The sequence below is a fragment of the Camelus ferus genome, chromosome 8 (assembly GCF_009834535.1).
Source record: "Camelus ferus isolate YT-003-E chromosome 8, BCGSAC_Cfer_1.0, whole genome shotgun sequence".
In the NCBI taxonomy this organism is placed as follows: domain Eukaryota; kingdom Metazoa; phylum Chordata; class Mammalia; order Artiodactyla; family Camelidae; genus Camelus; species Camelus ferus.
Genome location: NC_045703.1, coordinates 8,993,987 through 9,138,165, shown reverse-complemented (window position 1 = coordinate 9,138,165; position 144,179 = coordinate 8,993,987). Strand labels below are relative to the sequence as shown.

At 41.4% G+C, this 144,179-nt stretch overlaps 1 protein-coding gene and 1 long non-coding RNA gene across 4 annotated transcripts; one reads left to right on the top strand and one right to left on the bottom strand.

Moving 5' to 3' along the window:
- The first annotated feature begins 13,732 nt into the window (after positions 1–13,732).
- Positions 13,733–33,091, top strand: OGFRL1 (opioid growth factor receptor like 1). 2 transcript variants are annotated; one of them, XM_032484442.1, is made up of 7 exons: positions 13,733–14,075; positions 18,087–18,173; positions 18,331–18,409; positions 20,783–20,861; positions 20,959–21,025; positions 21,132–21,277; positions 26,046–33,091. In XM_032484442.1, exons 1-7 carry the CDS (start codon positions 13,845–13,847, stop codon positions 26,710–26,712), a joined length of 1,356 nt encoding a protein of 451 aa, XP_032340333.1. In that variant the 5' UTR covers positions 13,733–13,844; the 3' UTR covers positions 26,713–33,091. The 2 variants fall into 2 exon arrangements, with proteins under 2 accessions (XP_032340333.1, XP_032340332.1); XM_032484441.1 differs by having other exon boundaries at positions 18,328–18,409.
- A 32,244-nt stretch (positions 33,092–65,335) lies between these two features.
- LOC106730472 lies at positions 65,336–138,477 on the bottom strand. Of its 2 annotated transcripts, none has more exons than XR_004321783.1 (4): positions 137,940–138,477; positions 137,432–137,675; positions 69,124–69,602; positions 65,336–69,028 (listed from the first exon to the last, which is right to left on the bottom strand). It is a non-coding gene; the product is annotated as an uncharacterized LOC106730472 (long non-coding RNA). The 2 variants fall into 2 exon arrangements; XR_004321782.1 differs by having other exon boundaries at positions 69,124–69,321.
- Positions 138,478–144,179: the final 5,702 nt, after the last annotated feature.

The following is a 144,179-nucleotide window of genomic DNA, read 5'->3' as shown; positions in this document are numbered from 1 at the left end:
AAGTTAGATTTTATAACCTGGTGAAGGTGGTTTTTAGCACAGACAACATGTCTGGGTATTTCTTTAGATCATTATTTTCTACAATGTATTCAACAGAATACACCCTAAAGAAAGGGTTTATTGGTCAAAGGAGGATGGGAAACTGCCCTTGAATACCCTCTCTTGGAATTTCACACTTCATCTTAGCACATTAAAGGCTCCGAGAAATCCATTAGTCTCCAATAGAATTTGACACTTTTGACTTTGCAATTGGTATGCATTAGTGGAAAAAAAAAAAAAGGTCACAGTCCTTGGCATCTGGAGTTTATGAGGAAGAGGCAGGGAACAAAATAAGCCGGGAAATGTGTGTGTGTGTATGTGTGTGTGTTTGTGTGTGTATGTGTGTGTGTGTTTGTGTATGTGTGTGTGTAATTTAGATAAGTGTTATGAATGAAACAAACAGGATGTAGTGATAGAAAATATTATAGAGGAGGATGAGCCTAATTAGATAGTATGATCGAGGCAGACTCTTTGAGGATGTGACTTTGAGTCATGATCTTAAAGAGCAGATGGGACCAGTAATACACAGAGTTCTCTGACTCGGTAGCCCGAGTCAGCAAACTGTTCTTGAACCCTAATGAGATCTATATGGAAATTGAGAATAACCATTTGAAAAGATATATAGCCGTTTGCTAGACTATCTTTATGTCTGCTAAATCTAAAAATAAAACATTTCTTTAAAATTGCTTTGATTTTTACTATATGATACAAAGTATAATTCCATGATAGATCTAGGGGGAACAAGAGATCTGATCCTGTCCCGCAGAAGATTTAAAATAAAAGCTCTGCTCCGGCAGAGGTACGCTGTGGTTGCAGATGCTCTAAAGGAGGAAGAGGCAGCTGAGTCTGAGGAACTGACACGCGGTTCAAGACTGGGAGTGGAGTTGTGTACAGAGCCTTGAGAACAAAGAAAAAAGGCAACTGGATTTTTTTTTTCTAAGTAGGCTGGGAAGCTACTGAAGAATTTACCACAGATGCATGACATGATTTAGATCTTCAAATAATCATTCGAATTGCTTTATACAGATTGCATTGAAATGAAATAAAGAGTGTAAAACAGGATGATCAGCTTACAAAAACTTTCAGAAATTTCTGGGGGAGATGATGACGGCTTGGACTGTGGCCATGACAGACAGGAGTGGGGAACTGGGGGGAACTGGGAGAAAGTTGGCACAGGCCTTCCTGATGAAGCGGAGGCGAGGGGGGAGAGACGGATGGGGGGGGGCACAAGAGGATGCCGGGAGTTTCTCTGAGGAGAGGTTAAAGCTGAATGTATACACGCAGAGATCAGCAGTATTGTGTTTTCATTCCACAGCGAAAAGGCAGATAATATTGAAGAGAATGGAAAGTGAAGAGTTAAGGGTCCAGGACTGAATCCTAAAGAGTGTCTTTGGGCTTTCTAAGACCCCGGGGAATCTAGCTTGAAGAGAACCCATTACCCTAAGGGCACATTGATCCCCAGACATTTAGATTCCTGTCTAGATGCCTCTAATGTTGAATTCCATTCAGTGGATTTACTGAGGACCTATACCATTTGAGGGATCATGGGGGGTGTCGTAAAAGATAAAAGCCAGACAAACCTTTCAGAGCTTGCTACTTGGAAGGACATCTAAGATGCGTAGGAAAGTACCAGACACGGCTGGCAAGTCCTGTGAGAGAGTTGTAAAGTGACACGGGGATCTGCACGGTTATAACTGGGAACCTCCACGGAGGAGTTAGCGTGGTCTTAAGGGAGATGCATGAATTTGAATCAACAAAAAATAGATAATACGTGTGTATAGATATACATATGTATAAAAAATGTAGTATTAACCTCATGCATGCACACATTTATTCTGTCTTTATTGGTCTGTATATAATATATTCCTCTATCAATCTGATTTCCAATTCAATTTCAGTTTAATACCAATATTGCAGGGTTTATTCTTTCTCTGACATTTAGAAACCTGACTCTCAGGTTTTACAGTATATTTACTTTTTTTGTTCAATCTAGCTCACACAAGTGGGTTCAGAATTGCTAACTCATATCTCTGTGAGGAGCACATTTACTGGCTAGAATATGGCCTCTCTGGACAATAGTTTTTGTCTTTAGCCTTAATAGTATGCAACCGAAATATCGCTTTCTAAATTTATTAAGTTGGTTCTTTCCTTCCCCACTGGTATTAGGTGGTAACGTTACATATTCATAGGTTAGGTGAGTGGCATTTGTTAGAGTTTGCATTCCATTTTGGGGATGACTCCCATATCCTGGTATTTCTTTGTCTTGAGTAAAATTCGCTCGTCATGTTGTATAATTCGTTGGGTTTTGACAAATGTTTCAATCCACATATCCACTATGACAGCCGTGAGACAGAGTAGTTCTGTCTCCCTCAAAGTTCCCTGGTGCTGCCTCTTTGCCGGCGGTCACTCCACCTCCAGCCTCTGGCAGCCATGCTCCTATTTTCTGTCTCTATTTGGGCCATTTCCAAAAAGTTACATAATTAGAGTCACATACACTGCGGCCTTTGGGGTCTGATTACTTTCACTTGGCAAAATATACTTAAGAGACATTGGTGTCGTTGCAAATGTCAATAATTCAGTCCTTTTTGTTGCTGAATAGGTTTCCAGTGTGTGAGTGTGTCATGCTTTCTTCTTCTGCTCACTTGACTGAAAATCATTCGGGGTGACTGTGACTTCAGCTATGGTAAACATTCATGCATCGGTTTTTATGTGAACACAAGTTTCCAATTCTGTTGGGTAAATATCTAGGAGATTTAACATTTTTTTTTTCCTCTTTGCGTGTAATTTCTATTGACCACTCACCAAGTTCACTGTTTGTTTGTGAAGTTTACTGAGGAGCCCACCAAAGGCCTTCCTCACTTCCATTACTATTGTTTTCATGTCTTGCATTTCAGTGGGATTGATTCCTGCACGTTGCCCTCTGTTTCCACTCAAGCTTTTTCATGTTACTCAGAGTTATTTTCAATCCTCTGCCAGGTAGTTCTCACATCTCTGTCCTACCTGAATCTGGTTCTGTTAATTGCTTTATTCTTTGACAGTGTGTTGTTTTTCTCATACCTTTTTGTGTGCCTCCTAATTTTTTGTTGAAAGCCAGACACCTTGTTTAGGACAGCTGAGATGAGGACAATAGCTCATATGCCTGGGAATGCACAGACCTGTCTTTCTGCTTCGTACTTCTGCGTGAATCTGAGTTAGGACTGGGCAAGTCTGAAAGTCCCGTCCGCAGGGGCTCCCCTCAGCTCCCCGCAGACTTCAGATTCCTTTAGTGACTCCTTGGGTTTCAGGTGGGGCTCAGTTTGCTGGTAGTTTTTCTCGATGTCTCCTCCACTGTCTGCTGTAGGTCTTCCCTCTGCACTGACCCTCGGAGAGGCTCTATCTGCACACTCCAGGCCCTCTTCCAGCAGCATCCCCACCCGGTCCCCTGTGACTCAGGTTGCGAGCCTGTGATGGGGAGAAGGAGTTCTCTGTTTTCAAGTCTCAATCTGAGCAGGCACTGCATCTAGGGGTTTGGTCTGTGCAGTACGCCAGCACTCCCTCACCCGCAGTTTTCCTCCTTTACCCCAGAGATATTCTAGAGCCTCACCCAGGCTGAGTGTGACCACTTCCTCCCAGTCTGCAGGGACTTTCCCAGTTTTATTGCTGAAAGTCCCATGTCTGTCCAGGGTAAACTGAAACTCGGGTGGAAGGTTGATTTTCTGTTCCCTTTCTCAGCTGCAACTGGTTTTGTTGTCCGCGAACAGCTTCTTGTCTCTTCACGTAAAGAATTCAGAAACAAGACATAGAGGTCAAGGAAGAAAAGCAAGGATTTATTAAGGGATGGATAATACGCTGTTAAGGAAAGAGCGGGCAGACCCAGGTGGGCAGCTGCCCCGAGTTTCTTTGGCAAGCTGGTTACATGGTTGTAAAAGTGAATGGGTGGAATATTCATTGGCAGGGAGGGGTTTGGGGTCATCTTTCCTGATCTCCATCCCAGCTCCACCTTCCTGGGGGTGGGAAGGAAGGATTTTTCTGTCCTTATTTAGTCTTGAGCAGGAAGTTGGATGAAGTCATAATGAGTGAAAGGTTACATTCAGATGCTGGCTATTGGTGTCTTGTCCCACCTTTCTTTGGCCATCTCTAGGACACTTGTTGACCCAGAATTTATAGTTTCTTATCCGTCTGGAGGTTCCTGTTTTTCTTGGTCTGTCCAAGGACCCCCGTTGTTCACAAGATATATGGTTTTCTGCCATTTGGCCCCGTGTCGCCCTTTCTCTGCTCATATCTAGCTGTCTGCCTGCTCTAACAGTTCTCACCAGCCTCCTAAGGGTGACAGCGTTGGGTACCCTCCCCCACGTAGAGCTTAAGGCTTTGGTTCCATAGGTGAGATAAGGAAGAAGGGTCCCAGCAGGGATGTCTCGCCCTTTCAGCACAGGCTGCCGTTCTGGTCTTCAGGCCTCCACAGCATAGGGTGATTTCGCCGTCCACTCCCTGTGGGGCGGATGGAGAAGAGCCTGTGAGAGGTGCCCACTCCCCTGCACCTGCAGTTTTCAGGGGCCCCACATCTCTTACCAACCCACACTCAGCCTGCACCTATTTGCTCACCAACCTGGCTGAGTGCATCCACATCAGTGTCTTGTGGTGTCTGCCCTGGGGAAGCAAGTGGCCATGTCTTGTCCCTCCCCACAGGGGCCTGTCTTTCCTGAGATCTGGGGCTGGTTGGCTGTCCTGCAACCTCAGTTCTCTAAAGGGTTCAAGAAAAGTGATGGACTTGCAGCCATTTTGACAGTTTTTTGTCGTTGAGTGATGATGAGTGACATTCTTTTAAACTCCCTATATCCCTGAGCCAGATCTTTGATTTTTAACAGCTGTACTAATAAAAAATCTCAACTGCACACATGCACTACATGCACGCACAGACTCCGCACATCCAGCTCCTGGCTGCTGTGGGTCGGTAAGTGTGCTCATGATTGGCTTTCTCAGTCGGATGTCTAGTTGAGAACTGGCAGGTTTGGCTGTGGTTTCGGTGGATGATCCTGAAGAAGCATCATATTCGTGTCTCTTTTACATGCAGTCCAGGAAGACTGTAGAAGGGTCTCTGGCATCTGGAATGCCAGCTGCCATGCTGATGTCCTGTCTCCCTGCACATCAGGGTTTCTTTTGTTCACAAATTCCATTTGGATTGTTTACCTAGCTTTATATTGGTTGCAGTAGACTAATTCAAGTGTATTCAATAAATGCATATTGAATGTCTTACAGAGAGTAAGGCATATTAGAGATATAAAGTGTACTTGAGTTTATACCAAAACTTTTTTTTAAGCTGGGGAAGATCTGTGTCTGTGTGTGTGTGCGTGTGTGTGTGTGTGTGTGTGTAAAGGCAGAGCCAGAAAAGAGGAGGTCAACACTGTTGGAAGAAGAGTGGCATATGTTAAAGCAAGGTCCCTTAGGACTTGACTGCAAGGAGATTGCAAAAGTCTATTTTCTACCTCAATCTTCACCCTTATCTTCATCCTCTGTACAACTGTTAGAGCATTTATATTCTCCTGAAGGACTACTGAAATACGCTGGGACATAACTGTCTTAAAAAGTAGTATTAAGACTTCTGGATCAATTTCCTCTATTCAATTTATCCAGGTTTGCTTCTTCTCACCTTAAAATGTTTCATGTAACATTCTCAGTCATCATCAATTAATATTCTCTGAGAAACTCCCTCCGTATTGGGCATTAAAGGCAGTGCAGGCTGACTGGTTTCTACTATAAATTCCTAGGAAAGGCATTTTATGTATTAAGGTAGAACCTTGAAAATGCCTTCTTGGGAATTATTCCATATAGATCCCTACGACTCCCAAGTTCTGGCAAGCCCAGAAATCTATTACACTCTGAGATTTTTGTCCCTTCTATTTTACAAAATATAAAAGAATAAATTAGAGGGAAAAGTTTCCATTTCAATGGATTACTAGATCCAGTATTATATGAATAGAAGGGCTGACCACAACCAATAATTCATGTCATTACTTTGGGGAGGGGAGTGACAAAATGACTTAATTATTTTGAAGTTCAAAAATACATTTGTTTTTTAATCTTTGGCAGCTGTGGTTCATGAACTTGGGCTCAGACTGGACTCTGTCTGTGATTGCCCCCCACCCCACCCCTCCAAGGATTTCTGAATGATCATACCTATAGCACAGACACAGTTAAACTTTGTCTCATTTAATTTTTGTTCTACTTTGAATCTCAAAACAAAAAATCATCCCTTTCTGCGTTTTCATAATGGCAAAGAAAGCTAAAGACATGTCAAGACAATCAGCGAGTGAATGTGTTGTATTTGAAGTCTGTGGTCTGCTAAGAGCCACCAGTGATAAGCAGATTGGTGAGTTGTCTTTGTATTCATACTCTGTTCATTAACACATTTTGATGAAAGTAATAGATATCTGTTTGAAGGAACATACTGCTACTGGGTTAGGCTTGTTTGCTCATTAAACTAATAATTCATTAGAAAGTGTTTGAAAGTGCCTACAATGTATCACCTACTGTGGAAGTCTCTGAGGAAGAAAAATATCAACCCCATTGCAATTTGCTAATTTTTACTAGAAATAATAGGGTAACTGGTAACAAGGGAGTGTCTTCAAGAACTTAGAAACAGAGTTTTCCTCTGAGAACAAAATTTTGATTCAGCATCAAATGGACTTGGGTTGAAATGAGCAATTACGGCAAAGAGAAAGACTTCGGAGGGAGCCTGTCCCTTGATCAAAGGATTCACTTTCATGAAGGAGATTGAGAGTCAACCTGTCAATAGTTGAAAATCGAAATAGTCACAGCCAGTTGTATAGTTGTGGCCCCAGGGCTCCTGCCCTCTCCCAGCCCCCTGCAACCCCGAGAACCCAGCAGTTGGCAGAGCAGGGAGCCTCCAGCCCTTCTGCTGGCAATCAGCTTGGCTAGACCCTATGTTGGATGGGTTCTGAGGGACTTGGAATCTTTCCCTGAATAAGCCACTTATAAGCAGTGGATCATCTGATCACTGATGGATCTCCAGAAAAAAACAGAGTCTAAGAGGCACAGTGTCCTAACAGAACAGTGCTTGGATTAGAGGGTGCACTGCTTGGCTCCCCGTCACAGACAAGAGAAGGCTGCAGGCTTTGGGACCTTAAGAACCTTAAACATCTGAATCCTATTGTACCTCCTGTTGTGATGTCATGCCCACTGTCTTGGTCAGTTCAGGCTGCTGTAACAAAGACACCATAGACTGGGTGGTTTAACAACACACATTTATTTCCTGCAGTTCTGGAAGCTAAGAAGTCTGAGATCAAGGTGCTGGCAGATTCCAGATCTGCTGAGGGCCCACTTCTGGAAGCATAGACTGCCATCTTCTCACTGTGTCCTCACAGGACAGAAAGGGTATGGGAGCTTCCTGGGGTCTCCTTTAGAAGAGCACTAATCCCATTCCTCAGAGTTCCACCCTCATGAGTGATCACCTCCTGAAGTCCCCACTTCCTAATACCATCACCTTAGAGGCTAGATTTCAACTGATGAATTCAGAGGAACACCTACCAAGCCTGATGGGCAGACACAAGTGTACACTGGGAATCGTCAGTGACAGTTGTTAATTGTGAGTTAAGACTGGGCATTCTGAGTTCATGGACTAGTCTCCTGAGAGCTCTGTTAAGGAGTGAACACCTGCAGGTCAGATCAGCTCAGTGACACCTATGAGTTGGAAATTCTGGGCCTGTGTGGCTGAGGGCAGCCTCGCAGCCTTACAGAAATTCGCCATGATGGGTGCCGTCCAGGAAGCTCTTGGAGCAAGAGGCAGCCAGCCTTCCCAATGATCTCAGTCTACACACCTATGAGGAAGAGTGGACAGCACGGGGATGAAGTCAGCAGAGCTGCTGGAACAAGGATACAGGCCAGAAGGGGGACCGACCTCTTGACCTTACTCTTTTCTTTCACCACGGACATTTTTGAAAAAAAAATTCCCCACCAGCAGCCTCTACTTCCTCCTTCTGTTTTAACTTATTACCCACATTCTGCAGCAACTGGTCTTGCGACAGTCGCAGTATGCCAGATTCCATCACCTAGTTCCAGCTTCCTTCAGTATGTTACCTCCTCAGCTTTTGATGCTGGCCTTGAGAGTAGGAGTGACTGTTTTCACCGGTGCCTGACACAGATCACAGGGACTGCTTCCTAAAAGCACTGAATACATTTTACTGAAAGAACTAATAATTCCCCTGACTGACAAAGGATAGAGGATCATTCCCCCTTTTTTGTGCTCTCGTAGCACGTTGTTGTAAGATCTCCTGTTGTCATTTACATTTACTCGTGTGTGTCCGCATGGATGGAGAGCAGCAGCTGTGTCTTCTACACCTTTGGATCCCAGCCTAGCACAGGGCCTGGCATGGAATCGATGCTCAGTAAAAGTTTGTGCCATTAATGAAGCTGGTGACTAGTGTCGACTCAGTGATGGTGTTCCAGTTACTCCAGTGATTTGTAATATGTCAGCTCCAAGATGTAGCGGCTAAAAAGAATAATTGCTTATTTTCTCTAGTGCTTTCTGTTTTGCCAAGAATTTGGGAAAAGCTCACTCAGCTGGATAAGTCTCATTGTGGGAGGGAAGATTTTAAGTGGTTGTATTCAGGTAGATGTCAGCTAGAGCTGCAGGAATCAGAAGGCCCGACCGGGGCTGGGGGACCACTTCCAAGTGGCTGGTGCACATGGTCTGTGCCATCTATTGGCTGGATCTCTGCTCCTCTTCTCGTGGGCCTCTCTTCAGGGCTGCTGTGTGTCCTTAGGCCATGGCAGCCAACCTCCCCCAGAGCAAACCATCCAAGAGCTCAAGGTGGGGGGGCCTCAATGGCTTTTGTGACCTAGCCTCAGAAATCACATGCTATCCTGTTCACAGTATTTGACTGTCCACACAGGGCCAGTCCTCATCCAGTATGGAAGGGGAACTCTGAAGGGAATAAAAATCAAGAAGGGAGGATCACTAGTGCCATGTTGGAAACTGGGTAGAATAGATGAGAGGTTGTTAGAAAACAAAGTTGCAAATAGAGACAAAGCTACTACTTAGGCATGCTTCTGAAGGTAGTTGAGAGCTGTGAGGCCTGGGAGGAACAGTGGCAGCCAAACAGGATTGTGCCTCTTTTTGAGGAGACAGCCACCTGGATGGATTGTACTTTGCTACCAACACCCATGCCTAAGTTCTCTCCTGATGGAGTTGCTGACAGTCTGTGAGGAACTATTCCTCAACCTCCCCAGAGGAAACCCCCATCTCACGGAAAGCCAGACCAGGGTCTGGGGTTGGTGAAGACTCAAGCATCCTACCCCACCTTTGGGCAGGAGCATGACTTGGTTGCATGGGGGCCACCATCGAGTCCTGGGATGGAGTGCCAAATGTTTGCCTTTGGGTCTCTCTGCATCCCCTCTGGTGTGTCCCTGGGCTCAGTGACAGCAGGTCAGCTGGTCCACAGGGGCACCTATGCTCTGAGTAGCCTGGAGAAGATCCATCACTACAACATGCCACGGGGAGTCTTTTTTTTTAAAAATCACATTAAGAGTAACTATAGAAAAGCAGGGCAGAAGCTCTGAGGAAGACTGGAGGGACCCACCAGAATCATACATTCCTTGGCGGTAGATTCAAAAACAAGCACCCTACTGGGCTGGAAAAGTCCAGAATGTGTTTACACATCCATTTGTTATTCATTTACTGTAATGTTTTTAAGTGATCAGATTAAAGGGCCAAGAAAAAGAATTCTATAAAATAATAACATATACTTAACGATAATAATTGGAAAAAGGAAATGTGGTGATACGTATCTATTTTTGTTCACGGACGGTAAGCAATAACTTTGGAGGTGATAACGCAAAATTTTTCTTTTCCTTTTTTGTTTGAGGTCCACATTCCTACATTTGATAATTTTTATACTAATTTTCTTTAAAATTTTTGAATGTTTTGTTTTATTAAAATTGTGGCTAGAAGAGATCTTTTCAGTACAGCATCTTAAATTGAATACAAAGCCCAGAGTATGGGTCTAAATGCTGCTGAATTGTTCAAATAAGGACTCCAAACACTGTTATTGAACAAATGTTATCAGTTTTTAAATTTAAACATGCCTCTATTTTTAGTCTACAGGCTGAATTTATTTGCTTAGTTATGCAAATGATGATTTATTACCAAATTCTTATCACATTAATCTCAACTTAACCTCCGCTGGTATCTTATTATATACTAATTCAATACTCATAAATTCTATGAACATTTTACCTTTGCTTTATTAATAATTTTAGTGTGATTGGTACAAAGGGCTTTAAGCTGTGAAAATATTCAGTATTGGATATGAAGTTAGAGTTGGCCTTTGAATTGTGAACTATTTCTTAAAGATAACTTAGTCCTTTAAAAATGTTAAACCTCTCTCTTAGCAAACCACCATACTGCATGGATTGTGGAATGTACAGTTTTTTCACACTTAAATACCTCCACAATCAGATGCATCTGAGAATCAGTTGCTTTTTAGATTCCTTGAAATATGGTGCATGCATACTCTGGGGTATTAGGCAATACTCCAGGGGCCTGAAAAAGGCTGCTGGAGACACGTGATATCCACAGCCAGGGAGGCTCCAAGTTCTCAAGTCTGCTGAGGATGTCAGTTTTCCACTCCCTGCACTTTCACTTTTACCACAAAATAATAAAAACAAAAAGTGTTCTCTTGGAAATGATGGAAATAGAGTTGCTTTTGATAAAAGAGGGTGATTATTTTTTTCTTTATAACATACTTTTTTTTCTCCATGAGTCTTAAGTTCCCAGGAGCTCCTGAGAAGTTAACTCCTGAGGTTGGATGAAATAGCCTTTGATCTACACTTTCCTTTTATTTGAAAGGCTCTCAAAGGAAATCATATAACAATAAACCTTTCTTAAAGTCCCTCAAACACAATTCATTTTAAAAAACAATTTAAGATATGTCATATGTGTCTTGGGTTCCAGCCAAGAAAGTTTAGTTCTTGAAGCACTATAGTTCCTCCCTGCAATGGCCTCACCCTTCAAGGACATGGTTGAAACCATGCAAAGGTTGAAAACAGTTACACTGGAGTATGGCTATATTATCTGAGTGGCTTAGGGTAGATTCTGGGTAACAGCAGTCAGAAAATATACTTTACAATAGGCCATTAGGACATTTCTTCTCATTCCATACATATTTATATTATTGTTGAATTCAATATTCTTTGCAGATATACTGGATGAATAATGATTAATTAGAGTTAATACATATTGATAAATTAATATGTGCGTGGCACTAAATGTTGAGTTTTTTGTATGAAGCAAAGATATACTTTTTGAGTGTCAAGGCAGGAATGTTAAATACTCTCCAAGGTAGGGATAAGGGAAAAGTTGAGGTTTTCAGGTAGAGTGATTCCTGTGTACAGAACCTAGAGTTGAGAATTTACTTTCTTAAATACATAGATTGGACACAATGTGATCAATTATTGCTCCAAACTTCCTTTTTTAAATGGACTACTTAAGGTTGTTGTAATACTTCATGTAAAATTATGTTCCTTACAAAATATATTGCACAACTTTGCACAAAATTTCCAGCCCTATAAAAATTGATACATTTGCCAGAGGTGGGAAAGGTAAGGGTTTAACTGCACCAGTTGTATGTACAAATACACATAGGCTTTCACAGATATTTTTCTTTGTTCCGTCATTTATTGCTGTGTGACAAACTACTGCAAAATTTGATGACTTAAACCAATAGCCTATTTTACTGTTTTTCACTATTTTGAGCGTGAGAAGTTTGGGCAGGGCTCTGCTGGCTGGTTCCTTTGTTTCACATAACATCAGTGCAGGTCACTGAGAAGTATTCAGCTGACGGATGGGCTGGTCTGGAGGATCCAGTAAAAACCATCAGGATTCATCAGGGGATGCTAGAAGGCCGCCAGCCTTCAGCTGGGACTGGTGACCGGAAGACGTCCACAGCGGCCTTTCCCTCAGAGCAGTCTCAAAGGAGTTGAACTTCTTCCGTGGCAGCTCAGGGTTACACGAGAATATGTTCCTGGAGACTTCAGTAGAAGAAGCAAGATTTCTTATAGCTTAACCTTGAAATTTCCAGATATCCTAGTTTCGAAAATCCTCCATATTCTGTTTTCCAAAGCAAGCCACTGAGGTTAGCCCCAGTTCAGAGGGTGGAGAATTAGGCTTTACCACTCGATGAGAGGAGAACAAAGAACAAGAGGCCGAATTTAATCTATACACAGCTAGAGGGATTGCTGGAGCACCCGGGGAGAGCAACGGTCACTAGCCTTTCTTTTCTGGAACGACTATGGCTAGATGGATGGCATTTATTTCTGCAGTGGGTTCTGGTCCTCTGCTAATGGAAGATGAATCCACATCCCCAGATATGGCCAATTGGATTCATGTGTTCTATTGCTGCCCATCCCCCTCCTTTTTTTCACTAAGCCATTATGACCAAAAAGTCTTTTTGTACCTCTGGTTTACTTGTGTGTCTATGACTTAATAGTCTTAGATCATTCATGGATAATTGAAAGTCAGAGCTTCAAGAGAGAAAATCTGGTCCTATTTTATAGATGAGGAAATTTAGGTTTGAGGTAGCTGTGTGACTTGTCCAAGGTCAGAAACTGATTAGGGACAGAGCCACAGCTGCAGTGCTTGAAGAGAGACGATCCTGATTCATTTGTGGAATGGGCATCCTGTTCACCTCTTCCCTCCCTGGAAGCAGCCCATCAATCCTTGATGCAGTCTCATTTCACCACGAAACATTTAGAAAGGAACTACTTGTTTCAAGTACACCAATTTAATTTTATATATGGAACCTATTTTTCTCAGTCCATGTTCAGCACGTGCGCTGAGTCCTTACTAAGTTCTGCACGTGCAGACAGGGCTGCCTTCAGGAGGCTTTCCTTCCACTTAGAAGGTCATCGTATAAAGTTTACCGGAGCCACCTATTCAGTCAGGCTGTTTTATCTTTAAGTGCCTCTATACCACATTTTCTCCTCTTCTCCTTTGATTTATAGAGCAGACCAAGGGGCCAAGGATTCTGAGTTTTTGTTCTACTCAGAGCACGGATTTGGAGTGGGTGTTGATAAAACTATCCACAGATGAATGTGAACGTCTAGGTATTGCTGCTTTTGCTCATTAGAGGAGGTGACAGACAGCTGCGGTCCCCCCAGATCCAGTCGTGAGAGCTTGGATTTTCTGTGGATGTGGTGCCCGGTTACCATAAGCTTTTGTCTTCTGCTGCGGCGATTTCTCTTCCTGCTGTACCGGCCGGGTGAAGGGGCGGGGATGGCCATGGCTTGCTCACGGACGGGGACACTTCCCCGGACACATGTCCGCCCACTGCTCTCCCGGAGCGGGGCGGATCGCACCGCCTGCCGGGCCGGGGCGAGGGGAAGGCCCGACCGGTGGTCCCGGCCCCAGGTGCTGTGGGGAAGAGGGGGCGGCGGCGGACCCCGATCACTCCCGGGGACGTCGGGGGCCGAGGGAGGCGGGCCTTCCGGGCTGCAGAGCCGAGAGCGAGGTGCGCGCCGGGGCCGGGGCGGGCGGCTCGCGCCCGCGGGGAGGCGGGGACGCGGGGAGCGATGGGCGGGCTCGGGCGCGGGCGGCGGCGGTCCCCCGGCCGCGGGCTCCTCCCCGCCTGTGCGCCCGCCCGCCGCTCGCCCGCCGCGCGGAGGCAGTGCGGCCCGGGCGCGCCGAGGTGCCGCCCCGCGCCCCGGCCGCGGCCAGGCCCGGGCCCCAGCGCCGCCGCTGCATCCCGCCCGCCCGCCCGCGCCCCGCAGCCCGCGCCCGCCCGCGCCCGCCCGCGCCCGCTCCCGCCTCGCCGATGGGCAACCTGCTTGGCGGGGTCAGCTTCCGCGAGCCCACCACCGTGGAGGACTGCGACTCCACCTGGCAGACCGACTCAGAGCCCGAGCCCGAGGAGCCGGGGCCAGGCGGCGACGAGGGCCCGGGGCGCGAGCCGGAGCAGCCCGCGCAATCCCCGGAGAGAGCCGGCGGACGGCCCCGCGCCAGCCCCGCGCCGGACCGGGACGCCCAGGCGGCGGGCGCCGAGCAGGTATGCGGCCCGCGGCGGCCTCGGCCGGGGGAAAAGGACGTCCCCGGGGGGAGGAGCGGTCCCGGCCACCCCCGCGCGCAGGTGGCACGCGCAGGTGGCAGGGGCGGGGGCGCGGGTGGCTGGTCCCGGGGACCCAGGGCCTGCGGGGGCCGGGGGCGCGGGGCCGCCTGCTGCCGGCTTGGGGCCCGAGCCCAGCCACCACGAGGAAGTCCCTCCGGGCGGAACCCAACTTGAATGGGTGTTTCGTTGCCTCCGCAGCGCAGCTGGGTGATGCGAAGCTGGGGTGGGAGGAACCTGCCTAAAAATAGACGACGGTGAAAACCCGTCTAGTGCATCTTACTGGTCAGAATTACCCAGAATAAGGTGGGACCGCGATTGAGCAGCCAGCACTGTTCCCTACGGAGGGGTCTACCGCTTTCCGAAGTATCCTAGAAGGCCCCCATCCGACGTTAACACAACATAGTTCTTATTCCAAGTAAGGCCTGCCCACCCAGGAGTTCAGGGCACGCTTCGAAAATCTTATTTCAACCGGAAGACTTGTTGATCCAACTGCGCTTAAGTCATTTGCCCAGTGCAACTTGGATGAGGTGTTAGTGAAGAGATGAATATCTCTTTTAATCTCTGATGGACTGAAAATAATTCAGAAAACTTAAAAAAAGAGAGGAACTGCAGAGCCAACCCTCTGAAGAAGTGTGCATCGTGGAGGTCTTCCCAGCATGTGGTTCTGCATTAGGCCTCCCTCTTTATCAGCCATGGGGGTTGAGAAGGGGGAATGGAGCCCTCAGTCTAATGTAACCACGGGGTACTTGGCTGGAGTAGAGGAAATCAGCTCCTGCATTTTACAGTGAAGGCTGCCTCATCTGTCCTGATGATCATCTCCGTTTAGGTCAGGAGGAAGCAGTCTTAGTGCAGGCTGGATGCTAAACATTTTATTTCCATTACCTGCAATTTTGGGGGTGGGGTGGGAGTTGCTGTTTTGAATCCCCATTTTAGAGAAACTTGAGGCCCAGAAGGAGAAACTTGCCCAAGATCATCCAGAGAGAGAGGTGCTTTGATCTGCTGGAATTGTGAATATATTTCTGCCTCTTGGCTCTGGGTCATTTTGTCCAGCAAATTAAGACCCAGGGAAGTATTAGACGCTGTATTGCAGTGTTTACCCCTTCCACTTGTCTCCCATTTAAATAACCTTCTCAAGAAGTTTGGAATATCAAAAAACACCAGCTCAGATTCAGTCCAACTAACCAGGTCCATGTGTATAAAACAGTTTGATAATTAATGTTTCAATCTGTTAATTGCAACCTCAGTACATGGTAGGTCACCCCAACCCTCTATTTTCCCCTTTAATGATTAATTTTTCTTGTCAGTATCATCATGTCACTTCTTTAAAAAATCTACTTTTAAATTTTGTATCTGACTGTTCCCTACCCCCCATAGTCATTTGCGAGTACTTCAAATTACCTTTAAAATACATCCCAGGCTGGCTGCGTCTTACCACCCTCATTGCTGTACTCTAGTCCAAGTGTGTATTTGAGAAATGACTGTGATATTAACTAAGGTCGGGAAATCTAGAAAGAAAGCAGCAACAGAAGTTAAATCAAGAATTCTCTTGAGTTTAATATCCTATGAGACATCCAAGTGGAGTTGTTGAGAAGTTAATTATGTCTATGAGTGGAGCCTCAGTCCAGGACTGGAGTTGTCAGCATATAAATTGGTGGTATTCAAGTCATGGGAAGACATAGTCATGAAGGCGAGTGAGAAACGTGGATTAAGCCCCCTCGCGCTCCTCCATTTAGAGCCTGTGAACAGGAGGAGCCAAATATGAGGCTGACCAATGATATAGGAGGAAAAACCAGGCCAGGTGTGGCATATGACAGTGTTTCAGGACAGAGGGAGGCGTTAACTGGCCTGATGCTGCCAGAAGGTCGCCTTGAGTTGAGCACTGAGAAATGGTTTGGTGAGATGGAAATTTGTTAGTGACATTCACAAGAGCCATCTTGATGGAATGTGGGGGATGAAAACCTGACTAGGGAGGGTCTGGGGAGAATAGGAGAGGACGGAACCGACAGGGACTGTGAGCAGCTCTCTGGTGATGTTTTACTATAAAAGGGAGCAGAGCTGTCATTGCGGGGGGGATTGGGGTCAGTCTCAATTTGTGTGTGTTTATTTTAAGATTAGAGATACTACAGCATGTTTGCTGAGGGAAATGACGAAGGAGACAGGTAAGTTTTGATACAGGAACTAGGAACAGTATGTTAAGGAGCAGAATCCGTGGCAGAGCAGGTGAAGGCAGTGGGATGGAGACCAAGAGGAGCGGAAGTGGAGGAGCCGGCGGATGCGGCAGGTTGGCACGTTTAGAGGTCGGAGGAGGCAGCTGTTCCCCGGATAATTGTGGGAAATAGGTAGGGTGTGAGTCATTCTCATTTCACAGATGATAAAACCAAGATGCAGTTAAAGGCCTCACAAATAAGCAGCAGATTTAAGACTCAGCCCAAGGATCCTGACTCCCAGGTTGGGGTTTTGACATTATACCAAAGTTTCTATAGCGATCCTTTGTGTTTAGTGGGGCTTAAACTGACTCATGCTGAGCTAGCTGGACTTCGAGCCCAGAGCCTGGGGTTCTGGTTGCTTCCCTATCTCTGGGCTCCGGGTCTTGTTAAACTTCTCCAAGCCTGGATTTCCTTGTTTCTAAGATGCAAGTGCTCCTAACTGCCTGCCAGGTGTGTTATAAGGGTCAAATTAAATACTGCACGTGTAAGTGCTTTGTAAACGGGAAAGTGCTTTTCTGCACAAACGTAGGATGACGCTCCGCATGGTTGTGGCTCAGGCTCTGTAGATTGAGAGCCTTGAGAGGCAGAGCTGTTTTGAAACGTGTGGCAAGGACCAGAACTTAAGCTTTCCTGTTCTTATGCAACATGATAGGGGTCGCTGACGTTAAACAACAGAGAATTTTGTGCTCAGGTGTCTCGGTACTTGTAGTAATGGTGAGCACCACGCTACTTCAAAAATGTGTGAAAATGGCTGAGAGGGTGGCAGTCTGTCTACACAGATGGGGTGGGGGCTGATGAGGAGAGGACTTGGGGCAGAGCTCATAATAAATGTCCCGATCTAAACTTTGTCATCTGTTCATCGTCGTCACCATTCTCATTCTTCTGCGTGACACTGGACCCAAAGCACTTTCTTATACGTTATAATAGTACATGTGGTTAGAGACTGTAAACTGGTTATATGGACCTGGATCTTATACTTTAAACATTATGTCATGGGGATGGGGATTGTGTTTAGAATTTAAGCAGTATGAGTGAACTACCACATATAAGTTACTACAATGTGAGGTTCATTCCAGTTGAGAGCTTTTATTGCTTTGTGTGTATATAGTTTAAACTTGCTAATTTGTATCACATTGTATGATCACTGACTTAACAGAAAGTCATTTATGCCTTTGTGCACTTGCTACGTGCTGTAAAGGATGGAGTTTAGAAAGCTATTTAGTTTGTTTTAAAAGCCCCCATTCCTTTCATCAGTATTACTTGATTTCCAAGTACAGCAAAATATTGCAAAATTAATGATAGTTTTCTTAGTAGAATTGAATTATTATTTTAACACTTTTTTTTTTTTTTTAGTGTGATGTATTCTAAAGTAAGTTTTGTTGTAGTATCACTTGTGTTACCTCTGGTGAAATATATGTCTTGAATTCATTTTGAGTTGTTTCTGATGGATACTGACCCATAACATTTGGCCTCTAGAGGCTTTTGGTGAAGAATAAAGTTTTTTTATTTAGTAAAACACCTTAGGACAAATGTTATTGGCCTCAAATCAGGAACCAAGGATGCCAATAAATGTTGCTAGGGAGCATTATCAAAAGGATGTTTATAGTATCTCATTAATCTGGACAGCTTGACAGTTCTCAGGCTTTCTTTATGGATAGTCATTATTTTAAGTTTGTTCTGGAAATCTCTCTAAGTGGGATTATCTTCCTTCAACATGTAAATGGAATTTCACTTTTAATTTTAGGGTGGTGATTCCACTGAAGCAACTGCCAAACCAAAGAGAAGTTTTTATGCTGCGAGGGATTTGTACAAATACCGACACCAGTACCCAGTAAGACTCTAGAATGGTTTTCTTTTTCTAAAATGTAAAATATTTCCTTTCTGTTTTTGTTACTTTGGGGTGCCAATGAGCAAACATGCAAGAAAGGTCCTTGTGCCTTTTTTATATGTCCATATGCTGGAGATTGATTTATTTTTTCCTTTAGCAGAACTTCAAAGATATCCGGTATCAGAATGACTTAAGCAATCTTCGTTTTTATAAGAATAAAATTCCCTTTAAGCCAGATGGTGAGTAATCTACTACCTTGGTAAAAAGCAGACTTTTAAAATAATACTACAGCTAGTTATTCTTTGTTTATTCCATGGTCCATACACTCTTAATGCATTTAATGCATTGGTTCGTTGACTGGCTTTACTTTCCTCTGCTGTCTGTTTCCCCAGAGACCTAGACCCTAGCGCTGTGAGCATCCTCTCGGTAAATTCTGGAGGAATAACGTGAGGGTTAGCAATACCTTCCCACCACGTGTTTGCAGTGGCTACTACTCTCTGAAAGGTAGTGGGCGCCATTTTTGTGAGAGGAAGAGAGGAGATTTATAGCACCACAGAATATTAGATTATTAAAATGGAACATTAGGGGAAATTAAAGTCAACTTTCTCGTTTTAAAGATGAAGTCACTGAGTTCCACAGCTTGCATGACTGACTTGGGTCACTGGATCACAGTCTTGGGTCTGGGTTCTAGAGTTAAGTATTCTTTTCACTGTGCCACACCCCCAGAATATTTAGAACCTAATTGAAAAGTGATGTTTGTACTAGAGTAAGCTTTCCTGTTGATTTTCAGATTCAGGGGTCGGGGGGAGTGGGGCTACCGCAGTTCCAGTTCAGAGTTAGGACATCCTAGGAAGGGGACCACAGACACAGCAGATCTCCATTCAACTCAACCAAATAAACGTGCCCCCCTTTACAACTCTACAGTTGCCCTCATAGGATCTTTTCTAAACCTAGAGTGAGAGGATGCAGCCTCCAGGGTGACAGGCATGTTTCACAGAGGCACCACGTTGTGGTTCCTGGTGGGCATCCTAATTGTATGCAGGTCAGACCAGAAAGCTGGCTGTTCTCCTTAGAGCCCTTAATCTCTGCGAGGTGACCAGATGGCCCTGGCCGCTGCACTCTGCTCTCAGTGGAAACTCAGCCAAATCCACAGCACTGTGAGCCAGGGAACGAAGGTCGCGGACTGCAAAGCTTTCCGGAGGGCAGGACCTTGCATTCTTTGGTGAATTAACTAGAGGAAGAATATGTAAATGTGGGGTGGAGCTTTGGGAGGAGGAGTCTCCTATATTGTGCACTGGCAGACACGTCTGCTGGGAATTGGGACTTAAGGACATTGCTGAAGTGGCCAGATCCTCTTGTCTTTAATTAATTTCTGGTGTCCCAGAAGTCAGCCCTGTTTTGGAAGGAACCCTCTAGATAAAAATGCTCTGTCATATTTACTAATGGTGGAAACACGCTGCTTTATTTACTAATCAAAATAATACTAATTAAATTAGTTTTTTTAGGACCTGGGGTAAGAAAACCTTTTGAAGAAATGCAATGGTAGATTGTTAATTTGACTCTGATATGAATTTAATAAAATTTACCTAAAGGAATGCCTTCAAATATTAAAAACATTGAACGTAGAGATAATGACAGTGTTTAACCAAATTATTTTTGTATTTCCAACAGTGCATTTATTTTTGAGGTAGTAATTTAGAGCAATAACTTAAAGCAATGCATTAATTTTTTTGTAATCTTTATCACAAAATTTATTTGGAAATCTTGTAAGATTGGGTGGGGGTCAGAATAAGCAGGCGGATTTTACTGTAATAAGTTCTTATGGGAGGAAAATAGGAAGCGATCAAAGGAAGGACTTACATTTTAGAACCGGAGACCTGTGCTCTATTTCTAGACATGTTCTTTTATGAGTCAGTGACTTTGACCAGATCACATGATTTCCTCAGTAAAAGCGGGGCTATCCAGATGGAGAGTCCCTGCGCAGTCGGCCTGACGGGCCCCGCAGATAGGGGGCGCTCACCACCCACCGTCTCCTTGCATTTTTCTTTCCACCTTTCCTTCTCCTTTTTCCTGCATCTCTCCTCTTTCTCATCCCCCCACGTCTGTCTCCTTTCTTTCTTTCCCCCTGGGATACATTTCATTTTTATTCGATCTAGTATTTGAAGAACTATCTGTCCCTCCAAGGCAGAGGCTGGCAGACTTCTGTGCAGCGCAAGGTCGGAAGCATCCTCAGCTTTGTGGACCATATGATCTCTGTTGCAGTGGACTCAACTCCACTGCTGTATATAAATGCATGAAAGAATGTGCGTGGCTGTGTTCCAGTAAAGCTTTCTTTATAAAACAGGACGGCAGGCCATAGTTTGCCAGCTTCTGCTTTAGAGTAACTGTCCAGTAGAACTTTCTGCAATTTGAGGCACCATTAATTTTTTTTTAAGTCAGGCTTATGACATAACTGAGTATTTGGCATAGGGTATTCACCTTATAAAAGCATTGCTCTTGTGTGCTGTTATTAAGTTCTAAAAAGTTTTAATATAAAGCTTAAGTGATTAGATCTTAAAATGCTTTTCAACAATGTTTGAAATGCCTGGTTCATCTCCCTTTTCACCGTTTAGGTGTTTACATTGAAGAAGTTCTCAACAAGTGGAAAGGGGATTATGAGACTCTGGAGCACAACCACACTTACATCCAATGGTCAGTCCCATGTTCTCTCTCTTCAGCCGTGTCCTGTTTAATCATGGATGCTTTCCAGGCAACATTAATCTAAAAAAATTGTTTTTCTAAAAAATAGGCTCTTCCCTCTGAGAGAACAAGGCTTGAACTTTTACGCAAAAGAACTAACTACATATGAAATTGAGGTAATGCAGGCTTGTTTTGTTTCACGTGAAATAGCCAAATAATACTACCATGTGATTGCCCTGTCACTCCCGAGTCCCTTCAACTGCCTTTTCTTTTTTTTATTAGGAATTCAAAAAAACAAAAGAAGCAATTCGAAGGTTCCTCCTGGCTTATAAAATGATGTTAGAATTTTTTGGAATAAAACTGATCGATAAAACTGGAAATGTTGCTCGGGCTGTTAACTGGCAGGAGAGGTTTCAGCATCTGAATGAGTAAGTAAAGCCCCGCCTGCCGTACATCCCAGCCGGCTTGTTTTCCCTTGGTTGGAATTCTCCGTGGAACGCAGGAATAAGTAGCAGATGGACCCAGGAATTTGAATTCAAAAGCTAGTCCAAAGTGCCTTTTATTCCCGGTTCTGTATTCCCAAAACAAAACAAAGCAACAACTGAAAAGAAGGATATTTCAGGTAGAAATATGGCTACTCAATTTCAGAGCTGGTTCTTCCTGAAACCTCTCCACTGCCCACAGCCAAGTGTGGTCTCTCTCCCTCTTTATACCACATTTCTTGGCATTTGTGGTTATTGTTTATATACATTTCTCCAAACCAGCTCTCCTAGGTTGTAAGTTTCTTGAAGCGCAGTCTGTCCCTCAGGCCTGGTGCCTTCTTAGCTTAAATCCATGAATTAAGCCTCTGATCTATAAAAATCATTTTGTAAGACTGAGATGTACACATCCACTTTCCTAAGAAAGAGGGAAAATTAGAATCTTCATCATTTAGGTCAAAAACAAAAGCCCATTTTCGCTTAGTAAATCCTAAAACCTGTGAAGAAAATATAAACGGTTGATTTGGAATTGATTTGCTGTGTTCTTTTGCTTGGATATTTATAACTTTCATTAATACGTTTACCCAAAGTTTTTTTTTTTTTAATTATTTTCTTTGCATGCAAACTGGCGGGTTATTTTGTTTTTCTTTTTAATTATAGGGTAACTTATGAGTGCCAGACTATGAAACCAACAACTTTAAAACATTTTTAGCACGTTGTAATTAGTTGAACTGGGCAAGTATTAAGAGAAAAATAATTAGAACTAACCTAAGAAATTTGTCTTTGCCCCAAACAGAGTTTTGTGCATCAAATAACTAAATGTTTTGTGTTTTTCTAGAACTTTTATCTTGCTTTGGTAAAATGAACACTTAGGTCTTCCTTTTACTTTATTAGTTATAGTCAACACTGTTAAAATGGTAGCTTATACTAAAATACTCAAATATGGGCATAAAGCCTTATGGTCTTGACCAGAACACCCATTAACTCATAACTCAAGTTAAATGGGATTTATAAAGGGCATTTATTGGAGAAGTGTCTGTGCCTCTGCCAAAGCCATGCAGGTAGCGATCTCTGGATGACATTTCTAAGCACTCGCGTCAGACTGTCAATGACAACTGCATGCAAGCAGCCTATTGATGTGAAGGAGGGCAGAAGTCAGTCTTTGAAGAGAATCTGATAGTATCTCATTTTCCGTGTACTCACAAGTGTCATCTTAGAGAATCCCCTTTTCCACCTTGTAGTTTTGGGTTAGAGTAGCAAGCTTATTTAGTAAATGTTTGTTGAATGAATAAGTGATGAACAAGACAGGGTTGTCAGCCTAAATCCTCCTTGGCGTTTTATCATCAGATCCTCTCATTGGTAGCTGGACACAGAGCCCTTCTGAAGGCTTTCATTAAATGACCTCCTGGCTTGGGGCAGCGAGGGCAGCCTGACCCTTGCTGCCCCGTCTCACTCGCTGTGCCATCCAGCTCCTTTCTTGCCACCACCATATTGCCTTTCCGTGGATATCGCATACAGCTTTGATTGGTGTTTTAATCTGTATGACATCCTGAGTTTTTCAGAGTGGGCAGGCAACTCACTATATTTATAGTAGCCCAGCAGACAAAAACTATTGACTGAAAGTGAGATGAAATAGTGAACAAGTGACCATGACTTGAAGAGGTGAAAGATTTTCAAACGTGAGAGTGCCAGAGACATAGACCAACCACTAAGGTGTTCTTCCAGGTTTATCTGCAGTCATGTACTGCGCTGTATTTCAGGCCCTGGAAGCCCCTCTCACTTTTGTGTTCTGTGTCCTGGTTCCTGCCTTTTGTGTCTTCCGTCTTCTCCCACCTAGTCTTCCTGACAGCTTCCGCCCTTTCCACCGCCCTTACCTCTGGAAGCCCACCTTTGCTCTTTTATCTGCCGTGAGACCCCCGAGTCTCCTCACAACAGTAGGAGGGTGGGGGGTTTTTGTATTTATTTGTGACATTTATTTCAAATCCTACTGAAATACCCAGTTTCTTTCTTGCATGATTTTGTTCCATAATCCTGATCTTTTATTCTCTTTAACCCAAGGTTTGGTCCTCTTCTCCTGTTATGTAAGTTTTTTAATTGGAGAGTGTGTTGACACAGATAAGTGTGCACAGACATTTTATCATGGTGATTCATCTTGGACTGGATATGTGAAATTGAGCTGGTTGCAAAGATAGTAAATTTTCTTGTGTCGTATAACTCCTTTTTGGGAGTTTTAAAGGAAAATATTCTTCCACTTTTCCATACATCCCTTTCTCCTCAATTTATGAAGCGGCTCCTGCCCAGGGATTTTACCACTGAGGTTTTAGGGTATCCAGACTTTACACTAACCTGACAACTAGGTCAGTCCTGCTGGTAATGGCATGTTGTCTCAACTTCACTCCAATTTGTATTGTCTTAAAAGACTGGTACTTCCTAACCATTAAAAAACACAGATTCATAAACCTGAAATGAAGCTGTGCTATGTTTTACCCATTGGCCTTCAAAGAGTTGAATATTAAGATGATACTATTTTGGTAAACGGAGAGAATAATAAAAACTGCTGGATTTTTCTGATATTTGGTTAGCCCGAATCATGGTTTTTGTTTTGTCCATACTCTTTTATTAAAATATACGGCCACAGCCTACACTGTTGGTGAGAATGTCATTTGGTGCCACCACTATGGAGGACAGTATGGAGTTTCCTTAAAAAGCTAAAAACAGACTTACCATATGATCCAGTAGCCCCACTCCTGGGCACATATCCAGAGAAAACTATAATTCAAAAAGATACATGCACCCCAATTTTTATAGCAGCACTATTTACAATAGCCAAGACGTGGAAACAACCTAAGTGTCCATTAACAGATTAATGATTAAAGAAGATATGGTGTGTGTGTGTATATATATTACTCAGCCATAAAAAGAATGAAATAATGCCATTTGCAGCAACATGGATGGACCTAGAGATATCATACTAAGTGAAATAAGTCAAACAGAGAAAGACGAATATCATATGATATCACTTATATGTGTGGAATCTAAAAAAAAATAATGCAAATTCTAATTACAAACCAAAAACAGACTCACAGACAGAAAACAAACTATGATTACCAAATGGGAAAGGGCAAGAATGGATAAATTAGGGGTTGGGTATTAACAGACACACATTACTATGTATAAAACAGATAAACAACAAGGACCTACTATATAGCACACGGAACTATAGTCAATTTCTTGTAATAACATACAATGGAAAAGAATTTGAAAAGGAAACATATATATATGTATGTATATGTATAACTGAATCACTTTGCTGTACACCTGAAACTAACACTGTGAATCAATTATACTTCAATAAAAATTTTTTTTAAAAATATAAGGCCATAGAACCACACCATTCCACCCCTCAATTCAATATCCTTCTTCACTCTTCCCAAATAAATGGCTAGTTTTTCCGAAGTGGCTACTCTCACACTTCTGGGAGCCAGGGCACATACGTGCAATGCTTGTACAAAGTTCAGTGTCTGAGGTATAAATAGGTTTTGGGAGATTGGAAATAAGTGATGGTTGTGGCTGTGTGGCAGTGCTGGGTAAAGAAATAAGAAATAACTTGGGCTGTTGAGAACACACATGATTAACATACGTACCTGAAGGTGCCATAGGATGCAGCCAGGTGTTTGTAATCAAGCAACTATTGGGCTGAGTGAGGGAGCGGAGGTAAGGTTATTAGTTATGACCAAATAGGTTTGGAATACTTTCATCTGATAGTGGCCTTAGTTTGGGGACCGAAATGGAAGACGTTAGTGCAATCTGGGGAGAGAAGCATCTTTGGGGTCAGTGCCATTAGAAGCAACATTTGAAATTCTGTGACAGGGAAAGAAGAGGAGAGAGAGGCCACAGATGGAAGAGAGTTTAGGTGCTTAAGTTGGGATGGGTACAAATACAGCAGTCCTGACTACAAAATCTGAGTAATAACAATGGCAATAATAACATCGGTGGTATACAGTGTCTCATACTGACTGTGTTCCACCTGCCCTGCATTTGATTCTTCCAAGTCCAGAGGAGTGTGGGCTGTTTTCCCCATTTTACAGGTGAGGGTACTGAGCTTGAGAGACACCGTGATTTCACACAGATGGAGTTGGCAGAGGTGAATTCAGGCCTGGCTCTGAAGCCCCTACTCTTTGCTCTACAAGTCAGTTTTGCATCCTTTGTCGGAATCCTTCTAGCTGCTTTTCTAACGAGCTGGTTAATGTGGTGGATTTTGCTGAGCAGGTGACCCTGTAAATCGTGCCTTTGGGCTGGACGCTGATGTCGTGTTGACGTTCATCACTGGGTACCTGTGATGGGTGCCACACTTTGGTGATGCTGCAGATGCGCTAGGAGATACTCATCCTCAGTGTATTTAATACACAAACAGCAGTTCAGCCCAGTGGGAATGAATTGTAAATTTAAATATGTTTCAAATATGAAGAACTAAAGGAATGAAGAAAATTTATAGTATATGCTTGAGTTTTATGTAGAGTGGCATTATACTGAGGTATAGAGGTTTAATATCTTCTGTCTTATTCTTCTTAATGGCGTCTGATACAACTTTCAGTACAGTCATTCTGAGACGTGTTCGTGGCTCACAGTTCCATAAAAAATATTTTCCCAATAGTTTTTATTCCCCTGCTTTCTCCCATCTAATTTTTCTCTTTCATTTTATCCAATCCTCTTCCAGGTCCCAGCACAACTATTTAAGAATCACTCGTATTCTGAAAAGCCTGGGCGAGCTTGGATATGAAAGTTTTAAATCTCCCCTTGTAAAATTTATTCTCCAGGAGGCGCTGGTGGAAAATACCATCCCCAATATTAAGCAGAGCGCCCTGGAGTATTTTGTTTACACCATTCGAGACAGAAGAGAGAGGAGAAAGCTCCTCCGGTTCGCCCAGAAACATTACACGCCTTCAGAGAATTTTATCTGGGGACCACCGAGGAAAGACCAGTCAGAGGCCAGCAAAGCTCAGAAAACGCCTGGCCCCGCCGCCTCTGGTCAAAGCAGTCAAACGTCCCTGCATAAAAAATCCAAGGACGCCAAGAATTCCTCCTCCTCGGTGGTGCATGTAAATAGCAAAACAGCTGAAGAAAAAAAGGGGGGACCTGGAGAGCCGGGAGAAGAGACAGATGGGCCGAGCTCAGAGCCGGGCAGTGAGGCCGCCGGGCCAGGAAACGCAGAGACAGACGGTGATGCCGACAGTTCCGAGCCTCAGCCAGCAAAAGCACCTAATAGTCCCGTGGAGAAAAAGGAGAGTGGAACTCCTGAAAAAGATGAAGAAAGTGAAAGTCATGACAAAGACTGTGGAAATCCCGGAGATGCAGGTTCCCACGATGATGTACCGTCACAGTGAATTGTCAGAAAACCCACAAGGGGTTTCTGCTGTTCAGTTTACCCCGAGGAACAGAGGTCCCACTTCCACTTGTAGCCAGCTGTTTGTGATCTCTGCTATAAGCTTTGGGTTGTTATTTCATTTTTATTTTGGGCGACACTGAATTTAACATTTAATAAGAAGTTCTAAGGTGAGACCCAATTAATGAATCTGTCCTGGAACACCTTGAGGATGTGAATTTTTCGAATCCTGTACACAGCAGTGACATTTGAATTATTTTCATTATATCTGGAAGTGGTCCTGTAGTCTTTGATACATCGAATAAATTCTTTTGAGAGACCACCTTCTATGTGAAGAAAATCAAGAGGCTAATTTTGTTTCCTTGCTATGCCTTTGCCCTATTTGTGGATTCATTTTTTTTCCCCAAGCTGGAGGGAAGAATTTTGGTCTTCTCAAAGGTGTTCATAAAGAAATGTGGATTTTTTCCTTTTCTTTTTTCATCACAGCACCTCAGCATGTTGATTTTTAAGTTCTTATAAGTGAGATGGATGTTCTTGGGGAGCTGTAGTGGCCCCTGCCCTTTGGTCAGTCCTGCTGGGGTTTTTTTCCCTCTTCCTTTTCTCCATGCTGGCCCTCACTTGCCACCCTTGTCAGCTGGCCTGTGCATGCCTAGTGTCCATTCAGATGATCCCCTACAGAGGGGACTTTCCACGGTATGATTTCAAGCATTTGCTTTGTTCAAAATACTAGAAAAATATTTTTCTGTATCAAGGGCTTAAAAACCAGTTTTGATGCAGAAATCCAAGAAAAGAATTTTGCCTTCTGTGGCTGTTCCATATAAATTTGGTGCTTGTTTCTGAAGGTGAATGACTGAAGAATTAAAAAAAAAATAAGAAAGGAAATTGTGTGTTTTCAAAAGGCATGCATCTTGAGCTGGCAACAGGCAGTGGTCCCTAAAACCATGAATATCTCAGTGTTCTGCGGTCTGCGCAATTAATGTTGCTTAGTCCACAGTCTATCTTAAAAAAAAAAAACCCTACAACTTACTGCATGTTTTAAGTTGTCAAAACTTGAAATTGAGAACAGACTTGACATCCCATATACTCAGTTTTAATAAGTACTTCATGTGTTAATATTAGGTAAGATCAAATAATTTTATTTCCTATAATATTACTAATTATTATTACACATTAGAAAACAATCCAGCACTGTCATGAGAACTTCAGAGCATACATATAAATATAGTTATAGCAATTAACAGAAAAAATGTTTTCACATTACTTCATTTAGAAAGGAAATGGTTTTTGTGTGTTTCTTAGGCTTTTAGAGAAAGTTCTGTTCACTTTTGCCTCTAGAGGATTTTTACTATGTCCTATTTTTTAACCCCATCATATCATCTTCTGTTATCTTTGTTGATCAAAGGATTTTTAGTAGAGGATTTCTAGAAAAATTAACACACCAATAGTTTGCCTTTAGAGATATGACTTTATTGCCTTGAAATTTACATGAAACATCCCTGTTGCTCAAATCTGACTTTTTCAATATGAATGTTAGTGACACTCATGTTATATATTGTATTTCAATAAATATAAACTATTTTTCTCATTATCATTTCTCATAATATGCCAGGTTTTGCTTTCTACTGTTTTGTGAAGTGAGCATTAGGATTTGAGGAGAGAGTTCTGCTGCATTTCAGCTCCTTTTTTCACACGGACCCTCTAGCATACTGCGTGTTGAAGCCATGTTCCCATGAAGCTCAATAAACAGTTTCACAGGGTTAGGGCATGAGAGTAGGTTGTCACATTGGGCTGAACTGTAGGAATATGATAAACTCAAAATATCTTACCAATTTTGCATACATGATAAAATTTTCAGACCACTTTCTGAATGTATAATATTAAATTTTTGTGACCAGATATTAAAATATTAATAAGCAGCAGATACTAAGATACATGGATATAATCTGAATTACTTAGAAGCTAGTAGTATATCAGAGCCCTTAGAAGCAAAAACATTTCATTCAGTAATTTAGCTTTTAGACAATTATTCCTAATTAGGGATTTGATTAGATTGTGCCCTTTAATTTGAGATTATTTAGTCTCGAGGGAAAACTGCCTGGCTTCCATTTAGAACAGTGGCCTTTGTCCACGGTTGTGGTGGTGGTTTTTTTTTAATGCATATTCACATGTACCAGTATGGTTCCTGCATTTAATCTGTAAATAACTTATGAGAGAATTACTCAGTGGAAACAAATGAGAGGGTGGCATTCCTTTTGCAGATAAAAATTATGAGAGTCTAGAATTTTTTTTCTATTAAGAATACTTTGTACATTCAATAGTTTTAAAGTAAGATCTATAGGTGTGTATTTATGTGTGTGTTAGAAATGAAACGGCCCTCTGGGTTTGACTCTGATGTTTTTTGTATTTTTAAAAACTACCATGTGCTTGCAGAAATTTACTGAGAAGCTGTTATAAAAGTGCAGTGTAGCATGGCCAAAAAACTAGAAACATTATTGAATTTTTGCAAATATACAGACTTTATCGTTGTACCATGGGCTGCAAGGATGCTAAGTATTGGCTATTGGTAAAATACTATTTTGCATTTCACAGCAAATAGATGTTATATCGCTTGCTTAGCCTAGTATATTTTTTCCCGATTTTTTGTGCTTTCATATCCCAAAGGAGATGATATATGTGAAAATATTTTGAAATACTGTAAAGTGGTATATAATCATAAGATATATTTCTGTACAGTAGAGAAAAAGTTTATAACATTAAGAATATTGTACCATTACACATTCTCATGCTCAATATCATAAGAAACTCTAAAGAATCATGACAGAGGTGACCATCTGTCTGCTTTCTCTAAATCAGGTCTAGTTCTCAGTTCAAAAATTATTTTGTATAGTTTTATTTTGAATTTAGGTCTTGAGAAACTACTTTTTTCAGCTTCAAGGAGAAAATAAAACATAACTCAGGAGTTACTAGAGAAGTTCTAAGTTTTTTTGCTAAGTATTAAAATATACACATTACATTTATAAAATTACCTACTTTGCTTCTAGATTTTATACTTTGAAAGTATGACCTAGTGAAAAAGGAAAAACAGCACAGTGTTACATCTGAGTTACTCTTTAAAAAATCATTTTAGTAAGTAAACGTCTATGTCAAGTGGTCAAAAATTGGTCAAACTGATGGAGAGAGAATATTTGGTTAATTGTTTAAAGTTAAATTTCCCAAGTTTATGGTAGAGTTATGGTTGAGTTTATAATCTAGTGAGTAACTAAATCAGGCAGGCGTTTGGTATGTCTGTAATTGAGGCTCTTCTAAAAGCTTTTATTTTCTCACCCACGGAAAGGACATCCTTGATCTTGCTTGATTGTAATCGCCTCTGTGTGTCTTTTCAGGTTTGTTTGGGGTAAGTGGAGCTCTTTTGTTATAGGAATAGTTTTGAAGATTTCTATTTTGTTTCCTATTTTTAAAATTCCCATTTTTTTTTTTCTCTTGGGATATATCCATTAGGTAGGCTGGAGGTAGGCACCCTAGAATCATTTCAAACGTAGGTGCAGTTGTACAGAATGATGGCCTGGGCCAGTGTAGGGTCTGGAAAATGAGGGGTGTACATGCATTGACTTCTTCCAGCTTTGAATTCTGTAGTGTTTGTTGCATGAACAGATTTGTGTGGGTAATCTCTCGGGTAACAGTGAGTACTACCCTGCCTCCTTCCCTGTCCTACTCATCCAGCCCACCAGCAGATTGTGTTTGGGACAGACCATGTTTTAGAGGTTCCTTATTACTGAAGTGAATGATAATATAGTTATAAATATGAATGCCTGGAGGTGTCCAGATGTGCCTTAGTTAATGTAAATGGTTTTCATTCAGAAGTTTAAATTTTTACTCCATTATAAAAATCCTGCCAGAAGGAACATTCCAAACCATGAATATCAGTTATTTTAATGAAATTTTCTTTGGTGCTTTTTCATTTTGGAGAAATTTCCATTTGTGTCAGTAGCATTAGTTCAGAAGGGAGTGTACTAGCCACACTGTTCAAATGTGTTCTATTTGACAAAGTGTTTACAGTAAGAAAGATTAACTACATTGTTACATTTATTTATGCCTCAGCTTCATTTTGCTACACACTATAATTTTCATTGTAAACATTTTCCAGCTACTACAAGTAATATTTATCTGTGTTTTACTTTTGTTTTTAGACGCTGATGGATGTAGAAACTGGAATTCTATTAGAGAAATGGTTTAAAAGTTTAATTCCAATAGATGGTTGGAGGAATCTGAAATTAATTTGAAAAACTTTAATGCTGTGGTTTTACTAGGAACATTTAAACAGTTCCGTCCTTGCCTTTTACCCTAGATTAGGATTTTTTTTTTTTGTCATCTGCTTTTTTCCTCAACTGCTGAGAAGCTTACTGTTCTAGTTATTTGTGGGGAAAAACTTCTTAAAATGCTTGTTTCCTTGAATTAAAATTGTTCATGTGGAGGACACAATTAACTGCTTTGTTTATGCCTGGAGGCTGAGTTCAGAGAAGCGGAGGTGACCACGAACCAGAGTGGGTGTCTTGGTGGAGGACAGCCCGCGCTGGGCTGCAGCCTCTCCAGTGGCAGGAGGGGTCTGTGGAGTCCCCTCTGGATGAGGAGGGGGTTGGGCCCCATGATCGCTGACTTCTGAGGAAGTGACCCTCCTCCTTGGACTCCATGCACAATTTCATTGGGCATCAGTTTTCATAAAATAACTGTTATCATTCATTCGCCACCATTTTGGAGTTGTTTAGGAAATTGTGAGCAGTTGGACACCTGCTCTGTAAATTACAGCTGAACTGTGTGACTATCCTGGGTCACACTGAAATGCTTATTCCACCTGCCACGCTCCCCTGTTCAAAAATTCTGATTGTCAATCAAAAATTATTGGAGGTTGTCCTTTCAGTGGGATATATATATATATATATATTATATATATCGCTTCATAAAATGAATCAGTGTACTTTAACGAAAGGCACCTAATGCTCATTTGTCATGCTCAAAGACCTTTTTATAAAAAAAATCAGAAACCTTATGTATTATGTATTCAAATATATAAATATATTTAAGCTATGAAGCTGATCATATTTTCATTTTTAAATTATAATGGAGTTTGTGGAACAGTTACATTAGCTAGAGAAAGTTATATAATAAGCTTTGGGTCTAAGAAACATCCAAGTTCTGCACTCATTCATCAGATGAGCACCTTTTTCAGTGCTGATAGGTTGAGTTTCATGTGAAGAAATGGAAAACACAAAGGAAACAAAAGATTAGAAACAGTAACTAGAAACTCACTACAGAAATGAAGATACAGCCCATTATAGGTTTGTGTAGTGCCAGAATTATTGGAGGCAGATGACGAATGGTCTGCAAAAGCTTTATGTGGTGGGGACATGCTCTATGTTATGTGTGCCAAGGAGACCAGGATGGGTGTGGAAACAATCCCATTTGAACTCATTTGAACCATGAATTCCACCTACTCCTCAGTAGACTGAAACCTTTCATAGACTGAGAGACAAAATCAAATGATCAGATAGCAAGTGTAATTCCTTTGCCAGTGGTTTTAATAACAAGAAGTGAGATGCGGTGGGGGTGGGGACTGGCTGCAGACACAAGACGACTCAGTGGCAGATGGTTTATCAATGAAGCAACTCTAGCTCCCATACCATTAAGGGGTGGCAGCACATTGTGGGACATCACAATTAAGAGGAACAAACAAGAGCACAGTGTTAGGTCCTTGGACAAGCAGCCTTTTTCCTTTGTATCAGAAGGCTGTTTGCTTGTTTCCCCAGGGAGGTACCAGCTCTTACTTGGTGCTACCTAAGAAGAAACATGGCCACCTGGGTCTGGCCACTATTTCAATTCGGAAACCATTGTGTCCTTTGTATTTTAAGCATTTCAGGAAAATGGGTAGGATTCTTAAAAAGATATGTGTTGTACTGCCCCCAGGAGCTCTGACCCTCCAGCAGCCGTGGGCTCCGTGCTCTGTGACCTGCCGTGTGAATTACAGAATGCTGTGCATGTCTGTCAGGACCAATACCATGTGTATGTGGTAGCAGTTGTAACCAGTTTCTGGATCTGTATGGTATTATGAAACATGTTATTTTATAATTCTGTAACTGTATGGCAGTGTTATGCCAAAAAAAAGTATAAAGAACAATGGTTTCTGTTGCTTACTGCTGTATTTAGAAACATTGTTTCTGAAATAATATATTTAGACTTCCTTTAAGGTAATTATTTTTCATAACTCTTGCCAAATATACACGCTGTAAAATGAATAAAAGCCACTGCATCTTAGTTAACATTTTAGCATTATGTTAGAGCACATTCTGTTGATTTTGCATGATTAAAATATTTTTCAAGAGCTGGAATGATTGACTTTGCTGTTTTCCTATGATCAGACTTTTTTTTTATGGTTATCATATGAGATCAACATGATTTCCTTTTACTCTCTAAAATAAATATCGTATTTTGAAGGGTGAAATCTTATTTACACAGGCAATTATTTTGGTCATGAAATGTTGGGGGCAGATCACATGTGTAAATGCTGGGGTGTTCATTGTTCTTTCCCTTTTTACTTTTCCCTAATGCAAAGTTTTAAAAGTGTATTTAAAATAGATAAATGAAAATGAATAACTAATGGAGGTGACAGATTTTTTTTCATTCAATAGCCTTTTAAGGACAGTTGTTTTGGTTAAGAAACCAAAGGAGCAAGGGAGGAGGCGGCTCTCAGTACCACAGGACAGTGCGGATGAAAGTAAGGAAAAGCTTCGCCCTGGAGTGTGGCTGCCCTGATCCGTAGAGGCAGGAAAAGAGCCAATGAACAAACTGGGGATAAACTGTGGACAGAGTCAGAATGAATCACACTGTTCACAACTGAGAAACAGAGAGGGGAAAAAATGTCAGCCACAGCAGTGAATGAGTGTGGCTTTAACTTCAGCCTGTGGGACGAGTTGTTTAGTGGGCAGAGCAAGGCAGACAAGCAGTTACCATCCTCAAGGAAGAACGGACACATTCTGGTAACGGAAATGAGAGAGGTTTTCTTTTCCCCCAAGGCTGAATGTCAGAATGCAACGTAAGGTCTTAAGAGAATGGAGATTCTCAGTAGAGTGAAAAAGGCAGAACTGAATCTGGATTTCTTCAAGAATGTAAAATCTAATGTGGGAGAGAGTTCGCAGAAAAGATGATAATGTGTTTCTTGTTTTAAGCCTCAAATGGATGCAGAACAGGTGAGCTGGTGTTCCAGGGATGGAAGGAAATCCCAGCCTGGATAAAAGGGCAGCAAGCAGTGTGGCTCCTCGTGGGTGAGGTGAGGCTCTGGCCGTGGTGACTGAGTCCGGAGTCGGATTGATTCCAGGGAACATGGAAGGATTATCCTGCCCTTGGGATGATCCCGTGAGCACGTGGGATTGATGAGGAGAGCATTTTAAAATAGGTTACTAACGAGAGAGAGCAGCCGTGGATTTGACTTTACTCAGGAAAGCTGGGTTTACTCATTCTGCTGTAAAAGTTTGGATTCTCCTATTTTTATAACCTTAATGTAGATTCAGCAGTGGCAAGGAATATACAAATATTTTCTTCTCAAATAGTGTGTAACATAGTTTGTTGTGAATGAAACAGCTTGTTGTATCTACTCTCAGCTTGAGCACAGAAAGAGGTTAGAGGAGGAAAGAGTAAACAGAGGGGAAGTGACAGGCAATGTGAACCAAATGGGACCTGACCGCTTGCCTTAGAACCCTGAGTTGTGTGGGAGCTCTGAATGGATGATTTAACTGCTGTCAGGAGGAGAAGTTCAAGACAAAGCCCCAAAGGACTAAAAACTAAGGGCAAAGAGGCATCTTGTCTGACTGGGGAGAGGTGGCTTTGAGGCTGATGGACTCGGGGCCACAGGGCAACACTGTCACCTCCAGCTGGCTGTGTGGCTATGGGGAAGTCATGTACATTCTCAGGGTCTCTGGTCTCCCCTCGGTAATAATGTCTACTTTGTGAGTTTCTTGGAAGGATTGGAGGGTAGGTGAAATGCCAGGGACATATTCAAGACGCTTCTCTGCAGTGGCTGCCAGCGTTCTAGGAAAAAATGAGCTGTTTGGTCATGGTATCGTGCAGCATTTACCTCAGTGGGAATCAGTCTCATCTAACTGATGTTTTTTTTATAGCAGGTTCATAGATCTAAATAAACATCTTAAGTTTTATTATTTTAATGTAGTTCTTACTTAAAAAATAAAGCTACCAGGTATGGAAGAAAAGATTTTATATTAGATACACTGATATTGACCAGGTAGAAGATTTCCCTCATTGAGAATATACTGCATGCACAAAACAGCGCTTTATTTCTGCCTGAATAATTTTTTGAACTGGTTTCCCTTCTCTGCCAGCAAAGAGCTGGAATGCGGGACTGAGCGGAAGCCTTTTGGGCGGGATCAGGAGATGATCTTAGCTGATTTGAGGACACTATCAGTGTTGATTCTTATTGAAAGCACATTTTAATTTCAAAACCGCCACATGGACATTTACTTCATACCTTAGTAGATGGCCACTAACACTATTTAAAAATGCGCGTGCAATCAAGTCCACAGACATGGGGGCCTTTGTTTTCTTACAATCAGAACCAGGATGAATAACCTTCCACTAAATAAATCTTTGTCTTTCAGAATTCTAACTTGTAGGTGTCTTCATACTATGAAATTAAAATGGGGTCACCAGAGGCCTCGGCCATGGTGTCCTTTAGCTGTTCATCTGTCAGAATGCCCCCCACATACTAAAAATAAGAGACGAGATAACTTCTCACTGACGTACGTAGAAGTTGAACATTTTCTTTTTCTCTAGAATTCCCTTCCATCACTTCCTCCGCATTTTATCTGTTTCAATGTCCAGACACAGGAAGGGAAATTACAGACCTTTATAGTTGACAGAGAGTGTTGATCCTAATTTTATAGATACTGGAGAGCGGTGACCTGACTTTCCTCCCTCAAATGCTGCAGACACACGAACATGGGGTGGGACTGTGGGTGCTGTGGGTGGCCCTTTGCCCTGTGCGCACCCTTTAATAACCAGAACAGATTCAAAAGCATCAGGCCCAACAGTGGGGTCGCCTGTGAAGCAGCATCACCCCAAGACGAGAGTCCTCTCCGTGAAAGGGGGTTTCTCACCACTCGGCATTTTTGCCACCAGCCAGTGTTTACGTTGAGCTGGTTCTGAAGTAAGTTCAAACATTTCCATTTGGGAGAAACCCACGGGGGCTCTGGCAGTGGACTTGGAACTTAGTCGTCTCCGACCGAATGCATTTCTGTACTAGTAGCTCGCTCAGATTTCATCTCTGGGGAATGTGGAGCTGGCTGGACTGCGCACATCCCAACATTTCTAATCTCACAAATGGCATTGTCTGCTCCCTCAAACTGGAGACCAGGGAGCTACGTCTGAATTTGCATTTGTCAACTCATCCAATTCAGGAACAAATTCTGTTGATTCTGCTTCTTGAATCTGTCTCCAATCCACCGACTCATGACCTCCATAGGCCTTTCTCTTACTTTTCCCTCTGCCTTCAGAGAGAATGCAACCTTCACAAAATGCCATAGTGTGTCTTGTATGTTGGGTGCCTAACATAGGGTCCAGCACATAATAAACACTCAGTAAACAGTCATTGAATTAAACAAGATGTTCAGCAGTGATCTCTTGAAACAACACGTACATGGACAGCTATATCTGAATCCATTCTGAAATACGATGACTTCTGCAAGACAAATAGCTTGCAAAATGAATTATTTGTCTGACAGTACAAAGATTTATATTGAAACAGTTCATAAGTATCTAATGCTTTGTTTGCCAAACCTAGATCATTAATTTCTCCCTGATTTCTTGGGCCACTTAGTAACAAATGTCACTGATCGGTTTTAAACTGATTTAACAAGTCTGAGGTTAAAAAAAGGAAGGGAGGAACATGGCCCTACTTTCCCTGCTTGGTTTGAAATGTTAAGTAAGATGAAGTAATTTAAAAATCGCATTCGGTGGATTAACAGAGTACCTGTTTCCGTGCCTGGCTGGGTTACAGGCATGGGAAGAGATTAGTGTGAGCCTCAGACCAAAGTACTTCTGTAAGAAAAGCATCTGGAGCACTTGGCAGAGAGTAAAGACAGTTCCCTTCGCAGTTTGTCGCAGAACTGACTTTTTCCCTCTGCTTTTCCATTTTGGATGAAAATTCTGATGGACAGTAAAGTCTGCACTGTAAGAAATGTTTTTTTTTTTTCCATTAGCGTTTTGATTTTCTGATTGTATTGCTTCTTTGATGTGAAGTTTTCTTTTTCCTACATGTTGACAACCAAATTGAAACTAAAAGCTTGCTTAGTTTCCATTCAATGGAAATTGTATGGAAGTTTTCAAGGATGGAGTAAACGGTTACCCAGATTTCTTTAACCTTCATGAAACTTTTTGCAAGCAATCCCAAGAAAGGCTTGAGTTAATACTCAGAAAAACCCTTGAGCTCAACTTGACTTTATGAAAAGGATGGTTCCTCATTTTGATTGTCTTTTTTAGCTTATTGGAATGAACACATACTATAAAATTGTTGTGAGGTCCCCAAACCACTCACACTAAACTCGAATATGTAGAGAAAATGCAGCATCTGTTTCTTAATAGCTCATTGGTTCTTCCCCATGAGTCCCACCCTGCTGATTGCTAGGGACATCTTTGACTTGCCAGGGGGAACTGTTTCTGTTACTCACGTCCATATTTCTACTTTTGGTTTAAACATCCAGACTCTTCAAAACTTGAATTGTGGCTAGAGTAACAGCCACTTTGGAATGACCCTATTTCTTTTGGTATATGACTAGCCATTTGGGTTTTATGCCACCCCCTTCTCTTTTCTTGCTCAAGATGGCATCTGGGGGCATTGAGGTGGTCTCGCTGAACATTGGTGGCAGCAGAGAACAGGTGAAAAGATTGCGGGGTGTCATTTGGATGCTCTGGGGACAACTGTAGACTGGCTGGATTAGGCTGCTCCTGAATTGGTAATTGCTGAAGTTCACCTTGGGGTCATGGATAATGCCAGCTCTCCTGGGCCCCCCTGTGCAATGAGAAACCAGAAGCACTGATATGAGCCCATTTTTCTGTCTAACTTCTGCAATTGTCTCAATTCTGTTGCTTCTGTGTGGTAGGAATGGCTGGGAGGGAGATTCTCCTGGAGGCATCAGCCCACAGAGGTCACCCAGGAAAGTGGGACACCTGCCCCAGTGACTTCAGCTTCCTTAAATGTCTATGATGTATCTAAAGACTCTAATCTGAGTTGAAAACATCACTTACAGTAAAAATCAAAAGAAAAGAGAATATTACTCCTATGATACTAGACACAAGGTATATATAGATATATTTTTGGGGGGTAGAATCTAGGGTTAGAATAGACTTTTAAAAGCGTGAAGTCCAATGTCTGCACTTACTCATAAAGAGACAGGCTTAAAGAGTTTTCCTCCATTTTGTGACAATTCACTCTTTAGCTCGAATCTAGGTCTCCAGCCCCCAGGTCTGAGCTCCTTCCATAATGCGGGGTTGCCTTCTCTGTAAGTGTAGTTTCCTAAATAGATGCAGGTTGGAAGGTCTGTTACACAAGATGCTGAAGTCCATCTTTTAATTCAGCCCTTGATTGAATTAACTAAATAAATATTTTAGTTTTGGAGGCATCTGTATGAGACAGATTTGGTTCTGTGACTGGAACCCCATCTCTGCAGGGTGGCCATGTGACCTTGGTTAGGGTTACGAACACTTCGGGAACTCCAGTTTCTTTGTCTGTAAAGTGGCAACAGTTACATTCACCTTGAGAAGAGAGGTCTGAAAGTCACAGAATTGCCAGGATTATTCCTGACACAGAGTAGTTAATATAACTATTATTGTTATTGATACTTCTTGAATATTTGTGGTTTCTGAGTTTTTCCTTGAAAGCCCAAAATTTAAAAGAGAGGAGGATAGAGGGAAGGAAGAAAAGGAAAAAAGAAAAGACACAGAGCCTGATCTGTATATAACATTTTAGATTGCTCTTTGGATTTTCTTTAGAGTTGGTTTCCTGATTAGATAATACCACCAAGTTCTTCTTTACCTAATTTGATGGTTAAGAGAAAAAAAACTGATATCACAGAAGAAGCACCGTATAAGTTAGTATGTTATTATTATATTTCTAATATAATTATTTCAGGAATCTTGAGTAATCTACTTCTTAAATGATGAAAAACCTATAAAATACCCATCAGGGAATTTGGTGAGATAAATAATATAATATTTAATGGTTCATAAAGTTAGTTCATATAGTTCAACATGAACTAGTTCATATAGTGATCACCAATATTTTTGTGTGGAAAACAAAAAGATCAGTGAGGCAGTTAGGTTTCCCAAAAGTGCTTTTAAGAGACTTTTGTTTATCTAGGCACTGATAAACATTTCTCTCTACTCTTAATCTTCAGGCCTCCTACAAGAGCTCTGTCATTGCACAAATGCTGTTGGTAATTCACACTGAAGTATGGGAACTCTGCTAAAGGAAATAGCTAGCCCTAGGGAGAAATTTTCAAAGTGCCCATTACCATGAGAAATCAGACGATTTTTGAGCAGTAACTGTGCACAGATCTGTAGACTGGGTAATCCATTAAAGAGCTGTTCTCAACTTTAAAGACCTAATTAGCTTGGTAAGTAGCTTCATTACTGACACCAGCGAGACTTGTTCACGTCTGCAGTCTCCCTTGAATGCGTACGTACTGATGTTCTTACAAGTGGGATGGAGTGAGCTTTCATCCAGAGATAAATTTTTCTAATACATCAGGGAATTATGTAATAACTGGAAATGCTTCCAACCCGAAAGTTACCCATCCCCCATTACCATCCCTCCACTGCTGCCATCAATTTGAAGAAATGGTTATTCTAGGAATTAAATTAATACTAATAAATAATGGATGATTGCTTTCTGCAGTAGATATCTTCCAAGACAGGCTGTTTGAAACACTTAGGGATAAATTTAACAAAACATGTATGAAATATATACGTTGAAAACTACAAAAGATTGTTAAGAGAAATTTTAAAAGGCCATAAAAAAGGAAAGATACCATATTGGAACTCAAAAACTCATTGTTAAGATGTCAGTTCTCCCCAAATTGATTTGTAGATACTATGGAAGACCCAGGACTTCTTTGTAGAAATTGGCAAACTGATTCTAGTGGATATATGGAAATATAAAGGACCTAGAATTGACTGAATAATTCTTAAAAAGAAAAATAAATTTGGAGGACTTTCATTTCCTGATTTAAAGCCTTACTTTAGAGTTGAATAATCAAGACTGTGGCCTTCATATAAGGAACAGATTCAATGGACTGGAATAAACAGTTCAGAAACAGACCAACATTTATAGAGTCAACTAATCTTTGACAAAGGTACCAAGGTAATTTGATGAGGAAATAATAGTACCGTAAGTAGATAGTGCTAAGAAACTAGAATACTGAAATAGGAAAAAAACGATCCTTGAACACTACTCATACTCTGCACAAAAATTAACTGGATCACAGACCTAAAGTCTGAACATATAAAACTTCTAGAAAACATAGACATTTTTCCAAGATTTGAGGCTGGGCAAAGATTCTGTAGACAGAATATAACCCTATCCATAAAAATTGATAAATTGGACTTTATTAAAATTAAAAACTTCTGCACTTCCAAAGTTAACACTAAGAAACTGAAAAAAGCAAGGCACAGATCAGAAGAAAAGATCTGCAATATGTGTATCTGAAGAAGGATGTATCCAGAATATGTAAAGAGCTCTCACAATTCAAAAATAGGACAATTAACAATAAAAAGTAAGAATAATATTTGAACAGACACATCACACACACAAACACACACACACTATATTTACTTCTTTCCACCATCGCCAGTGAGGACATGAAGGGACATGAAAATAAAGACATGAACACATCATTAATCATTAGTGAAATGCAAATTAAAGCCACAATGAGACACTACTACAAACCTACTAGAATGTTGAAATTAACAAAGCTTGACAATGTCAAGTGTTGGAAAGGATGAGGAGCAACTAGAACTCTCACACACTCCTGCTGGGAATGTAAAATACTACAACTACTTTGGAAAACATTCTGTCAGTTTCTTATAAAATTAAACATAAATTTCCATGGGTTTAGGTATTCACTCATGGGAAATGAAAACCTACGTCCACAGAGAGATTGGCACTCTAATGTTCATAACAGCTTGATTCATGACAGCCCCAAACTGGAAACAACCCAATCATCCAGTTACAGATGAAGAGATAAACAATTTGTGGCATATTCAGTTTATCCAGAGATAACAAAGAAGAAACTTTTTATATATGCAACAACATTGAGGAATCTCAAAAACGTTCTGAACAAAAGAAGCCAGACACAAAAGAATGTGTGCTGTCTGACTGTATTTCTATGAGGTTCTAGAAAAGGTGAAACTAAATCCACTGTGTCAGGAGTTGAATCATCAGTTGCCTGAGAAGGGGTTGGAGTCCACAGAGTTATGAGGGAGTTTGGGGGTGGTGACAGAAATATTCTATATATCTTAATTACGGTGATGATTATAGAGATCTATACTTTGCCAAGCTTGTCAAACTGTACACTTAAAATAGGTGCATTTTACTATATGCAAAGATAGTTTGATCAAGTAAAATAAATAAATCGATGAAATAGACTACCTTCCCAGCTAAAATCAGGAAAAATAGAGCCTCGAAGGTCCATCTAACTTGGAATAAGTGGGAAGGACAGAGGAGGCTAGTAATTCTCTCTCTTTACCTCTTTCCTCTTCATAAGAGGGACATTTCTGCACCCCCCCAGTGTTTCAGGTTACTGTCCATCTTAGTTTACAATATAGCTCAAAATCTTCATAAACATCAAATCAAGCCACTAAAATTCAAATGCATTTCTACTCAGTTATTTTCAACTTCAAGTGTTGTTTGTTCTGTCAATTTAAGTGGTATATTTTTTGCGTCATCATTTTTTGATTAACAGCATTTCAAATAAAGCAATTGGATCATGTTCTTCCCAGAGAAAAGAATTCCTTGAATTTGTTCCTCATTGGTAATCTCTTCCATATCTGTGTTGTTGTCCCAGCTTTCTAACTAGTTTCTAACTAGTCTCCCTACCCCCAATCCAGTCTACAGATCACCATGTGAATAATCCTTCTCAAGTCTGTCCTCGATCAAATCACCCCCCTTCTCAGAACCGTTCACTTTGCTGACCAAGTAATACCAGACTTACAGTTTTCCCAGTCTGAGCTCTTATTACCTTCCCTAACTAATTTCCTGCTCTTCTCCCTGGGAATGACACGGTTCTAGTTGAAACTGACCACCACTCATTCCTTTATTACCTCTTTTCGTACCTCCACCCTTTCCGTTTGGAATGCTTCCCCTCCAACTTTGCCTTTCCCCTCCTCACCACCCTTCCAATCCGGCTCGCAGTTCCATCCTCGACCATCCATTGCTCACAGTGGACAGGGCTGCACCTTCTGAAGCATTTTCCTTTCTCCTGCAGCCGCTCCTGTGTTTGATCATAAACTCTTTGAGGCTGGGGCTCAGCCTCCAACATCATTATTTCTCCCACAGTGGTGGTTTGTAATCTAGCAGGAAGAATGCATAAATGGAATGAATCATGCAGGTTTCCGGTGTTTGAGAAGCAGAAGAGTGAAGACCAGACTCCTAGCATCTCCTTATTCCTCTCGCTCTATTACTTTTGCACCACAGGTGTTGGGCAAATCTCCCACAGGACTTTGAATCGCCTCCAGAAGAAGGATGAGAAGAGCACTTTGCTCCAGACATTTAAAGTTAAATCCAAGAAGGTGGTAAGACTTGCTCAGGGAGCCACCCTACCAGAAAGATTAGCTTAGATGTCTTTTTCTGCTTCTAATCTTATATGATAGTCGAGCAAATTGACTGTGAATTCCCGTATGGAAACTGTGACTATTTATTAGATCTTTTTATATACTCTGCTCCCCTCCCCCCCATTTTTAAATGGAGCCTGGTTGGAGGCTTATAGAATATTTTGTATGTGGTCAGTACTTTTTAAACAGCTCTCAAATTTTCTGTGTTTGAGAACTGCTTTCACAAAACACAATTTTGGATGGTGCTTTTTAAAGCCATCAGTTTTCACCTGCATTTGTCATGGCAAACTCCCTAGGCCACCCTGTGACACCACGATGCTGTTGGAGAACAGACATGTTCTGTCTTGACCAGCTTGCTTATGCCATTTCATGTTCTAGAAGAAATTCAATCTGTCTTTGGTTTGGCTTGACATTCTCCATAAGTCTTATACCTCGCACCAAATTGTAGCTCAACGTTCTATCTGGCAAGCAATCCTAGAAAGTATATTCTCTTGGTTGCAGCAAAAATGCATCTATTGTGTGGACAAAAATGTGATCAATTGCCTATGATGTGACACATGGGGACAGATGCTGCTCTTAAATGATTAAACTGGAGGCAAATGGACAAAACAAATACATCGAGTGATGGAGGCTGTTGGCTATCCTCCATAATCCATCCTCCCTTCGTTCTATTGCGATGAAGTTGTAGCTGGACAAGTGGTTCAGCCAGAGACTCATGTTCCAGTCTACTTATCACTAGGTGAGGGTGACTGAGTCTTTGCAGTGGAAGGTGAGAGCAGGGACGTGTGCTGCTCTGAGCATTGGGCATGGCCTTGTGTGGATGGATTCCAGGTCTGGCTGGATTCCAATAAAATGTTCTTGATAAAAACAGGTGGCAGGGTGGATCTGGCTCATAGGTCTGCAGTTTTCTAACTCCTGCCCTACGGTGAAGACTCTGTGGAAAGAAAGAGGTGCCTGAATAACAGCCCGGAGCTGCCCAGGAGACCAGACCCCTCACCTCCTTGGCTGTTTTCCTAACCGGCTCATGAGTAGGCACTGTTGTCCTTCTTCAGACCCACTTCACAGGGAAGCTTCAGCTGGGCTCCGGCCTCTTGAGATGGACTCATCACTATGTCTTACTTCAAGAAGGTTCTAAGTTATTCCTCCCTCTCTATCCATTTTATTTTAGGAAGAGAGGTTAGTGTCCTCAGTGGTCACCTGTCCACTTGGCCTATTGTCTTACATTTTGTTGAAACTGACATATTCCTACATATTCCCAGGGGCTTTTCTGACACCTCCCCGGCTGCCTGGAAAGCAGAATCACATCTAGATATAATATTTGAAGAAGGTAAAATCTTGGCGAGGGTGTGGGGGACATTTTTTGGTCCCTCTTCTATTGAAAGGCCTCTGTCCTCTCCTTAGATGTCTCTTATATTCTAGCCTTGGAGCACTGCTTTCTCCTAGCTGTAAAGTAAGGTGATAGCTCATAAGTTTTTGTCCCCATTTGTTTTGTTTTGTTTTGCTTTTTCCAATCATAATCTACCTGACCTTTAGAGAAAATTTGGAAAATATAAAGTTAGAAAGTTATGCACTGTGTAACTTCCACACATAATCATGGCTAATAATTCTGGTGTATTTTCTATTTATTTTTGGCTTGTATTTAGGCATCATATAAGAAATCTCTTCAAAATCCTAAGGGATAAGATTTGGTTATTAAAGCAAATGGAATTGGTGAATAACACCCAGCCCGGTCAGTTGCTTCTGCCGGAGGATCAGAGAGGGCCTGATGGAAGAGGTATTATTTCAGTGTGGTTTTAGAGTATAAGTAGCATTTTGAAGGAGAAAGAATAAGGGGAAAAAATCCTATGATAAAAGAAAAACACAGAGGCATTAAAGTACACATGTATATGAATAATTTAATGGCTGACTATGGTCTTGAGGAATCTACTAAAATTTTTGCTCAGGTTTCCTTGTTTATGCACTGGGGATAGTCCTATTTGCCTTTTTATCATCCTAGAAAATGGAATATGTTAAAATAATCCATTTTCAAGTCTTCAAACTCTTCAAAGGAAAGGCACCTAAAAATCTACAGCATGATTGAGGCTATCAGATTTTTGTCATTCTTACCATCTGTTATGATTTTATTTGCTATAATAACATAAAATAATCTTCCTAGTCATTTCTATGAAAGATTTATAAGAAAAAGGTATCACAAATTTTTAATAAATATTTATTTTATTATCTAGACTTTTATTCATAAGAAGAAGCTATTAGAAAAATCATACTTAGTCTAGCTTAAGTGAGAACATTTTCTCTTTGGGTTTTTAAATGTTTCTGACTGTGATTGTAATGCCTTACGATAACTTTAAAGTTCATTTTCAATTCCAATCATTATTAATTTGGCTCTCTCAAAATCAGGCTGTATATTATTCAAGTACCACTCTTCAGTGTCATGAAAACAGATCACTGCTGTGTGTTCGGAAATAAACATTTCAGTTGCAGACCTTTGCAAACAGTTCAGGGTATGAATTAATATGATAGCTCTCAGGTAAAAAAAATACAGCAATCTAAAAGACAATGGGACAAAGAGAAACTATTGACAACTAACCTTAAATTCTCACATGAATACTTGGAAATGTCAGATCTTTAGTCATTATAATCTTGAATTCCCCATGTTTTATGTGACGAGCTTTATAGCCCCTTGTTAGGTACCATGTCACAAAACTGTACAGGATTACATTGAAATTTAAGACTGTATGTTCACATGGACTAAATAAAAATCTACTTGTTTAGACCTACACAGGAGTAAGTTCACTGTTACTTCACAATCTGAATTTCACAGTTTCACTAATCAAAGATAGGTTTGTTTTGAAAAGGAACTCTAATTCAGATGTGACAGATGTGGAAACTAAACTCAAGTGTCCAAGAACTATTCCAGTTCTTCTTGTCTTTAAATAAATTAAAAAGACTCTGACACCAACTTATGAGACTTCCAGGAAATCCAGTCTCAGAATCAGGATCCCTGGTTCTCTAAAGATCATTCCAGCAGTCAGGAGGTCACGTGGTACGAGGTCGGGAAAGGGCCTCTACTTGCTGGACCATTACGGGCCTGCAGACATACCACAGTTATACTTCAGAATTGGTGCTTCCTTGAACTTGCATGGCTCCCTGTCCCAGAGCAAGCGGGGAATGGGGATTTTTGCAAAAGCCGGGGCTGCCAACACCTAGGTAGGTGTCTCCTCCCTAGATGCCCGACGGAACCATCCCTCTGAGGTCTCGCTGCATTTCTGCAGCGTCACCGGGCACCGTGGTGCACTTCGTGCCTTGCATAAATGGCTAGAGGGAGGGATGAGGGGCCTTAGGGCCCGCACCGCGCTCACCACGCCCCGTGTCCTGAGTGGGGCTGAGTCATTTTACTCTGCATAAAGGCTCCATCCGCTCCTAAGCCATGTTTCTTTTGGCCCGCATCTGCCCGAAGGGCTGCCTTTTCCCATTAGCACACAGGCTTCTCGTGTGGACTAGCTGCCGCTCTTCCTCGTTCGGGCTCTTCCTCCGTCAGGCACCTCCCGCCTCCGGCTGTTTCCCCTTCTGGTACCTCCTTCTCCCGGCACCTCCTCCCGGCACTAGCGGAGCCCCACACCGGGTGCGGCCGGGCAGAGCGCTGGGGTCTCGGGGAAGGGAGTCTCCTCTCAGCGCGGCTGCTTCTCATGGCGCCGATCTGCTCTCATTCTTTTCCAGGACCCCCAGCACAATCTCCTTTGAGGACTTAGGAATCTGCAAAATGCTGGAAAGGCCTTTGGGTCCGGAGGTTTGGCTTGCTGCCTGGCCAAGCCGTCATGGAAAGGAATTACCCGGCCTCGCCACCAGCTTGGAGCAGGAGACGGAGGAAACAATGCCTCAGCGTCCCCCACCACGCAGGTATGAGGGGAGATGCCAAGGTATCATGTTTATGATCTGCACTCCTCCCGCCTCCAAGGAGGAGGGACCAGTGTTTTGGCCAGACCATCTGTCTTGGACTTTAGAAGTGCTGTCCAGGGTGAGGAAGAGGGGGAGAGAGCCCAGAAGTCCTGAAGAGGGAAAGAAAGGCAGACAGGAGCCCCTCGGAGAGGAGAGAGGAGTGGAAGTCCTGAGGAAAAAGGGGGTGGCTGGCATGACAGTGGGGTGTCAGGAGAGGCTGTCCTGAGGGTAGGATGTGCTGTAGGACGTCCTGCTGTGCAGTGTGTGTGTCTCCCTCAAGACACTAAGTGAAGGCCTCATTGCTTTTCCAGGCTTTTGGGGTTAGACTTGTTATTTTTAGGCCATGTCACTGTGCTGAGGTTGTCCTCCAGGTGGCCTAGTGTAGTTGGGCACGTGGTTATTCTGTACTTTCACCAGGGAGTGTCCTGTACCACAGGAGGGAAAGGATGGGGTTAAGAGTAAGTCAAAGATAAGTCAAAATGCCTTTATGAGAAGTGCTAAAATTAAAAAAAAAAAAAAAAAGCCAAGTGTAGTTTGGGCTGTGGAGGAACTGGAATGCTCCTTCACTGACAGTGGGATGTAAATTGGTATAACCACTTTGGAAAACCATTTGGCAGTAGCTACTAAAGCAGAACATATGTATGTGCTGTGGTCTAGCAGTTGCATTTCTTGGTGGATGCCCAACAGAGGTGCATACGTACGTGCGCCAAAAGACATATACTATTCATGACAGCCTCAAACAGACCATGAAACTGCCATTAAAATTCATAAATAAATTGTAGTATGTTTAAGAATGGAATTCTGTGTAGTAATGACCAGGATCCATTTATAACTACATGTGGCAATAGAAGTGATTCTCAAACAGAACAGTTGAGTGAAATTAGTCGCATTCAAGAGAGTTTATCCTCTATGACTCTATCTTACAAAGTACAAATACAGGCAACACGTTGTCAGTGCGGCTGCAAGTAGGGATGGTGGTTATCATTGTGGAAGTGTTGGCAACAGGAAGAAAGTACACAATGTTGATCAACGCTGTTTCTTTATCTGGGTTCCATTTACACGAGTCTGTTCAGTTTGTGAAAATACAGCAAGCAGTATAGTTATTACGTGTGTACTTTTCCAAATGTTTCTCACACTTCAATAAAAGGTAAAACCACAGAAAATAGGTGTAAATTTTGCTGCACTTTATATACTGGCCGGCTTTTCTTTTTTATAAGACTGTAGTTCTCAGAAAAATATTGAGTAGAAGAGTTGAATACTGAATCATTTTTGTGTCCATCAGACCCTGATACAAAGAACTGAAAAATACTGTTAGTGAAGGGACTTGGGAAGCAGAATTATCTGTTCTTTTTTTCTTTTCTTTAATTTTTTTTCATTGAAGCATAGTCAGTTTACAATGTTGTGTCAATGTCTGGTGTACAGCAGAATACTTCAGTCATACAGGAACACACATATATTCATTTTCATATTCTTTTTCACAATAGGTTACTACAAGATATTGAATATACTTCCCTATGTTATACAGTATAAACTTGTTGTTTATCTATTTTGTATATATTAGTATCTGCAAATCTAGAACTTCCATATCTGTTCTTAAAGATGATCAACATCAGAGGTTGGCTGGCATTTTTGTTTCTCCCACAGCAACGCAAAGATAAAGGCAAAGATTTAATGAGATCATATTTGTAAATGACAAGCACAGTGCCTTGCACACAGTAGCACTCAGAAGGGGGAGCTATCTTTATTTCCAAAGGCTGTAACTGTGTGGTCCAAGCAGAGAGGTACACATTTATCAAGACCACAAGTCTTGTATAGCCTGATTGATGTTTCCCACCTGTACCTGAGGGCCTGGACCCAGTGCTAGTTCCAGTGCGTCTTGGGGCCCAGGTGTGATCTATTGAAATAAGCTTGCTTTTAAGGAATCTAAATGAGCAGCTAATGCTGGTCCATATTTACTGAGTGTTTTGTGCCAGGCCTTGTTCAAAGCAGAGCTGATTGGAAGGAGGGAGAAACTGGTACAAATTACTAGGAGCTCGTGGTCTGGAAAGTCTGGGTGTGTCGATGTTGTTTATCAATGCAAATCTTAGAGAAAAGTTTTTTAGTTGGATGACCCTGTTGATGGGGGTCTTTGTTTTTGTTGTTGTTGTTGTTCGTTTGTTTTGGTTCCCAACCTTAGGTATTTCACAGAAGAGAAGTCACAGAGAAGTTAAATAATTTGCTCAATGTCACACAGCTAATAAGAGGCCCAGCCATGATCCGAAGCAAGAGAGTCTGACTCCAGAGTCTAAGATGTTGGCAGCCAGGCCATACTGGTGGGTAATGCTTACTTGTGCATGTTAAGTCACCAAGTCCAAACAGTGGAATGGGCCAGCCACAGTCAGGCCGATTCCACTGCCAGGCAGAAGGGTCCAGATGTTAGAGGTTAATTCAGACAGCAAATGATGTCTAGCTCAAGAAGTCTTGGAAATCTCTGGTAAATGTTTTGCTGGTTTTGTAAAAAAATTAATAAACTGAAACCTCACTTAGAGTCAGGAGACCAGCAGGGGGAGCTCTCGTCCCCTGTGATGATTGCTGAGCCCATTAGGAAGGAGAAACACTCCTCTTTCCTGGCGACGACTCAGCCAATGAGAAGCCATGGACTCTTGTCACCCGCAGCTCTTCCACCTTCCTTTCCCCCCCGGTAAAAGGGTTCTCCTCCCCTTACTGTGCGGGGGACTTGCACGTGGCTCGCCATGGTTTCAAACCCTGAATTGCACTTCTCTGCTGATCTCAAATAAACCCATCTTTGCTGGAGAAATATCTGGCAGCCTATTTGTTTCAGGTCAGCAGTTTCAAACATAATTGAAGTTTATTTAAAAGTCTAAAATAGTTTCTTACAAACAAGAAAAGGCTCCATCCTAATCAGTTGGATACATATTAAGATCAAGTAGTCATTTAAGCTGTTCTATCTTATTTGAGCAGTTTTTAATCAATATTCTGAGTGACTATACTTCAGTTACCATAAAATTTCTTTTTGCATTTTTTTTAGTAATTGAAAATAGTCTTCTCCCTGTCAGCCAACATTGAAAACACATTTCTTTCATATTAGTGGACTTTTATTTGCCTTTTAAGTACCATGTGGAAATAATCAAGTCCCATTATGACCCCAATACCAATTTCAAAGCAGCCTACGCACTTAGTATCAGCAGCCATGCACTTTTTAACTTCCAGCTTAGCTTTTAAAACCCCTTTGTTTTCATTTTGAGTCTAGTTCATTGCTGTAAGTTAATTACTTCAGCAGGAGCTGGACCATGCAGGGATTTGCCCCCCCTCCCCCCCCCCGGGACCAGCACTCACTCCACCAGGTGGCCGGCTGTGGACGGCCTGGAGCATGCTGGGAGCAGGGCTTGCTGTTCCCTGGCAGACACTGTCTTTCTCTCTTTGCTTCTGGGCCTCCCATCGCCATTTTCAGATCACGCAGGCTCGGGTTGGGGAGTTATTTCAGTTACTTGGAGACCGACTGCAGATTCTCCACTAGCCTCATTCCCTAGTGGATACTTAGCTGAGAGAAGCCAGTTCCTTGACCGTGAGTGTTGAGGGTGGGGCTCAAGGCAACCAGCAGATTACTTTCTTCCCCCAGTCCTGATCCTGCGTCCAGATCGAGGGACCCTGACTGCTGGCAAGGAGACTCTGATGAAGGGGAACCAGAAGCCTGCCCAGGGCAGCCCAGTGAGTCCCTGAGGGCCTAAGTAGTGACCCCAAGGAGGTCTGGACTCACCCTGCTCAGCAACACCGAAGACCCTTAGTTGAGTGTTACTCGAAGAATGGATGGTGGCAATTCCAGGGGGACGCCGCAGCCCAGACAGACCCAAGCAGACCCAGACTACCTTCTGAGAAAGGCCCAATCTCTTCTTACCTAGTTTTTGGAGCAGCTGACTTGTGGGCTTGCCTCCCTAAGCACTGGCCTCTAGCCTGCCTTGCTGACTCAGGTGCTATCCCTCCTCAGTTTTGGTTTGAAGAACCCTGTCATCATTTACAAAGCTCTGTACCTGCCTTGTCAGCACAAGCCTCTTTCCATTGTGCATGGTTCTCAGCCTGGAGGCCGGCTCCTTGTCTGCTGACATCTGGTCTCTGGGACTTTACCCTTCTGGACCCTTGCCCTGACGCTGTCTACCCCAGCCAGCTGGCCTTCCGTGGACTCTGCATCATTCTGCCTAGACTCTGGGCACATTTAACTTTGTCCTGCTCACATCGTGGTATTTTAGAAACTAGGTCTTTTTTTGAAATCCAAAGATTCCATAAAAGAACAAGAGAGAAAGAAATTTTCCAATGACTTAGGACCGATGAAAAAAAAATTATTTTAAAGAATAACATTTCCTGCTTAAAGAAAAAGTAGCTTCTTTTTTTTTTTCCCTCCATCATAAAAGCAATTCCTGATCTCTGAAAATGATACCAGTTGAGCACTGCACGTGGTCATTCATTCATTCATTTGGCATTGGAAGGAGAGCAGTAAACAAATCAGACAATGTCTCTGCTCTTGCGGGTCTTGTATTCTAATGAGGTAAATAGGCACCAAAGATGGTTGTAGGCAGTAGTTACGTAAGTTGATGAAATCATTCATGACTCAGGAATAAAGACGTATGAGGTCTACTAAGGAAAGGCCAAGAAGGCAACATCTAAACAGACCTGAGTGGTAAGAAGGAGCGAGCCATGCAAAGACCCAGAGGCAGAGCATTCCGGGCAGGGGAGAGCAGGCAGGAGGATCCTGGTGAAGGAACAGGCTCGATGTCTGTAAAGAACAGGAGGAAGGCCAGTGTCTGTCCTAGTGTTCAGCTGTGAGCCAGGGATGAAGATGAGCCGACGAGAGGGGAAAGGCAGCAAGAGGGAGGTCGGGGCGCTTGCGGACGATGGCAAGTAGCTGGGTTCTTGCTCAGCGTCCTGTGGGACGTCTCTGGGGAGGGACATGATGCAGTTCGTGCTGCGCAGGGTCCGGTGGTCTGGCGTAGAGATGGTTCTGTGGGGCGAGAGTCCAGCAGTGGGAAGGCTGTGTCTGTACTTCAGGCAGGAGGTGGCGGTGGCTTTGATCTTGGCAGTGGAGGTGGAGGAAAGAGGTGGACGCAGGATGCATTTTGGAGGGCGAGCCGAGAGGATTGTGTGGCTTGGATGTGAGAGGCGAGGGAAAGTTATGGAGAGAGTAAAACCAAGGATGAGCGACTAGGTGACTAACAATATTTACTGAGATGGGAAAAACCTCATTTGTTCCTCAAAACAGCCCTTTGAGGTGGGTTCTATTATCCCATCTAATCCTGTATTCATCCCATCCTAGGTCTTAATGTACCTATATATCTAACCCCTGAGCATCCTGTATCATTCCCATATCTATCGTAACACAGAGAGGAAAATTAAACCTTAGAGCTGTAAGGTAACCTGGCCAGGACCTGCAGTTAGAAAGTAGTGAGCCGGGCTTTGAGTCTGTTCTGCCTGAATCCAGGGGTCCGTATCCATCACCACACTGAGATTCCCTTTCCCTGCCAACCAACAACTACCATTGTCAATGTTTTTATTTATTTCCTTTCAGCCTCAAGATATATTCTTGTATTTTGAAACAGACCTGTGACATCTAATCTTATAAACTATCTTTCCCATCAACCATTACGAGTTTTATTATTAAACACTGTTCATAACATCTTCCTTGCAAACCATCATCTTTCAGACATTTCTTTTCAAGAGAATAAGCCTGTGAGCACCAGTGTTTGGGGAGGAAAGTTTCCTCCAGGGCTGGGGTGGAGGGGAGAGCAAATAAATATTTTGCTTCTCTGATTAAACATTTGCCTCCCTAAGATCTTCATTCAAATATATATACCTATATTTGAAAAATCTGTGCATTGCATAAAGCATATGTTTGCACATTATTTATTAGAAAACTATCTTAAGAATTATTTGCTTTTATTCTTCAAAATCACCTTCAAACTTCAAAACAAATCTTGAAGTCCAAGCTCAGCCATGGGGGAGTTTACCTGTATCTCAGGATCTAGTTTGGAATTACAACACGCAACTTGCCTCTTTGTTTTATTCTGGATCCCATGGTTTCAAGTAATGGCTACCCAATCATGCTGGTTCATGTAATAACAAATAAGAGTTGTCTTAGGCCAAGTCAGCTGGAAAGCAGAGATTGGAACAAGCAGGGATTTTTAAGTCTGAAGTTTATTTGGGAGGCACCAACCAAGGGCACCAGAGTGGGGAGGAAGGGGAATTTTGCAGAAAATAATGAACGGAGGGGATGCGATAAATTGCACCTGCTTCGTGGGAGCTGTGACAGACGCGGCAGTTCTTCCGGGAGCCCCTCCAGAGAGGTCTGATGGAGCTGCTGCGCCTTCGCGGGTCCCGGATGCAGGGAGGTGGGGTTTGTGTGCCTGGATCCCGTTCATCCTTTCCCACCGAGTTTGCTCCCTGGGGCTGTGACGCCCTCTCAGCTGCAGGTTGCATCAGGAGGCACCTTCAGTGCAGCCGCCTGGGGTGGCGGGTAGGGGGTGGGTCGTGGGCACTGTCCTCCCAGCAGTGCAGGCTGTCTGGAGGGTGGGATACAGGGGGATTCTGGAGACATGCGTCAGATCTGTGACTGGTACGTCTGACTGGCATCGCGTGGAGCACTGTTCTGGGATTTGCTTATTGAAACCTCATCAAAACCCTCTGCAGTAGCTATTTGGCACCTTAATTTAGAGTTAGGAAAATTCACATAAAAGTGGTGGAACTGAGATTTCCGTGAAGGAATCAGACTCTAGAGCTCACACCTTGACCACTTTTGAAAGCTCTGGAAGAGCCCAGAGGGGATTATTTAAAGTGATAACATTCCAGAGAGAGACACAAGGGAAAATAGGGTTACAAACTGGACCACCATTGAGAGCCAGGCCAGCTCACAGGTTTCAGAGCCATGTGCCTTCATGGCTTGCCTGCTTCCTTCTGTGATTCTTATCCTTCCATTTACTCTGCGTCACCTCCTCTGCTCCTCATCTCTGACTACTGCGTGAGAATAGCCGTCCCTCACTTCTTGCACCTTCTCCGATCCCAGTTCTAGCTCATGGAGGCCCCCCAGACTCTGCCCTGTTGGTGTGCTGTGTCTGTGTCCTGGCTTTCCATTTCTGCTTTTCTCAGGGAAGCATTGGCCTCACGTAGTTGTTAGAGCGCATTGGTTGTAGACAACAGAAGATAAGTCTGCTAAGTGCTGTTAAAAGTGAATTCGTTAGAAACTATGGGTAGATTGCAAGAACCCAGTTTGACACTTATGGGACCTACATATCTCCCAAAGGGTCTCAGAATCAGGCTCTAAAGGACACTCCATGTCTGTGTTAGCTCTGGAATGTTCTTGACTTTTCTGCCTTTGCATAACATGACCTGAAATTCAAAGCTCTTGAAAAGAGGGTCTGACTGGCCAAGGGTAAGGGATTTAGCAGCCCTTATCTGTGCCAGACAATTTTACCAGGAAATGAGTTGAAGGAGCTTCAAGTGGGGCCTAGACTCACTTTCCCAGCTGGATGGCACTCAGTAAGGGAGATGATTGCCTCAGAGGCTATTAGGATGCTAAAAGGAAGCAGGAATGAATGCTGTTGGGTAGACGAAATATGACAAACGTTTCCCATGCCCAGTTCATCTTTAGTCTTACCATCCCACCTCACTCATCATTTGTTAGCTAGTCCATAAATGGGCTATTTTATCAAGTTGTGGCCAGCCTTCAAGCATTTCAAAGTGAAATATAAATGACTTTCCAATTATCGGCTATTTTGAATCATTTACGCCATCACTTCCTTCCTTTTGCACGTCCTAGATCTGATCACGGACAGCGACTCTGTCATAACCATTCATCAGACAAAACTTTGGCATCGTATTTCTTCATTTACAAATACTTCTTTGGCATTGGGCTTTTATTTACTGCCATGGCAGGTGCTGTGGCAGATAGAGAGGCACAGGATAAGATGTGATTATTGCTTTCCAGGTGCTTTGAGTTGAATATAGGAAACATAATACAAAATAAGTATATGCTATCATATATAATGTAATACAATATAAAGCAGCGCATAGCCAAAGATGAACGTATGTCTGTGAGTATGGGGCTAGTGCGGTGGAGGATGTAACTTGTATTAACGTAAGAGGAGCTCGGTGTGATGTGTAATTTAAATCTTAAAAGAAATATATTGGATCTGGGAAAGAGAGAAATTTGTGGCATGGCAAATAGACAATCTGTCCAGGCTGTGTTAATCTACATTATGATTTTTGCTGTTAATGTGTTCCAGAAGCTAGAGCAGACGTTGATTTAGAGTCTGTCTCTTCTTCTGCATGCTGCGTAAAGGTGTTGTCCCAGGTCACTGCCGTTGGCAATGGTCTTGCCTTGCACCTTGCAGGGAGGGCTGCAGCTCTGCTGTTTTTAAATGGACAGGCCCAGCCCGTTGTCTCCTGCTATCTTTCTGCTGCTAATGTCACGAAACGCCCCGTGGAGAGAGCTCACCATGTTCTGGAAAATATATCCTTAAAACTGCTGAGTAGCATGTATTGGATGAACTGAATTAGAAGGCCCCATTGCTGCTGGAAATTTTGATTGGAAGCTTGTTTTAATAAGTTCAGGTTTACTTCTGGGACGCTCGTTTTCTTCAGGAGTTTGATTGATTAAGGCTGTCTAATTCTCAGTGGTAACTACAAGAAATTAGGTTTTGCTGTGAAGTATAAACAGGCCTGCGACTGACAGTATGACACTCTGAGCATTATCAGGAGGCCTGTGGACTGCTCTGTTGTGGGAGGTGATTGACACTGAAAGCGTCTGAAAATGGAGGTTTGCAGGAGCAGCCCAACTCAGCGAGGCTGCTTCCGTCAAAGTTTTCGAACAAGACGTGAGTCGGCCTGTTCTAGTATCATGTTACAGAGCCCACATTTAGGCAAGATATTCACCTCCTCTACAACAGCAGAAGCGAAGATGGAAAGAAGAAACAAAATTCCCTCCGGATCGGCGTGATTATTCTTTGAGGAGCGGGGTCTGCAGACATCACAGGTGGAGCCCCGCTGGATGTGGGTTCATTTCCCTTGGGCCATTAATAAACTACGAGTCAAGTATTCTTTTGTGGTGTTTAAAATTGAGAGTCTGGCTGATCCTTTTTTATAAGTTGATTAAAAAGCAAAACTCTCTAAAAGGACTCAGGACGCTAGGTTCTAGTCCTGGGTTTTCTGCCAGCTCACATGATTGTCAGCTTTTGTGTCCCTGGTGACAAGAAACACCTGACTCATAATATTGACATGCATAGTCCTCCCCTGGGGGTTCCAGGGAGCATCCAGTTCCTGGCTCACCAGCAGGGAACAGGCTGGTTCCCTCCCACTAGCCAAATACCACTACTGTATTGCTAGTAACAAACTAGGGTGACACTCTGCCATCCGCCAGTGCTCTACCAAGAATCTTTGCCCCTGGCTGGGGCCTGCCACCCAGGCAGTAGGGCTGACCAAGAATGAATCACAAATTTCTCTGTGTTCTATTTTCCTTACTCATAGGCCCCTTCCAGTTTTAAAATTCTGCAAGCATTGTGGAAGCCATAACCCAGCTAAATGAGACCTCTGTATGTTTATATCAGGCTAACATAAAATTGCCTGCTTATTAAGCCTCAGCGTTCTTCCAACACCGAATTCTGAACCTGACGGTGGCACAGGAATGTGATTTTGAGCGTGTAGTTATTCTCACTGTTATTCAATTCCAGGGTTATGGCTACTCCCTTGAAAATAGTCTCATTTTCTTACTGTCCATGATGGATCTATCAGCCATTGATGCATAGCGAATACAACTCTATTATGATATAAACATGAGTGCGGTAGAAATATAAAATCTATAGTTGCAGTTCATTCCAGCCATCAGAGCACTAGCCCAGAAGTTCCATGAGAACCTAACTTTTGGTCTGGTTTGTTCAGGTCCTCAGCCTGGCACAGAGAGGATGTCTAGTAATATTTGCTGAGTCAGCTAACAACTTCAGTGACCATACATAAAGCAGTGGTGTCTTTTATTTTTTTGTATTATCAGACTCTTCGTTTACAAGTGAAAGAAACTGGACTTGAATGAGCTTAAGCAAAAAGGAAAGATGCTGTTGTGTGACCAGTTCTGGAAGGGAGGGAGGAGGGTGGGTGCCTGGCCTTAGGAGAGATACTCAGGGACCCAAACCAGCAGGCCTTCTGTCTCCATCTCTCATCCCTGATTTGTTCCACATCCTCCACAAGGTGACTCAGGGCTACAGGCATTGCCTGGGTTCACATTTCAGGTTTACTGACAGAGAGGGACCACCTCCTCAGTTTTAGTCTGGCTCAGTTTTCTTACCCACTCTTAGTGGCAAAAGTTAGAAGCAGGGCAAGGTTCAGCAGAAGACCTTGTATCAAGAACTTGTTAGTTCACATTTAAAAGCAGGTTAAGGAAGGGTAAACTTCGAAGGATATTTCTTAAAACATTTTATTTTAGCTTGAATTAATTTGCCAATCTTTTGATGTGAAGCCAAGACTTTTCTTTTTCAGTCTGGAACTATTGTTTGGATTTCTATTCTGTTCTTGAAAAAAACAGATCTTCATGCATTTATACTTTTCGACAGTGATTTCTTTGTGATGGAGCAAAGACTTAAAGATACTTGCAGTCAGTCTGAGTACAGAATCCTTCTAGGTGGTTAGGAGCTCCCCCTCAGCTGTGTGTAGTGGTATTTCTCGTTATTTATTTGACAGCTCTGTGTGTGTGTGTGTGTGTAAGACTCGCCTTTATCTACTTTCCCCAAAACTTTTCAGGGTACATGTCACAAAAATAAAATTTTCATTTCTGCTGCACTCACTTGATGTTTGCTTAGTATTTCATGAAATTACCCACTTTCAATAACTGTAAAACTGGTAGAAGGGTGTGGGAATAAATGAAACCGACTGTTGATTATTATACAACTCAAAAGGGGCAACTGAAGTACGTGGACGTCCTGAGTGAGGCCAACCAGTCACAGTGCTCGGTGGGCCCTGGGTACCAGCTGGTCTGGGGAGGAGAATGAAGAGCATCAGTTGAGTTTGACAAAGGCAACATCCTTGCCTTGAAGTCCTCACAGTGAATGGAGGGACAGACGTGCACAGATAAAGATTTGTAATGCAGACTGTGATGGCATCATATTAAAGATCTGTTTCCCCTGGCAAAGAGGAGGGGGTCACTAATTCTGCCCGAGGATGGGAGGTCAGTTGGAGTTGCTGCTTTACGAACAGCCAAGAGGGAAAGGAAATGGCAAGAACCAAATCAGGGATGTGTGAAAGGGCAGCACAGAGCTTGTGACCACATCCAACTATCGAAGGTCCAGAATTATTAAATACTGAAGAAATGCCAAAACAAATGCATGAAAATTGGACTTTTAAAACTTGACTGTAATGTGTGGGTTTATTTCTGGGCTCTCTGTTCTGTTCCATTGACCCATATGTCTTTTTTTTTTTTTTTTGAAGTGTAGTCAGTTTACAATGTGTTAATTTCTGGTGTACAGCATAGTGATTCAGCTGTACATATATATATATATTCCTTTTCATATTCTTTTTCACTATAGGCTATTACACGGTATTGAATATAGTTCCCTGTACTACACAGTAGGATCTTGTTTATCGATTTTATATATAATAGTATCGCTAAATCCTGAACTTCCCCAAAATTGGGATAGTTTTTGAATGTTTACATTTAGCAAATTAAAACCATTCACATACATAAAAAGTGCTGCTCACAAGAGAGGGTAGGATTTATTTTAAAAAGCCACCCGGGCATAATGGGCCAGCAATGGGGTTTGTTTAAAATTGCTGGACACAGAGCTGAATGGTAAATGTTTGGTGTACTGATGTGACTCTATGTGTAGTATCATTTGAGATGAGCCCAAGTTTGATGTGGTCATAAATGTCCCACCATGGTGAGATGGCTTTCCTGCAGGCATGCCTCCTTACTCATGTACACGTGGGGCGTGGTATGTTAAGGTGACTGCATACTGAAAATGGTTGAGATGGATGACGAAGTGTTGGGTATGTTTTATTTTTATTTTTTATTTATTGGGTTTTTTTTTTGAAGGAGGAGGTAATTAGGTTTGTTTATCTATCTATCTATCTATCTATCTATCTATCTATCTATCTACCTACCTATCTATCTATCTATGTAATAATGGAGGGACTGGGGATTGAACCCAGGACCTCATGCATGCTGAGCATGCACTCTACCACTGAGCTATGCCCTCCCTCTGGGTGTGTTTTAAAGAATCATGTTAACTAAGCAGTAGTTGGAGATAAGAGGCAAATCATTTGAAGACCTTGTAGCCATTCTCAAAAATTTGGACTAAAAGTAGTGGAGGACCCATCTGTTTCCCTCTCTGAAAACTACTATTAGCAGTCACAAGACAATTCTTGTATTTTCTCTTTCTATTAACATATTTTTAAAATAAGACACAGATCCTCCCCTAAAGATATCAAGCGGGTGCAGAATTAAATACTGAGTTATTGTGGACCCCTCGGACTGGATAACAAGATACTGAACAGTGCCCTTAGTTGAGTAACTTGGCATAGGGAAGGATCTGGCCTTAAAGGTAAAATTTGGGCTTAGGCTGAGTATGAGAAATGTTCAAGGAAGTACTCAACAGTGGAGCTTTGCACAAATTCTGATCTAGATAAAGCATCCCAGAATCTCACAGTTTCTGCCCTGCTTCTGAGAGTGTCCACCGCCATCATTCACTCTGACATAAGCTACAAGGGATCTGGCCAGCGATGCCTCTCCCTGTGGTGCCGTATCTTTACCCTAACAGGTACGTGGTGACAGATGTCATAAACACACACGGACAGCACAGACATAAAAAGGTGGTGGTGTCTTGGAGAAAAAATAGTTGGCTGAGCGATGCCAGCTGTCTGAGAATATGATGATTAAGCCTGCTTTCTCATACTCATTACTATCTCCACACCTTTTAAAGAAAAAAGGAGTATACTTTTGGAAACATGGTTGGGGGAATAACCTTTAATTGAAGGAAGGATATCTGACGGTGAGTCATGGATGGATTTTTAAGAGGGACGAACGCTGCTCTAATGAGCACCCACAAACTGGAAGAAATCGTGAAGCAGTTGACAGCTTTTCATTCATTAAAACTTTGCTTTTAGCCCTGAGTCGTGGAGTTTGATTCTTTCAGGCTTGACCAGCTCTGACAGCGCGAACGTGTTGACTCTCAGCACGATCAACTGAGTGGATTAAGGAAGATTTAAAAATACACTTGACATTTTCAGGAGTCACGCAAAAAAAAACTGTCAAGTTTTGACTTTTTCCTTATTTATCTTGACTAATTTTATCTTCCATATGGAATTATAAGATCTCATAGAAATGATCAAATTTTAGCATGTTACATTGCAGTGATTGATCAATACCATGAGAGAATTTTAAAACCAGGCAAAATGGTAGGTGGGGTAGAAATGATGATGTGTGAGGGTCCAACTTTGGGATCTTTGCATTAGTGAGACCTTTGCATTAATGCAGTTGTCTGAATGGGCCCTGAGTTGATGATGTGTTTGGATTTGTTTATGAGGTACAGTTGTGATCTGAAATCTGTGTGACCTGTCCCCATTTACAACTTGTCCTTTTTGAGCTTAGAGTCTCCAGCTCAGCCCAGTGACAAAAGAGAGAATGTGTCTATTTAGTGTCTTAGACTCATGGTGAATGGGGTGTGAACGGAATTAGAAATAAACGTCTCACCATAGATGTTTCTCCTTTGTTTCTACCTTTTCCAAGTTGTTTCGATCTAGAGCAACTCCACTGCATCATGTGTTGCTCCTGCCAGTCACCAACACTGGTTTTATATATATTAATCTATTTTTAGGTGAAGATGGTAGTTCACCAAGGGCAGTATTTTTTACTACGACCTACAGTAAGAAATTTATTATATACCAATACATATAAATATACATTTATAATATAAATATATTCATATAAACATCTCTACATAGTATATAAGTAATATTTATATAAATACATATACAAATTATATAAACATATATATAAAATGAAAGTCTCACCAAGCAAACTTTATTCTTACCGCTAGTCATGCCCTCTGACCGGGACCGACAGGATGTGCAGGGCCCCCAAATCGGCATGTCTGCCCCATCCCGGCTGCCCAGTCTCCCTCAGTTTCACAAGAGAAATGCTGCGCCAGCCAGCAAGGTTCAGCCCTGGGGCTCCTGGGTTACCCCATGGGCATCAGTCTTGGGGGCATCTGGTTGGCCCTTGGTGGGGTGGAGGGCTGGAGGATGGAGCACCCCAAAGGGATGGGGGCGGGGGGGGTGAGTCCCTGTCCTACGCAGCACGCCCCTGCTGGGGTGACAGCTGGCTTTGTGAAGAATCCACTCCGCTGTATGGGGGGAGGGACTGAGAGCACTGCCCTGTGATCTATTCTATTCTATTCTATTATTTCACACTTTAAAAAATGTCTTCTGATTCTCTAGATTGACAATTTCCAACCCTGGTGTGCCTTTTCATTTTTCCATTTGGTGTCTGGGGAGAAGAATTTGATCAGCCGAGCTGGAATGAAGTGTCCATTCCTGTGCTCCTCACTATGGACACAGAGAATAGGATCTTGTAGTCCAGATGTGACCATTTTCTATCACAAACTTTCTACACCTAAGGAGCTAATTTGAGAGTCCTGTGAGCCAGGCAGCCACCTCAGGCGGCATCCGTTAGAGATACAAAGAACTTGGGATTTTGGACCCTAAGCTTCTCAAAGGCCCTGGCCCAGGGGATACTGACAAGTAGGAAGTATTATCTGATTTACTGGAGGAGAATCCAATAAGTAACAGGATGAGTGATTTACTCAGAGTTTCCACGGAAGGGACAAGGGTAGGCCCATGCCTTCTTACCCCCACCTGTGTTTCCATGTTGCTTGCTCAATGCAGAAGCCTTGTTGGCATTAAAACTGCTTTGTTTGTGTCATTAAAAAAAAAAAAAAAAAACCTACATAATCCTATTTAGTACAATGTTCTCCGTAAAGCTGTCTTCACTGCTACACGTCTTATACAGCATTATAATGGCTTGTTTGACCATTTGCTGTGGTGCACATGTAAGCCCAGCAGTCTCTAATTTCCGGTGGTAGGGACAGCATTTCCCTTCCTTCATCTTCAGAGGTTTTTGGGATGTCCTTTCTGATTTCTCAGGAAGCTGGAATGGTGGCTCCACAGTGACAGCAGAACAGCAATTTGTGATCCTTCAAAAAGATGCAGTGCAAATAAAAATTATTACTCGGCGTTAATAGAGTAACATAGAACACCTACTATATTTTACTTTGATCCTCATTGTCCATCACTCTGGCTTTTCCAGAATTATGTTGATGAAAGTATATATTTTTTTTAATGTGCAGAAGACATTGGTCAAACTGGAAGAAAAGATCTTTATGCTTTAAAAAAATTAGAGTCAGTGGGGTTATGCCCCTGGACATTTGGGGAGACATTAACTGCTGTTGGTTGAGGACACTGACAGCCCCGAACTAAAAATTCTGTAATCCTTTCCAGATCTCTATCAGGGTCCTGGTCTCTTAGTAAATAGATAAAGCCCAAGACGAGAGCCCTCACTCGGTCTGAATCATCACAGTGACCACCTTATACTTGTTGACTGCCCCGTTAGATCTCCACAGTGACGTGTGCTGCTCTATGTTGTGTGTGTTTCAGAACAGATGCGTTAATTCAGAATGTAGGTGACCGCTCCTTTTAGAAAAAGAAGATTCTGGTAGAGAAAGAAATATAAGTAAGGAACTCAGTGGTCAGGAAGGAACTTAGCTGGAGGTAACAACTCTGTTTTGTCAGAAGTTTGTATCTGGTTGTCATCATCATAGAGAAATCTCTGGTTTCTGCTTCAAAAGTCTGAGCAGTTTTTAACTCTATTCTGATGTTTATTCCCATTACCTGGCTCGCCACAGGAAAGGTTTCAAATGACTTAATACTTTCTAAAACTTAACTGGGTTTAAGTCTCCCCTTGGGGGCTGAAAAGATAGCAGCCTGTTGCCCTCCCCCAGCCCCCAACAAAAGCTCGTCTGTAGTGTACCAGGAACGAACTTGAGCTGCTTCCTAAAATTATCATTCAGTACTGTCAGGAACGGAGAAATGGACAATCCTGAGCATGGAGTTTTCTACCAAAGTCATACACTTGAAGAACATCTCCAGGCAGCGGGGAGGGTTTTGCATGGGTCCTTACCCCTTGCACTGTTCATGGCTCTACCTGTCCTCCAGGGGTATTTGCTTTCCCCTCGAAGGACTTGCCCGTTTCCAGGCTGATCTGTGGATCCACCAGTTCTCTCCGCAAAAGCCCTTTTCACGTTTAAATGGAGCTTGGAGGTACAAGGTACCCTGCAGAGGGAAGAATTCAGAGCCTGGCTGAAGTTGGTAGTAGCAGATCACGGATGTATGGGGGTGTCTAGACAAATTGTCCCAACTCACCAAAACATCCCCCTGGACTCAGGAGTAAAGTGATTACTTTCCGAGACTAGTTTCATGTACAGGGCAAGTCAGGAGAGGTTGCTGACACGTATTAGGTGGGTCCCCAGGCGGGACAGGAATGTCTCCCTTAGGAAGCCATTATGTGCAGGGTGAGCTATCAACAGACCATTCCCTGTCTTTGGTCTAATTAAGCTATACGCATTTCTGGGGGTATAAAATAGAGATGCTGACACACCAGCATTTACACTGCTGACACAAACGTTCTGAGTGTAGTTGATGTCGGTGGTGCTGACACACCTTCTCCTTGAGAGCAGCTGCTGCAGGTGCTTTCCCAGCATCTTCCGGTGGATTGACTCTAAGCGCTGTCTGGGCTGAGTCAAAACCTCCACGGCAGAGATTCAGTCCCCGCCATGAAAAATCACCTGTCACTGTTTCAATGACTTATTTCTTTCGTGTAATGACTACTTAAGTTAGAGCATGACTTCTTTTAAGTTTAGCTCAGTGTCTGAGGGAGAGTGCCGTGCTGTCTTTGTAGAAGAGGCTCAGTTTGCAGGGATTCAAAAATGACTGAAGTTCCTTTCGTTTGGGGTGGAAAGTGGAGGCGCGATTGTTATTGTACAAAGTAAGTGAGGTCATAACAGATTTCACGTTAACTGACAGTCGGTTGCCACTGTAGACAATTTTGTAGATGAATGTTTCAAAATCCGCAGATTTTCAGCAAGAACTGCACACACCCTCAACATAATACACATATTACTTAAGGGCTTTAGGACCTCCTAAAGTCGCCGATGCAGCCCAGGTCAGGAAATTCCTTCATTAGTTCATTTCATGATCAGAGATGACCTCTGCCCTCTACATTTGGGGGTGTATTATCCCCAAAAAGGCTTTCAGAAGATGGCATCTTCACCCATAGTGTCTTTCTTTAATTTGATAATCAAGGATTATGTGAGTTAGCAGGATCTACTGGCTGTTGAAGGTGTATCAGTTCAAGTCTTCCACAAAGCTCATACCAAGACAGGATTAGAGGTGCGAGAGATTCCCCGGCAGGAACACCCATGGAGGATAGAAGGGGCGGGAGCAGGAGGTGGCAGGGGAACCTTCAGACCTGGGAGAGGATCTGGTACCTGTGAGAGCATAAAGGGAAGGAAGGCTTGGCAGGAAGAGTCTCAGCCAGGCCATTGGGAGTCCAGGAGTGAAGGCTGTGTGTTCCACACTGAGCGGGGTAGCCTCCCTCTCATAACCTGACCTGCCCCACCTTTGCCGGGGAGGAGCTTGGAGGATGCATGGTGGACAGGATGCTGCCGCAGATTCGAATATGTAGGAGGCCGTCCATCACATGAGTCCCTACGCAAGGTTTCTTAAAAGGGTTTCTAGGCAGTGATCTCCATGGCCACCACCCTGGGATAACAGGGGCTTTGTAGGTGCAAAAGCGCACATCCTTACATTTTGATAACCGCTACTCTTTAGCTAGTATGCCTCTGCCCACCAAAAATGATCTCTGAATCCCAGCGAGCTTTTGATCTCTGAAAAGCCTGTTTTAAAACTAGATCTTAATAAGTTTCCCAAAATCATTTCAGAAAATGCATTTAAAATATAATTGGCTAAACCTAAATGAAAACACCCAGGTCTTCATTCTGAATTCAGTTGCCACTGTAGATAATTTTGCAGATGAATGTGATGAAACCCATAGATCTTCAGGGAGAATAAACCTCCCAAGATGGGCATGGTGCTGGATAAAGGCAGCCACAAGTCTCGTTGATTATCCTCTGAAATCCGTCTGAAATGTATGATCTTCTCGATAGTAAATAGGGGATGAGACAATAAAAAGTACTCAACTGTGAGAAAGGCAGACATTTCAATCCTTCTTTTGCAACATTAAACAATACAGCCTGCAATCTAGAGTGACAGGAGGAGAGAGCCAAGTGCAAAATGATGGCTTTGAGCGTGCAGGACTCAGTTAAACCCTGACCCCATTCCAGGGTGCAGCCCCAGAGCGACTGAGTGTACACCATGCCAGCTGGACTTAATGGAAGCCTCTCTCTTTCCATTTTTTTTCTTTTCTTTCTTTTCTTTTTTCTTCCCTCCCTCCCTCCCTCTACCTCCCTCTTTTTTTTTTTCTTTCTCTCTCTCTCTCTCTCCTTCCTTCTTTCTCATGAAAGGAATTCTTTAAGGTCTTCTGGATTCATCTTTTTAGCAAAAACCAAAAAAACAAAAATCAGTTGCTGCATTTTAGAATTAAATGATACACTTTAAAAGAGAGTATAAATTAATCATCAAGCCACTTTTTCGCCCCAAATCCAAGGCTACCCATAGATTCTATTTGTAACTTCTTCAATTAAAAAAGCAAAAATTAACTCAATAGCTGTAGGCAGTTGAAACTTTAATGAAACTTGATTAAGCCAACATTCAATTAAAGGACAATGTAGGTCACAATTAGAAATAATTTACAGAATGAATGGGAAACACCTCTCATCCTGCTGTGACTAATATTTTTAAGAGCCGTCGCACTCCCTGTCCTCCGTTCCTCCCTCCGCTGGCTTCATCTACGTCTCGTCCTGGAAAGCAGCTGTCTCTGGGGTTACAATGACATCTATGTGCAAATTTCCTAGAAGACATTCTATATCTATAATTTAATACAATTAAATATATATTAAACATAAAATAAATGAGTATGTAAGTATATATCCATTATATGTATAAAATAAAATACGGATTTTTATTAAATTTTCACTATAGCTGTGTGCGAAGTCTCCCTGTCCAGAAATCCTGCTCGCCCACTTCCGGCCGCTGTGGAATGGAGAGGGCGTCCCACGGCGGTCCAGCCGCAAGCGACCCTGTGAGCAGCCCATCGCTTCTGCCATTCCTTCTGGCCTGAAGGATGGGAGAAGACAGAAAGAGCACCTGTCCCTGGACGTGGATGTGGATGGCAGGCAGAGCCCTCTAGTCCTCCCTGTTCAGGACACAGAACCCACACCTCCTTGGGGGACCCAGGCACCCGGGGCGGTTCAGACTTCTGAAGTTCTCCCCATCAGCTGAAGAACGCAGCACAGGCTGCCAGTATCCCCTGTCACCTGAGTAGAAAATAAATGGAACTGCAGGATATCCTTTGTCTGGTTTCAGAATGTCCCTTGGTGTTTGAACGCTTCTGTTTTCAATGACACAGAATCAAAGTAGCCTATCTTAGAGAAGCGAACACCCCTAATTTATTTTTTTTTGGGGGGGAGGTAATTTGTTTTTCTTAAAAAAAAAAATTTTTAATGGAGATGCTGGGGATTGAACCCAGGACCTCGTGCATGTTAAGCACGTGCTCTGCCACTGAGCTATACCCTTCTCCCCATAATCCCTAATTTTTTGAAAGATTTTAAAACAGGCTTTCACGATGCCTCTCAGATGATTGTGCGGACAGACTCACTGATGACCTTCCTGCTTCCGGGCTTTCTTCTGTTTGTTTTGCATTCTCTTATTTTGCTGTGAAAAAGTGTCTTGTCCACTGCCGTATTGAAACATTCTAGTACAATTCTTGTGGGATAAAGTAAAAAATTGCTTGGCAAGGCATACCCCTCCCCTCCAGCCTCATCGCCCACCTTCACGCAACAACATATCAAATTTCTAGGACTAAACCCCCAAATACATGGGAGCTGTATGATTTGTGTCTCTTTCAGAGATTCTTGACATAGTTAAGAATTGTTATGCCTGACAAGCCACTAGGAAACCTGTGGACTGATTTTTGATGTTCCTTGAACCTCCTGATATGACTTACTCATTTTGAGTGAGACATACCTTAGAGTGTTTTTTGTTTTTGTTTGTTTTGTTTTCTTTTTTTTGCAGGGGAGAAGCCCCAAGTTGTCTGTGAATATTTTCAAGTGAGTCTGAACCCCAAAAGGCTCAGAACCGTGGTAAATCCATTGAGAGCTTGAGTACAAGTGAACCAAATTTGATAGAACAGTATACAAAATAAGAGTGGATGACAGTGTTTTAGTCAGATCACCAAGTGAGAACCTCATTGTAAAATGTAAAAACTGAGCGCCTGGGAATGATAATGACTTGCCTGGGGTCACTCACACACTGAACAACACAACTTAGATTTAATTGTGCATTGTCTTCCCTTTTGTTTGCTATTTCACTGATTTTATTTTTTTCAGCTAGAATAGAGTAGAAGCTACTAGAAAGCAGGGATCTTGCCTTGAAATGACGACAACGACGATGATGATGATGATGATGCTAAAGATAATTTTGAAGGAAATTGTGATTAAGTCCCATAACTAAAGTTAACTGTTAGTGCGTAGAGAACCAAGATACAAGAAAGATAGTTCCACAGTGCTCCTTCTTACGTATTGAGAGCAATCTACTTCTTAAAAATCCTGAATAATGAGAATTTACTGATTTCAATCAAGTACACTTAACAGATTAGGCAATTTCCAAATAAATGTGAGGTTTTCTAAATGAAATACTCTTGAAATGATGGACTCACGAATTTGCATTTATTACTTACTCAAAGCAGAGGAGTTGCTTTACCATCTTTGTTTAACCTTTACCAGACAGTTGAAATCTTCCCACTGTCTGTTCTACCGATTTAGAAGAGGTTTTAGGAACGGCTTTATTTTGTTAGTGAACTAAAGCGCCCTCTACTGTTTATTTTATGTCCTCACAGTCTAGTATCTGATAAGATGCTTGATTTAGTAGAAAAGTGGTCCTTAAGGAAATAACAGCAGTAAATTAATTTCTGATAAACGCAAATTAAAACGATGGGTTATATTATTAAAAGGAAATTGTCCTTGACTAAGAATTTTTGAAGCGTTTATACATTTTATAATTTGATTAGTAAATACAGCTCCAGTTATTTGCCATAATATTTTTGTCGCTTATATTTGACCCTAAAAATGAAAATCCCACTTTATAAAGAGCACTTCCAACTTTTGATATTGGTTTAAATTCACTTTATACAGCTTTAGCTAGGTTGACCAATATCTTTTTAAAACGATGGATCAAGTAGATATACTCCCAATTTAAATATACAGAAGCATTAAATCATTAAGGGCTAATCATGACTACATTAATGTAATTAATAAAGTTCACTGCCGAGAAAAACTTCCATCTTGTTAAGATGTCATGCGATTAACATTCTGAATCACTCAAAAATAGAGTTATCCCAGAAGTTTACATGTTTTGATTGTTGTAAACAAATTTTGACTAATGATTATGCATGACTCTTCACCAAAAATTTCAAGTCAGATTTATTTCAGCCACTATTACTAATAGCATCGTTAAAAAATACATAAATGTCATCTCTAAGTCTTAATATTTCAGTTTTCTAAGACACTTAAGCAGGCTTTAGGATCTGTAGAGAACATTCTTATACAAGCTCATAAATCTAATCATTTAAGAACGTTTCTCTCTTTCTCACTCTCTTTTTCATAGGACTGTTGCATCACTGCCAAGCTTTTGAAAATTTTCTAGCTGTTGGTAGCTATTCAGTTCTTGCACAAAGACACAAATCCTGGCCGCTGGCCTTTTGGCGTCTGCTAATATTTTCACAGACCTCAATTGAACTTTCAGTCTGTTCGTGGGACTTCAGAGGCTGACAAAAGAAACAGCTTCTGTTTGTCTTTTTTCACCCTTCACTTTTAATCCTTTCCATAAGCCACTTGAAAGGACCATACAAGGCAGTTCAGGGATAAAGGGAGAAAGAAGAAAACCTGTGTTTCCTTAACAGTGTTTGAGTGAGTCTCCATTTTCTTCTCACCCAGAGAAAAGCAAATTAAGCAAACATTAGAACTTGGGGCAATCTGGTGCACATAACTAAGATTAGCATTGGACGAGCCTCAAACGTATCACACAGCCATTTAAGCCTCTCTTGTGTGCCAGAATGAATCAGCAGAAGCAGCCGCAGAAACACATACAAAAAAGGAAAAGTGCTTTAGCAGTGGCGCAGAACCAGGAGGGCCGGCCAGAGAGCAGTGAGCTCAGCCTTAACACAGCGACAGCATCCACGGTTGCTGTAACAGGCAGGTCCCTCTTGGGTGGGTCAGTTGGGCGTGCTCCCTTTTTCTGAAGCCCTAGGGGGAAGAACCATTTCAGTTGCCTTTGTCACCCTCAGCAACTCTTCTCCAAGGGACAAGGCATGGCCTGTCTGGTTGATGACTGATCTTACCTGCTTCCCAGAGTCAGCACATCCGCATCAGAGCTCAGATCACCTCCCGGGAGGTGGAAGGCTGGTCTTGGTGGCTGCAGTTCAGGCTGTGAGGAGCTCCTGTGTCCCCTTGGATCTCCCGCAGATGGGTGGCCCTGCTGCTGTCATAGCTACGGGCGCCAGTCAAATCCACTGGTAATAAAAATCTTAGGTGGACACCTGAAAAATGATAAAGGGCCAATTCACGGTGATGCACTTTGTCTCTGATATGTTTTCTCCCATGCTCTGGGGACAGCTGTATCGTTAGCTGGGGAGACTGCTGGGGACATTGTCGGTGGACAAGCTTTGCACACTGCAAATCCTCTCAGCCAGTGAGCTGTTTCATTTTCTTTTTCTTTCTTTTTAAATCCATACTGTCCTGAACGCCTTCTGCAAGATACCGTGCTTAATTTGCTGTGGCTGATCTTTCTGGCCTTCATGGTCTGGTGAAACTTTTAGACCTGTAATGTCAGACAAAATGTGTGGGAGTAGAAATGTGGAAGAAGTTGCAAATAAGGGACGCTTACCATGATGCGAGTTAAAATCCAAGTTTTGCAGTACCTTTGAAGAAATGTTTGCTGGAACACAGAATAAAAATAAGTGACAGTTTCGGGTTGGTGGGAGTTCTTTAAGGTCCTGAGGATCATTACTAACTTCATGGTGGTCCAGGAGGATTGGCTGAGAATCATACCAACGGTAGGTAGGAAGGAACTGTGACTGGCTTCAGTAGGATTTGGAGAGCACAGGAGCACAGGTGCTGGATGCTACAGGCAGCCTGTCTCGTTGGGAACCAGCCCTGGAATCAGCCATTTCTCCTAGAAGCCTTAGTTCCTCTGAGTGAGGACCAAGGTCTTGGTGCCAGGTTTGCTGCTCTTGGTCTTTGCTCTTGGGCCCTTCCCATAAAGACAGCTGGAAAATCTACGTGTGTGTGTGTGAGTGTGTGTGTGTGTGTGTGTTCATACGTATACACATATGCATATACCTGCATACCAATATACTCCCATACATATATACATACGCATACATATATGTGCATATATGTGTATGTATATATGTGTATACTTGCAAACCAGCTTACATCATACACATATACATGCATACGTATGTGTATACCTCTGTCTATCCACCTCTCTCTCTAAAGTCTTGAGTTTATACCAATACCTCCAGTTCCAATCCACTCCCAAAGGGTTCTCTTTTGCCTTCTAGCATTCCATATTTGTGTGTTGGTCCTTCTTTCCATAGTGAAAAGTATGGCTTCCAACACCATCAACACATGTACTCATTTGGTCGATTCTTTAGTATGTCTGAAATAGTTTCAGAATTGCTTTGCTCATGCCATGACAATAAACAGTCTACAAAGGTGAATTTGGGATTTGTTTAAAGTTCTCCCTCCTACCCCAAGGGTATATAGTCAAATATTGTCAAATATTTATAAATTACTCAGATTGATGGTTCCTCCCTGCTTCCCTCCCAGCATGGTATTCCATTGTGTGTGTGTGTGTATACACCATAGTTTATTCACTCAACCTCCTATGCCTAGACATGACAAATAATATTCAGTGAAAGACTTTGTGCATATAGTACATGCATATTTTTATATTGTCAGGGATACATTTTCAGGATAAAAATTCATGGAGGGAATTCTGTGCTGAGATTTAGTTACATATAGCTGATGCGAAATTCTCAAATTCTCCTCCACAGAGGTGGTACCACACTGTTTTTTGTAAACGGAAGGAGATTATTTTTCTTCCAGTTTTAGTGAGATATAATTGACTTACAGCACTGGATAAGTTTAAGGTGTACAGCATATGATTTGACTTATATATACATCATGAAGTGATTAGCACAATAAGTGATTATCATGGACATCCATCATCTCGTAAAGAAATAGGCAAATTTTTTTTCCTTGTGATGAGAACTCTTAGGATTTACTCTTTTAATAACTTTCACATATAATGTACAGCAGTGTTAATTATAATTATCATGTTGTACTTTATATCCTTAGTATTCATTTACCTTATAATTGGAAATTTATACCTTTTGACTGCCTTTATCCAGTTTCCCCTCTCCCCATACTCTGCCTCTGGTAATCACAAATTTAATCTCTTTTCTTTGAGTCTGTATGATTGTTTTTGTTTCGAAGTGTAATTGCCCTACAACGCTGTGTTAGCTCCTGGTTCACAGCACAGGGGTTGTACCGTCTTTCATGTCCAACGGCAACGTGGCGGTGCCTGTCTACACTGCCTCATCGTCAGAGAATATTGTAGAGCTTTTGAATTTTGTCAACTTAATGGGTGAAAAATGGAATTTCATTGTAGTTTTAATTTGCATTTCTTTTCTTTGAATAAAGCTGCACATCTTTTCTTATGATTAAGGGCCATTTTTATATTTCTTCTTGAGTTGTTGTCTCTGCCCATTTTTCTACAGGTTGCTTTTTATCAGTGAAACAGAACTCTCAATAAATGGGGAACTTAACCCTTTATCTGTGATACATGCTATGACTCTGTTCTCCCAGTTTGTCAGTTGTCTTTGACTTTAACCAATTTTTTTTCTTGCCACAAAAAAAATTTTTATTAGTACGTAGTCAAATATAACAATCTTTTTTGAAATTGCATCTGAGATTTTAGTCACAGTTAGAAAGCCTTTCCTTGCATGTGCGTTTTAGAGGAATCTGCTCATGTATTCTTCTGCTGTTTGCAGAGATGTACTTTATATATTTGTGTCTCTGATCCATTTGGAGTTTATTCTTGGATGTGACAGAAAGAATGGATCTGCTTTTATATTTTTCCAAACAGCCATCTAGTTGTCCCTACACATACGTGAAACACAGCATCAAGATATCTGCACCTCCAGTGATTCAAGGTACCACTTTGATCATAAACTAGATTTTGTATGTAGTTGGATCGATAGCTCGAGGTTTTATTCTATCCATTGATCTGATGGCTTATTCTTGTTCCTGTTCCATACTGTTTAATGAAAGCGCTTTGTAGTGTATCTTTAATTCTGCCTGCCCCTGCCCTCCCCCCCTTACAGGTCTTCATAGTCTGTCACTTCCTAGCTACTCTTCTGTTTTTTCAGTTTTCAGTAAAACTAAAAATTTCATCAACACCAAGGTGGCTTTCACTATATTATCATTAATAAATCATACTAGTTTTGGATTATGGGACCTGCTTTTGTAAATACAGGGCAATAACAGCCATTATTCCTGACTGTGAAAAGTACTTCATCTATTTAATCTCTATAGGATCCTATAAAACTTATGTTTATCATCAAAGTACATTTTCTTTTGTCTCTAGCGTAAAATAACATTTACAAAATTATATTCCTAATAGGATTTCCTAAGAAACAACTATTTCTTCCATTAATTCTGGAAAAAACTTTAGTAATCTCAAGGCCAGCCACACATACTAGCTGATCAATAGGATTTTATACTCCACTGACATAGTCCAGAGCTTTAAAAAATGCATCTCAAAAGATATATCATATCACTTTATTCAATTTTATGTGGCTGTAATAAGCCAATGAACCATCTCATGAGCGCTTAACTTTCAGAGGAGATTGCCCTCAATTTAGAGAACTTTCACTTTAGAAACCTTCGTGACTATTATTGCTGTTGAAACTTTTAAGCATTTTATCATTTTTATGTCATTGGTGAATTATCATTTGATACATTTTTCCATTTTTCTATTAAAGTCTCTATCTTAATTATTTGAGTGCTCACATATTATGACTGTTTGTATTCTCACTGTCACAAAATTTGTAGATATTTCTCCAAATTATTTTTCATAGTTTGGCATATTTTGATTTGTAAGGTCTTAATTATCTTTATATTGGTCCTTTATCTTGTGGATTTTTGAAAATTGCTTTAATTCTTAGAAAACTTTCTCTCATCTTTAGATCATATATTCACCTATTTGGCTTTTAAGAAATACTTAACTGTTTCATTGAGTTACAATTTATTTTACTCTACAAGGTGAAGAACTACTTTTTGTTGTTAACTAATTGTTCTAGTATGATTTACTAGATAATTTAATCTTTATTGTTTTTTAATGATCTTTATCATATACACAATTTAAAAACTTGGGGGCGAAGGTAATTAGGTTTATGTATTTACTTATGTTTTTAGTGGAGGTACTGGGGATTGAACCCAGGACCTTGTACATGCTAAGCAAGCGCTCTACCACTGAGCTATACCCTCCTCTGACAACTTTGTAAACAGGCTTTATTTTCTATTTCATCAATATATTTGTCTATTTTTGAATAGTACTATTGTATTTTAATTACTGTAGCTTACAACAATTTTTAGTATCTGGGTAAGGCAAGGCTCAATGTACTTCTTTCAAAATCTTCTTGACTCTTTTCATCTATATTTTAAAAATAGATGAATTCTGTGTAATTTAATAATTTTTTTTTTGCCCAAAACTAACCATATTTATTCATTTCATCTCACGTTCCCCAGCAGACTCTGTCATCATCTTCATGCTGGTCTGTGTACAGTACTTGCATGTTTCTGTGGGCCAGACCTTTGGTTGGCTTGGTTTGTTCCCTGCTCTGGTTTCTCAAGGTTGAAATCAAGATGACATCAAATCTGCGTTCTTTTTTTGGAGGTTCTGGGGAGGAACTGGCTTCCAAGATCATTCCTTCTGTTGGTAGAATTTAGTTGAATGTGGTTGCAGGACTGAGCTCCTCCTCTCCCTGCTGGCCATAAGCTGGTGGTTGTTCTCAGCTTCTAAGGTCTGTCCACATTACTTGGCTAGCGTTATCAAGGCGGCAACGGTGGGTCAATCATTCTCATGCTCTGAGTTTTTCAGACTCTGCTTCTACCTCACCTCTTCTCTGCTCCTCTCTTCCCCTGCATCTCTCTGACTGTTGTCTTTATTCTGCATATGAAATTTAGGGCCAGTGTATCCAGCTTTATAAAAAAACCCATTGGAATTTTTATTGGAATCAGATTACACTTGTAAATTAAGGAGAATTGACAATTTGATGATGTTGAGATGTGCTAAGAAAGAATAAGAAATGTCTTTCCATTTTTTCAAGCCCATTTTTGTGTCTTACAGAAGTGTTTTATTGTTTTCTTCAAATAGATTTGGGGCATTTCTTATGAAGTTTGTTCCTAAATATTTTATCTTTTTTGTTATCTTGTGGATGATTTGTGCATTTATTATATCTCCTAACTGGTTATTATTTTTGTATATGACTGCTACTGACTTTTACATATTAATTTTATATCCTACTACTTTTATAATTATTTTATTGTTTGAATTCATTTTAGCATTGATTCTCCAGGACGTCCCCTGCATACAGTCATGTCATCTGCAGATAGAGATAGATTTATTACTTTTGTGCCTCTGGTGGTTTTCTCTAGTCTAATTGCATTGATTATTACCATTAAAAACACTAGACACCAATGGAGATAATGGGCTTCCTGACCGTTCTGGTTTGGATTTGCATTTCCCTGAAGACTCGTGATGTTGAGCAGCTTTTCATGGGTCTGTTGGCCATCTGTGTGTCTTCTTTGGAGAAATGTCTATTCAGGTTCTCTACTCATTTTTTGAATTGGGTTATTTTTTCTTTTGCTGTTGAGTTGTACATATTCTTTGTATATTTTGTATATTGACCTTTTATCAGACATGTCATTTGCAAATATCTTTTTCGTTTCCGTAGGTGGCCTTTTTGTTTTGGTGATAGTTTCTTTTGCTGTGAAAAAACCTTTTTAGTTTGATGTGTCCCAGTTGTTTATTTCCTCCTTTCCTGAGGAGACATATCCAAAAAAATTATGCTAAGGCCAACGTCAAGGGTGTGCTGCCTATGTTTTCTTCTAGTTTTATGGATTCATTTAAGCTGTTATTCCATTTTGAGTTTATCTTTATATATCGTGAAAAAGTTGTCTAGTTGCCTGTAGCTGTCCAGTTTTCCCAGCACAATTTACTGAAAAGGCTGTCTTTTCCCCATTGTATATTCTTGCCTCCCTTGTCATAGATTAATTGCCCATATAAGTCTGGGTTCATTTCTGGGCTCTCCATTCCGTTCCGTTGATCTGTGTGTCTTTTTTTTTTTTTTTTTTCTTTTGTGCTGGTAACCATACTGTTTGATTACTGTAGCTTTGTAGTATAGTTTGAAGTCAGGGCTCATGATACCTCCAGCTTTATTCTTCTTTCTCAAGACAGCTTGGGCTACTTGGAGTCTTTTGTGTTTCTATACAAATCTTAGAATTATTTGTTCTAGTTCTGTGAAAAATGCCTTTGGTATTTTGTTAGGGGCTGCATTGAATCTGAAGAGTGCCTTGGGTAGTAAAGTCATTTTAACAATATTAATTCTTCCAACCCATGAGCATGGTAAATCTTTTCATTTGTTTGTGTTGCCTTCAGTTTCTTTCAGCAATGTCTTATAGTTCTCTGAGTATAGCTCTTTTACTTCCTTTGTTAAGATTTATTCCTAGCTATTTCATTCTTTTTGATGTGACTGTAAATGGGATTTTCTTAATTTTTCTTTCTGATAGTGTATTGTTAATGTATAGAAACATAACAGACATCTATGTATTTAGTTTGTATCCTACAACTTTACTGAATTCATTTATTAGTTCTAATAGATTTGTGGTGTCATTTTTAACATTTTCTGTATATGGTATTATGTCATTGGCAAATTGTGACAGTTTCACTTATTCTTTTCCAACTTGGATTCTGTTTCTTTCTTTTTCTTGTCTGTTGCTGTGTCTAGATTTCCAATGCAATACTGAATAAAAATGACAAGAGTGGGCATCCCTGTCTTGTTCCTGATCTTAGAAGAAATGCTTCCAGCTTTTCACCTTTGAGTATGATAATACCTGTGGGCTTTGTCGTATGTGTCCTTTATTTATGTTGAAGTATATTCCCTTTATACTCTGTTGTGAGTTTTTATCATAAATGAATGTTGAATTTTGTCAAAAACTTTCTCTGCATCTACTGAGATGAACATATGATTTTTATTCTTCAATTTGTTAATGTGGTGTATCACACTGATTGATTTCCATATATCAGACCATCCTTGTATCCCTGAGATAAATCCCATTTGATGATGTGATATGACCCTTTTAATGTACTGTTGAATTTGGTTTGCTAATATTTTACTGAGAATTTTGGCATCTATGTTCATCATTGATATTTGGTTTTGTTTTATGGTGTCTTTGTCTGGTTTTGATATCAGGGTAATGCTGGCTTCATAAAATGAGTTCAGAAGTGTTCCTTCCTCTTTAGGATTTTTGGAATAGTTTGAGAAACATAGGTATTAACTCTTCTTTAAATATTTGGCAGAATTCACCTTTGAAGCTGTCTTGTCCTAAATTTTTGTTTGTTGAGAGTTTTAAATTACTGATTCAATTACATTGCTGGTAATTGGCCTTTTCTACTTTCTATTTCTTCCTAATTCAGTCTTGGGAGATTGCAATTTCTAGAAATTTGTCATTTCTTCTGGGTCATCCATTTTATTGTTGTATACTTGTTCACAGTAATCTCTTATGACCTTACGTATTTCTGTGGTATTGGTTGTAACTTCTCTTTCATTTCTGATTTTATTTATATGGGGCCTTTCTTTTTCTTGATGGGTCTAGCTAAAGGGTTATCAATTTTGTTTCTTTTTAAAGAATCAGATGTTAGTTTCATTGATTTTCATTGTTATTTTAGTCTATATTTTACTGATTTCTGCTCTGATCTTTATTATTACTTTCCTTCTACTAAATTTGGATTTTCTTTGATCTTTTCTTTTTATTTCCTTTAGGTATAATGTTATGTTTTATTTTTTGAGATTTTTTTTTTAATTTCCCAAGATAGACTTGTATTGCTATAAACTTCCCTTTAAGAAGTGCTTTTGCTGTATCCTGTAGGTTTTCGATTGTGTTTTCATTTTCATTGGTATCCAGTTTTTTTTTTTTTCTCTTTCATTTCTTCAGTGACTTATTGGATGTTTAGTAACACATTGTTTAGCCTCAATATGTTTGTGTTTTTTGCAGTTTATTTTCTTATAATGGATTTCTAGTCTCATATCATTGTGTTTGGAAAAGATGCTTGATATGATTTTTATCTTCTGAAATTTATTGAGAATTGTTTTGTGGCCTTGCATGTGATTTATCCTGGAGAATGTTCTTTGTGCACTTGAAAAGAATGAGCATTCTACTGCTTTTGGATATAATGTTCTATATATATCCATTAAGTCTATCTGGACTAATATGTAATTTAAACCAGTGTTTCCTTACTGATTTTCTGTCTGGGTGTTCTGTGATGTAAGTGTGGTGTTAAAGGCCCTTACTATTATTGTGTTACTGTCAGTTTCTCCCTTTATGTCTGTTAATATTTGTTTTATGTATTTAGCTACGCCTATATTACATGCATATATCTTTATAATTGTTATATCTCCCTCTTGGATTGATCTCTTGATCACTATGTAATGTTCTTGTCTCTTTTTACAAACTTTGTTTTAAAGTCTCTTTTGTCTGATGTAAGTATTACTACCCTGGCTTTCCTTTCATTTACACTCACATGGAATACCTTTTCCATTCTCTCACTTCCAGTCTATGTATGTTTTTAGGTCTGAAGTGTGTCTCTTGAAGGCAGGATATATATGGGTTTTATTTTTGCATCTATTCAGCCACTCTGTGTCTTTTAATTTGAGCATTTAGTCCACTTACATTTAAAGTAGTTATTGATAGGTTTGAATTTATTGAAATTTTGCTAATTTCTTTTGGGTTGCATTATAGTTCTTTTATTTTTTTTTTTTTATAACTTCTTCTTTTGTTCCTCTCGTCTTCATTTCCTTTCCTCTTCTCTTCCCTTGTGGCATAGTGACTATCTTTAGTGTTATGTTTGGGTTCCTTTTTTTCTGCATGTGTATCTATTATAGATGTTTGGTTTATAGTTACCATAAGGTTTATATATAGCAATCCATATATGTGTGTATGAGTATTTTAAGTTGCTGATCATTTAAGTTCAAATGCATTTCAGCAACCCTGCATTTTTACTCCCCCTCAACATATTTACTTTTTTTGACATCATATTTTACATATTTTGTTTTGTATATACCTTGACAACTTATTTCTGACATTAATTTTACTACTTTTGTCTTTTAGCCTTCCTACTAGTTTTATATGTGGTTGATTTACTACCCTTATTGTATATTTGCATTTACCTATGAGATTTTTCCTTTTGTATTTTTCATGTTTCCAGTTGTGGCCTGTTTTTGTTTGTTTGTTTAGAGAAGTCACTTTAAAATTTCTTGTAAAGGTTTGGTGGTGCTGACCTCTTTTAGCTTTTGCTTGTTTGTAGAACTTTGATTATCTCCACCAAATCTGAATAAAAGCCTTGCTAGGTAGAGTATTCTAGTTGTAGGTTTTTTCCTTTCATGACTTCGTATTGTGCCATTCCCTTCTGCCCTGCAGAGTTTCTGCCGAAATGTCATCTGATAGTTGTATGGGAGTTCCCTTGTATGTAACTTATTGCTTTTCCCTTGTTGCTTTAATATTTTCTCTTTAATTTTTACTATTTTAATTACAACATGTCTTGGTGTGGACCTCTTTGGGTTGATCCTGTTTGGGACTCTGTGCTTCCTGGACCTGGATGTCCGCTTTCTTTCCCAGGTTAGGGAAGTTTTCAGCTATTATATGTCCAAATATATTTTCTGCCCCTTTCTCTTCTTCTTCTGGGACCTCTATAGCACAAATGTCAGTACGCTTGATGGTGTCCCACAAGTGTCTTAAACTGTCCTCATTTTTTAAAAAGTCTTCTTTTTTTCTGTTTAATTTCAGTGATTTCCACTACTCTGTCTTCCAGCTTCCTGACCCATTCCTCTATATCACCTAATCTGCTGTTGATCCATCCTAGTGTATTTTTCATTTCAGTTATTGTATTCTTTAGTTCTGTTTGGTTCTTCTGTGTATTTTGTAACTCTTATTAAATTGCACAGTGGGGAAAAGAGTCATTGCCCCTACCCCAGCTTCATTCTTTTGCATATAGCTGTCCAGTTTGCTCAATACCATTTATTGAAGAGACTATCCTTTTCCCATTGTATATTCTTGACAACTTTGTTTTAAATTAATTGACCATATACGTGTGGGTTTATTTCTGGCCTCTTTGTTCTGTTCCATTGACCTATATGTCTGTTTTATGCCAGTACCGTACTGTTTTGATAGCTATATAGCTTTGCAATATAGTTTGAACTCAGGGAGCATGATGCCTCCAGCTTTGTTGTTCTTTCTCAAGACGGCTTTCGCTGTTCAGTGTCTTTTGTGGTTCCATACAAATTTTAAGATTGTTCTATTTGTGTGAAAAGTGCTATTGGGATTTTTATGGGGATTGCACTGAATCTGTAGATTGACTTTGGTAATATAGACATTTTAACAATATTAATTCTTCCAATTAACAAAATTAATTGAGAAAATAACTTCAATGAGCATGAAGTATCTTTACATTTATTTTTTCTTGTCTGCCTTTCCTCGGTGTGCTACAGTTTTCAGTGTATGGGACAGGTCTTTCGCCTCCTTGGTTAAGTTCATTTCTACGTATTCTATTCTTTTTGATACAATTGTAAATGGGATTGTTTTCTGAAAAAATTTTTTAAATAGAACATTTTATTTTGTGACAATTTGAATCACATGAAGTCATGAGAAATAATACAGAGAGATCCCATGTACTCTTTTTGCAGTTTCTCTTAATGGTAGATCTTGCAAACCTATAATACAATGATCATAATCATAATATTAACATTTATACAACAACCAATCTTATTCAGCAAGATCTTTAATTTTCTTCATTTCTTTCTTTCCTTCTACCACCTCCTGTTTAAGGAGTACAACCTCTTCTTTCTCTTAAATCTTCTCCCAGAAGCACTGCCTCTCTGAGGCTGCCACTTAAGGTCCTGAAAACTTTTACACTCCCTTCCTGTAGCCAGCCAAGGCTGTGAACTGCCAAATCCTAACCTGTGTTCAACATTTTTGTGTTATACTTCCTCCTGTTGGCCCCCTGGCCCTGAATCCCTGTACCTACAGGCTTGATGGGATGGTTTGCAAGTATTCAAAGCTTTGCTAGAAATTTTTTTCCCCTCATAAGTGATTTGAAGTTTGCAGTGTTTTCTAGCTCCTAACAATGCTTACGTCATAGGTTCTGTATACTTTTATTTGTTCTCCTTGTTGACCTTACAGTTATTTTGGGAACGTGATGGGGAGATTTGGAATCAAGCTGCTGCTATTGTTCTTCAACCTCATTTAATCTCTCTAACAGCTTTATGAATTACTGTCAACCCTCAGCCCTTTGAATAGGAGGAAACTGAGGCCCAGAGAAGTGGCACCAAGAAGTTGGCAAGTGATGCACCAGGAATTGCTGATACACATTTAATAAAATCTCAAGAGTGAAATGACAGGAACATTTCTATCGCTTAGGTCACTGCTATCACACAGACCCACAGTGGTTACTGATGTTACTGCTTGAGTATCTCCAGTGCTAAGGGACTCACTGCCTCCAAATGAGTCTGCTCCATCTTTGCATTCTCTAATGTGGCTGAGAGTCCTTTCTTATGCTATGTTGAACTCTGCTTCTGTGTATCATGGCCCTGGTACCAGTTATGTCAATTTTATGCAAATGAAGTTCAAATCTAAACCCTCGTCCTCACTCTTAGCGCTTTGTTGTTGGAAGTCAGAAAGGCATCCTATTCTTCAACAAGGCTTATCTGAGTCTCCTTTGCCAGTGACTGTGTTGTTTTAGGCATGTCCTACTTTACTTATACCTCTACAGAAATGACAACAGAAGGTCTTGGAAAACCTGACCAACATAAAATAGAGTACACTGATGTGTGGTCCTACTCTGAACATGAGCTATATGTCATATATGTTGTATTGTGGGTTTTTTGGACTGTCGTGTCACTCTTTGGGCTACAAAAGCAATGGTCAGGAAGGGCTCCAAGTCTCTCCTGCACGTGCTGATGACAAGTCACGTGTCCCTTGTAGTCCCCGCCCAGTTGCTGTCTGACCCCAAAGATTGAACTTCTGCATTTACAGCTACTCAATCCCATTGTATCCAAATCGGCCTTTTTGGCTTCCTGAGATTTCACTTGGACTTTGACTCATCTATTGTAACACTCTGCTTCCTTTAAAAAATTAATCATGACTCCAAAAATGTCTTTATCTTAGTGAACATAAAAATGTGGTGGAGGACAGGGTTGAAAACTGTGTTCTGTGGCCACTCAAATTTCCCCTCTAAAATTGATGATTCTTAAGGCAGAACTTAAGGTATGTGACACCTTATGGGCAGAATATATCCCTCTTATTCATCTATTCAGTATTTTTAAATGTACCTGAAATTGTAGCCAAACATTTGACAATCTTGTGAAACAAGATTTTCAGTTTCAATTTCAGGTAAATGGGTGAAATCATCTCCCCTTTCAATAGACCAAGTCTTCATTCTTCCCCTTTCTACCCCCATCCTAGCTCATTTCTCAAAGAATGAAATTCACACATGTTCTTTTTAATAGGTACCACTGTGTCATTTGGGTATCTCCAGTACAGTGATACCACATACTTTCTATGAGCCCTTTCTCAGTGTGTGTGTACATTTTAATTTTACGTTAGTGGGTTTTTTTCTCCTCCTTAGGCAAAATGATATTCCCTTGGCCAGACGGCTGCCTACACGTTCCTAACAATAGGCGGTGATGTAATCACAGGTTTGTTCCCTGAACAGGGGGGATTATCACGTATTGTAGGCATAAAAAGTTTATTTCTAATCAAGACAGCAATGGAAATATTTCACAGGAATTTATCTTCTGTAAAGTTCTGCTACATAATATATATCTATATAAGCTTAATACAGTGAATGACCATGTAGTTCTAAATGGAAGATCAAGTTTTTTTTTTTAAATGAAAGTTTGTCACATTTGGATTTATATCAAATCCCCACTCTCCTAACAAAACAACCCAAAGGCTCAGCACAATTAGGTAGATCTTAGATCAAACCGAGGTCTACTGGAAGAATCACACTTTGGGCAGCGTGTAATCTGTGTCTAAACTTTATTTGCTAGTTGCTATTCCCAGCAGAAAATGCTGGTGCTGTCCAAGTCATCAAGAAAGTCTTCATCCTCTAAAATACACAAAATAGGGGTGCTCTTTTGGGTGTGCTGAGAGGCAGGGAAGTCTTGATTTCCCAGTCCCTTTCCCAGCCTCCATATCCCCTACCCCGATCTCCTCTTGCCTCCAGCTTTACTACAGATATACGCTACTCTCTGTGTTCTACCTGGTTCTACTTTTCTGAAAAGTCCTTCCAAATGCAAACAAACTGAAAAGGTTAAATTGAAAAAAGTGAGTAGATGAGTAATCAAACCAGATGTCAAGAGAAAAAAGAAAGATGTCCCTAGAAAGCATTTTAAAAATGATTTCTAACTATAATGGTTTAAATTTAGAATATTTAAGCCAAGAGGTCTCTATTACTAGTAGTGAAATTCACCTTAAGTTACATTTACTGTTTATCCTGTCCAGGTTTTCTTTACGCATAAATAAAGCGAACAGGCAAATTTAAAAAAAAATACACAAAACGTTTGATATATATGTAGAATATGGAGAAAAATGACGGAAAATGGTATTCCAAAATAAATTTGCATACTAATCATTATTATTTAATATAAACAATAACCTTGGTATATTTGAGGTCTGTCAGATTTCTAATGGTTTAATTAACACAGAAGAAATAAGAATTCTTATGTTAAAAATAGTACTTTATAGAATAGTTTTGAAATGACTAAATTATAAGGATAAAGAGGTTAATGGTTGCCAGGGGTTAGGGGTGGTGGACGGAAGGGAGGTGGGTGTGACCATAAAGAAGGAGATCTTTGTGGTGATGGAATAGTCTGTGTACTAATAGCAGTGGTGGTTACAGAAATCTACATACATGTAATAAAACGGTACAGGACCACACACGTACACTGTGCCAATGTCGGGTTTCTAGTCTTGATGGGGTACTGTAATATTGTAAGACACAACTATTGGGGGAAACTGGATGAAAGGTATGTAGGATCACCCCATACTGTTTTTGCAACTTCATAAAAATCTCCAATTATTTCAAAATAAAAAATAAAAAAGCAACTTATACATTCTATTCATTGTACATAGATCATTCTGTAAGTTAGTTATTTGCCAAGGTTAAACATATACCCAGGAACCTCCCTAATCATTTATGGAATAAGGCAGGATTATAAACAAATAGACAATAGCTTAAAAGCTACTGAACGAAGGGGCAGTAATGTTGTGATTAAGTAACATTACAGAGTTAGAGTAATCAAACAGGAAAAGGTTTCAGCAACTAACAGAGCTAAACCCCAAGACTCAAGAGGTGACCCTGCTAATTTAGGGGACAGCACGTCCTCTTTGTCTTCCGTCTTACCTGAACACCGTGGCCCCCGAGGTCATTCAGTAACTCAAGTAATGCAGCAGCCTGGGTCCCCAGGCCCTTCTGTTCCCTCAAGCTTCAGGACACTGAGCCTCAGCAGCGAGGTGCCGACTCTTGGGGGTTCCCTGCTGCTGACTGTCATGGTGGTCAGGGCTACCCAGCCGGCTGTGTGGTGTTTTCAGCCGGTGGATTTGGAAATCCCCAAACTCTCAGCTTAAACATGAGAACCTGGATAACTGGGGGGCTGCCTATAAAGAAAGCAATACATATATGGATGATGGTGTAACTGTATGGAGTCACAGTGCTTGAGTGACAACGTAAAGAAGGGTGAAGTCACGTATCAGCTCGCACCACAGAAACTTAAGTGTAGTCAGAAATTTGAGGAACACCCAGGACACTTGTGCATTCTTTAGCTAACATTATTGCTGACTGTCTGCTGCCAGAACTTGACTCTCAGAATTAACAAAGGCAGAACGATTTCTCAAGAGGCTGTCAGATCATGGCATTAATAAGCACCAGACCAAACACATGGGCCAGAGGCTGACAGAGACTTTTTTCCTACATGCTCTGAATCTTGGATTAACCGTAGACATCAGATTACAGTGTTTTTTCAATTGAAGTATAGTTGATTTACAGTGTTCTGTTAGTTTCTGGTGTACAGTATAGTGATTCAGTTGTACATATATATATTCTTTTCCATATTCTTTTCCATTATAGGTTATTGTAAGTTATTGAATATAGTTCCCTGTGCTATACAGTAGGACCCTGTTATCTTTTTTTCTCATGTTTTATTTTAACTTTTTAATTTTTTATTGAAGTATAGTTGATTTACAATGTTAGTTTTAGATGTACAGCAAAGTGATTCAGTTACATATACACATACATATATATTTTTTCTTTTTCAGATTCTTTTCCATTATATGTTATTACAAGAAATTGAATGTAGTTCTCTGTGCTATACAGTAGGACCTTGTTGTTTATTTATTTTATATATAGTAGGTATTATCTGCAAATTTGCAGTTTTAACGCACTTTCATTACTATGGTAAAATCAGAAGGCAAGTAAAAGAACTAAGTTCAGGTTCCTGCAGACCTGCAGTACCAAAGGAGAGCTAATGAATGAAAACAATTATGAACTGTTGGGTCAGAGAGACCTGGATTCGAGACATATATCTGGCATCAACAAACTATGGAAGTTTGGGCAAGTTATTTAGGAAAATTATCAACGTTAGGGTAGGTTGTGTTCTGGTTGCAAACACTCTTTCTCTATTCTCAACCCAAATCTCAGGGAGTTTACCAGAACAAAAACTTCCTTTGTATGTCCAGACTGGTCCAGGAGAGGGATGCTGTCCAGTAGTCACTCAAGGATCCAGGGTGACAAAGGCTCCATTTTGATGAGTGTTTCACCAACACAGGTAGGAAGGGACACAGTGAATTGTATGCAGGCTCTCAGTGGTTCCCTGGTAGATCTGCCCTCATTTCATTGACTGAACCGAGCAAGCCCCACAGCCACACCTAGCCTTGGAGGACGTGAAAAAGAGCTACTTTCTTATGCACCAGAAAAAAAAGGAGGATCTTGAATATTTGTCAGAAACCCAGTGACTACCACATTTTCTTAACTCTTTCGATTTCAGTTTCCTTCCCTGGAAAAATTGGGACAGTGATACCTACTCAGAGGGTCCTTGTGCACGAAGCTTAATGTTTGGGGGTGGATCCAATCCACTGCCCGGGTTGGAATCCTGGCTCCAGGCTTGTCAGCATAACCTTGGGTAATTTTCCTAATCTTTCTTGTCTCAGATTCCTTATCCGAAAAATAATATTAGTGCCTATTATTTAATTATGAGGATTACATCAGTTAATATAAGCAAAATGTTTAGCATAGTACCTGGTACAGAGCAAGGATTTTAAGTATTTGCTTTTGGCCCCTAACATGGCTTGTGGAACACAGAGAACGTTAGTGATGGTCGGTGGTTATCACAGTGATGGTGATTACCAGGACGGAGGCCATGCTTGTTGTCAATGAATACCATGAGGAAAAATCTAATCGGATTCCAGCTAGTGAGCTGGAGTGGATTATGTAGAATTCAAAAAGGTTCACAGGAGCACGAGAGGCTTCCTGAAGAGGTAATGACTTCTGTCTGCTCGCCACTGGTGTCCAGGGCCATCGCTGGGCTGGCATATCCTGGAGACGTGTGGGTATCTGCGGAGCGGGACGGAAGGGGAGGTGCAATGACTGCACGGGAACCACCACCGCCTCGTCAGAGCTCCGGGAAGGAGGGCTTGGCCCCTCCAGCACCCTCACGTGACCGGGCTAGCAACAACACCGAAAACAAAACGATCTTAAAATGCAAAGGTGGTTTTAAAGACTTTTTTTTTTTCAGGAATGTGTAAGCGTAGGTGTTGAAAGCATTTCAGTACATCTAGAAATTTACAGCCTCCCAGTGACTGAACGACACCTGGAGACCTGGCATCACCAAACTGCAGAAACTGTTTTACCCTGTGAAACTTAGAGGTTACAGTAGGACAGATTTTTCTGAATCAGAAAGGAAGCACTTCAAGGCCATCCTTGGCTTTTTGGTGACAAAGCTTTCCATGAGCTCAACATCACAGAATGTTTGGCTGTCACTCCAAGATCACAGGGTATTTTTCTAGTCAGTCTGGAGGCAATTTTTAATTTTAATCGTGATTATTTTTATGATCATCGAGACTATCATATTTGTCTGTTTTTGACTTGCAGGCTCCCAGGGAGAACATTACAGAGCTGCATTAACCTGAAGACTCTAAAGTGCACTTAGTTCAAATTCTCCTAAAAGTAAACTGTCTTTAAGAACGTGCCATTTGGTGCAGCCATTATGGAAAACAGTATGGAGATTCCTCAAAAAACTGAAAATAGACTTACCACAGCATCCAGCAATCCTACTCCTGGGCACATATCCGGAGGAAACTCTAATTCGAAAAGATACATGCACCCCAATGTTCATAGCAGCACTACTGACAATAGCCAAGCCCTGGAAGCAACCTAAATGTCCATCAGCAGATGACTTGATAAAGAAGATGTGGTCTATATATAGATATACACACAATGTAATATACTTAGCCATAAAAAAGAATAAAATAATGCCATTTGTGGCAGCATGGATGGAACTAGAGTTTATCATACTAAGTGAAGTAAGTCTGAAAGAGAAAGAAAAATACTATAAATCCACTTACATGTGGAAGCCAAAAAAAAAAAAAAAAAGACACAAATGAAATTATTTATAAAATGGAGACAGACTCACAGACATAGAAAACAAACTTATGGTTACCAGGGGGAAAATGTAGGGGGGAAGGATAAATTGGGTGTTTGGGATTTGCAGATACTAACTACTACATATAAAGCAGATAACAAAGTCCAACTGTATAACACAGGGAATTCTATTCAGTGGCCTGTAGTAACTGGTAATGAAAAAGAATATGAAAAGGAATATATCTATATACAGATATGTATGTACACACACACATATAACTGAATCGCTCTGTTGTACACCACAAACTAATACAGCATTATAAATCAACTACACTTTAACAAAAAAAAGAAAGAAATCAAAATTTTAAAAAAGTATCAGTTTACTTGGAGAGAGACTACTATTATTTTGACCAAAATTACCATTTTTGTGTATAGGGCTCTCCCAAGCCCCGCAGGAGTGGCATCTCCCAGCTATTGTGACAACCCAAAATGCAGGGGCACGTTTCCAACCCCCTCATGGGGCTGTGCTGTCCCCAGGTAAGACATACACAGGGAGCTTGTTAGCACATGTGACTTGATATATGAACGAGGCAAAGTTTTCTAGTTTTGACTAAATTATAAAAGCTCCCTCAAGCTGATTTTTGAAGTTGAAGCCTTTTTTTCCTTAAAAAAAATTAAATTTAAGATAGTTTTAACAAACACAAAACACTCCTTCATTCAAATAAAAGACAAAAATTCAATCACAATAACCATTCTAAAGCAGAAAAATAAAAATGCCAAATTTGCACTCCATTTGTATCGCTGACTGTGAGTGGTAGAGGGTTTATATTTTTCTAGCCCAGTCCCTGGGTTCCCTGGCAGTGGAAACACTCTGTCGCATCAGAGGCACGCCAGCGGTGTCTGCTTCTGTTCTCATATGGCTGCTGACGGCCGTGTAACCCTGGGGAGGTCAGTGAACCTTTTGGTGACCTGACCTCCTCCCCTGAACCATGTAGCAACATGCAGTAGATGAATTCCTTTCCAATCAGCCATTTCATCCTGATTTTCCAGGACGTGGAAAAATTGGGGTTGCATTGGCACTGTGAGCTTTTGAGAGGAGTGGTGTTCTGTGAAATGGAATAATACCTTGAAGAAAAGATGTTTACTTAAAAGTCAACTTGCCAGGGGGAGGGTATGGCTCAGTGGCAGAGTGAGTTATTAGGATGCACAACGTCCCGGGTTCAATCCCCAGTACTTCCATTAAATAAATCAATAAATAAACCTAATTACTACCCCCTCGACCACCAAAAAAAGTCAACTTGCTATGTGAACTTGTGGATGGTGGGAAAGTGTGTGCCCATTTCAGAGAATGTTCTGCAAGATGTGTGCTGTTGCTGTGTTCTGAATGATGCTCTGAGAGAAAAGATTTCTCTTGTGACTGCTTGGATAAGAGTTCTACCAGCCTAATTTCAGATCAGGTGATATAGCTTTGGTTCTTTTAGTATTTAATTAAAAATTTTTTTTTAATTAAAGTATAATATAATCAGAAAGTGAAAAAATTTTGGCTTGAAGACTCTTTGTGATGTGTCATACCTGTGTGACTAGACCTTAGACCAAGAATCGACACATTGCCAAACCCCCCTCCCCCCCAGAAGTCCCTGGCATCTATCACCATAGATACAGTTGCCTGTGTTTGAAATCGGTATAAATAGAAACATACATAGTATGCCCTCTTCTGTGTCCTGCTTATTTCATTCAGCTTTGTGTTTGCGAGATTTACTGAAAATTTCAGGTGAAGTTGTAAATTGTTCATTCTCAGTGCTGTATAGTATTCTGTTGTAAGTATATACCACGGTTTATAAATCTCTTAGTAGGCACTTTGGGTAGTTCCCACCTTGGGGCTACTACAAACAGTGCTGCTATGAACATTTTATTCATTTCTTTTGAAAGACACTCTACAGGTTTCTGTGAGGTTCATGAGAACTGGGTCACAGGGCTTAGATACATTAAGTTTAAGTAGATGTACTGAACAGTTTTCTGAAGTTGTTGTCCCAACTAATGTTTCCACCTGCAGTATCATTTTACATCTGCCAACATTAGGTTAAAAAAAAAAATTCACTAACCGAGTAGGTGTGCTTCAGCTCACCTACTCACAGCAAACTGAGCTGTGATTTCAGCTGGCATTGACTTGATAACCAATGAGGCTAAGCAACCTTTTCTGTTCATCGGTCATTTGTACATCGTCTTTTTGTTCAAGTTTTAGCTAATTTTTCTCCTGGGTTGTCTGTCTTCTTAATTTGGAGGAATTCTTTATGTACTCTGGGTACAAGTTGTTATATTTGTTGCAAATATCCTTCTTCTCTGTGCACTGATTTTCATTTTCTTAATGATGTTTTTTGATGAAGAGAAATTCTTGATATTATTATTTTCCAAATTGTTATTTTTTTCCCCTTTCTGGTTAGTATTGTCTTGTAAACTTTTTAAGGAAATTTTGCCCACTCCAAGGTCATAAAGATGTCCTACATTTTTTCCCTAGAAGCTTTATTGTTTTACCTTTCATCTTTAGGGCTACTGTCAGTCCATCTGGAATTGGCTTTTATGCATGGTGTGGGGTAGAAGCCAAAAATGCATTGTTTTTAATGAGGGTATTAAATTAACCCAGCACTGCTTATCGAAAAGACCATCTTTCCTCCAATGCACTAGTGTCATCTTTATCATAACGGTGTTTATTGCTACACAAATACACACCATACTATGACTTATAATACGTCTTGACATTTGGTAGGGTAACTTATCCATCTTTTCTTCAAGATTGCCTTGCCTATTTTTTGTCATTTGAATTATAAGTTTTAGAATTAGCTTATCAATTTCCAACCACACAGGCACACACACACACACTGGCTCAGATTTTGTCTGGGACTGCACCGAATCTATCTGATCAACCTGGGGAGAACTGGCCACTTAACTGCTCCTGATCCTTGTTCTCCATGGCTGTGGTCTCTCTCTCCATTTTATTCAAGTTTTTAATTTCTCTTAACAATATTTAATTTGCAGTGTAGAGGGCTTACAGAACTTTTGTTAGATTTATCTTTGGGATATTTGATAGTTTTTGTTGCTGTTTTAAGTGGTATTTTAAATTTCATTTTAGTTTGTGGCTGATATACAGAAATAGAACTCATTTTTGTACGTTATTCACATAGCTTTCCAATGATGGTTAACCAAAATAATGCCCACAGACTTATTGTGGGTTGATAACTTGCTCTCTGCACTTTTAAGATGAAGAGGAGGGGAGAACTATATGTAAGTCCAGAAAAATGTAAGCCTGAGTTTATAGAAATAGGTTACCACCAGGCATAAGCATATTTATATTATAAAGACTTACTAATTTAAACAAATAGGGACAAGGAGACCATGAATTCATACACAAATAAAGTATGTATTAGACTTTTATTTCTGATGAGTTTTTATGACACAATTAAGCTTGCAAAGAACTGTAGTTAAAGCTTATGTTTTTTCAAATATAAATGGATAGTTGCATTTTAAAAGTTTTTTTAAAAGTAAAAAAATTGGCATTTACTTATCAAACGCCAAGTTTACAAATATATTGTAAAGATAAATCATCCTTATCTGTATCTAGAGAACTTGAAGAGTAAGGTTCAAGTTAATAAAATTTATTTGTACTAAGTACAATTTGAATATATATATAATATACTTAATACATACATATATAACCATGCATGTCAACACAGACACATTTAGCCTTTTGATTATATAACTGCTTGGCTATATCTTCTCAGTAAATACACACACATATATAACAGTGACCTCCCAAGCATGTGTATTAACACTACTTACCCATGTCACAAAACAGGCTAGTAACAATGAGAAAAGACTTGCAAGAATAATGCCGACACTAACAATATTATATAGATTTATATCTAGACATTTTCATAGACAGGGAAATACATGTTCCAGGCTATTGAAATTCATTTAGTTTTGAAAGGCTGAAAAAAGCAATGATACCACTGAATAAAATTAGGTATTTCAGATTCACGGAGTAAACAAGACGTTTCTATCCTGACACATTACACGTAGTTATTGGCAGGTTCACGTGAGTGAGGATTCTGTTTCTATCACTGAGTTATCCTCAGCATCTGGAACTGGCACCTAGGAGGAGCTCAGTAAATACTTCCCGGGCCGATGGAGTAAGTATCAGCGCACCTTTCAGTAAGCTTTGGAGCAGCTACATTCATGACTCAAAGTCAAAATCAACCGGCATCCGGAATATTTAAGCGGAATAACTAAAAAGCTATGGAAAAAGCCCAAGGGTCATTCCCCTTCTTCTACTTTGAGCTGGTTTTGCATTTACCCATGTAATCTGCCCCTCCTGGCAGGAAGCAGAGTCTCAAACATTCACAGTAACTATTTCCCCGAGAAGAACTGGAGAGCATTGTCTCAAAGGCGTCCTCCTGCAGCCCGCGGGCAGCGCCTGCAAAGGCTGACGACTCAGCCCGGCTGGCGCTGCTCACCCAGCCCTTCAGCAGCGCCGTCCTCCACTGCGGCAAGGCCGGCTGGTTCCAGCGCTTCCTTGAAATCACACCCTAAAGTCATCATATTCCTGCACCAATTTTTCTTTTTTGTGGGTTACACTCACAGGAAACAATGGTTCCTATTGTCTTTCATGCTGCCCTCAGCAAGAAAGTGAAATTAATTCCTCTGATCCTTTCAAAGCAGTCGAATGTCTTTTAGCTCAAACCTGGTACATGCTGATGTGCCAAGGCAACATATACAAGTCATCGTGTCTAGATTTAATAGCAAAGCAGGCACTGCGTTATTTTCGACTTCTAAGGGCTCGCTACATGAGAACACACCTTATGTAAATGTGCTCCTTGAAAAGAAAACTTACACTGATTAGAGAAAAACCAAGAGAGGAACACACATTTTGGCTTACACCAAAATCTAGACACAATGATCAATAAATCTTTGATTGAAAATGTTTACATAGAAGAAAAAATGAAGAAGGCGTGTGTTTTCTGGTTAAGGCTGAACCTAGTAGTCAGTTCTGTAGATTTTTCTTAAAATTCTCTTTTTGCATCCCACCTGCCTCCCCGACAGTCCAGTCTTTTCTCAGAATGTGTAGTTATATTCCGGGTTTAAACAGCAGGCCCTGTTCTCACTGTTCATCATTACCACTCCTTAAGCCTGGGGCTCCAAACTGCATCTGATTCTTGACAAAATATCAAGTCCCAGGACATCAGAACTTTGCTTAAAAAAAAAAAAAAAGCTAAACTCAGTGTAGAAATGCTATTCAGGTTAATGGAGAATTAATGGAGAACTGTTTGGTTTAATGTAGCCTCAGCCTCATAAGTTACCAGAAGCTTCATCTCCTGGGTATATGGTAATCCTTTTTTTTTTTTTTCCTTTCCCTCAGTCAGTATTGTACTGGTCTGACAAATTATTTTTTATTTGTTAGCGTGACTCAGACCACTGACTCCCTTCCTTTTAGAGTTGATGTCATAAATAATAAATAAATAAATACTGGATAGGATCAATTACAAGACACATACGAAAACATTCCCAGGGCCGTTCTCTTTAGTTGATTTCCAAGGCAGAGAGAGTAAACAGCCTTCTCCCAGCTTGCTTACTGTCCACAGCTGAGAGTGTAGGATGTTTACAGTATCTGTCCCTCAGTGTTCGGTGGGTGGGGCTGGCAGGCAGGAAACCTAACATCGTTTCAAGATACCATAATGCATTGTGGGAAAAGACCAAAAAGCATACTTGGGACCAAACTGTGGCCCTCTTAGGGCTGGCCCTGGAAGGGGTGGCGCGGAGGCCACCTGATGCTACGTTCTTGCCCCCAACTCACTTCCTGTTCTCTTCCTGCTCTGCCCATCCTAGGATTCTCCTAGGCTGTACAGCTTTGGCCTTTGTACACTCATAAATTCTGTAAACATGGCATTTGCATTATTCTGTGATTTCCCAAAATGGTCTCAAAAGATTCATTCACCCCTTAAATGGTGCACCTTTCCTCTCTGCATGGAGAATTCAGCCTCTCGCTCTCTGAGATGCATAACTTTGTTTTAACTTGCACCCACAGATAACTGAGAACCACGACTGACCTGAGCTTGCAGACAGAAGACAATCTGTCTGTTTAATTCCTGAAAGTTAGTTACTTTAATTCTGGGTTAGGTAGTCATAAATTCAAGCGAATGAGCAAAAAGTAAATATGATAGGACACAAGGTATATGCATAATATGATGTATTATAAATTGTGAATATAATGCTGAAATTTAAAAAAATCTAGTATTTGGAAGGAAGTAAATCTGTAATTAGATGCATACACATGAGTGGAGTTAGTTGATACCTAAAGTTCTTATCTAAGACTGATTTATTCAGGAGGGAAGGTACAGTTCAGTGGTAGAGTGCATGCCTAGCATGCATGAGGTCCTGGGTTCAATCCCCAGTACCTCCATCAAAATAAATAAATAAACAAACAAACCGAATTACCTCTTTCTCAACAGAATAAAAAATAAATAAGAATGATTTATTTAAATAGTTCCTGGATTTCATTTGCTATGGGGCACAAAATACTTGAGTGAAAACAAAAGTTATCCATATTACATATCACAAGACAACCGTCCCTGATAAAGGACCACCACACAGTAAACCAAAGTGGCACCTAATTTCAAACTGTTACTGGACATGGTTCATTCATTCAACAAACATGTGAGTGCTTACCATAAATCAGCAATGTTTTACATTCTGAGTGATGAGAAATTAATGGTATCATCCTTACCCTCAAGAAAGGCACAGCCTCATCTTCCAGACAGACACAGAAACCACTGTTCTAAGTTTGACAAGCTGGGTCCAAAGACCCTTGCGAGCTGGCTGTTAACCCAGGCTGAGTCTTAAAGAGCAAATACATTTTGCTCAGTGGAGGTGGTGCCAATGGCGGTTTGGAAGAGGACAGGGAAGGAGAGTGTGTAGCTCTCAGTATACGTGGAAGAACAGTCCTCCTCACTAGAGTTGGACTGTTCAAGAATTCAGCAGAGTTGGAGCCAAAAATGGATGTGAGTGAAGGGAGGTGAGGCTGGGGTAGAGCAGAGGGGGACTAAGGCAGGTCCTTACACGCAAGGCACACAGAGGTTTGGGCATCATCTCCACACTACGGGAGAGACAGGAAGAGACTGCAAAACAGGCAGGTGGCAGGACCATGCCTGCAAACTCGCTGTGAGGCTGCAGGTGAGGAAAACAGGCGAAGGACTACCCCACTGGTGCAGAGGAGGGCACTTAGGGAAGCAGTAGTGAGGACACAGGGATCAAAGACAAGAAGTGAGGAAGGTAAAAAGAGCAGAACCCAGTGCGGGGCTGGCTGGGGGGAGGCAGCAGTCAGAGATGATTCCCGTGCACTTGGATGGACCCTCTGGCTGGCAGGTGCTCACAGCTTCTTTAGCCCCAGCCCAGTGTTCCCTCTTCTGAAGCCTCCACTGGTCCCTGCACCCTTAACACCGGTGCCCGTTCCACTCTCTGACCATCAGGGTCCTCTGCATATCCCTCTACCACCGCACGTACACTTTATTGCAGTTATCTGCTTACTTGTCGGGCTCTCAGTTAAACACTATGTTTCACTGCACTTCACGTCAAACAAAAATTTCAAAGCCATGTAGCCAGAGTTTGTTGGGCACCACAAAGAGGTTCCCAGTAAATGTTTACTGAATGAATCAATGCATGAATGTATGATGCCATCTGCCACCTGAGAATCTGCTCGACAGTTTGGAGATAATGATTCAGGTTTTAAATATTTAAATGACAAGTATTTACCAGTTCCTGAAAATTTGTTTGAAACTCTCAAGGACTATTATCCCTCAGTATCTGTGAGGGATTGGTTCCAGGACTCCTCAGATACCAAAATCCAGGGATTTTGCTCAAGTCCCTTATATAAAATGGCCAAGCACAGTCCGTCCTCTGTATCCGCGGGTTCCACCTTCGTGGACTGAACCAACAGTGGATGGAAATCTACTCATGGGGAACACTCAGATACGGAGGGCTGATTGTAATTCAAGATTCGGCTGCTTTACTTTTCCAAAGGACTCACAGCTAAGAGCAAAATTACTGCATCACAAGCAATCTTTCCTTCAATGACAGTGAAACCTTCTGGAAAGTTAACTTTTCAGGAAGACTATTTGATTTATTTGATTTCTTTCTTTCGTGATGGATTCCAAATGAAGTAAAATCACAGTCCAAAGTAAGTGCAGAGGAGAAATGCGTGTAAACAGTTTATAAATGGACAAGAAAGAAAGGAAATAGTCTTAATAGTTGGATCTGATTATTGAATAATAATTTAAGAGTTTAAAATGTTCTAACTGGAAATAGCCACACCCTGACTAAATACAGTAATTAAAATAATTGTAGTTACGTAAAGTGATGCTTTTAAGCACTCAAATAAGAAGGCTGAGAAGTTCTGGCTGTCACATGGAATCTACTCTTTTTGTTTAAGTAGAACTGTTGATTTAGCATGCATTTTAGTTACTGATAAAGCAGTAATTTGCTCAAAGTGACCCAAAATAAATATTTATATATTTATAAATATATATATAAGAATAGATTTATTTCAAGGGTATATCATATCTGATCACATTTGGCACATTTTGTACTCAAATCTTTTAATCTGTTATCTGATTAAAAAAATAAATCCTGCAGCAGTACAGAGCTCTCTCAGCACACACAGTAGCTTTCTCCAAATATCACTTTTAAGTTAAGATGTAGTCACGTCAAGATGTAGCTTTATGAGTGACGGGAGGAAAAACAATTGTTGCTACTTTCGAAGCTTCATGTGTCCCTTGAAAGCAGGATTTTCTCGCCCAGCCATGGGTGTTCCAGGCTGCAGGTCTCCACTGTAGCACCATGGAGATGCTACGTGTTCCCTGCTGAGGATGCCTGCATGCATCTCACTCCATGGGCACGGCTCCATAAGCTGTTTTGCTACCTGCTGCCTCCCCTCACCTGGGCCGCACATTTGCCATGTCTCCTTCCTTTCGTTTGCTCTCCCTTTGCCCCTCGTGTGAGATGAGCATTTACTAGGGAACAATCCCCTCTCCCTGCCTCCAGTTGACAACAAAATCCAAACCTCCGACAGTAGGACAATCATCCTCTCAATGAATAATGAACTCTATGGAAATTTCTAGAGCACAATCAGGAGAAAAATCACAATGAAAATGTGACAATATGCATGCCTTCACTTGCAGTACTAACTTTAAAGTTTCTTACTCTAGTTTGTTTGTATTTACTTGAGATCCTAAAGGAAAACTAATAGGATGCTTCGCCACAAGGTTACAATATATGGATAACCAACAACAATGTGACTTTGAAATAGATATAAGCACAGAATATGTTCATAAAATTCATGGAGAATTATCCAACTCAAAAGTTCCACGGTTTTATTTTCAAAGCATTTGCTCTAAGAAGGTCCACTCCCTTTTTAATTAACCTTCTTGTGTTTATCCAGTGGAGAAAGCTCTCCTCCCTGACCCCAAAGTGCTGAACTTTGAATCTGTGCCTGCAGTGATCCTGTGTCCAGCTCTCACTGTAAGCTCAACTGATCTGCTTCAATCTAAAATCGAGGAAATCCTACATGGTTTAGGAATAGCCTGCAGTTCACGTCGTCCTTGTGTAGAATGCTGGGAGGAGGTTCAGAGTTAGGAGACCAGTCCGTGTGATGTAACCTATTCAATCATGCTTTTCCTACGTATTCTTTGGGCTCTTGATTCCTCTAATTTTTATTAGTTCGTTTATTTATTTACACTTACTATTTCACTTAAGTTATTGTACCTAGAAGGTGGGAAAAAAAGAATATGGATGAATTAATATTTTTACTGCCTAGCAATCTAATCAGTTTCTTTCTAATTATGCAAATGTCAAGGGTTTTTTAAACATTATTAAAGTTAAAAATCATTTTTGAGGCAAATGTGTGGATTGTCAATGAAAGTGGTAGAAAAACTGAATTCAAACCAAAAAAGAAAAAAAGTAAAGTCAATTATTAGAGTCCTCTTTCCATATATTCTGTGAGCAAGGTTACAAACTCTAGATCATTCAGACAATTTTAGCCACAGTAAACAACTGTGGGTTGAATTACATAATACACAGATAAAAGTTTGCTAGTTTGGGCTCCAGCCATGGTGATGGGAGTGTGACACTGTGACAGAAGAGAAGATATTCAGGCAGGCTTCACGCCTGGAACATCACTAGGAGACTCAACTGGTGGGCCTGCCAATATTTTAGTTAAATCCTGAATATTTACTATAGACATCTGAAGTAACTTTAGAAATAACTGCCATTGCTATAGAGTTTCAACTTGTTATACTAATCCTTAGTGGCACAAATTCATATTTTGATGAGGCTGGTCTCTCCAGTGAAGAGGTTTTACTAGTATAAAGCTGCTTTGGCCAAATACTATCTTTTATGTACCAAACACACAAGAAAGTAACCATGCAGCTCTATATTAAATACAATGTGTGTGTGTGTGTGTGTGTGTGTGTTTTTAATGGTTCTGGAAACTACACACCAAACTGACAGCAGTAGTTATCACTGGGGAAAGAAGGAGGGGACTGGGGCTGGGTATCAAAGATCTCAACCTTACTGGCAACAATTTAATTTTTTAAAAGAGAAGGTACTCGTGCAATATATGTAATTTTTAACTTAAAATTCTCTCTCAAAGTCCGAGACAGTATTCAACTGAAAATGAAGTTTGGGCTTCTCCAGAGACTTCATCAAACTGGTTAACTTTGTGACCTTGGGGACTTTCTAGAATTCCCTCTGAGCCTCAGCTCTTACAGCTATAAAATGATAAAATAACATAGTATTACTGCCCGGGGTCTGCCAGATGTATTCTCAATAAACATGCATCCTCAGAAGCATTTCGTAAAACGTTATTAGTCATAATACTTCTAACTTCAGCATCAGCAGACTCTTTCTTCCTCCCACATTAATTAGTTTTCTCCTGTCTAAGGGCACAGGCTTCTCAAGTCCAAGGTGGAAGCGTAAAGGCCTGACTGCTCTTCCCAGTAGGGCTTCCGACCCCAGGATCCCTGCCAGGGAAAGGGGTGTGGGCCGGGAAGGAAAGGGCCGCTAAAGCACATCCTCGCTGATAAGATGATTACTTAAAAAAAGTTCTAGACCAGACAGATCAAATCAGAAAATATTCTTAAAAAAACAAAACACACACAAAAAAAGAGTACCACCAGGTGTCACTATAACCTAAAGGTCTGCTAGGCGTTTCTCTTCATTTGGCAAGAAACGCACATGACAAGCAAACAGGCACCGCCTTGCAAGTTGTTCCGTGTCAGTAATTTACATTGTCGTAGTTACTATAGTTATCCAACTCTAAGCAAATGGATCACCAGAAGCTTCAATTAAAATACATATATATAATATAGCAACAGTAAATGCTAAAAGATTTTAAATGCAGTAAGTAGATCTTTGGAGGTCAAGGATTAATATCTTCAGTTCTGCCCTTTGAGTGGGCAAACCTTAAGTAATGACTACAGTGATCTGTCATTTGACTGAAACAGATCTGTTCAGGGAGCAAGTGAATGAGTCTAGCTGACTGCCCGGCACTTTTCTTGTTTTTCTCTACTTGATACTGGGCATACCTTTCAAAGCAATAAAGAATAACAGTTGGAAATTCTCATAATAAAATTACTACATAGTGAATTATAACATTTATTTTAGAGACATAATTTATTTTACCACCTATCCAGGGATTTGAGTATCATTTTTACACTTTTCACTTCTTCTTAAAGACATAGGACCACTTAAAACAAACCTACCACACTGTATTCGGGATTTAAAGCACAGGCATACTTTGCTTCATTGTGCTTCACTATATTGTGCTTTGCAGATACTGCTTTTTTAACAAACTGAAGTTTTGTGCAGTCCTGCATGAAGCAAGTCTGTCACTACCATGTTTCTAACAGTGTTTGCTCACTGTTTCACTGTGTCACATTTTGGTAATTCTCAATATTTCAAACTTTTTCATTGTTACATTTGTTAGAGTGATCTGTGCAAAAAGATTACAACTTGCTGAGGGCTCAGATGATGATTAGCAGTAAAGTATTTTAAAATTAAGGTTATGTACATTGTCTTTAGACAGAATGCTATTGCCCACGTAATATTCTACAGTATAGTATAAACAGAACTTTTAATGCACTAGGAAACCAAAATACTTGTGTAACCTGCTTTATTGCAATATTTGCTTTCTTGTGGTGGTCTGGGACAGAAGCTGCAGTATCTCCGAGGGGTGCCTGTACACAGATGCAATGTGCGTATTGCCCTAACGGCACCAAGGGTGCAGGGAAGGTGAATGGAACTGTAGAGTTGCAAGATATCTATATCTATGTCTATATTTACATCTTTACATCTCCAGATATATGTCTGCAAAGTTAATTCAATAATAACTTAAAGTTGATTTTAATAAATTAAAGAAGCATGCTGCAATCCCGATAGTAACCATGAGAATAATGCAAACAAATATAGCTATAGAAAGCCAACAGAATTAAAATGGTATACTATACAATATTTAACACAAAGAAGGCAGAAAAGGAACAAGGAATACAAACAGAAAACAAATAGCAAAGGGTAGACCTAAATTCAACTATATCACTAATTACATTAAATGTAAATGAACTAAACACTGTAATCAAAAGGCAGATGTTGTGGGGCCATGCTGTGCAAAAAAGCTAGACTCAACTATATGTGATCTGCAAGAGATACACTTTAAATATAAAAACAGGTTAAAAGTAAAAGGTTGGAAGAGATATCCAATATGCATATATAAGCTTCAGTGGCTATATTAGGATCAGATAAAACAGAACGTGAGACAAGATGTATTACCAGATTCAAAGACATTTCCTAATGATAAAAGAGTCAATACAGCAGGGATTTGTGACAATTATAAACATATACCTACCCAATAATAGAATTCAAAAATATATGAAGCAAAAAACTGTCAGACTTCAAGGGAGAAAGAGACAATTACAAATATAGTTAAGTTGATGACTTAAATATGCATCTTTCAATAACAGAATGAGTAGCTGGAAAATCAGTAATGACAGAGTTCTACAACAGTATGAACCAAATTGGTTTAATTGATATTTATAGAGCATTCCGCCAAACAGCAGCACACGTTCTTTTCAAGTACACACAGAACATTAATCAAAACAGGCTATGTGTTGAACCATAGAACAAGTCTCAATATAGTTAAAAGGACTGAATTTATATAGAACATCTCTGACCACAAACTAAATTAAACATAGTAACAAAGATATCTACAAAATTCTCAAATGTTTGGATATTAAACAACACATGTGTGACTCACCCGCAAGTCATAAAAGAAATGATAAGAGAAATGAGGAAATATTTTGAACTAAATGAAAATGAAAACACAACATCAAAATCTGTGGGGTGCAGTAAAGAAATGCTTAGAGGGAAGTGATAGCTTTAAATGTTTATATTAAAAAAGAAGAAAAATTATTTCTCCTAAATGAGCTTTCAAATTTAGTAATTCCAGTTCTCGTATAGTCTCCTAGGTGATGAGGTTGAAGGAGTTATTGCCAGTTTTCAAATATATTGTACTCGATATGTATTTCACTTACTTTTGTGAATAACATCGCTACTTAAGTGCCCACTGAGCGACCAATGGTGTACTTAAATGAAACACTTTTCTTTTTTCCCCTGAGATCTATGAGGTTATCCAGAGTCACAGAGCTAGAAAGTGATGGAGAAATTCAGATGACTTGGGTCTGCCTGCCTTTACTACGTACACTCCCAGCAGGATGCCCGAACATCTGACAGGCATTCAACCTGCGGTCCACATGGGTCCTGTATTTCCTCTTGAGTAAGCTTTGATCTGTTCAGTTATTTTCCATTATGATAGATTCTTTCTTATTAAGTGGAGTCTCCTACAACGTATGCATTATCTACTTATGAAAGATAGAACAACTGTCTGTATCTTTGTTACTCTGTTGCCTTACAGGTTATAAAGTCATAATGGGCAACATTAAGTTTACAACATTACCCTACCTACTGCACATGCCTCCATGTTCACAGGCATCGCATGCTGTTCATGATCATGACAACATGCCTTTATCACTTAGATTTACTTCAGGAAACACATCTGGTACAACGTGTTTGCAGCTATACCATCATCAATTACTGTTAAAAAGAAATGCATTTATTAAGATCAGTTTCCTTAAATGACCTGAATAAGCCACGTGTTATGAGGGTTCTGGGTTCACATGACTGTCAGACTTTAAGAATGATAGCTTACGTCTGAATGCTTTGCAGATTCCAATCCCTGTGCTAACTGCCAATTACCATACTGCTATAAATCAACCCACACAGATGAGGAAACTGAGGCTTAACCCTGCTCAAAATCACACAAGACTTACTTCTTTCAGCAGCTATATAAGTATGCACACCTTAAACAGAGACAGTATGAAGCACACTCTGATTCTAAAAGCTTGAATATTAATAGCTATTGCTATTAGAAGAGTACCAGGGGCTCAGATGCTTCTGGATACTTTATGGTCTCTTACAACTTCAAGGGGCACCATATAAAATTTCAAGTTAATTATCTGTGGATCATGCAATGTCCCGTCGCTCCTTGCCTATCAATATTTCAATATGCAATAATGAAATTATTGACTCCCATGGATGTAGGAGTCAAGAAATGCCTGCTTCCACAGCTATGAGCATATAGCTCCTGAAAGAATTAATACAAATAATACAATGTAAAGATCACTACTTTTTTTGTGATTAAAATAGAAATAAATTTTCCGAGTTAGCATTTTCCAACTACTGATTAGCAACATTTAAATATACACACAGAATAGGCATGGCTGCAGCAAATCTGGTCTACTCACATGTAGCTAAAAAAATCTGCTTTGAACTTGGTGTTATCACTTAAGGTAATTTATTGTAAGAAAATTAAATAATAGAACTAAAAACTGTATGGGAGTATTTGTCATCAAAATGAAAACAACTTAAAGAGTAATCTGGACAATGTGATATCAACATAATGTAGTCATTTAAGTGAGTAGTTTAAAAATCTAGGTGTAATGTAGTATTCTTTTTTAAATATTAAAGCAAAAATTTTTTAAAGGGAAGTACAGGGGATTGAACCCAGGACCTTGTGCATACTAGGCATGCACTCTACCACTGTAATACAGTATTTTTTTATAAAGCATACTACTACTTTCAACATGCCACACGATTGCACCTGGGCAAAAAATGGGTAGGCACAAGGTAACAGGCAAAACCTCAATTATTTGGGTGTGAATAGTAGGATTATGAGTCATTTTTCTTTGGGGACTTTTTAGATACTATTTTCTCAACATTTCAACAATTTTTAAGGAAACAAAGAAGGACACAAGAGAGCACCTTGCCTTACAGTGGTCAAACTTAAATAATGTAATGCTCTTTTTAGGTACTTCAAATTAAAGATGGTTGCTCACTGCACAATAATTGACTGGGCTTTTAAAATAGTAGCAAAAATATAAGAAGTTTTCAGGTGGCTGATTATAGTCAGTGAAATCTGAGTGGGGATTCCTTACATTTTAAGAAACCTTTTGAAATTTACTTCTTTTCCGCAGCACCAAGGGTGGTATCCTTGTGCAGTGTTTCGCTGCTATTGTATATTAACATGACAGAGTGTTTTCTTTTGATAGAAAACAGAACCCAGTAGAACAGAGCAAAAAAGAAAATGTGCTGGAATTTTTTTTAAAGCATATTAGTATTAAAATATTTTGGGACTTTGTTCTAGTTAGTACTTCATCTTTATGTCTTTTTAATTGTGTTTATATACATAGATTAACTTTATCACGACTCTTAATTTTTTCCATTACATTAAAATTGACAGTATGTTTCAGATAAAAAAAATAAACTGAGGCTAAAAAGTCTTATGATAAAATAATGTTATCTTGTTACCTTTGCAAAATCAAAATGTCTAGCCTTGTCTACTCTGTTTCCTCCCCACCAAAAAAAAAAAAAACCTTTGAAAAAAAATGTGTCCTACTGTATGAAACTTCATCTGAGAACTGTACGTTTCCTTTCCAACTCACTGAAGGGTGAGGTGTTTGCAAGGGAAGCAAGAAAAAGTCCAAAATGCCTAAACAAAATCTGACTTGGCTCCAAACCTACTGGCTTAACCACCAGTGTCCGAGTGTCTCTAGGGAAGCAAGAGACATTTGTGGGGATGGAAGGAGCATAATTCATAAATGTGAAAGATGTGTTTCCCAATCGTCTCTCCTCTTTCCAAAAGGGTGGGAAGTAAAGCAACACAAGTTTAATCTTGAGGAATGAACAGCTGCCTTAGAATTAGGCAAAAGAAATGAAAAGTCAAAGTGAATCAGCCATTTCTTCTTCCTCAGCATTCCATATTAAAAGTTCGTGGAGAGAAGCTGGAGCCCCTGATTGGTATGCAACCTGCAGATGAATTACTGTTGCTATTCTGGCCTTATCATTCTGATAAGCAGTTGCTTGTGATAAAGTTTAATGCCCTGCCCTTTAGATTCAGTGTGCTTTCTCTATAAAGACACACCAATAAATATTTATAAAATTAATTTATGTCTATTTGGAGGCATTTTACAGAGTCACCTGAATAAACAGTCAGCAGATTTGGGCAGGGGTTCCACTTACCCTTTGTGTTACCTTGAGCAAGCTCTGAAATGTCCATAGACTGAGCTTTAGAACAGAGATAATAATAAAAGCAACTCCTTCGTTAAGATAAACCTCAAGGTTCTGGACTGTCAAAATGTAATAGGTATTTCATGCAAAGAAGTTTCAGGGTTTACTATGAACCAGGCACTGTTCTCAACCACACGGATGAAGCGGTGAGTCCCTGAGCTCATGGTGTGCTTGAAGAGACAAATGAAATTGACTGAGAAATTAACATAATTTGACAAATGTGATGAATGCTTCAAGGGAATGTATAGCAGGTCACCTGATCAGTTGGGATGAAAACTATTTTAGGCAGAGGTGGGGTTCAGGTAAGGCCTTTCTTACTCAAGTGACATTTGACCCAGAAACTACAAAAAGCCAGGGAGGGGGTCACGTGTTATCTCTGGCATCGCGTATCTGCCTAACTACATTTAGGCACGTTTCCATGTCTAAGTGTGACACCACATAGTTGTACAGGAGGCTACTATATGGAGAAACAGGGGTTTGAAAGGAGCCCAGGAAGTTAGCTGACTGGCAGGAAAATGTAAGAGGGAAGAAAACTGCAGTAGTGAGAAAAGGAAACACTTCCTGCCCTTTGGTCAACTGGAGAAGTCTCACCTGCAGCTTCTGGGTTTGATCACAAACACCCTGGCCTACAGCATCCCAGGTGGAAGGGAGGCCTTTTTCCTGCAGCCTCTTCTGGTGAGGCTACTAAACTTCAGAGCCCGGAAGGAGTGGTGCAGGAAAAGGGGCAAGAACCCGAGTCAGGGTTAGACTTGGGTCTTGGGCTGATTATCTTTTGTTTTTCCACCAACGGTCCTTCTGAGATCTGTGCGTGGGGTGTGATTAACTTTGAAGTCTGTGTAAGAGTCAGCCCAGGTGCAGCACACACCTGAACAAAGAAGGACTTTCAGAAAATGATGGATACAAGCCCTCAGGAGAAACAGCGGGAGAGATGGCTATTGCATAAGCAATTCTCCGAAAAATCTCCCAGGGAACATTAGACTTAGGCAATGCAGTAAAAAATTGATTCATTGTTCAGCTGGGTCTTTTATCCCCCTGTGGCAGCAGGATCAAAATTCTCAGATGGCAGTTCTAAGTTCAAACACATTTCCTTCAGATGACAGTGCCACTTTTCTAGCACACTAACCAGTGTGTATGAAAACTACTGCCAGTGTGCACTTGAGTTACCAATGTGGAAAGTCTGTGAATCCCCAGTGTTTCAGAAAACAAGCTGCTCCAAATTTCAGCTTCTTAGGGTTTACTTGGTGCATGGTTCAACTAGTTTCCCAATCTGTGCTGGGATGTTTTATGTTACAAGGCTGGTCACTTGAAAAGCTGCTACTCCTGGCTCTGGTCTCTGGCCCACTTACAACAGTTGTTCTGTGCCGCAGCCCCACCCCAGCCTCTTGGAGGGCAGCAGGCAATAGTGGATACTTCCGGGAGGGCAGGGGTGATCGATGTATGACTTGTTCGCAGCTGTATCTTAAACTCAGCACAGGGCATGGTTTAGAGTAACTGCTTCATAAATATTTATGAAACGAATAAACTGATGTCTGAAATGCTCTGTCTTAGACCCAGAGTTATCTTTTATCGTTTCTGAGAAGGCTCTGGGGGAGAAGGCAGGCAGGGATTTATGCAACACAGGTGTTGACTTTTATTTCCTCCCTTTTGGATAGGATTACTGGACAGGAAGACAGAGAAAACGTGTTAGGTAAAGTATATTTGACTGAGTCTCTCAAGATGTCCTTGTGGAGAAATTTCGCCTGGGTCCTAATACAATCAGGAAGATCATGACAGCAGAAGGACGGTGCCCCAGAGGATCTGTGATCAAGCCTGGTATCAACCTGGAGGAGAGACCTGAGAGCCAGGAAATGTGGCTCTGCCCTCGCCTGGACATTTTCTAGGCAATGGTTTTATTTTCATCTTTATAAATATCTTCAACTAAATGTGAGAATAAGGGCGTTCTCAATTTAACATCAAATTCAAGAAGTTATAAACATTATGTTGGATGCCTGAATCAGGGTCCAAAAGGACTGAGATTAGTAAAATGGGCCAAATCTAACAATTAGGTAGCACCTCTAAAACATTTCCTGCAGACGAAGAGATGACAGACCATAGCTCTTGTGAAGTCTTGGGGATAAATGCAAATACCTACTTAAATCCATGTAATAGGTTGAACAAGCACCAACTGGGGCCAAAGAGTAATTCATGTGAAAAAGGAAGGGGTTTTAATTGACCTTAAGCCCAACCTGAAAAACACGGACAACTGCCAGAAAAAAAGCTAATGTGATTTTAGTCAGTTTTAAAGAATTGTGCTATCTTTAGAAACCCACTGAGTATTTCTGGAGCTTCTATTTGTATTGTTCTTGGTGCTGTGTGGGACAGAGAGGTACTGGGCACAAAATACTTGCTTTTAAGGCACATTCTAGTCACAGGAAGGTTAGCACTCAGAAAACAATGCAAGATTCATGACTTGACAGCCTCTCAAGGAAATGACCCCTCAAAACTCCCAAACACCCCAAATCAAAAGCGAAAACAAACAAAAAAAATTGGACTTGAAGGCACCCAATAGGGATAGTCCACTGGTATTTATTACCAAGGCCCGAAGTCAAGACAGAGACCAAGTAACAGGAATAAATCTTAGAACGTGTCTTTTTTGTTTAGTTTTAATTAGGAGGTGATTCACTTATCTGGAAAATTCAGTTATGAGGATCAGCTCGTGCCTGAATGGGGTCAAATCAATCAGAGACTACAACTCAGAGTGAAGCCGTGGAGTGTGCAGGTCGATCCAGGCTGTCTGCGGAGGGAGGGAGCCGCACGGGAGCAGCCAGGGCGACGACGGCTCCCACTCCACACCGTAGGAGCCAGGCCAGACCTGTGGGCTCGGAGGACTTTGGGGTGACGGCATCACCAAAGACTTCGGGGTGCTGACAGAACGAGACGGGGAAGAGCAGCTGCTTTTAGATAAGTCAAGCGTATCATTTACCAAAATGTCCCAAAGTTGCACACGGCGTCGTGTTACGATTTACAGCGATGGTGCACCACACACACACCAATGCACATTTCCTCCTTGGGTGGGTTCCAGGGCACAGTATTCTCCCTTTGTGCCTATGTTTGGGCTTTTGATTTAAGGCTGGAAAAAGTCACACCAAGTGGATACAAGCCCTTCCTGATCTATGGCCTCTGACCTCAGCCAGCCCTCGGTGAAGCATCTGCTATCTTCCACTGTCAGCTTTTTTCTGGGCTCACAGCAGCTTTTCCAAACCTCCACCTCTTCCGTTTCCATCCCTCTCAGGCGTGACCGACCTGCCTCACTTTCTGTTTCAGAAAGCACGCTGTGTCCCATGCATCGCTGCATCCCTGCTCAAGGCTATACTGATGTCCACTCATCCGTCCTTCTTCACAGGATGACGCCTCTCCTGGTCCAGGCTACTTCCTTCACCCCTCTGAGCTGCTGATTCTGTCAATTCCTGCTCCTTGAATTCTCTACTCCTTACACCTTCAGCTGCAGTTCCCTCCTCCTCTCCTGCTCTTTTCTGGCATTTTCCTCTGCCCCCCCCCCCCGCCCTTTAAGCATCCATTCCTCGATTCTGTGATTCTGTTCGTGGTCCCGCTCTCAGTCTGGTCCACCAGCCGCTCTTCCCGACAGGCTCTGCTCCCCACACCTCCATCCTCTGTTCAAGCTCTTTGTCCTTCTGGTGTCTGCTCCACGGGGTCACTCCCCTGGGGGCTGCGTATCCAATATGTTCCGGTTTTTTGGAATTGCTTCCCGATTCTCCCGCTAAGCTCAATAGATCTCCATCCGCCCCTTCTCCTAAAACTCTCGACAAGAGTTCTGCTGTAGGTCTCTCATGCAGTTGCTGGTCTCCATGGTTTTATCTTCTTTTAGATAGCCGACTCCTTGAAATAAGAGGCTGCTTTGCTCCGTGCCGTATCCCTGCGTGGGAAGGGCTCAGTAAACATCTCTCAAGTGAATGGATACATTTTATATGTGCAAAATATGATGCCAGCAATGAAGTCCATGACTCGGGAGATGTCCAAACACTGGGTGACCCATTGGTGGGGCTGCCATTGATGGGGATGTGGACTGAGTGACTTACTGCCCCTGCCCAGAGGAAGAGTCTGTGATGGTAGGAGGATTCTGTACCCAGTAGATCTTCTTAAAATCACTTCTTTCAAGACTAGAAATGAACAAAGTCTAAGGAGACTGTGCAATAAATTAGAAAGTAATCAGTGGTGGTGTGCTGTCTTTCTCTCAGCAGACACGAGACACTCTGGGGGTAGCTACTGCTCTGTTATGGCCATAGGGGTCACTGGCTGGTGAGCTGAACCCTCTCTCATGTCCCAGACCTGCAGCTCTAGATGGCCTCTGCTCCTCAGCAGAGGGCCTCTAGCTTTGCGCCGTGACCGCTAACCAGCCGCGTAGCCCCGCTGGAGGGACGCGCCAGGCCCGGGAAGCTCGTGTCCTCTGCAGCCCTGCTGGAGGCTGCACGTGGTTAGAAGAAAGAGAGAAGGGTGACAGGAATATCTTTTCCTCTACTTTGTGCAGTTTTTATTTTTAACATAAAGCTATTTATGTTTCAGGCTTTTAAAAATACCAGGTCTTATGGTGAGTGTGTGAGAGAAAATCACTTCCTTGTTTCCGGCATGGCTGGAGCCTTTAAAAGGGCTCGGACTGGAATCACAGTTGTCAGCCTTCCTGAGACTGTTATTTCCTCACTAATTCCCCTTCAGCAAAATATTTAAGATCAGGATGAAGTTAAGGGACTATAGCTTTTTCTCCTGAGGATTACCTTTCATGGAAATGATAGAAAGGAAAAATAATGATTCCACAAAGGCCAATAAAAGAGCCGGACCCTCTCAGCAAATCCACAGATACCGTTACCCTGAAACACCCTCCACTTATCGGGGGAGAAAAAGAAAACCTGCTCCGAACCGTTCAAAATGAAAACATTCTTTACTACATTGAATTTTATAAAATCCCATTGTTAAATGCTTCCTCTCAAACTCCTGCCAAGTGGGAGGGTTACTGCTGAAACAGACAAGGCTGTGTGACACCCCCACCCCCCGCCCTGGGAACATCAGACTCGCACTCTGGCACACATACAGACCTGTGTGCTACAAAGGGCACAGCTTCCAGAGACGTGAAGGACCCGCAGTGAGCACGCCAGCCCTCATCAACCCGCTTCCTCTGTTGGAAGGGAGTCCCCCGATGCGACCTCTAACGGAAGCACGGGGACGCGGTCGCCCACGTTCAGCACAGTCACAGCCGCCCGGGGATGTGCTTCCCCCAGACGTGACGCAGGGCATGGCAGTCACACTGCACGTTCCCCGGGACCCTTCATAATGCAGTTTTAGATAAATATTTGCACAGATGCACACACATATTTATTTGTTCTGCTTCAACGGGACTCACCCAAGTGCTGGTTTTAAAATATAAACAGTGGGAAACTGCTGTAGTAATGACTCGCAAAATATGGCAATTATTTGCAAGAGCTGAAACTGTTCATCTAATAAAAAGTAGGAAGCTGTGTGGGAGAGAGAGGAGTGAAAGTCTCCAGCGAGTGAGGCCAGCTGGAATTCAACAATTCGCTTTGGCGATCATATTTATTTAGTCAGCAGGCCAGCGGTCTTGCTGGGCTGCACGATGCCAGGGACAGTCTTCCTCTAAAACACCCAGCGTGCTCAGAGAGCGGCCGTTTCCAGAGGAGCTGCATAAACACATCACTGCAGCAGCCCCTGAATACGTACCACTTACTGCATGTCTCTGAGCAGACAGGTACCGTCCAGAAGGGACTCCTGTTAGTTCAGAGGTGAATGTGGCTGAGATGGCATCAGATTATTTGACAGAGTGTTATTATGCAGCATTTCAGAAGTGGCCTCCTGATAGTGTCGGCTGATAGGCTCCACTTATAGAGGACAGGATCATCTCCAGACTATATAAAAAAAATTCATTTTGAAGTCTAGTCAGTTTACAATTCTGTGTCAGTTTCTGGTGTACAGCATCATGTTTCAGTCATACATATACATACATATATTCCTTTTCATATTCTTTTTCATTATAGGTTACTACAAGACATTTAATATAGTCCCCTGTGTTAGACAGTAGAAACTTGTTTATCTATTATATATATACATATATATATAGCTCTTAGTATCTGCAAATCTTGAACTTACAATTTATCCCTTCCTACTCCCTGCCCCCCACTGGTAACCAGAAGTTTGTTTTCTGTCTGTGAGTCTGTTTCTGACTATATTTTTAAAATCTCCTTAGTGATACAAACAGACCAAGACATTAAAAGCTCTGCTTATTATGCATTGTTTTAATTCTTCAAGAATATTTTCTTCAGCATCCTCCTTGAAATCAACTTCCTTTTTCAAAAGGTGAAGAGAGGCAAACGTGGGGGGATTATAAGAATGTGTCTATACCGCTAGAGGATTAAGGGCTGATAGATGTAACTGATGATCAGAATAATATAATTAGATTTGTGCAACTCCTATTAGGCAAACAGCACAAGTTTATCAGTAACAGTTGGCCACCTATGGACAGTTCATAAGGGAGGTGGGAAGGCAGGCAAAGAAATGGAAAGTCTAAGAATATGTGGCTGCACATATGTCTACATATGTCTACTCACCCAAATATCTTTGTTTCCTATCCTGATTCCCAGATTCTCCTATGTTTGAATCTCAAACATCATTTAATTGGTTAAATTAATATGTCACCAGGATTAACTCTCTGTTAGTTATCTTGGTAACCGCGAAGCCATAGACCTGGTTTTTCAGGTAGCGGACAGTCAAATACTGCCCCGTAGAATTTTTTTTCCTGTGGTAAATATATGATGGAAATGTCCCTGGAAAGAAATCTACATATTCTTTGGGTGGAGGAGGAGAGAGAATTTGGCATTTGGAAAGAGGGGCATTCCTAAAGCACAGATTCTCGTAATGCCTGTGCAGTGAGACACTCAGGCAGTGAGTCCAATCTGAGTTCCTCCCTCTCCATCAAAAAATGTCTGGCTGTGACAGTCCCACCCCGCTGGCTGGGGCAGTGTCCCCACTGAGCAGAGCCCACGAGAGGCAGCAGCCTCCATCTCAGGGAACAGGCGGGGAGCTCCTGGTGGAGTACAGGGAGGGGAGGTGGCATTTTCTGGGGCACAGAGACAAGTAGATCGCTTGGAGAAACAGCTGGGGAAGACTTGGAGTGCAGGTCTGAATGGGGCGCGCTAATAGACTGAAAGACTGAAACATCTTCAGACTTCCACTGAGAGAGCCGAGCAGGAAGCTCCAGGACTAACAGGCATGGGACAGAGACACCTCATGAGGAGAAGGACCTCCCTGGGGTCGGTTCCCTCAGCCACGTGGTCTGTGATTTGGTCAAGGGCCCTACTGGGAAGATTCAAAGTTAGTATCTGGGTCTTCTTTGCTGGATCATAGTTTTTCTTTAAAAAACCCTTTTTAGAACATTGTGAAGAGCTACCCTCTAGCGTTCCCCACAGTCCTTGCTGCAGAGGACAGCTGTGACAGAGAAAAATAACCTCCCATAACGACTCCCTCTGCCGAGGTAGCCTCCCCTTCTGCAGGCCTGTCTGCCCCAGACCTCGGAGCCTCCCAGACTGAGAGCAACTCGCCCCTGTGATGCTGAAGTGTCCTCGGGCTGGAGAAGACACCAAGACGGCCGGGAGACAATGGCAGCATGAGCAGGCCCTCGTGGAACAGAATATATAATTCCATTTAACAGCTGCGGAAGCTCATTAACTCCGCCGGCATGAATGATTCTTTACAACCACAGAAAGGAAGAAAAACAGCCGCCTCTTTACAGATGCAGTGAGAGCCGTCCCCAGTTTTCCAGCTTTCAGGGGAAACAAAACATTTCTGCCTGGTAACTTCATCCTCTAATTCAACGCTGTTTCAAAGTGGAGCTTGCCATAAGCTGGAAGATATGTATTTTCCAGCACATTTTCGAAAGCCCCATCACCTTCCGGCACAGCTCTGCTGCAAGGATTACACTGTGAGTTAGTCCCGAGCACCCAGACCAGAGCCGGGCACACAGCACGCGGAGAACACGCACCTGCCAGCACCGCATCATGACTGCAGCTACTTAGCACGCTGCGCACAACTGTTACTTATCTGACGTGTATTTTGTCCACCCCACCTGAATGAAAGTTGTTGGAGGGCACGTGTTGGCATCCAGGGGCCCACCAGAGCCCTTCCTCGCCCTGCTCCCACCCCGCCCCCGCCCCGGATGCATGGAGACGTGGCCATAAAGACCTTCCTCCCACTGGGACAAGCTTTCTGGTGGATGCTCTTCCTCCCGAGAGTAAGCACTAAGGTGTCCTCTGAGATGGGTCCCTATTCTTATTTCTCTTTAATCCTCAGATACTCTCTCTTCTTTAAGATCTCTCATATGTGGACCTGCCCACCATGAGGGTGTAGGTCGAAGGAGTGTGAAATACACCATTCTTGAGTGCAGCCTGGTTCTGTTAACATTCTGTTATCCGGGTTGGAGGGAAGGCTCTACTGGGTGACGTGATTCTGTTTGCTTTCCCTTTATTTAGCAGTACTCTTGGCTCCTGAACAATGCAGTGGTTAGGGGCTCCCCGCAGTTGAAAATCCACGTGTAGGTTGTGACTCCCCCCAAACTTAACTACTAACAGCTGACTGTTGACCAGAAGGCTTACTGATAACATCAACAGGTAGTTAACACATTTTGTCTGCTACGTGTGTTATATACCATGTTCTTACAATAAAGCAAGCTCAGAGAAAACAAAATGCTTGTGAGAAAATTGTAAGAGAAAATAAATTTGCAGTGCTGTACATACTGTAAGTTTACATCATCTGTTTAGGAGGTGAATCGTCTGTCAGTGCCAACATCAACGGTCTCTTTAATTGAAGTAGTCAGTTTACAATGTTGTCACTTTCTGCTGTACAACATCATGTTTCAGTCAGACATACACATACATACTTTCCTTTTCATATGCTTTTTCATCGTAGGTTACTACAAGATATTGAATATAGTTCCCTGTGCTCTACAGTGGGAACTTGTTTATTTTATATATTAGTAGTTAGTATCTGCAAATCTCGAACTGCCAATTTATCCCTTTCCACCTCCTTTCCCGCCCAGTAATCATCAATTTGTTTTCTATGTCTGTGAGTCTGTCTCTGTATTTTTTAACATTTTAATGGAGGCATTGGGGATTGAACCCAGGACTTTGTGCATGCTAAGCATGCACTCTACTACCGAGCTATTTCCCTCCTAATATTGTCTTTATGATATAAAACACTGTAGATGTTACCCGTATCACTAACACTAGACATAAAAATGAAAAGATAATGTGAAAATAAATTCATATTTATTTACATGTGTGAAAATTCACACACTGATAACAAAGCAGCAGCAATGTGATTGCTTTATGGTCACCTAGTGTAGTCGATACACTTGCTTCCCAGTGGCCTAGCCTCTACACTAATGAATCAACGGTTACTAAAATTTTTATGGCATAGAGCATTACAATCATATTCACAATGCAAGAATGGAAACATTTAAAAAAAAAAAAAAAACACTGGTGATAAGAGGCTGACATTCAGTTTCTCCAGTTACAAGAGAGGGGGTGTACTGTACTGTCATGTAATTCTTTGAAAGCGGAGTTATAAAGCAGTAAGGAAACTAACACATTACTCATTTTATATTAAACATCATTCACCTTGCACCTATGTAGGCCACCCACTTGCATACAAGTCTCATATATGACGTGTTACAGGGTTGGTGATGTTGGTGATGACGACACAGAAACGTCCCATGCAGGACCTGCAGAACATTTCTTAGATTTCACACGAAGACACCCACACACACAACAGGTGTTTACTGACTGTACGGCAGGATGATTAGTTACTGTTCAGTAAGTGGGGGTGGATCGTCATGTTGGTCCTCATCTTCTCATCTTCATGCTGAGTAGGAGGAGGGGGAGGAGGAGCGTTGGTCTTGCCCTCTCAGGGGTGACGGGGACAGAAGAGGGGAGGAGGTGGAAGGGGAGGCAGGAGAGCAGGCACACTCGGTGTAGCTCTCCAGAAATACAATGTAATTTCTAACATTTCTGCACTTTCATTTCTCTAAAAATGTTTCTACAGGGTACCGAGCCCTCTCTGTGTGTCTACTTTGGTTTCAGTGCCTGTATCATAGAAGGGTCCATGTCTTACAAAAAGTCAAAAGCCCTCTTTGGATGATCAGAACCCTTCCACCAGATGGTCTGATGTCTGTCTGTTTTCCTGCACTGCTTTATTCTACATCTTCTTCCTCATCATTTGGCACTGGTTCCGAAGCCCTCATCTTCATCAGGTCGTCTTCTGTTCATTCCTCTGGTGTGGTGTCTGTTAGCTCTTGAATTTCTCCAAGAGCTATAGTTCGAAACCCTTCACCCCCCACTTTTTTTTTTTTTTTTTTTTTTTTGGCTGCATCCACAGTCTATTTCATGATTTCCTTGATTGGCTCTGTTGTGGAATCCTATGAAATCATGCACAATATCTGGACAGTTTTCTGCAGTGGAAATTTGTTTTAGACTTGATGGCTTTCACAGTTTTTTCTTTGACAATATTGGCTTCGATAGTGGTGTGATCCCTCCAGACTCTCACGATGTTCCCTCTGTCGGGGCTCTCTTCCACAGCATTGGCAAGCCTTTCCACAGAGCACCATGTGAAATGAACCTTAAAAGGTCATTATGACCCCCTGATCCAGAGGCTGAATTAAAGATGTTGTGTTTGGGGCCAAGGAGATCACTTCACTGTCTTTGGTGTTGAACTCATGGGGTTCTGGGTGGCCAGGGGTATAGCCCAACATCAAAAGAACTTTAAACAGCAGTGCTTAATGACAAGGTACTTTCTGACTTCAGGGACAAGGCACTGATGGAACCAGTCCAGAGAAAGGGTTCTCACTGTCCAGCCCTCCTTTTCGTACAACCAGAAGACTGGCAGCTGGTGTTTATCTTTCCCTTTTAAGGCTCGGGGGTTAGCAGCTTTATAGACAAGGGCAGTCCTGATCATAAACCCGACAGCCCTTGCACAAAACAGGAGACTTAGCCTGTCCCTTCCTGCCTTAAATCCTGGTGCTCAGTTCGCTTCCTTACTAATAAATGTCCTTTGTGTGTTTTTTTCCTGCCAGAATAGGGCACTTTTGTTTGCATTAAAAACCTGTTCAGGCAGATGTCCCTTCTCCTCAATGATTTTCTTAATGGCATCTAGGAACTTGTCTGCTGCCTCCCGGTAGCTGCTTCTCCTGTTATCTTGATATTTTTTAAGCCAAATCTCTTTCTAAGGTTATCAAACCATCCTTTGCTGGCATTAAACTCCCCACTGTTAGATCCTTCACCTTTCTTTTGCTTTAAGTTGTCATACAATGACTTTGCTTTTTGCAAATCATCTTGGTCTATTGGTAGGCCTTTCTTGTAGCAATCCTGCACCCACATAAAGGCTGCTTCTTCAGTGCAACATCAAAAAGTATTTACCCCAAAGTGCAAGATTTTCACACTTTCACACTGGCATAGCTACAGTGACAGCTTCATGAATTTCCTTTTCTGCTTTTTTTTTTTTTTTAATTAAAATGGTCCTTACATTGGATTCATTTTTCTTGAAATGGTGGCAACTGCAGCTGCAGACCTCAATCTATGGTCCATATCAAACAGTTCAACTTTTTCTTGTAACATCATGACTTCCCTCTGCTTCTTGGGAGCACGTCCGGCATCACTAGTGGCACCCCGTGTGGGTCCCATGGTGTTATTCAAGTTTCCTGTATTGCAGCAAACACGATGAAAAACACATGTGAACTGGGAGACATCACTTTTTATTTCGATACACAATTTACTGGAGACACGAACTGCCCATGCGGAGATGATGAGTGTCACCTGGCACTTCCAGCAGAAACTCCAACACTTGAGCTCACCCCAAGAGCAGCAGGAGGTGACTGAAATTATTAGAGCAGCACAGCAGGTACTACAGTTACGTTTATGCCGTATGATTTAATGCGCATCTTTATGTTTGTTTACATGTTTATATTCACATGAGTGCAAATGGCACCAGGTGCCATCTGTGTTTGTGTGAACAAGTTTTGATAAATTTTAACCTTTAATAATAAACTTGTATATATTTTATGCTTGTAAATCATAAAACAGACTGATACCTACATACATTTTATGCTTTTGTGATATCTTTGTCTTAATTTACATTGATATTTCTAGGTTATGTTGTTTTCTTGAGTTTTTTCAAATTTTTGCACATCTCCAAAAATTTTACTAATATATTTGGAAAAAATCCACATATAAGCAGACCCATGCAGTTCAAACTCATGTTGCTCAAAGGTCTACTGTATTTCTGATAAGATCTTTCAGGGAGAGGTGGCTGGTCTCATGTGGGATTCAGGTAATCTTGGGCCTTTGGTCCAAGTGACATCTCATCCAACCCTTATTACCAAATCAGAGGGATCAAGTCTTTTTCAAGATTCTATCCTTCAGCCCCTAGCAAGCTCACTATTCTTTATACTAGTAGGCATTCAATATTTACTGAAGTGAGTTGTTATTCACCTTTAAAAAAAAATGTTACCCACATTCTGGTAGGGTCAGTCACTATGATTGAGGTTCTATCAGCTAATAAACTAGATTCAAAATTCAAAGAACATTTCAAGATAACAAGTACTAATCTAAATGCTTATCAGTAAAAGTCAAACTTGTCCCCTTGACCTACATGGCCCTACCCTGCCTGCCCCTTGCCTACCTCTCTGACTCTGACTTGCTTGCTCTGAATCAGAACACTTCATAATTTTTGATTATCATCCATCTTCTGCTCATTTGCACTCTCTGTTCCCTCTGTCTGGAATGCCTTTCCACCCAGAATTTCACATAATGGGTAGCTTATTAAGATTTCTGTCTCAGGACAAAGAAGGAGCCCTACAGCATCAAGAAAAGGGAATAAAGGGAAACATTCTCCAGAAGAAATTACATTAAGTATGAGACACAGTATGAGCATGAGTGAGTACATGTGTGCATGGCTGTGTGTGTTTGGGGGTAGAGGCAGGTAAAATAAGAGTGCTCAATCTATGCAGAGGGAAAAGCTAAGGCAAAAGATTTGGGATGCAAAGGAATAGAGCAAGGTTGCATGGAAACAACCTAAGTGTCCATAGACAGATGACTGGATAAAGATGTGGTATGTATACCCAATGGAATACTACTCACCCATAAAAAAGAATGAAATAATGCCATTTGCAGCAACATGGATGGACCTAGAGATTATCACACTAAGTGAACTAAGTCAGACAGAGAAAGACAAATACCATATGATATCCCTTATATGTGGAATCTTAAAAACTGATACAAATTTTATTTACAAACTAAAAACAGACTCATGGACATAGAAAACAAACTATGGTTACCAAAGAAGAAAAAGGGTGGGGTTGGGGGGGCTAAATTAGGGACTTGGGATTAACAGATACACACTACTATATATATAACAGATAAACAGTGAAGACTTACTGTATAAACACAGAAACTATATTCAATATCTTGTAATAACACAATGAAAAAGAATCCAGAAAAAAAATATATACTTGTAACTAAATCCCTTTGCTGTACACCTGAAACTAACATTGTAAATCAACTACACTTCAATGAAAAGTTAGATTGAAAAAAAAGGCAGTGTGGCTGGAGCTTAGACTCTGGGGGACAGCAGAAGAGGGGGCACAAGCCTAATATGAAGACCCTCGTTTAGAAGAAGCTCCAAAGGGGGGAGGGCAGGGCAGCATTTATGCACAGTAACCCCTTTAGTAACATCTTAATCTAAGATACAGCTGAATCATTCATCATAAGAAAACAATCCTTCTGCCCCACTGGTATTCTCGTCTTCTTCCCTAATCTAAAAATTATCAGCAGGGCAAGGTTTGAGTCACCCCTGGACTTTTATGTTTCCTTCAGGAAGAGTGAGCTCCACGTCCAAAGTCAGGGAATGGGACTGCTCACCAGCCCTGAAAGCTTGTTTTCCGACCTTCAACGTAACCCTGACTTCTCCCAGCACTACTCCTAGCACAACTGCAGCTGGGAAACTGAGTGAGTTTTTAAAGTTGGCTTTACTTAGCTATGAGCAAATCACATGCTTCAATAAGAATTAAATGTGTACCAACAACGTGAATAGATTCTTTTCTATATAAAACAAGGATAAATTATATTTCAGCAAGTTGCATTTTGAAAAATTGAATTTATGCTATTAAAATAGCCTTAGATTTTTTAGAATTTCTAGTAACTCATGATGATTTATTTCTGAATTACTCAGAGATTTAGGAACAAGTGACAGGAAGTCAAGAACAGCAGCTCAGAGACTAAAACTAAAGTGGAGAGAGATCAGACGATTAGCTCAAGACACAGCCGAACATCATTCTTTCTTCGAACAAACAGTGTGCAAACAGCCTAATTTCTTATTCAAAATCTGTCTGTCACAACTTATTTTAGTAAAATGCTTACTTATTGGGGTAACAGAGTAGAATGAGAATTGGAAAAAGACAACAATATATCTGATTTGCCCAAGAAGGCCCCTGACAGTATATGAAAAAAGAGTAAGTTTCAAAATTAAATTTTCTAGATGGGCATTCCATAGTTGAAAGATTGTCATTCCACAGATAATTTTAATCTAACAAGACCATTAAACAGTAAGGAATTTAGTAAAATCACTTCCTTGATTGGCACTTAGAAGGATCTATTTTGTGCAAAATGTGAAAACTCAAAGTTGAATATCTGACATTGCAACTTCTACCGATTCTGACTCACTTCAGCATCCTACACTCTGCAAATACATCTTCATTTAAGAAGGGCAATAATGTTTCTATTCATTAACATCACACATACTGCACATAAACATCTCTACTGTGGGACTCTTGACTGCAACTGCTACTCTTTCATACCACTGAGACATTTATTTACATACTTAACTGCAGGCATAGCTTTAGCTTCCATATACATTTTCCTTCATTGATACAAGCATTTGCTCTCTTCAGAAGTTTAACTCTTTAGCCAAAAAAAATTGAATCCAAAATTCAGAAATGGTAGTTCAATCTCTGCAGGGAAGCACACTGAGGATAGCAAGCTTCCGATACGTTATCACGCTGTAAACAGTTTGTTTTCCATCACACTTCCCAGTCAGGTAGCTCGCATCCTGAGAGCTCATGGTGTCATTTTTGAAATGAGAGCTGGGGAGAGATTTGGGTTTTACTCGAGTTGTCAGGGTACCTGAAGGAGCTCATTAATGTCTCTAACCACGTGGGACCCTGAAGTTTTTGGGGACAGCAAGTTCACACTATTTGTGCTGATGAATCCCCAACCTACTTTGTTTTAATTTACATGAAAAAGCCTCCACTCTCAAAGTACTGCCTCATTAAGCTTATGTATTAATTAGATATGCAAATTAGGAAAGGCAGGCTGAGTATCACTTGGCAACATCGACTTCCCCACCAAACCCACAATGGAGATTTAAAAGTGTGTATTAGCGAGAGGGATTTGTTCGTGTGTAACAACCGAAGAAGCCTATTAAAGAATATTTAATCCATTGACTATTATTTTTAATAATAAGCACAGATCATGGGATTTTTGGTCATTTTATTCACTGGCTTTTTGCCATTGAGAGGAGTAAAAATGAACAAGAAAGACAATAATCATAAAACCCCCATCTCTTAAATGATTTAACAGCTTAGCTCCTGCACACAGACCACCGTAGGACATGCAATCAAACACACCTTCCCTGTCTAGTTAGAATGCTCACTGATGCAGCACCAGATGAAGAAAGGCTTCAGCATTTCACTGAGACTGCTAAGACAGTTCACTCAGAACCACCTGTAAGATTTCAGCAAGTCACTTCAAAAGTTAAGAGAAATAATTAATTTTTGGTTACTCTCCTGCTACAGAAAACCAACTGGCATCTCTGCATTATTATTTTTAAGCCACCTCAAACTGACACCACTCAAGAAAGATTTCCTTCCCCCAGTGGTAATTTAGCTACAATTTAAATGAAAGAAAACAAGGCGGTCTGACAGCAATCTGTTTGGGCAGAGAGGGGTTTCAGAGGCAGAGCTCTGATTTCCTTCTGAGGAGGCCCCCTTGTCACCACGGTCCTCACCTCTGGTTTTAGGTTCCACACGTGTATTATTTAGAGATACCGTCACCCTGAAATGGGGTGCAGGTTCAAATCTGAGTTTTAAGGTCAGGGAAAATACGTGTCACTTAAATGAGTCACCACTGCCACTTTTAGAACCTCCTAGAACTCTTCATCTCAAGGATGTTCCAGTTTTCATTCTGGCAAATCAGAAATACAAACTGAACATACACCAGTCATGATGAAAGCTTGGTGTGGTGAAATATATTTTTTAACATTACAAATGTGACAGCAACACAGGTTACATTTACCTAGAACGTATTTTGACAGTGTTTTATTCTCTGTAACTGACCTACTGTGATCCATGTCAAGAATTTTATTCTCTAGATCATATATGATATTTTATTCTGCTGATATGAGCATGAAATTTTATAAAGTATGTAAAGAAGAACTACATGAAAGCAATTAGCAATAAAGAATTTCTAATTTATGCTAAATATTAATTTATCTTAAGTGCACAATAACTTTGTAACTGTAGAAACGTATTACTATAAATTTTAAAAGTTGGGTATTTTTGTGAAATAAAACAAAAGGTTGCACCCAGATAGATCTTAGTCCAAGTGTAAATAGCACACTTCTGATATTATCTGAACACAGCATTTTAGGTTGTTACTATGGAAACATGGGGCACAAGACATAATGAATCATAGGCTTTAATTTCAGAGCTTCCCAGAAGGTTTTCTGGAGGTTTGCAGTTGTTGGTTGAAGAGTTTTTAAGAAGGTTCTGATTTTTACATATGAAAATATTCCAACAAGTAATTACTTAAAGGAAGGAAATCAGCAAATATAAGTGGGAAGTGGGAAGTTTAGAGGGGCGGTGAGGTGAGGGAGGGGAGCGCAGGGTAACAGGACAGCCCGGGGAAAGTCAGAGTCAAAGGACAAGAGGGCTCGCTCATTCCTCCAAACCACCAGTCCCGACCTGGGCAGTGCGGCTGAGTTCCCTGGGTCACAGCTGAGTTATCTGCCCGAAGTGCTTTAAGTTTACCTATTAACAAAACAGGCCACATTCTCAACTCCACACCCCAGGGCCCAGAGGCTGGAGAGCCCTGCCCCTCCCGCCCCGTCTCAGTGGCATCTACTGACCCCTCTTGGCCAGCATGGCTGATGGGGTATTTTCCCCTTGGTGGCTACACAGGAGGGAAATTTAAAGGCATTCCTCCTCTACAGATCTCTCTCCATCCCAGCTAATCCGAAACTTCAACTGCAGTGTGACCAAATTTTAAATAGTGGTAAGGTCACACAGTTTCAATAACACCTCTTATCGACATCACCAATGGTCACTAAACTGAGAACAGAAATTATAATTTCTACAGTAATGATAATGCTGCATGTTTAGAAGATACTATGTTTTACAGGCCAAAGGATGTCACCTTCATCTCCTTTTAAAGTGTCTCGTTTCTATTATATAAGTGCTCCTATTAAACAGATCTGCCCTAAGACAAATCCAGATTTACAAAAAAGGCAAGCTAGAAATTCGGTCCTTCTCAGAGATGCGCACAGGAATGTTTTAAAAACCTTAGTTTGCCTTCATATATTTAGGATAGCATTTGATTCATGAAATATTTTTGAGAGGTATATGCTAGTACATACAGCAAAGTTAACAATTCAGTTGAGTGGAGACAGTATCAACATGTGCCTAGAACACTCTCCTCCCCAGCTAATGCAAGAACAAAGTAGATTTTTCAAATAAGGGGTAGTTGAGTCAATTAGTTTATTTTAGGCCCTTCATTCAGTTGAACACTACTTTATTAACTTCACGACTGAACCAATAAAAAATAAAAAAGGTTTAACTGAAACCATGTGAGAGCAAATTAACTCTTCACTCTGACTTTTACTTTGCTCTTGTCCAGTAACTTTGATTTTTTAATAGACGTATTTGTGAATGGCTACAAAAAAACACCTATTTTGAAATTACGTATCAATGGAAACAGCAAGACAAAACAAGTCACTTTTGAGAATGATTTGTGGAATCACTGTTTTTCGAAGAACAAAAGTGCTGGAATACATTTCCTCACCTCTCTCGGCAATACTTTACCTTTCTTCCTTTCTTCTTTTTTTGCCATTGCAAAACACACACACACACACACACACACACACACACACACACACAGAGCACCCTCCTCCTGCTCCACTGAAAAGGCACAGTAGAGACAGTCTGAACAGTGATGAACTTATGCCATTTTCACCCAAGCTCTGTAAACACGCATCACAGGGAGGGCGAGGTGTCCAGTGTCATTAGCAAGACGTCCACTCGGACGGAAGGCAGCTCCTGCAGCAGGAGACAGGCGGCGGCTGCAAACATCCGACTGAAAGCCCGTCTGAGCCTCACAACTTCCAGTCGAGGATGTTTACAGCCGCTTACTGTCCACAGGTCACCCCTCCTCTCTGTCTCTGTGACGGCCAGGCCCCGACTCTACACGCCACAAAAGTCTCACTCAAAACCACAAACAGTCTAGAAAATGTCTCAGATTCAAACCTCACGCGTGTCTATTACCCATCTACCAGATTTCTATCACATCCTGTGATAACCTAAGGCAACATATGCAAATAACTTTCCTCCATCACTGCTGGCAACAAGGAACACAGAGCAGTGGCGGGGTCCCTGAATGTGACTCCAACATGCACTGCATAATCAAAACCCTTCCTGAGGGAAAGTGACCAAACATACAGATTAAATTCTTTTAACAAGATAAAGTGTGCATTTGACATTAAATGGTACATTTAAGTGACCTTTGACTCTCGATGAAGATACAAAAGGTCTATTTCAAACATTATCAATTCTGACCAAAATAAAACAGAAAAGACTCACGGCCTGCTTTTACAGATCACTTTTGCTCTGAAATCTGCTCCCAGAGGCAACCTGTATAGTCAGCAGGTTTTTGGAAGAGTAAGCAACAATCAGGAGACACCAGAAAGGAGCAGCGAGGGCTGTAACAGGCATATATCAGTTTGTGATCAAAGTTTCCCACTGGAAAAACACAGAACCCATCACTCGCGATAGAGTGACGTACATGAACTCCAGATCTGAATGTTTTGAATTCCACTCCCATTCTCTTATGAAAATAAATGAGGAAAGCTGACGGCTCAGCGCTCTGTCACTGCTTTCCTGAAGGAATTCAAAACCCTTCCCAGCCTCGTGAAAGATTCAGCTGATACCGAAACGTGGGCGTGCCTTTGCCCGCGATTTGTCTTTAGAGGAAGTTACCAGAAGGTTCTTCAGCTGCAGAGGTCTTCGTTTGTGATAACAAACGCCAAACAAAATCAAAACCCACCCAAACAGTGTTGTTTTCACTGAAAGGAACAATCAGGAAGAGCTTCCTGGCCGACTCTGTCAAAGCCAAGGGGAACTCGATCCCATCCAGGGTGAGAAGTTCATCTCTGAGGCAGCAGGTGACACCAAGCTGAATTCTGCTGTGGCCTTTTGCTTTATTAAGTGAGGACTCTGAACTAGCAAAGCTTCCTAGGGAACCACGCTGGGTCAAGTCACAGAGGGGACAAAGCAGACTTTATCACTGCTATGCAATTTTACATTCCAGAAATTCTTCACACTGGGCATTCCTGTACCACTGCTGACCAGAGCTCCAGTCGGTCCACCAAACACAGCCGCAGCCACCAACCTTGTGAACTTCTCACCAAGGCGCCCTCTTCTTAGGAGTTGGTCACACACAGACAGGCAGGGCACTCTTTAATTAAAACAGATCAATACCAAGCCTTACACCCTGTGAAGACATTGTATGGCAGTAGCTGTTTACAAAAAGAAAAATATTTTTACTCCCCTACAGTTTTCTCCAAGTGACAGCTCCCTCCTTGCCTTGGAATCTTACCACAGTTAACGAGTAACTCTAAATTAAAAATGAATGGTACAAACTAAGGAAACCACCACAAATAACAATAAGGTGGACACTGAAAGAGACAGGACACATTAGCCCGGCTTTGACAATCCTGAGCCTTGTGGTCAGAGCTCTGTGCATAAACATTCAAAAATTCTCCAAATAAAGCCTGAAAGACCCTGAGATCATAGTGACAAGGGTTCAGTGATGGAAGGGCATGTAACAGGCATCTATAGAGCACTTCACTGCCTGAACATCCGGGCCTCCTCGTTAGCAAGGTGCCAGCCGGCGGAAATCTACAAGAACGGTAAAGCGGATTTATCCCAACAAGGTGCTCAACCATTTTGCCAGTTTAAGGGAGACTCAAAGTTATTTAGTTTAATTGGGCAGTACTGGAACAGTAGTCGTAAACAGGATTATCAGGATGGCTTCTTCTAACCCCACAGACCTGACCTGCCTCTACCCTCATCTGCTCTGCAGTCCTTCTTCAGATGGGGAGGGTGTTCAGTGCATTTTACAAAAGCCATCAAATGATTCTGGCCTACCTTCCTGGCCGAGAACCACTACTCTGGAAAGATGGAGTGAGATAAATTTGCTCCAGACTAAAATATCACATGTCTGTCTACCTGAAACATGTGACCAATAAAAAGTCATGAATCAATAACAAATATGCAGAGTAAAATCTGATTATGTCCAATATATCAGACCCTGATTTGTCTTCCTAACCCTGGAAGCGCTCACTGAAAACGACTGACTTAGTTCAAAACCCCAGGAATCAGGCTGCTTTAGCCTTGTTAAGACAAGGGCCCTTGGGAGGAGGGTATAGCTCAGTGGTAGAGTGTGTGCTTAGCATGCACAAGGTCCTGGGTTCAATCCCCAGGTCCTCTGTTAAAAACAAACAAACAAACAAACCTAATTAATTATCTTCTCCCCTCCCCAAATAAAAAAAAAGGGCCCTGAATGTTTCCCCACCTAAAAGGGCAGCTCTGTGTATCTATGTCCTGGTCATGTTTTATATATAATTGTCTCCATATTCGTTCTGTTTGAAGGATTAATTCCTTCTGGTGGTGGACAGTTTAGGACTAGCCCCAGATAAAGTTTAAGAATTTTCCTTAGCTACCCTAAACCATTAAGTCTGGAACCCTCTTGTGAGTCAATATAATAATAAAATAATAATAATAATAGTAATAATAATAATAATAATAACAGAATCATAGTGTCATGAATTTTCCTAAGCTATGCATAACTAAGAATAGCTTAAAATATTACAGCCACTCAAGCTCCCCCACCTCCCTCCATTCAGAATCCCAATTCTCCAGATTTTGAGAAACCAGAGTACTTAAATTAAATGGCCCATCCTTGAATGGTGAGATTCCAGGCACTTATCAGGAGGTGGCAGAAGTCACCAGCGCTTCATTTGTTGACGAGTCTGTTTACACTAGGACTCTCCTTTGGCCGTGGAAATGCAAAGGTGCACGTGGGTGACCTATGGGGGAGAATGATGTTTCTCCCCAGGCTCCCCTTCCCTCCTGGTGCCCACCTAACCTCCACCACTCTGGCCTCAGAAGCGTCTCGTCTCGTGTCAGCGGGGTCTAGGCTCTGGCCTGCATCCCCCGCATCCCTCCGCCCACCATCTCTGGGGACCGAGGCCCCGGGCAGCTGTATCAGTAATACTGACGCAGCCCTTCCCTTCCTTCAGGAAACCAGTCTAAAGAAGCAGCACAAGTGGCCTCTGCTCCCTCCTGCAGGAAGCCTACACGCTACCTCTCTGAAATGGAAGTAAAATACACATACAAACAAAATCCTGCCCTTCAAAATTCACCTTCCCCTTCTTCTGTTTCTCCTTTACACTGAGTTGTCAGCACGATGTTTGGCCCAATTCAAAGGCCAATAATGAAGATGATGAATTCTCCCTGCATCTGTGTGTGTGTGTGTATGTGTGAGATTGAACAAAAATACAAACCTACCTGGTCCTTGCCTCTTGAAAATGGCTGAAGGGGGAATTTACTGGAAAATTTAACAACTTCCCATGAATTACAACCACACAGAAGATTACAAAACTCAAATTCTAGGTAGTACAGAGCTTACAGAGTTATAAAGAGTAAGAACTCTCCTACTCTAGAAATTAATCTAAGTATTTTAGTTCAATTAACATTCTTGAAGAATTAAGCTAGATAAATGGTGTGTACTCAAGTTTATAGCCTTACGTTTAATACATTTTTGTTGTGTTCCTAGCAATATCTATGCACAATCCTAGGTTGTCCCGGCCACACATTTATTCTTGCCATCATCACACATGTGGGGACACTAGGCTTGGAGAGTTGGAATCAACTCTCTCACTCACTCTCCTATTCTGATGCCTTGCTTATTGTAAGCTCTTCTGAATCCTTTGTGGAGTTGGGGAGAGTGTGGATTTGAATAAATATCAGATACTGATTACACAATAAAAATTATGTTTTCATTGTAAATGGGCATAAAAATTAATAAGTTAAAAAAAAACCTTTTATAAGTGGAAACAAACATCCAGATCCTCTGGGATAAAACAATTCATTCACTCCTCAGATGTTTATTCATTTGCCAAACTCTCCTTTAGAGTAGCCCGGATTTACAGTCCAGGCCAGGGCTCCCCGGACGGCTCTCCGAGCTTATCGGAGAGTTCTGGGTTGTTCTTACCCTGCTGCCCCATCTGGCTGAGCCCCTCCTCCCCGACTCTGTCTGCATCCTCTCACTACGGAGGGGGATTCCAGAGGCTCAGGGCATCCCAGCCTTAGTGCTGATCTGGGACTTTCCGGCCATCCCCCTCCTCCCAGGCCCTCCTCCGGCTCTCTCCCTTCAGGCTGTCACTGTCAGCAGCTCCCAGGCCGCATCCCTCAGACCACCTGCTGGCCCACTTCTTCCCCCTCAGGGGCTCCTGCTCCTAAGACTCCTCACAAAGAGCAACTCTCACATAGGAATGCTCTCCCATCCTTGCTGAAACAAGAGATCCTATTTCTAAAGGGACATCAGGTGACTTTCACATGAATTTCACTGTAATAATCACGTGGCAGAATTCAGAATTCAAACCCGTCCTTGTTTTGTTGTCTTAAATCAAGGCTATTAGGTTATATCATCATTAAGGCGTATTTACCAAGTTATGCAAAGATAGAGAAGGTTAGATATGCAGACAAGTTAAAGAAAAGCCAAGAAAAAACTACATGTCTGATATAAATATTATCATGTATAAATTCAGTATGGGGGGGAGGGGATAGCGCGGTGGTGAAGTGTGTGCTTAACATGCATGAGGGCCTGGGTTCCATCCCCAGTACTTCATTAAATAGATACATAAATAAACCTAATTACCCCTCACCGGGCAAACAATAAAAATTCAGTACATACATGATTTTTCTCTCTACTTTTCTATACTTTACAAGTTTTCTTTAATGTGAATTCTTTCATACAAATATTTTTAAAATGTTGACCCATTTTAGACAAGGGAATTAGTATCTCTCGTACCTCAAAAGTACTGCAGAGAGTACCAGACATTTTTCAAAACCAGCTCTGTATCTACAGAAATCTTTACAAGGAGAGATGCTTGCATAAGCCTCCCCCCTGAAGGCCATGGTGCTATCTCGGTCACCACTGTGTCTACTGGAGTGGCCCACAGTGCCTTTCATGTAGTGGGTGACCAATATACACTGGCTGAATGTTTAACATGTTGACAAGGAGATTCTTAAAACATTCTTATTTACAATTATCCAGCATCATTCTTTTGAGAAGTTCATGAGCTCACAGCTGTTTTAAAAGTGCTTTTCTTCCTCCCTTTAAAAGTAATGAAAAAGGCAATCTTGGGTCCAAGTTTCGAGCCAGAGCTCTCCTATGAAGGCGTGACTCCCCATCCCGTGGTCCAGGGAGCGGTACTGAGACCAGCTGATGCTGTTGCCGACGTGGGAAGACAGGGAGCACGAGGCTCTTTTGCTAGATGGCTACCAGGCACAGGTGTTTGTCCATCCAGGGGCCCATTTTCTCTGTGAAGGGAAACTAATTGTTTACCTATACCTCCCAGAGCTCGTCTGAGGAGTGGCTGAGAGATGTATGAGGAAGCACCATCCACGCGTGTGTTACCTTCCTCATCACTGCCTTCCTACTGTGAGCACGCCAGGGCAGGTTCATCAGAACAGTGTTTACTGACGGAAAGAAACTGCTCACGTCACCTGGGTGTTTAAATGAGCTACGTGATCTCGTTTGGCCTTACTGGTTACCAGTTTTCTCAACTGTAATAAGAGGGTAAATCAGATTCTCCCTAAAATCCTTCCAGCTATAAAATCCTATGACTCTAATGCCTTCACTGCTTGAATTTAGGAAGTGGGGGTGGGATCTGGAGTGGCAGCCGGAAGAGTTTTTTAAAACTTCAACATACACAAATCGTGGAGGGCAACTTCTCTTAACCAGTATGACTTTTCTTAGTGCAAAGAAGCACCGATAACCCTGACTTCATTCACCATCACTTCCCACACCCACACATTTTTTTTAAATAGCAGACTACAAAATAGTTGAGAGTATATTTACAGACACAGTCGTTAGCAGCTGACTTATGAAGCTGTCTCTGGAAGAACTTAACCATCTCCACTGGCATGGGAACTGGGCTAGAAGCAAAAGAGGCTTGTGTACCTTATACTTGTGGCAAACAGTGACGACAAATTTTTATCAGAGTCCAACTCTGAAATCAGGTTGCAAGACCTCCACACCATTCCGTGTAGAGAATGGGCAACTTAAGTCGAACTAGCTCACTGCATCTCCAAGTGAGTTTTACTGCAAGGTAGTGTGTGACTTACACTGGCCTGGGCTAACAGCCGCCTGGTTGCTCGTGTAAGGATCTTCTAGCTTTTCAACAAAATAACTTAAACTTGTAAGAGAAAAACTATACTTCAATTCAAAGAACAGGTATGAAAAAAATCATGTTAAAATTTCATCTTATTACAGTCACCTAATTAGTATGTAACTCACAGCAGGTTTGTGCTAAATTTGAACCACATGGGAGAGTTGATGATGGAACTACGGTGTGGCTGGCCCTGATTTCACTTGTAGATTTAAATATTAATGATGGAGGTAAAAAGGCTTGTCAACCAAAGAGCCACAGAAGCAACAGTGACAAACCACCAACCGCCGTTCTGCTCCTCTCACTTCCAGGAGTAAAGACAGAATCTGAGGGAGCACGGGATCATTTCCATTACCTTCCAGAGACACAGGCTCCATTTCTGCCTAATTCTAAGGAAACCTGGTGCAGTGGTAATCTAGGACAGAGAAGTGGAGAGCATCTGAGGGACAGTGCAGAGAAATACAAATTTCCAGGATTATAGGAAAGGATGGACACACTGAGTAGGGGGGATAAATGAAAAAACAAACAAACAAACAAGAAAGAAAAGCTCCCTCTCCCACTCTCTGTTTCCTAAGGGTAATTCAATAGTGATTCTTGAAATGTTTACTTTAACTGCCATGCAATGACCAAGAAAAAAAAAATAGTTTACTCTGTTTTACTGATGGGGATCTAATCAAGCCTGTTAAGACCAGGACCCTCTACATGGGAAATGAATAACTATTTAAAAAAAAATTAATTCCAATCAATCAATCAATCAATCAATCCCTTCCAATCAATGCTTTTATCATTTAGATTAGCTCAACATTTTTAAAATTAAACCAGGTATTTCTTATAAATGCTACTAAACAGTGTAACTTTCTACAGGAAACAGGATAGAGACTTCAAGGGGCCATAACATGAATTATTGGAAAACTTAAGGGTAAAATTAAACATATACTCTAGATTTTCTGTAAGTGTCCCAATTTCAATGATTCTGTAGGACATACTTTCAGACCTGATCTGAGCAAGTCAAGTCATTAGAGATGATTTCAGCAGCCTCTAAAAAATCCTAAATGCCCCAAAGAATTAACCTTGGTTTTACATCATATGGAACAAAAGTGTCATACTTTTATTTTACCTAAACTATTGAGAGGAATTATATACAAGAAGAGTACTTTATACTTATTTTAAAAGAAAAACAGTGGATGAGTCTGATTTCGAGTCTTTGAAAACATGAATTAAAAAAACAAAAACGAAAAACAACCTACCACGTTGGTTGGCTTTCCAGAGCCTAAAAGTCCTAAGTTTTCTTATTTATTTATTTATTTTTTCTTTCTTTCTTGAGCGCCTCTGAAAACTGCCTCCTGGTATTTTTTAAAATGTACTCAGAAGTCCTAGGGCTCTGGCAGGTTTTTTAACTAATAAAATAAACACAGCCATTGAGTACCTGCAGTTCTGCTAACAGTATTGTTTGTATTCTGAGCCCCATCCACAAAGGCTACAGAGAAAAATATCCAGTATAAACAAACATTGCTGAGATACCAGAGGCATCTCAGAGCAGCACACCCAAGTCTCAAAATGCAAAAGGGAGAAATTTTCCACTCCCGCAGCGCTCACCTCCCTCGTGAGCCTCGGGTCAGGCGGCAGAGAGTGAAATGGCCTCTGTTTGGGTGAAGGTGGGGAGGGGCTCGGGGTGGCAAGCACACCAGGAATTCCTTTTCTTCGTTTTTCGCCATCTGTTTCCCCTGAATACAGATCTGCTTTCCCCTGAAGTCTCTCTCCTGCCCATATTTCCTACAAGCAGCTGTTCTCTCCTCTTCTACCCTCAGTTCCTACAGACAAGACAGCTTGGTCCTGCGGTCTCCTTGCTTAACATCAGTCTCTAAACTTCATAGGACACACATAGGTGAACATCTTCGGGTAGCATCTTCAAAGTAATAGACAAAGAAGGACCAAAAGAGGGACCGAAGTGGGCGGGGGTAAGACTGGGAGGAAATTCCTCCACTAGTATTTGGAACACCTGAACTTCCAGCTGGGCGAACAGCTGAGTCCTCCTGGGGAAGAGAAGCTTGTATCCCAGAAATGCTAGGAGCAGGGGGCTTAGAGGTTGTCGTGGTCCTAAGAGAATCAGGGTGACGAGGACCGCCCTCCTCCCCTGGCTGAACTGGCGGCCACCGGGACCCTGTGAGGTGAGGAGCGTTTCCACACAACCATCACTTCCCGGAACTGAGGAGTGGCTCCTCCTTCTCCGTCTGGCCTTTGTTTCCGCAGCCCAAGGCTTAATTAAAACTGAGAGGGGAAGTCACCTTGCTCTTTGCGACTGGGCCCCACTGAGTCCCTGATCCTTCCCGCGTGGACTCAGCTTCTCCCAAACTCTTGTACCTCTTTCTGTTGATTCTCAGCACTGCTGTTATGTTATCCAGTCTGTCTGCACTCATGAGTCTCCCCCAAATTTTAAGGCCCTGCCCTAACATAAAACTCTGTGCCTTAGTTGTCTCAGCTGAAAAATGATAGCAGCTGTTAACTATGTAATAATAACTACAATTTTAGGCTTAAGAGGATTAAATAAACACTTACAAAATGTTTAGAACAGTGTTTGGCACATGAAAGTGTGATACAGGAATTTGTTAAATAAAATGTCCGTGAATTCGCATATAGGGATTCAAAGGACAGAAAACTCTCCATGGGGCCAAACAGACTTCAAATAGAAGAGAAGAGCAAATATATTGATTTTGTCCCTGCGGGGTCACCAGTCCAAAAGAACCACCAAGAGAGACTGCCCAAGGAACCAGGATTTATCTCAATGCTCTGTATTTAACCAATTCTGGCTGGCCCCGAGACACTTATATATCGTGGAAGAAATAAATCTGTGGAAACCACAGATTACAGATGGAAGTGTGAGAGTTCACACCTGGTCTGGGGTCTCTTGTATCTGACTATTCAGCACTGCGGTTCTTTGCGTTCTTTACGTATTATTCATATCATATTATTTAAGAGGCTTCATTGTATATTGTAAAAAAGGATAGAGTTTGAAGTTAAATGCTTAAACTAAAGGAAAAGGACTCATTTTCTTTTGGAGGTGGGGCTCTAAAGGGATGAAAAGGACAGCTGTAAGTCGTACAACTGAAACCAGAAAGAGGCAGGAAAGACTGTAATGAAAAGGAATATGGAAACAAATACATATACTTGTGTAACTGAATCACTCTGCTGTACACCAGAAACTAACACAACATTGTAAAACTGACTATGTTTCAATTAAAAAAAATAAACTCTTTCACAAAGCTTGGCAATTTTTGTTTTACAAATCACTTCTTTGGTTAAATTAGTTACTATGTAGTTTACTCTTTCTGATGCAATTGTAAATAAAATTATTTTCTGAATTTAAAAAAAAGGCGGAAAAGCAGGATGGGACAATATGGAAGGAGAGACAAGGAGAAGATAAGTTTCCCTCCATGAAGTGAGACTGTCCCCAGTCCTGAAACGTGTGAATAAATAAATGTTATAATGACTTCAGAACTTATTATCAACAGGGAAAAAATGCATTCCAAATATGGAGCTACATCTCTGAAAAGGACAAAACTACCTCATGAATATCAAAACTCTGGTTTTAACTTGATCTCCCCTATTTAAAAATTGATTTTAAGACAAAAATATTTTTAAATGTTTCCTCAAAGGTAAATTACCCCAAATTGGTAATTCCATGTTTTTATTTTTCTATCAACAATAAGCAAAAAGTGTAGCTCCTTTCCCCTGATCACTAGAAATATTAATTTAGAAACCTGTAAGACACTAACAACGCTAAAAAATTTCCATAGCTTGATTTCATTAATACCCAGAAGTGTTCAAACGTTTCAGCAGGTGTTCTCTCAGTGATGGTAATAAAACATTAAGCTTTGAGAAAGAAATATATTTGACTTTAAAAAAATAGATAGTTTATAATAAAATAAAATTCCACTCAGAGCAATTCAAGGAATATAATTAGAGTCTGCTATAAAAAGAAACCCTTTGAATCCTTGTTTAATAAAAAGTATTAGGACTGATTTATAGTTTTAATCTACACAAACGGACTTGAAAGATTTTCAAAGTTTAGTATGTTAAAATTATGTAGTGTTGAGGTGTTAACCTTCCCTACATTTTAGCATTTTACCTTGAAGAGGTCTAACTTCTGTCAGAAGAAAAGTATGCCTCAGCCACGCATGAAATTTCCATGCCTCCTGTATTAAGAAGCCACACCCCATCCAACTAATGACAGGAAAGGATTTCAGTTCAAATCTGACACTCTCGAGCCTGAAGCAAAGTTTAAAAAAAAAAAAGATACAAAAATAAAACCCAACTCACATTTTTCAGGGAGGAAAGGAAACTCTCGCTAAATAAGTAGTGATTATGCTGCAGAATTTATATGCTAAGCACGACTGAATGTAAAAACACCCGAGCAGTCAACCATAGCTTTGGCACTTGGAGTATGATTAACAGAATGAACTTTCAAAGGTCAATTAAATGTCAACACACTTTAAAGAGATATTCGTCTTAGGTCGGGTCAATGTACAATAGCACCTCACAACTTGGGGTATCCTTCCTCATCTAAGCGTGACATGCGTGTGATAAACGTAAACACATATGCAGACTTACAACACGTCACCAACCAGACTGCCATAAGAGGTCATCTAGCATCTAGCCTAGCGTTTTGACTACTTTATTAGTGTTTTTCAAGTTATGAAGTGATTAAAAAGAAAACAACTGTGTTTGCTACAGGGCACCATCCAATGAAGATGACATGCGCAGTCAATCACACATGCGAGGACTAAGGTTTATCCAATAGCTGAGCCTGTTTCTCCCATCACAGGAAGTCATTCAGAGAGATAACCCTTTATTGTCCCTAATACACCACCCTGCTAACTCATCCCCCACTAACCTTCCTTGAAGGCTTGCGGTTAAAAAGCTTACCAAAAAAAGTACATGGTGTTCAAAACCTGTCTGGTTTGGCATCAGGAATCTGTGGGCCAGAACAAGTCCTGAAGGCATCCAGTGCCCAGTCCTGGCATTTTCATCCAGGATCCCAGCAAGAGCCCCAATCCATCCCACATATGGAAGGTCACGTTGTCCCAGAACCTCAGAAAGAGAAGATACCACCAACAAACCTGGTCCAAACCTCTCCACCTCCGCGGCTCAGGCAATGTGGACCCATGAAGGCGGAGCAAGCTAGCTTGGCTCCCATGGCTCCTTATTAGACAGCAAGTCTCTAAAACCTACTCAGTCCAGTGCTTTCTCCTCTATACCAAGTCTCCGTCATAGACTTTTTCTCTATCAGGACTTTAAGGCCAGGTTACCCCTGGAATTCAGAGGAAGACAGAAGCTTTAACATGATCTGGGAAGGCTCCAGGAGGAGCTGGAGACTGCAAACGGGTAGAATCTGGATGGTCTGAGAGGTGTCACTAAATAGGCAGCAGCCTGAGGTGAGGGAGGCCACCGTATTCCAGTAACCACAGAGAGGAATTCAGAGTAGGATGGGGACCCTGGTTTTAAGGCCAGCATGGAGAAGGGACACACAGAGAGTAATGAAGGGATTTTGACTTTAGAAAACTGATGCAAAGATGCCAAGGCTAACCTAGCAATAGGTCTGCAAAAGAGGATGGAAGTGGAGAGAGAAAGATTTGAGGTGCCGCGTAGGGCTCTTGTGGTAATATTAATACTATTTTACAAGACTCTTGTAAGGATCTAGTGAGCTGATGTGAGAAAAAGCACTTTGCAAAGTCTGAAAGCGCAAGAAGGTAAAGATGTTTTGAAAAGTCGGGGGCAGGAGCCTCTCTAATCATGTCCCCATGCCTTGACAGCATACACTTCTCTGAAAAGGCAGATTTGGAGTTGAATTCTAGATCTATGCCCATGGGATCAGAGATAGAAATCTCTTCCTTTGACAATTCCAAAAGCCAGATCCCGAGAGGAGAGACAGCCGTCACCTGAGTCCCTGCAGGTTGAGGGTCACGGATACTAAAATCCAAATCCAGGGTTAAAATTTTGATGTGGACCACATAACTGATGTTTCTCAAACTGAGTCTGAAAAGTATATAAAGTGCAAAATGAGGTGGTATAAAAAGGGAGAAGAGTTAAGGAGTAGCCCCCGAGCCAGGGAGATAGGGGATTAAAAACAGGCTCTTCGCAGGCACTGCCCCCTGCATCCTCCTCCAGTCCCTCGTCCCTCTGCCCCATAGTGACTATTTAGCAGAATGACCTCCCCTGTGTCTACTTCTCTCCTTCTGCTTGTCTTTCTCTCCTGTCCCTCTTCCACAGCAAATCCCCAGGGCTAAAAAAGGAGTTTTCAAAAGTTACCCAATACATTCAAAGCTATACTACATTTGGAATATATACTGAGTTACAGTTATCTGTCACTGATTTGTATCTTACATAATTTATAATCTTACATAACTCCCAAAACAACTCCTGGGAGGCAGGTACCATTATCCTCATTTTTCAAGTTAAGGAAACCAAAACTTGGAGGGTCAAGGACGCAGCTCAAGGTCGCCTGGGGAGAAAATGGCAAAGCCAGGATTTGACGCTGGTGGGGCTGACTTCTCAGCCTAGGCTTTGAACCTTTCTCCTGAACGCTCGCCTTTGTTTCCAATCAATATGAAAATCCTTCCTTGTTGGGGATTTGATGGATACAAAAATTATGGGAGCCATCCTCGGTCTGAAGATGAAAGTTCTGACAACAGAGGGCCTGGGGCCCAGGTTCAGCCACATACCCGCTGGCCAATCGTCAGCCTTTGGACTAAAATCTTCCACATGTGACTGCTACACTGTGTCCAGGGGACAGCTTTCCATTCCAAGTTCTTGCTCGGTTCCCTCCCAGGCCGCCTGTCCCTCAGGGTCCTTTCCCAATTATTTCCTTGAAACCTTATTTCGACAGCTGAGGAGGAGGCTGCTAGGACTGACACTACTGCAGATCATACACAGGCTAGGGGTGGGGTGGGGGGTCCCAGGATAGGAGGGGATCTCCCAGGCCTCATGCCCCAAGGCCACCTTAATGCTGCTTGTTGGTGGGCTCCTGGTTTGCTTGCAGAAGCAGTTCCTGAGGGGCTCCGTGGCACCGGGTCCCACTGAGAGATGAAGCCAACCTGTCTGTGGCCGGAAGGGAACTGATCAGAGCGATGAGCATCTGGGGATGCCTTTTTAATGTTCCCCTCAACAATGGCAAGAAAACGCCAATGGTAATTCTCAAAACATAGTGTGATCAACTCACTCTGGCAGGTTCCAGTTAAGAATACCGATTCTAGGATCTGCTCATGGCCATTCTGATTCTCTAAGTGTTGGCAGGTGCCAGGAGTCCGAGCTCCGTAAGTCCTGCAGGAGATTCTAGCACAGAGAGTCTAAGAATGACGACCCCTGAGACCATGCCCTGCCCACCTACGAAGACGCCCGACCAGCAAGCTGGCTCCAAGGAGAACACACAGTCTACGAAGACAGCTGCGTGTTCACATATCAATGCTGGGTTCTGGGTTGGGTGGTCACTTCAAAATAAGGCCACCACGCTTTCCAGAAGTTCCCAGGCTTACAAATGTTGAGGACTTATTTTCCTGATGTCACCAAATAACCTACCCTACAGGCCCTGCAGGAAAAACAGTATCTCACACACGATCCAGTACACACAGGACCTCCCCCCACCCACCCAGCACTGGTCTGGAGTGAAGACCCTCTTGGCAAGACGGTATTGCCAAGGCTTACTTTCTAGTTAGTGTAAGACTGGAGATGATTTTCTCACAGCAAATTTAATGATTGCAAAATGTCCACTTTTCCTCCTGCAACTGAACTGAAAGATTTATTTCACACTATTTAAAAAGTGAGCTTAAAAACCAGACCGCACTCAAGTGAAATTATTAAGGACATGATTAGGCTATTTAATTAGATATTCAATCACAATGCAAACAGCTACTGATTATTTAGGAAACATATCTCTTCAAAGGTGTGTGTTCTTCAAAGAAAGCTAGGTCATAAAATGCAGTATGTTAAATCAACAGTGCTATCTTTCTCCTTGAAACCCTATCAGGGGTCTTTGTCTCTTTTGAAATCTGTATCCCTACTTGAAGCTATAAACTTTCAGGCTGGATACTGGAATTAAGCTCAGTTTTTCCACCAGTTCTTTCTTTGATACCTTTTTTTCTTTCCCCTAAAGCATGATAATAATTCTCTTTAAGGATGGGCAAGAAGAATCTTTAATTATTTTCATCCGAGCACCTGGTATTTTATCCAGAAAATATTTGCTATGTATATTTATGTACTTATATTAAAAAAAAAAAAAACTTTTCTTGTTCTAAGCTCCACGAGAAGAAAAAATGTCCAAAAGTGCACCTGACATCTAGAAGGCACTCCATGAATGGTGAAAAACCTGGGGGAATCTATCACTGAGGGAACAAAATCATTTCTCCTATATTCAGTACTGACAGTATACATTCCATAATTGAGAGACTTTTGGTTAGGGAAAATGCTTGATGCCACTTTTTACGGGAAAAAATGCATAGATAACCAAAAATGCAAGATAACCAAAAGTTAACACTCCATTGTATTGCAACACAACCTGCAAAGACAGTATTTCAATGCCATTGCCAGGCCAAACCTTGAACATTTATAATTTATCAAAATTATACATGTCACTAACACATTGCAACAAAGATGATTATGTAAGTGAACCGTTCTGGCGTCAGTGATACTGAACACAGCAGCTATTTTCAATCCTTCATTAAAATTAGACCAAGATGTACTTGCATTATGTGTTACTGTTCCTGTAAGGAAGATGTATATTATATTAGCTTAAGATTTACTCTGGTTGACATTAAGTGACATTTTCTTTTCCCTCTTTGTCGGAAATTAGAACCGCCCCTTCCCCACACAGAAGTTTTCAATAGAAAGAAGCAATTCAGACAAACATCAACAAAAAACACCTGCCCTGTTTACTCTCTCCTACGTATAATAAAAGCCCTGTTTTACCGCTAAACTGAGCCCGGAAGGCATGAAGGGATTGCTGGGGGCACCTGACACTTGACCCTTAAGCTCGGTTCTGTGTCCCTCGCCTGGCCCCTAGAACTCCAACCGGCGCGGCAAAGTAGACCAGTCTTAAGAAAGGTTTTAAGAAGTAATGGGTAACTTACTTTTCACTGAAAGAAGCCTTCTCATAGTAATGTTGAAAAAACATCAGACTTAAAAGTTACTTCGCAGGCTGAAAGGTGACTCCGGGCGCACGGAAACGTACCCGGGCCTGCGGCTTCGCAATTCGCGAACCACGTTGAGGCCCCAGGGAAATTTTCCGACCAAGATGTGTTTTCAAACCGGGAAGACACGGTGGGCTCCGTACCTCTAGCCTCCTGCGGCCCCCAGGTCTACGGGGTAGGTCACCTGTCCAAGGTCAAGCAATGCCGGCTACAGGAGAGGCTGGTGCGCGACCTTCCGATCCCCACCCCCCAACCCCCACCCCGGCCCGTTCCCGCACCAGTTACCGCACCGGCCCCGGCCCGGGCTCCCTCCCGAGGTTCCCACGGACCCGGCGCCCCAGAACCCTGGCCCTGACCATCGTCTGGTGTTTGTCCTCCCCGCCAGCTCCCAAAAGTACGCAGGGGTCCCGGCACGAGCCCCCCAGCCCCGGGCCCGAAGCCAACTCACCCGCCACCCCGCGCGGGGCCTCGGCCGGACGCTGGCCTCGGGATCAAACTTTTCCCGGCTCGCGAAACGCGGGGCGCGGGGCCGCTGGCCGACTTCCGTCCCCGGGCGGGGCCGTCGGGTCGGGTCGGGTCGGGTCGGGCCGGGCCGGGGCGCGTGGGGCCCGGGCCCGGCCGCATTGTCCCCGCGGCCGCGGACCGGCCGGGCGGGAGGTGGGAGGTGCGGTCCCTGTGGCCCCCCCGCCCCTCCGTCTTTGTGAGTCGCCGCCCGCCCGCCGCTCCCTGACAGCTGGGGGCTCGCCGCGCGCTGCGTCCCCGGCCGCCACGGAGCCCGGCCCGGCCGGAGGCTAGAAGAGGGGAGTCTGACACTCGCTAACTCGGGGCGGCCGCTGCCGAGGGAACCAGACAGCTTTCAGGACGCGGCAAGCCCCCGCCCCGCCAGACACCCTCCTCCCGACACCCCGCAGCGGGGACCCTCGCCCTCCGTCCGCGCCGCTCCGTCCGCGCCCCGCTCCGCCGCGGAGCGCGCTCGCTCAGGAATCCGGGAGTCTGCTCCACCCCCTGCTCTGCGACCTCCAATGAGCTCGGCCTGCCAGGACTGGCTCCGTCCAATCAGGTGCTGGAAAGCCCGGCCCGGCCCCGAGAGGGCAGCCAATGGGCGGTGACTCCGGCGGCTACCCCGCCCCGACCCACTCCGAGCGGCAGTCTCGGCGCGCGGCGCTGGGACCCAGTCCGACCCGCAGGCAGGGCGAACGGGGTCTGGCCCGAGCGGTGCCCGAGTGCGCGTCTGCTCGACCACCGGAGGTGTCCCCCAGGGGGGACGCTGGGCGCACCGCTGTTGCAGGTCATCTAAATCCCCGACCTGAACTTGAACTCCTTTTCTGGCGACAGTTCCTGATTTATGAAAGCAAGCTGCACAAACACGTTAAAACTGTGGTCCCGTAACTGTTCGAGCGATGGCCTTTCCTCTCCTTTTACAGTGTTGCTTGATAGTGTCCAAACGGGCGGCGCTCAAGGTGGCTCATCCGCAGTCCTGAGCATTTGTGTGCAGTCTTAGTAAGATCGCCAGGACACCAGGGAGGTCATTTTGTGTCCTGCTCCTAAACAAGCGGTCACGGCAGTGCCAACTCTTTTTTCTTTCTGAAAGAAAATTGCATTGAAGAATGAAAATACAGGAGTTTTGTATGCAGGCCGTCTTTACTGCGAACTTATTTCTGTAGTAAAGTCACACACTACCTTCAATGGAGGTTGAATGAAATGGGGGTTAGAGTATTATATATAATATTAACAGAGACAGGGGAGCGTTGAGTCAACTACCGGTTATGAACGACTGGAGCTCTTAATCACAACACCTTGCGAATAATAGGCCCTCTACAGTTGCTTATTGGATATGAATAAGATTGCCCATTTGTTCTTGGTCATATAGTGTTGTAAACTCCATGGAGCTCTTTACTGAAAGTGAACTACACGGGATGAAAATAGGTTTTGGTCTCACATATTTGCATATGTTAAAATCAGATGACAATTCTTTGTACTTCGAATAGCTGTCATGTTCAGATTATTTTTTTTTTTTTGGTAATAAACTTTGCATTTAAACATCTTTGTACATATGTGACATGTTTCTTCTGCATAAATTATTTTGGTGACCAAATTTCTTTTTTAAAGGATGGTCTGTACAATGAACCAAAAGAAGAAAGGGAGAGGGTGTGTATGTGTGAGAGAAAGATCACACAAGAATGGTTTGTGTTACCATCTTGCTTTCATGATTGACACTTACCCCACCTGCAAGGACCCAAGACTTAAGTTTTGTCGGATGATTCAGATTCTGAATTGACCTTGAGCAAATCTCTTCACAACAAACTCTGTCATGAAAGGACAATGTCTTGGACTCTGTCCGCCTCATGGAGCTGCTGTGAGGTCTGGGGTAGCGTTTGTACAGAGTGTGTTTTCTGTAGGATGCTGTGCCAAGTGCACAGCAGACTTAATTGCGTTCGTCTCATTCTCTGCTTTTCTACAAGCAAGTATCAAGATCCTTGTCCGCTGGCAGCCTATTAATATTTCCTCTGACTGCACATGTTCTCAATCTGAAGTATTTTTTGAGTCCATCAGTTTTCCTTCAAACTGGCTGTAAGAGAAATTCCTGCCTCTTAATTATAAAACAAAGCAGTCTTTCCAGATTTTTTCTTTTTTCTTCCTTCCTTTCTTTCCTTCCATCCTTCCTTTCTTCCTTTATTTTTCTTTTTTCTTCCTTCTCTCTCTTTTTAACAGAGATGTTAGGAGACAAAGTGAATGTATTCTGTGACTGCTAATGTGCATAGTTTTACATGGGAGTTGTTAATGGCTGGGTCAAATTAATACTCATAGAACCAAGTAACTTTGCAGGCATTTATTAGGGATTCACTTAAGGCATCTGTGCTTAACTTAAAGAGGAAATCAAATGTGTATTTTTAGAGACTGTTCCATGTGTCATAATGTAATTTGTTTACTTGGTTCCAAAGTATGCAATCTAGTTACAGACATTTAATTATTGCTTCAAACAAATGTACATATGGTAACACTAGAATGTGAAATTTGCTAAATTTAATCAAACCAGCAGTTGTTATTTTCAACTAATTAGCTGCACAGATTTCATTTTCTGAGGGAAACCTGGGAAAGAATTGATCAGTAAGAATTGAATATGCAATGACCTAGGAAGTATAAGTCAAAACCAGTATTTGGTGATAAACAACAATTTATTACAGGGAATAAGTATTTTATCAATTTTCTAGGTAATATTTATGACTCTACTGCAGTGACGTTTCATTCACTAAGTGATATTTTCAAAGTTTTTCATCAATGCTTTCTTCATCAGTTGTCCAGTACAGGACAGAAGAATTGTCATTATTTTAGAGAATTAACAGTTTTAACACATATTGAATGTTTACGAGAGAAGCTATGACTTTGAGGGTAATTTAGCATTTGTAAAGACAATTTTTAAATACACAGACAAGGTCTGTTACAAGTTGTGTTACGTGATCAGTGGTAGTATGACTGACGACAGTATTATTTTTCTGTATTTTTACGTTTAAGATAATCTCATCTTAATATTGCTTCATCAGTGAGTATGACAAATACCTAGATTCCCATCTTCTGGATTCTGATTGTTGATCTGCCTCTGAACTTCGGTGTGTCTTGGACAAATAAGACTCCTGTGTGACTTCTCATCAATTCACTGAACCCAATTCTTTCATTTGAAAATGCTGTCATTAGGAACAGTGAAATAACATCTCTAGAGAGAATAAAAAAATACCTTGTTTGTTTTCCTTTCTATTTCTCATATGGACGGAGAAAATTCCTTTTGTGAACCACACTATCAGATGCCTTTAACTTTCCTTTTACAAAACTTATATTTTTCTTATTTCTTGAACCTGACCACAGTACATCTCCTCATTGTAGGATATGTTTATGTCAAGAGTCTTATTTGCATATGAAAAAACAGAGAGAAAATTCCAGAAAGGACTGGTGCTGGGCACATGAGAGTTCTCTCCCCATTTTATCTTAGGCCACAGTCCCTAAGGAAAATTTTGTGAGAATTTAGTATTAGGAGAAATGTTGTCTTCTGAATTGAAATCTTCATTACTTCCCTGTCTTGTTTCAGCTCTCAGGATGCCCTGTATAACACATGTGGCTCAGTTTAGGAAGGTGTTATAGACTGCTTCCTTGTGATTTTTTTTTTAACAAACACAATATTTACCTTGTTTTGGTTTATTATTTTCCACTTATACATTACTAGTTTATATGTGTAGGTGTGCATTTTATTTAAGCTACCTAAATTGCTTTATTTTTTGGAGGGAGGAGGTAACTGGTTTATTTATTTAATGGAGGTACTGAGGATTGAACCCAGGACCTCGTGCATGCTAGGCATGCCCTCTACCACTGAGCTATAACCTCCCCTCTCAAATTGCTTTCTGAAATAAGGTGATGTATAAATGCACAAATGACATAATTTGAGCCGTACATAAACCATGGCTGTGATGCACTGGCGTAACTTGAGCAGAATGTACAATGATGGCAACATGAAGGAGATGGCTGTGGTTCCCTTCACAGAGGAAGAAAAATCTGATTCACCAGGTGGAAAATCTCAAAACCTTTCTCAGAGAGGCAGAAAGATATAGAGGAACAAGATGGGAAAATTTTATTACACTTATTTTTTTTAAGTTCAAATTAAAGAAAACACACATTTATGGATGTGTTTCTCAAAGAGAGATTTAACTCAAAACCAGAATATTTGCCTTAGATGTAAACGGAAATGCATATTATAAATTACGCTTAAATCATGATCACTTCTCGTGTTACCCATCAGTAGACTTTATGTTTAAGACAATGACCCCCTAGAATATGTTTCAAATGCAAAAGTCTTTTCACTAGGATTGCTATGCACCTATTTCCTTCCATTTTAGTAGTCCCTTTGAGAAAATAAGCAATGGATCCCTCTGTTATTAAATAATATTCTTTAGTGGTTTTATTTTTTAAAGGCTTTCCTAGTAAGACATTGTCTTAGAACTATTGCAGAACTTCATCTTATCATTTTGTTTTGTTTTATGAGATATCTTTTAATTAACGACAAGTTACAGGTTAAAAAAAACCCATACATCCTTTTGAAATAGAGTCATTTACACAAAGTAGATGGTAGCATCCTCTTCCCTGGCCAGCACATCAGCACGTAGGAGGCGCCCAATGAAGAACACTCAACTCAAACTGACTGAAATACAAAAACGCTTTTGTTAGCTGGCATAAATGACAATCCACTTTCCAACCATGACAAAGTCCGTGTCTATGTGTAGACAGCAGACAGAAGATGGAAGATGAAAAAGGAAGTAAAACCGGAGAGAGGAGCGGGGGAGTTAACAGTCTTATTCCACCCAGAGTGGGGGTCAAGAAACTGAGCTGAAATTTACTGGACGAGAAACCGAAGTGTCAGGAGATATCTCTAAATTACAACAAATAAAACTTGAAATCATAATGGAATTATCAAAATTACAGTGGCGTTGAGCAGAGGAGTCCAGTAAAGGAACGAAAATCTCATGTTACATGGCCAAGGGTCAAACACATAGATCTAGATAGGTAGATAAAAATCAAATATATAGCTCTATTGTTTCCTTGTTTCAATGTCATATTTTTTTCAAAGGAGGTTATTATTTAAAAGCAGATGTGGCTGAAAGACTTTCTTTTGGGCGGTGTGACAGTTGGGTGTGACAATTGTTGTCTTTGATTTTTTTTTTAAACCAAGGATGAATATTGTTTCAATGAAAATTGTCAATGTTTCAAAAAAGTCTTAGCGTGAAATTTATTAAAAAAAATAAACATAGGGTATCAACATATGTTGGGAAACCACACTTGTAACGTATTCAGGGTAGGATAAAATGCGGTTTAGGATGCCGGTGTGCTGAAATACAAACCATCAGGAATATATATGGTGGTTTTAAGAAAGCAAAGATAATGGATATTTAGAGACATTATTTTATTTCCTTCACAAGCAACAAGCAATTCATAATAGAGTAGATTATCTTTTTCTGTTCTTGAGAACAACTGTGCTTTTGGATCCCACAGATTCTAGTACAGATTGACTACGGGAGGGTGTTTGTTAAATGCTTCTTTGTTTTTTGATGAAGTAATTGCATCATCTGGAACTTCAACTCAGCACCGAGGAAGACTCAATAGAAAATGTGTTCAATTGTGAGCTTCGTAGCTTGAAAAATGAGTGAAAATTATGGAGACGATTCCACGGAAAGTTACAAAAGAATTAGAAATCTGGAGCATAGAATATTTGAGAGACGGATATTTTTGAGTTTGGGGGGGGTTCCAAATTTTTCATCTATATTTCATTGTTAATTTTCTGTGCCAGCGAAGAAGACTATTGGGGCCACAGGGAGATGCCCCTGGGGTCTCTTAGAATCATTTCATCTTGGATAAAAGGGAAGTCAATCTGCTAGACTTACAGTCTACATTGGAAATATTCAAAGGCAAGGGGAAAAAAATTCACTTACCAGGAACCATGGAAGAAGAAGAGGTTGTTGTGTGTCTGTGTTTGTGTGTGTGTACAAATGAGTGAGAGACTAAGCTGAATAAATGTTTGGATCACTTTCTAGTTGTTAAGGATCAAGATAAATCTAAAGAAGCAAGTCCCCCAAAATTAAAGAATCATTCTGGAACCCAAAACTACTGTCAGAGTGTTATGTTCTAATCCTGACAGGCAAACTTTTAT

Excerpts from the sequence above, each read along its gene's own strand:
- OGFRL1 (XM_032484441.1), top strand. The coding sequence starts at position 13,845 with ATGGGCAACCTGCTTGGCGGGGTCAGCTTCCGCGAGCCCACCACCGTG. Across the intron at positions 20,862-20,958 it reads AACCACACTTACATCCAATG|GCTCTTCCCTCTGAGAGAAC; the intron begins GTCAGTCCCATG and ends TCTAAAAAATAG. Across the intron at positions 21,278-26,045 it reads AGGTTTCAGCATCTGAATGA|GTCCCAGCACAACTATTTAA; the intron begins GTAAGTAAAGCC and ends ATCCTCTTCCAG.